This window comes from Lactuca serriola, chromosome 7, assembly GCF_051521515.1.
Source record: "Lactuca serriola cultivar US96UC23 chromosome 7, Lser_US96UC23_V15, whole genome shotgun sequence".
Lineage (NCBI taxonomy): Eukaryota > Viridiplantae > Streptophyta > Magnoliopsida > Asterales > Asteraceae > Lactuca > Lactuca serriola.
In genome coordinates this window covers 194,930,275-195,052,202 of record NC_136414.1, presented here as the reverse complement: position 1 = coordinate 195,052,202, position 121,928 = coordinate 194,930,275, and the positions used below count along the sequence as shown (strand labels likewise).

Below are 121,928 nucleotides of genomic sequence, written 5' to 3'. Positions count from 1 at the left end.
CATTAGCCTCTCATGGCTATACTCAATAAGACCCTCCGGCCAATGTGTCTTAGTGGAACCCTCCGGTCCCACAACTCGGGTGGACCCTCTGGTCCTAACTCAACAAGCTCAGAATAATACACAGTATAAATCACAAAGACATAATGCAAGATATAACAATACTCAATATAAGCACACAAGATCCTCCGGTCACACAAAATTACCACTCAAGGTAAGTATAATGAGAAGACTCACCTCATAAGAAATCAGATAACCTCGAACTCAAATCATTGGTCTAGCCTCCCCTAACACATATGATAATTATCTCTAATTATTAACGGCTCTCAAAGAAGCTAGACTAACCCTTCTACAAACTCACAGAAGGATAAAAGACCATTTTACCCTTCTATGGCCTTAATAGTCCACAAATTGACCAAACCCTAAAAGTCAACGACAGTGCATACAGCGTACGCTGCGCGTACAAGCCCTCTATGATGGGCGTACCCCTTCGCCATGCATGCATCGAGGATTCTCGACCCTACGTTGCGCGTATTGGGATTACACTCAGCGTACACCCCGGTTTTTCTCTTCCTACTCATTAGTCTTAATCTGTTAAGACCTTAGCTCAAATCTCAAATCTGGACTCCTTAAAGGCTTATACTCCATAAAGTCTGTGACTTTAAGCCTTTGCATGGCTGATAAAGTCACAAACACCAAAACTATCACTCTCTATTCTCAAGAATGCTCATATCTCATGTGTGGGTTGGTTTAAACATCCATGTCTTAATTTTTATGACTCTACACCACTAAAAACACTCAAAGGAGCTGATAATAAACTTTGGAGCTCAATATCTCATAAAGCATCCAAATTTGGACCAAAACCCTAAAATGAACTAAAATGATGCATAAATCAAAAGGGTGAGAAAGCTTTGAGCTTTATACCTCTAATTGAAGTTCCAACCACATATAAGCTCAGAGCCTAGATTCCCACTCCTTCCTCTTTAAAGCTCCTTCTTCACTCCAAAGAAACCACAAGAACACTTAATAGCTCACAAATGGACATACAAGCTCAAGGGACGAGAAATTAAGGTTTGAGAGGGTTGATGTCTGGGAATGGTGGCCAGAAATGAGGCCATCATGTCCTTTAAATAGGGATACACCCTAAATTAGGGTTTTCACTCTAGGCCTAGTACGCCCAGCGTACCCTTTGGTACGCCTAGCGTACTAGGTGGCTTCCGCGTCAAAAACACGCACATGAGTACGCTAAGCGTACACACGCGTATGCCCCGCGTACTCATTTACCACCTTTTCTCAAATTAGGGCCAAACTTGACAACTACCAAAAGAACAAGGGTTTATAAGGTATACCTGGTCTTGGGATGTTACAATTCTCCCCCACTAGAATCAGAGTTTGCCCTCAAAGTCATCTTATGAAAATCTCTTTGGGTACTGCTTGCGCATCTCGGACTCCGGCTCCCAAGTCCACTCAGACTCCTTTCGATGGTGCCATTAGACCTGAACCAAGGGCACCTCTTTATTCCTCAAGACCTTCACCATCCTATCTAAGACCGCTATCGTCCTCTCGATGTAATTCAGACTCGCATCAATCTGAATGTCCTCTAACGGTACCACTACCGTCTTGTCGGCTACACACTTCTTCAATTGAGACACGTGGAAATTTAAAGGATACTTTAACTCATTATACCAGTGACTTTGTAAAAATAGTTTTCAAATAAGTTTTTGAAATATTTATTTTCAATTTTAAAAAAATGTTAGAGTTTTTTTTTTTTTTTTTTTTTTTTTTTTTTTTTTTTAATGTTGAACATAATATAATCCAAAATGTGATGATTCAAAATATTTATAATTAATTTTTTTTTATTCAACTTGTTTATGATCCTTAATTTGTTATGATCTAAAAGTATTTAAATTCAAATATTTTATAATGCTTAATTATATCTTTTATGATTCAAAATATATAATAATCCATAATTTTTTTTAACAAAAACTTCATTTAATTGAATATATTATCGATCTAACATCATATGATTCAAAAATGATATGATCCAAAATACAATGATTTAAAATAATTAACGATTCAAAAATAGTGTGAGCGGAGAATATTATGATTTTTAATATTATTATTATTATTTAAAACTTTTATAGTTGTTAAAAATTAAAAACTTGAACCCATATTTATTTTAAAAAAATAAAAAATAAAAAAGAAAAAAGAAAAAAAAATAAAAACAGAAATAAACAAAAACACTAGAATCTTCAAGTATGTAGTAAAGATATTAAAAAAAATGAAAAAAAGAAACAATTACAATTTTTTTAGAAAAAAACAAAAACTCGCTTAAATGACGTTCCATGAATGTTGGTCGCACGTGATTAAATTCTTGAGTTCATGTTAATTACCACATACTTGGGTCGCATGTGAACACGTCACGCCCAAGTATTGGGTTTGACATTTATGCTTTTGACGTAATGGATGGTGGAGAATTGTTTTCGTAGTATTCACCATTTTTTGAGTCCTTACAGGAGGCGAATCCTATATATATATATATATATATATATATATATATATATATATATATATATATATATATATATATATATATATAATTCACATATTAAAAACCTTGTATAAAATATTTTTTTTAATAAGTTTACTAATATACATCGATCATATGCATTATTAAGTATATGAGAAAACTATTAATAATATATTAATAGCAATAAGTTAATAAAGTAATATTTATTACTAAACACAATAATATTATTACAAAAAAGCAATTAACGTGGCAAACAAAAAAAATGGTGCAAAAGATCGAATCCTTCACCTCTAGCATACAAAATACACATATTATCATTTGAATTGTATTAATCTTTATGTAATTAAAATAAAAATAATAATGCACGTCAATTATCAAGAAAACCTTTATTTAATTTATAAAAAAAACATGATGTTTTAGTATTCGGATGAACCGGAGGAAAACATGTATGTGTGGATCTAACAGGGTTTTTCCTTTTTGTGGGCTTGGGGAGTGAAGTTTCACTGTGGGGCAAACTGTTTTAAAAGCTCCATCAAACAAAGTGACAAAACATGAGAAAGAGTAAATGGAAAATCAACACATGTTTATACCTTTTGCATTTGATACTTTCGATTTCCTTGCACCTGAAGCTGTGGAGCTACTCAATAGAGTCCAACGGGTCATGCATAATAATATTATGACTCCAACATCTATAGATGTTGTTTTTAAAAAAATTAGTTTTGCCATCCAAAAAAGAATTGCGGCACAGCTTGTTGTTCGTTTACCGGCAACGTCTATGTAAATATTTCTTAGAATTTGGTAATGAAAATAAACCCAAAATATTTATAGTATCACGAATGAAAAGACAAACAGACAACAAATTCGACTATCATATATACTTTTCTATATATTCCTCGGATGTAGTTTGAGATATAACAACTGAACTAGTAGAAAATACATTACTTTATCAATCGTAGATGATCGTACAAGTTTAGTACTAATTTAACATTTTTGTTTTTGGAGGGGCAAAGTGAAAGTCGTTGATAAGTTCGGGGACCATATCATGAACTTATCAAACAATATCTGAAAAAACCTTCGATTACTTGGTAATCGCAGAGTGCACGGAAGCATCAAATACGTCTTTCTCAAGCATCAAATATGTCCTATCTTAAGGTTTGGAAGGAATGAAATTTATCAAAAAAAAATCTTGAATTTGAAAGAGTTGATATTTAAGATATTTTAATATGTGTAAGTTGATAAGAATTGAATGATATTTATATTTATATTTATTCATAATTAAATATTTATTTACAAAATAAATATATAAAATCAAATTTTATAATTTTATCTTAAAAGAGTATTTTGGTCTTTTGAAGAATGAATAAAATCAAATTCCTTCTTAACTTGGAAATAATGACGAATTGATTGAATTCCATATTATTAGACCTGTTAATGGGGCGGGTTTGTGTTGGTGATTTTAGTATCACCATGTCATTTTAAGTAACTGGAACTAACATATGAGTTAAGGGGCTTCATGATTTGTACTCTAATACATGTACGGGGTTGTGCGGAGTGCACGCATGTATAAGATTGAGTCAGAAGCCGGTTCGATGACTAGTTGGGGGTCCGGGGGCAGCGCCCCTAGCGGGGTCCAAGGGACAGAGCCCCTGGCTGGGGTCCCGCTCCAAAACCTCACCGAATTTTGCATGTGGGAACATAATGGAAAACTCAATTTCTTGAGGGTGATTATGGTAAAACTAACGAAACTCGTTAGTTTTTGGTAACCCTAATCCGGATTAATATTACTTGCTTCTAAAGCAACTAATGACGACCCAACCCTAAAGAAACCCTAATCGTGTTTAGTATATAAACAACTCTTTCTTTCCAGAAGGGGGGGCTTTTCTTTAGCTCTCTTTTTCAGCACACTTTCACAGAACCCTTTAGCATATTAGCTTACGTTTTTTGTGCCTAGAAACCTAAGTGTCCGCTTGGATTATCCTAGGCTGAATTTCTTGTAACCCATACATAGGGTAGAAATATCAGTTCGGAAAGTGATATCACGATCCAAGCTGGTATCCAGATCTCCACCACAAACCCTAAATTTGCCAACAATTTGGAGCGAACCACCCTTGATCCAAACCCGTTTAAAAAAATAAAAACACGACCCGCCCCGCTCCAATAATCCTCGGGGTCTTGAATAGTTGAATCCATACCCGTATCTACTGAATCAATGAACACCTGACCCATTAACCAGACCCTTTTATAATATTAAATTTTCATAATTTTTATGTGTTCTAAAATTAATATTTCTCAAAAAGATAAAATGTCTATTTAAACAAGATGTACATTAACTAATACTCAAAGTCTAATACAATAAAAATCAAGTTAGACATCCAATTGTATATTTTGTTATTTTGTGTGTGTGTGTGTGTGTGTATATATATATATATATATATATATATAATGAGGTGGGTCATAAGTGGAGCAGATCGATAATGATCCACACCCGACCCATTTACTAAAAGGGTAAACGGGTATGGATCGTAAACGGGTAAACAAATCAAAAATTAAAATCCAAACCCGTTAAATTCTTATGTGTAACATCCCAAATTTCGAGGCAAAAAATTTTCATTTTAATTAAGTAATTCATAAAACAGTCCACCAAAACATGGTCAATATTACATCAACTTATAAAAACCATAATGTCGTGTCTCAAAACCATATCATCAGAAGTAATGAAAATCAGAGTACAATCCCAGAAATTCAATGCGGAAACCATGTGTGTGTGATGTGTTGCTACACCGCCGACTCCTTCCCCTTAGACGAAGAGGTACCTGAAACCAAAACTAAAACTGTAAGCACGAAGCTTAGTGAGTTCCCCATCATACACATACCAAAATAATACATGACCCTCGGTATCTTTCAACCGGTAACTGTCGAGCATAACCGGGAGCTGGACTCCCCCTCGGTATCTTTCAACCGGTAACCGAGAACTACCCTCCCCTTCGGTATCTTTCAACCGGTATCTGGGAACTACCCTCCCCTTCGGTATCTTTCAACCGGTAACCAGGGACTATTTCACCCCTTCTACTGCTAACACATAATAAGCACAATAAGCATAACAATCATAACCATATCAAGCACAGTAAGCATAACACTTATCAAGTCCCAGATAATTATCACAAAGACAATCATCTAACCGGTACTCTTACTTGTGGGCCAACATTGTGGCCGTAGACCCACCCCTACCAGGAGAAGACTCACCTCTAAGTCGTGTAGTGTCCGAACTGTCCTCGGTGTGAAAACCGACTCTCCTCGACTCCTCAATCCCTACACGACAACCCCATCCAAGTTATCAACTTGTACTTCCAACCCTAACCAGGGTTAACTCAAATCCGGTCAAAGTTAACTTTGGTCAAAGTCAACATCTAGTTGACTTGACTCGCCGAGTTGGCCTACCAACTCGTCAAGTCCATACTTCTCTAACCCAAACCAATCCCCGTCTCTACTCGTCGAGTCTAGCAAGAACTCGACGTGTTCTTCTTCAATTATACCATTGGGACCATCTTCATCCGACTCGCTGAGTTCGACATTGAACTCGTCGAGTTCATCTCCCTTATAAGAATGTGTCCAGTCTATGACTCGCTGAGTTGTATGAGCAACTCGTCGAGTCCATCTTCAAAGATTGGGAGATTGCCTTGGACTCGCTGAGTCTACTCAAACACTCGTCGAGTCCCATGATTCCCAGGTCTATAATCTCGTCCATCTTTGTTGAGTCCTTCTCTAGACTCAACCAGACCCCCAAAACAACAAGAGTTGGAGAACTACTACCCGACTCGTCGAGTCCCAAGAACAACTCGCCGAGTCCACTAAAGTCCATGTCTATAAACTCGATTTCTATCAAGCTCATCTCATCCAAAGGGTAGATCTGACCTCCTAGGGCCGATATAGCATGTAAAGCCACGAATTTTACGTCCATGCATGGGTCTTTTAGCGCTAAAGGACTACAAATGATGTCTAAAAGATGCATGGGGCTCTCATGGCCATAAAGTTGGCACCTTTATGGCATGAGACCCCTCCAGTGACCCAGATCTGAAGTCAATACTCCTTGTAACACTTCACATCCTGGAAATGGCTTAGAAAGCCCTAAATATACCCAAAATCCAAGCCCTAAAGATGAATAAACACATGGAAGATCAAGGCAGGGGCTTTTTACCTTAAATGAGCTGGAAATGGAACACAATCTCTGGATCTCCAAGCTCCAACTTGAACTCCCAAGCTCCTTTCCTCCTCTCAAGCTTCACAATCCACCAAAATGCACCAAAATGGCCTTAAAATACTCAAACAAGGCTAGGGTTTCGATATGATGTCTTCTGGGAGTATAAGGGACGATGGAGGCTGAGATAAGTTGTTTAAATAGGGTGCAAACCCTCAAATTTAGGGTTTCACTCAAATAACACCTATTCGCCGAGTCGGTTTCCCGACTCGTTGAGTAGGTCACTTAAACTGCCCGCGGATCACGACTCTACTCGACGAGTTGGGTCACCAACTCGTCGAGTCCCAGAGAGAAATACATGAAATTCTTGAATTAAAGACGTACCAGGAATCAGGTGTTACATTATGAGTTTGGAGCGAATCATGGTCAAAACCCGCCCAATTGACAGGTCTACATACTATAGAATCCGAAAGATTCCCAGCAAATAAACTTCCATACATTTGACATCCTAACATGTCATGAATGAAATATTGAATCCAATTTTGTCAAAGTTTGCTGCCTAAATGGTAGAATCCACAAATCAAACAATCTGGAAGAGTATTTAGTATTCTAAAAATGTTCTATTAAAAAAATCAAACACACCGTAGATGAACAAAAATATGATGCTTCTCTTGATATATCATCACCAAAATGTTAAAAGTTTATGATGATCTGATAGGCCCTACGAACGAATTCATCAAACAGACCCATGTTTGCCATGAAAAACAGATCCAACGTCTCGAGAAAGAGATCCGGAGATGAAATGAACCTTATCATCCAACAAGTGCTTATCAAGCTTCTCCAGGTATCCTGGAACATTGTGGATGCTCTAAATCATAAATTCATTGAGATGATTTCAATTATGGGCCACCTTTTTGATCCTCTTAAAGCTCAGGCTCCCACAGTTGAAGCTTATGACGCTCTGACTCTTTAGATGAACAAGAGCTTTCAGAAAGTATTTGAAAAATTCTCGGACCTTTAATCCTCCACGTTACTTGCACTGGTTGCCGGACCATCCGTTGCAAGAGGGGGAGAAGGACCCAGCTGGAGAAATCAACCCTAGAAACCCGTCTCGGAGTTCCGACTCCGAGATGAAGACTCTGATGATTCACTACAAGTTCTTTCAGGTTCTCCACATGATGATGATGAAGACAAGTACATTTTCAATGCCATCATAGGGCTCCCAGCTAAGAAAAAGTTCCCAGCCAAGGTGCTCTCCGAGGAAGAGCAAAGAATTTGGTCTGCAGTCTCATGGCCATCTACCTTGGCTGATGTCCTTCAAAGAAGTAGAGTTGTCACAACTAGGAATTCTAATGCTTTTGTAAACATTAACAATGATGACATTTGTGACTAAACTTGAAAGCATGCATGATGTTTATTTAATGACAATAAAATTCCATCAAACACTCTATGCAAACACTTCAAATGGTCAATAAAAGATTGGAAACCCTAAAAATCCCGGTTTAAGTCCATTATGGACTAGGATTTCCTTATTGGGCCTAATGGACCAATAAGCTTCCAATTTGACTATTTTGGGCTTAGGACCCTTAAATGGGCTCTAATTGGACCCACTTTCATGAAACTTAACATTTTGGGCCATAGTGGCTCCAATAATGAATTGGTTTACCTTGATGGACCTTATTGGGCCATGATTGATTCAATTAGCTTTCATGGACCATAAATCCATTCTTTTATACAAAATTAGGCCGTAAACTACCCTAAAGGCCCAATGGGCGGAAAAATTTTTCTTGGGTCTCAAACTTTCGAACCAAGATAAGAAGTGGGCCAAATTAATCTATTTCCTTCCTCCTAGCCCAAATATCGGCCCAAGTAAAAAAAAAGAGATTAATGGATGATTAAAGGAGGGATTGACACCTCATGATTATCCAACATACCTCTAAGTTATATCCCTCATGGGTTTAGGCCATAAGAACATCCTATATATATGTGCTCATGCAAACCCTAATGCTTGGATCTAGGTTTCTCTATTGTACATGTATTCATCCAAGACTTTAAACCCTAGATATAACATGTGATAATCAATATTAACATAAGAATAGGGTTTAGATCTTACCTTTGATTGTTATATAGCAATAAAAATCTCAAATCCTCCTTGCAGTTGGCTTCTAAAAGCTTAGAGTCACAAGTGTCACTCCTCTAATGGCTCACAAACTGTAACGTCCCAAAATTCAAGCCTAAAAATTTCTTTTAATAAAACATTACTTAAAGCAAAATTATCGATTCAAAACATAATCGGAGTATTAGTTTCAAAACACATGTTCGTTATCAGAGTAAAACATTCCCAGGCTGTCTAATCTATGGTGTGTGCCATGCGATCACCCCGAGTTCTTCCCTCCGCTACCGGAAGTACCTGAAACCAAAACGGAAAACCGTAAGCACGAAGCTTAGTGAGTTCCCCACCCTACCACATACCATGCATAACCACATACTGCACATACTGGGCCACGCCCGCTATCCTGGGCCTCGCCCCTACCTCGGGCCTCGCCCGCTACAACGGCCCCGCCGTTCCAGGCCCCGCCTGGCTTCAAGCCCCGCTCGGATACAGATCTGTTTCACTTAGGCCTCGCCTGTCACAGGGCCTCGCCCGCTAACATATAATAACACATAAACATATCACAACACATAAGCTAAACACATACTAACAGATCTTGTCCAAAGGCCTCGCCTATCCTGGGCCTCGCCCTTATCCTGCTACTGATGAGTCATGGAAGCCCGTCCATGCTCCTACTGATAGATAGATACGGGCCTAGCCCACACTCACTCTTTCCCTAACTTGGGCCTCGCCCCTGATGTGCTGCTAATGAGATGTGGAACACCTGTTGGATAAGGTGTCTAAGTCCATAACTTATTTGGTATATACTTGACCCGACCCGGCATGGTCCATTTGGGTTGCACTTCATCCAAACTATTTATGGATAATTTTATGAGAGTTATACACATATGATTATTAATATATTATAAGTTATAATATATTAATATGAAGTCATGTTATTTAATTAGTCTTAGTCTTAAATTAATTATGAATTAATTTAGAGATTAAAAGGAAGACTAATTAGATTGTGGGCTATTGGTTTTATATGGTGTGGGCTAACACTCATTTGTTAATGGGTTAGGCTTGTATGGAAGTCCATGGATGATCCATGGAGCTTTTAACCCATGGATCCTTGGAAAAGGAAAGGTCATGGGTTATTAGGGTTTCACCCTAATCATGTACACTATATAAACATGCTTATGTTGCATGAAATAGCCACTAGTGTCACTAGTGTGTGTGCTTGTGTGTGGCTGATTTTATAGTGTGTATACACTCTCTCAAAGTTTTCCAAGAGTTTGTGGTGATTTGTGATTCCATTTGAGGCATTCACACTATTGGTGCTTGGCCCTCAAACTCCTTAAGAATCAAACTCATCAAAAAGGTATTTAATCTCATCTAATTCTTTTATGTTTAAAAGTACCCCATGCCATGTTAGATAGGTTATGAACCTTGGAAAATTATTATTTTTCATGTATTTAGACAAACATAGATCCAAGGTTTATTAGGGTTGCATGCACACGTAGGAAGTGTTAGATTGCTCAAAACCCAACAGTGGTATCAGAGCCTAGGCTTGTTTTCTATTATACTTGATGCAAATTGTTGAAAAATGCAAAAAAACTCGATTTTCTGGCTTTCTGGGCACTGGACTCGCCGAGTCCACTGATGAACTCGCCGAGTCCATGAGTAAAATCATCCTACTCGCCGAGTAGGTTCATGCACTCGCCGAGTAGGAGCCCCAGACAGCATATTTTCTAGGTTTTTGGCTAGAAATGGACTAGGAACATTACCCTAAGCTGTTTTTGAACTTATAAACTTGTTTTTGATGTGGTAATGTTCATGCTAATCCAATTTCAAAGATAATTGTCAATAGATTCATGTTTTGAATTAGTTTAGTGATTAGGCTAATTACATGAAATAGTTTGATTTGAATTATCTTGTTCTTATGAGTTGCTTAGATTAATAGAAATGTTAATTGATTATGTGTTTTCAATCCAAATTAATCTTAGAGTTGATTCTAAAATGTGTTTTTGTAACTTGTCCTCAAGTTATATGAAAAGTCACATTTAAGTTTCATAAAACTCATAAAAGTTGGCAATGGTTACAAAAGATGAAGAGTCTTGTCCTTAAGTTATGGAGGTTCAAGAGTCACTTTATTAAGTAATAAAATATGTAACCTTAATTAATTCCATAAGTTATAAAATAAAGAAAAGTTAATTCTTTTATTAGTTTAAAGTCTTCCATAACTTGTCCTCAAGTTATGGAACTTGAAGAGTTTTTAGATTAAAACTACTTTAAACACATAAGTTATGGAATTAATTAGTTTTTGAATAGTTTCAAAACTTGCCCTCAAGTTTTGGAATTTGAAAAGTTTTCACTTATGAATACTTTAATTCCAAGTTAGCCCTTAGAATTTTAAAGAGTTAAAATTCAACCCTTATACTTTATAATATTATAAGTTAATAATATATATGTATAAGAGTAAAGTCAGTCTTACCGCTAGTACGCCTCATTCACGAAGCCGGTCTATAAGGTGGGTATAAGGTTGTTGCCTATAAAATGGCAACTTAATGGGTGTCCACTCTCACCCACCGCTTGCTTGACCGGTGGAGGGTCGTTAGCCGAACGGGTTTGACAGGACTATAATTCTCCCTTCATTAAAAGTATTAATGATAAATACTAAGTAACTAAACTCTTAATAATTCCCAATCTTAGTTACTTAGGAAAATGTGAATAAGGTGCTAATCCATGAAATTACACTTTGCACTTTGTTTAAGTCGGTTAGTGGAGCGTGTGTGGTTAACCGGCACACTAACTCGTATTTAACAAGGTAGGCAAAGGGTAACTTAATGTTTATCATAGTATCGATGGAGCGTGTGTGGTTAACCGACACATCGATTGAGGGGTAAACACTTAAGGGTACCAAGTAATTTGCATGGTTACTTCACACCTTGTTTTGTGATCCTCGGCATCCCAGTCACAAAACCTGAAGGGCACACTCGAGATTGAAACATGCCATTGAACAGTTCAATGAATCTCAAAGATCTAGGAGTTTCAAACCAATTAAAACCTAATAATACATTTCGTTTATCTTGGTGGAAATTGGTGAATCGTCATTCACCTACCTTCAAATATTTTATAGCTTGGATTACGGCATCCCTCTTCTAAGTTATAAAATAGGTTGTTGGGTCCTAGCCTTAATATTTCATATTGGGTGTATATTAAGTACTTAAGATCAACTATCTTGAATATCTCCCAAAAGATGTCTGGTTTAGACATTTATGATCTTCCCAAATCTCTTGAAACAAGCTTTCCTAAATGAGGATGATGTCCCATGGAAATCATACTTCTTTCACCTCCTCCAATTATTCTCCCTAACCCACAAGTTCAAGGTCACTCAAGCCCTATTGGCAAGGCAAGGTCTAGGTGTGGTCACATCTTGGAGATGTAGTCACATATTGACAAGCCGGGAGAGTTGGGTGTCAAAGTCTTGAGAAAGTTGGTGGTTCAACTACTTTCTAAGTCACATAGTGAGTTCTTTTGGAACACCTATGAAACAGACTATGACAAGACCCTTAATGATCTTATCTATTTGCTAAGATCAACTTCCTAAAACTTTATGGACATTGACAATGATGACATTAGATATCCAGTAAAGCTCTCTCTTCCCAGTGGAAAGGGATCGGCCATAGTCAACTCAGTTGACCAAATGGTAAAGAGAAAAACTAAGTCTGTGATAGTCCCGTGTACCATCATCAAAGGGTCCATATGTTTATATTGCCAAAGAAAGGGGCATTGGTTGCGAAGCTGCCAGATTTACCTAAGGATGTTAAAGTCAATAAGTTTGACTCTACTTCAGGTAAAGTCCACCATCTAACTCTTTTAAGTTTCTATTATGATATTCTTGATATATGATGTGACTGGGTCATATGGTGATGCTTTAAGAATCAAAGAAAAGTGAAGAAACTTAAAGAAAGAATATGCTGAATCTGATGGCATAGATGGATTTCTATCGCGTAGTTTGAAGATCGGATTCTTGAGCTACTTCTTAGGAGTTATGAGATATTGCTTAGGAATAGATAACAACAAGTTTTCATATGGATTGTAAGGATAAGTTCTTCCGCAAAGTTTTAAAATAAAAAGAAATTTTTGGATTTTATTTATTTTAAAAATATCCTTACAATGGCATTTGAGGAAAAATTGTTGCTTATATGATTCCATTAATAGCAAGAGTGGAAATATGAAATTGATTCTTTCATTTGTGGTAATGTCTAGATTTACCAAATAAGGAAAGATTCTCATCACCCAAGTTTCAATTGGACCGAAACTTGGAATCATGCAAGGTGTATAGCATGATGAATGAGAACTTTCAAGTATTGGAAAATTAAGACTAATTACTTGTTCACATGGATGTGTGAGTCATGTAAAGGACTAAGGGATCGAGTAGACATTCTTGTGCACTGGTCAAGTCCACCACAAAAGATTGATAAAACTATTCGTCATAGTTTACAAAAGCTCAGTAAATATGATTATACTTACAAGCTTAAGTGTAACTCTGAGACATTGGAAAAAGGTTCCAATGTATGACAGAGCGAATAAGAAGAATCAAATTAGGCAGAAGGATAAAAGTTTCTCAAATCTGAAAAGATGGGAGAGTACTTTAGTATCAGTTTTTTGTGATCATCTTAATGATTTAGAAACCATAGCACAATTAGTTCTCTAAGAAAATCTTAGTGCATTCTTATGACTAAGAAGAGGGATCTTGAATTGTTGAAATGGTTAAATCAAGAAGATGAGTCATACTTCGTTCCAATATAAGTCTTAGAGTCATACTCCAAGATTGTCATTTGAGTGACATGTCTTAAAGAAGGTTTAAAACACTTGTCAAATGTAAGAGTAAAAGTTTTCTACTCTTGTACATTTGAAATTGGTAAGTTGTGATGTTTTGGATAAAACAAAGACCAACTTAGGCCAATTGTGTGAAGTGTTTCTCTTGATTAGAATCCACACTATCTCTTGGATGTTTGACAAGGGAGTCTTATAGGTGAAGAGGACAGTGGGAGTCTTAAAGGTCTTGAAAGTCTCAAGAACTAATCAAGAATAGAACCTGAAGTTCTTCACTAGCACACGACTTGTGGTTTATAACCTATCGTGTTGACATAATTCTTATTTCTGTACCTATTTCAAATAAGTTGAATTTGCATGTAAGTTATCAGAGTTCAACTTGGAAGCATTGGTGGGCCTTGTGCTACCAAGGTGACAAGAAACTAAGATTGAACAAGTTTAATCCATGTAAGGCTGAATTTGTCACTAACCTTATCTTGTGATTATGGTTTTGACAAATTCACATGGATAGGAACTCATACACCATAAAATCTAAGTGTCATAAGGTTTCTCTCCGATTCATGAAAATGATGGTGAGGAAACGCTTTCACTAAGTAGATTTTAAGTAGATAGCAATTGTGTTATTTGCATTTTCAAAAGTCGTTAGTGGAGCGTGTGTGGTTAACCGGCACACTAACATGGACTTGTGAGAAATGGCAAATGCCTAAGCAATTGAGACTATGATTACGACATGCCTTTTCATAGTTCTGAAAATTGTTTAGACACACATGTGGGCTATCTAAGAAAGGGTGTGTGAATCTAAATTTCAGAAGTCCAACAGATTTTTGGAAATATGTCAGAGCTAGTGGGAGCATAAGTGTTATGATGATAATCATCATGTTAGTGGGAGCATGATTATTACGTTTAGTGTTGCAAGCTAGCAATATTAATTATAGAAAACAAAGATTCAATTCGTGAAGTTGCAGGGGTTGAAAAGTTGTTTTGCTATAATTAAGGGAGAGGAAACTATACTTCATTTCAATTCTAGAAGCTTATATTGAGATTTTAATCATCTTTAGTCAAGGATATATGTATGAATTTTATGTCTGAATGGTTCGACGTAAGGAAATTCTATATATATTGCGTTCTCAAAATTCAATTATGACTACGGCATCCCTCTTCATAGTTAAATTTTGAAAACATGGCAAATAACAAATATTGTAGCAAGAGACTGGTCTAGTATCATGTCTTTATGTGAGACTTCATGAATCGTGTCCCATATGCTTCGGATATAGGATCGATTGCATGTGCTATAATATCCATCTTTTCTAAATTTTCCAAATGCTTAAGGCATTGAGAAGGGAAAAGTCTAGAACTGGATATGACTAAAGTGATTAAACAATTGTCGAGGACAATCTGAGGTTCGCCAAAGATTGGTTGCTCAGGGAAAGTTGGAAGTATGATGTAAGTTGTCGGAAAGGACCATATTGACATGTTCTGAAAAGAAGTAACTCTTGTTCGGAAGTGATAGTCAAAATGGGATTATGGAAATGTCTCCATAGGTGGAAGTTATTCAATCTATGTAAGATTAGAAAACCTTAATGCAAGAAGGATGTTCAAAGCAATGTACTTTGAATATGAGACTTCCGTTCCATAGAGGTTGACCTTCTTTGGAATACTCTATAATGACTGGTGACAAGGTTTTGGTGACTTTGTGCATAATCATTACAAGAGGAACATTGCATAAAAGTTTAAAATCTAACAGATTTTATGGTAAATGATAGGAATCGGGGACTCTCACATTTACAATAAGGATTTGGGATTGTGAAATGAGTATCAATGGAATTATGTTCAATATATCTACATCACAATGTAAGGATCATAGACAAACATAGTGTGCATACTTGGAGTATGGCATAACTATTGTTTAGAAAAACAAAGTGTACATGCAAGGAGCATGGGACGACTGTTGTTTTTATTCAAGTCTTAAGTTGATTGTTTGAAACATTATACAATGAATAATGTGTAATCAATATGGTGATAAATAAAAGGTGGTTCTATTTATATTCAAAAGGGTTCTGAGACCATATTGAATTCAATTATTATTGTGTTTCACTTTGCATGTTTTGACTTCCAAAATAGCTAGGTTATTCTTTCCGAATGACTAAGTTATTTAAACACTCCACAGTCGTTCATATGTTGGAAGTAGGTATGAATCAAGACTGTCATGAATCGAGTTTGTAGATGGCTAAATGGGTTTAGTCATAGCAATGGTTGCTACAACATTCATGAGTGCTCATAAGTTATGAGTATTGGAATAAACCCACGCTCACTTGTATCACTTCATGGAATTTATCTCGAGTGATCGTGAGACGGTAATATCATGTAAATCTTCTAACCTAGAGATATGAGTTGTTACCTATGAGTTGGTTGTGCATTGATTGCACGTAAATGCATCAGTAACTTGATGTTATAAAACGTGCCTTTGTGTACAATTCAACAAGTAGTAGAACAAGCATATGAGTCGAAGTTTATCTGTTCCTTCTAGAAATAGAAGCGATATCTGGGACCCTCGATGATTTTGTTGTGACCTATGTACCGGCCGGTCAGAACTAAATTGATGTGTTCGATTAAGTTCTTTGTCAAACAAATCGGAAATCGGGAAACAAACTGCTGGACTATAAGTACGACGTTGTTCCATGTATTTGTCCGGCTGATATCATGAGAACAGAGGATTAAATGATCACTTATCTAAAATGGCGCTTCATAGTTCAACAGAGTTTTCGAGAGCTACGATTGCTGGTTGGTTCCTGAAGTAACATACGCAAATATAGTTATTAGACTTATCCAAGTGGGAGTTTGTTGGATAAGGTGTCTAAGTCCATAACTTATTTGGTATATACTTGACCCGACCCGGCATGGTCCATTTGGGTTGCACTTCATCCAAACTATTTATGGATAATTTTATGAGAGTTATACACATATGATTATTAATATATTATAAGTTATAATATATTAATATGAAGTCATGTTATTTAATTAGTCTTAGTCTTAAATTAATTATGAATTAATTTAGAGATTAAAAGGAAGACTAATTAGATTGTGGGCTATTGGTTTTATATGGTGTGGGCTAACACTCATTTGTTAATGGGTTAGGCTTGTATGGAAGTCCATGGATGATCCATGGAGCTTTTAACCCATGGATCCTTGGAAAAGGAAAGGTCATGGGTTATTAGGGTTTCACCCTAATCATGTACACTATATAAACATGCTTATGTTGCATGAAATAGCCACTAGTGTCACTAGTGTGTGTGCTTGTGTGTGGCCGATTTTATAGTGTGTATACACTCTCTCAAAGTTTTCCAAGTGTTTGTGGTGATTTGTGATTCCATTTGAGGCATTCACACTATTGGTGCTTGGCCCTCAAACTCCTTAAGAATCAAACTCATCAAAAAGGTATTTAATCTCATCTAATTCTTTTATGTTTAAAAGTACCCCATGCCATGTTAGATAGGTTATGAACCTTGGAAAATTATTATTTTGCATGTATTTAGACAAACATAGATCCAAGGTTTATTAGGGTTGCATGCACACGTAGGAAGTGTTTGATTGCTCAAAACCCAACAACACCATCCACACTCTGCTCTTGGTGAGATACGGGACCTCGCCCACACTCACCTCCCTACCAGGCACATACAAGTATCACACAGACAACAAGTATAAACTATCACATAAACCATTCCTTGGGCACCCGTCCGCTATCATTGGACCTCGTCCTGAATATCATGCTAGCATACTGTGCCTAGGGCTAACCCCCGGGTCTTCTACTCATAACTACATGGGCCGGCATTGTGGCCGTAGACCCATTCACACAAAAGGGAAACTCACCTGCACTAGCTGAACTCGCTGATGATCCTACTAGCTGCTGACCGACAACTCTCTGAACTCCTGCTCCACTAGCTCCCCGAGCTACCAAAATCAATGCAACACTTAGTCTAACTGACCCCCGACAGTCAACCAAGTCAACTATGGTCAAAGTCAAAGTCCTGGTCAAAGTCAACCTCCCAGGTCAACCCTACTTGCCGAGTCAACCTACTGACTCGCCGAGTTCATAAGTTCAGAGTCCTTCCATTCGCGACTCGACTCGCCGAGTCTACCGATTTCCGAGTCCTGACCTGCCCGACTCACCGACTCTCCACTCGACTCACTGATTCGAGTCTCAACTCGAAGGGTTTGGGGTTTCGCGACCTGACTCGCCGAGTCCAAGAACAGACTCGCCGAGTCCAAGACAACCTTCAACAGACTCGCCGAGTTGTTCTTCAAACTCGCTGAGTTCCTACCCAACTTCATTCGACTCGACAAGTTGTTCATCCCACTCGTCGAGTTCCTCCTAATCTTCATGCTACTCGTCGGGTCCACTCAAAGGACTCACCGAGTCCATTCAGATCTACATACATGTAGAGGACTTTTGAGTCATGCATGGACTCCAAACTGTAGATTTACGTGTAGAGAAGGAGATCTAGGCTAAATACACCATAAACTAGGGTTTAAGGCAAAGAGGATCTAAAATCAACTCAAGGGCAGATACTTTATGCTTCACAAGGCCAAAATATGCATAGATCCGAAGTTGCAACTTCAGATCTGGCTTCTAACTCAAATGGATACTAATCATGGCTAAAAAGCCCCAAAACTTACACATAGATCTAGGTGCAAAGGAGTCCAAGAACTAGTTTATTACTTCCAAATGTTCAGAAATATCTTCCCAATCCCAGATCTATAGCCCCCTTCTTGCACCTTCAAGATCCTTCTTCCTTCTCCAACCTTTAATGCACTCTTCAAGGCAATAATTGGCTCAACAATGGATATGGCGGCTAGGGTTTGGTATTTTGGGTTAGAGAGGCAGTAAAGGAACCCTAGGGAAGAGAATGAGGCGCTTAAATAGGCTCCAAGTCCCGAATTTAAGGTTTTCCTCGTACAGACCAGACTCGCCGAGTCTCCTTGGCCGACTCGCCGAGTCGGTCACTTAGTCCTCGACCAGGATCCCGCTCGGACTTGCCGAGTTCCTCCTTGGACTTGACGAGTCGTCCCTTAAACTTAGGGTTTCCTTACCTTTCTTGGCCTTCCTGACTTTGGGTGTTACAACTCTCCCCCACTTAAACTAAACTTCGTCCTCAAAGTTTGCTATGGCCCACCGCCTGCGATCTGCTTCCAATACCCTACTAATTACTCCAACACCAACTGCCTACCTTCGCTGGTCTTTCGCCCGGTCATTCTGACTAACATCAATCCTTGCGGATAATAGTCTCAGGTCAACCCTGACCCTGAACATTCTGGAAACACAACTTACTCAATCGACAATCCTTTTGGTACTCACCGAGTACTATACTGAACCCATAGGGGTTCACTCCTTCTTTCCTTGCGCGATTTCCTTGCCTTCCCAAGGCGATGCTCCATAACCAACTATTTCCTCTGTCACTGTGAAGATCCTATCTTCACCAAATCCATTATTCCCGCTACTTCCAGTACGGGTCATTATCGCCAGTATCCACTGGGCATTTCTTTCTACTATAATTTGGTGTCGAGCACCCCATGATCAACTAACTGAATTCCACCATAGACTGCTTACCCGCACTGCTACTGGCTGAAAATTCTGCTATTCCTTATCTTCCTTCCGGATGAACTGAGACCACCCTGGTCCCTACCGTCCTACAAATATTTGGATTACCGGATCCCACCAGCCGCTAGTCCCAACACAACTCCTAGTCGATCCCAGCGACTTTTGAAGAAACTTCAACCACTTATAACTGCTCAATCTATTCTGCCATTCAGGCACTACAATCCTAGGATCCCCGATCCCCTATCTTGACACAAAGGTACCTACCAGGTCCCATCTGTGCTGCTAAAACTCACGGGCCTCGGCCACAGGTCTCACCCGCCTCTATCCTTCTAGTCTTACTTGTCTAACCACTCTCGCTCGGGCCTCGCCCACGGGTCTCACCCAACCATACTACTGAGCAACTCTGCTCTCAGGTCTCACCTATACTGCTATTCTCATACGGGCCTCGCCCACAGGTCTCACCCAACTATATCCTGGAGCGGCCTCTCCCAAGGTCTCACCTCTCTAGGGCTATACATGCAAACTCCTTATCATTCTCATCCACTACCCATTCCTGATCCCTATCTGATCACTAGGAGATAAGGGTCTCGCCCCAACTCCGCTAACTAAGCTACTATGGAATGCTACGAATTACCCGCAATCTTACATCACCTTCCATCACTGACTGCTAGTGAATGCTACGACTGCCCCATAGTCTTACAACACCTTCCACCACTGACTGCTAGTGAATGCTACGGCTGCCCCGTAGTCTTACAACACTTTCTACCACTAACTGCTAGTGAATGCTACGACTGCCCCGTAGTCTTACATCACTTTCTACCACTGACTACTAATATGAAAGCACCCCATGCTATCATTTCTCAAGATCCTCCTTCTGACTCACTCGAGTCCTACAGGCGATCCTCCAACCTGAATTCCCAACCACATACTAACCATCACCAATACATGCACTACCTGAGGGGGGGGGGGGGTTCTCAAACTCCCAACCCTGAACTCCTCGATCCATCAAACGTTGTACTACTTCCTTTCCTTCTCAGAGATCGAGCACTCATTCTGGATCTGCGTGCTCTTTCCTTTGCACGCTCGGAGGATTCTCCCCCACTTCGATCCTGCTTAACCATTGATACTCAATGCTTGAAAAGAAATCCCAGTCCTTGCTACCACTCCATAATCAATCTGCTGAGGAACCCAAGCTTACCCTAGCCAGGGATGTAACCAATCCATCTCTAAAACTATACCACTCCGAACTAGCGAGATGTACCAAGTCCCTCCCAAGCATGCTATAGTTACTGCATCCTATGTAACCTTCTCCAGTAGGGCACATCCCCTAACTACCATTCAAATATCCAAGGTATGCAGATGACATATAACATAATCACAAGCAAGCCACACCATGATACAATACTCATACCAAAATTGATGCAGAACCATAACAATATAATCATGCACAAATAAAAGAACTGAAAACGGAAGTCGCATACCTGCAACGTCCGACGCTGCTCGCGTCTCTAAGGTGGTCATCTGAAAAGCGCTGCCTCCTACTGCAAGCACCTCTGCACGGCCTTGACGGCCGTCTATGATCCTCAAAGTTGCAGGGGCAGGTGCCATCACCCGTCTTGCTGAAAACAAACTAGGGCACTGAGCCTTCTTGTGGCCCCGCTGATTGCAGTGAAAACATATCAAGTCTGATCCCTGTGTGGTGGTAACAATACAATCCCTGCTGAAATGACCAGTCCGACCGCACTTGAAGCAGCCAGACTCACCACCACTACTACTCCTGCACGCCCCCCCGTGCGCCCTGCCACACTTCCCGCACCGGCTGCGGTCCTGATTATCCCTCGATCTCGGATCCAATCCCTTGGGCCTTTTGCCCGAACCTGTGGCTACCTGAACCTCATCTGGCTTCCTCTTCCGGATCTGCTCCAAATCAATTTCTCTCTCCCTGGCCCGAGAAATCATATCTTCCAGCGTCTTACAGCTGGATCTGCTCACAAACTCCCTGATGTCATCACTCAACATCTCATGGTATCAGGCCTTCTTCATCTCCTCATCCGCGACATACTGCGGTACAAGAAGAGCCCTCTCCCTGAACTTGGCGGTGATCTCCGTCACAGTCTCAGTGGTCTGCGTCAAATCCTGAAACTCCCATGCCAACTGCTGCACCTCAATAATCGGTGAAAACTCAGCCCTGAACCTGGCTGAGAAATCGCTCCATGTCATCGCGTCCAACACGACATCATCCCCCAAAGCATGACCAACCTCTTCCCACCAATCCCTCGCTATGTCCTTCAGAAGACAGGAAGCGAGTCTAACCCTGTCCCCCTCAGGACACCGGCTCGTACGGAATGCGTTGGCAACATCAGCCAACCATATGCTGCTAGCGATGGGGTCCCTAGCCCCATGATAATCTGGTGCCCCGCAAGCCCTGAACTCTCAAAATGTCAAGGTACGCGCTCCTATCAAAGCCATCATCTCGGTACAAAAGGCTCCCAGCCTCTTATCCAAGATTTACAGTATACCCTCCTTGACCGTGCCAAAGATCACAGGAGTCTGGTCTAGAATACTGTGCGTAACTGATGGGTTTTAGCTATAAGAACATCCTATGTGCTCATGCAAACCCTAATGCTTGGATCTAGGTTTCTCTATTGTACATGCAATTCATCCAAGACTTTAAACCCTAGATCTAGCATACAATTAATCAAACTAACTTATGAATGGGGTTTAGATCTTACCTTGATTGTTATGTAGCAATAACAATCTCAAATCCTCCTTGTAATGACTTTAGAAAGCTTAGAGTCACAAATGTCACTCCTCTAATGGTTCACAAACACCAAGAGCAAGAGGATGAAGAATAAGGAGAGTGGAGGCTGCCCAAAACGTGTGGAAACCCTAAAGAACAAGTTCACCACGTTTTTAAGTCTCAAGGGTCCTTTAAATAGTGAGGCTATTAGGGTTATCTAACAAGGAAACCCTAATTTGGATGCTTAAGCCCTAAGCAACCCATGGACTTCCTCCTTAGAGGCCTAGGACGATTTCTAATGGGTTTCCCCATAGAATTCGTCCACCCCTCTAGTATGGAGTCCATTAGCTCAATATTCAACTATCACACAATTGACAGTTCTAGTCCTTTAAGTTTAATTAATGTCTTTTAGCCACAAACTTAATTCTTATTAATTCTTGACTAATATTAATTAAACAATACGATTTCTCTTTTAATATATTATTCTCATAATTCATTAATAAATCATAATTAATCCTCTCTCTCCATAATTCATCCTATCAAGTTGCTTTGGTGAAGGCAACCCAAAAGGACCATGCACCATTGGGTCAAATACATACCAAAATAGTTATGGACTTAGACACTAATCCAACAGTCTCCCACTTGGATAAGTCTAATAACTATTCTGCGTATGACTTCAGATCCTGATCTGCAATCGTAGCTTTCCAAAGCCGCTGTCAACTCTGATCTTATCAGATACGCGTGTCCTTTAGATAAGGGATCATATATTCCTCCATTCTAGATATCGTATAGACTGAGACATGGATTTAACTCATTCTTTCTATCTATTTGTTGTTTCCCGATTTCCAATTTATAACGACTGACAACAGACGATAATTGAACACATCAACTTAGTCCCGGCTTGGCCAAGCACTTAGGTGCCATCACTAAATCATCGAGGGGCCCACATATATCGCTTTTATCCTACTTTGGATAAAAGGAACGGATAAACTTTGATTCAATGCTCGCTTGCACTCACTCACCGAATCACACACAACAATATGTTTTATAACACCAAGTTACTGGTGCGTTTACATATTATCAATATGCAACCGACTCGCAAGATACAACTCACACATCTCGGTTTCAAGAATATAAGATATTATCGTCTCACCAATCACTCGTGATAAAATCCATGAAGTGATCCAAGTGAGCGTGGGTTTAATCCAATGCTCAAATCATATTCATAACCACTCATGAACGTTGCAGCAAACATTTGCTTAGACAATCCACACACCAATTCACGACAGTCTTCATTCATACCTACTTCCAACATATGAACGACTGTGGCCCCTTCGAATAATTTGACTGTTCTGAACCAATTAAATTATTCAGGAGGTCAAAACATGCAAAGTGAAACACAAGAATAATACTAATCCCATATGGTCCATCTATCTGTACTTTCCTCAGGACTTGCTTCGACTCCACCAGGTCCCTCTTCTATTACTACTGCTCCCATCACTATCTCATCCTAGGCTTACCCTAGGGAAACCTCTGACTTAACTCAAACCAGTCCTCAGCTGCTGAAGGTCTCCTTGTGATGCCAATTAGCCATCACCTGGATACCATCACATGTGACGAGGCTCAGATAATCCTTGGAGTAAAAGACTCATCCCTACAACGGTTGGACTCAAACGAGAGCTGCGAAATAGGGCCAAATCCAACACTCTGGGATTATTCAACTCTGATCACATGTGACGTGACGTATCCACCTAATGGCTAACTCCCATCACTCGGAATCCCATATTGCACAAAGCAAGCAACATTCAGACAAGGGGAAAATCTAACCACAACATACACAAGCAATTATATCCACATAGCAAGAATCTGAACTAGCATGCAACACAACTCATAAACTCAGGCATAACCTAAACAGGCTATCCTACTACTGTCTAATCAGCACTATCATGGAGCTCAAAGCACGTATAACAGGCACATAAGGCATCCTCCATAGATCCTTAGTCCTAATCTAGCATGCTGTTCTACTAACTGATAATCAAATCATAAACTTGTATGGGTAATTTAGGGTACTTATTTGAGCTCGACTGATTGCATGCACCACACCCCTTTTCTTTCTTCAAAATTCTTTTCTTTCTGAGTTCTTTTTGCTTTTCTAAAACCGTTTCATTTCTAAAAACTTCTTTTTACAAAACTGTCTTTTCATTTTGAAAACTTTTTATCCGACCCCTTAGTTTGAGTTCAGGCACACTCGAGAGTATGCCCGAATCCCTCAAACCAAGGCTCTGATATCAACTTGTAATGTCCCAAAATTCAAGACTAAAAATTTCTTTTAATAAAACATTACTTAAAGCAAAATTATCGATTCAAAACATAATCAGAGTATTAGTTTCCAAAACACATGTTCGTTATTAGAGTAAAACATTCCCAGGCTGTCTAATCTATGGTGTGTGCCATGCGATCACCCCGAGCTCTTCCCTCCGCTACCGGAAGTACCTGAAACCAAAACTGAAAACCGTAAGCATGAAGCTTAGTGAGTTCCCCACCCTACCACATACCATGCATAACCACATACTACACATACTGGGCCACACCCACTATCCTGGGCCTTGCCCCTACCTCGGGCCTCGCCCGCTACCACAGCCCCGTCGTTCCAGGCCCCGCCTGGCTTCGAGCCCCGCTCGGATACAGATCTGTTTCACTTAGGCCTCGCCTGTCACAGGGCCTCACCCGCTAACATATAATAGCACATAAACATATCACAACACATAAGCTAAACACATACTAACAGATCCTGTCCAAAGACCTCGCCTATCCTGGGCCTCGCCCTTATCCTGCTACTGATGAGTCATGGAACCTCGTCCATGCTCCTACTGATAGTGAGATATGGGCCCAGCCCACACTCACTCTTTCCCTAACTTGGGCCTCACCCCTGATCTTCTGCTAATGAGACGTGGAACACCATCCACACTCTGCTATTGGTGAGATACGTGACCTCGCCCACACTCACCTCCCTACCAGGCACATACAAGTATCACCCGCCCGCTATCATTGGAACTCGTCCTGAATATCATGCTAGCATACTGTGCCTAGGGCTAACCCCCGGGTCTTCTACTCATAACTACATGGGCCGACATTGAGGCCGTAGACCCATTCACACAAAAGGGAAACTCACCTGCACTGGCTGAACTCGCTGATGATCCCACTAGCTGCTGACCGGAAACTCTCTGAACTCCTGCTCCACTAGCTCCCTGAGCTACCAAAATCAATGCAACACTTAGTCTAACTGACCCCCGACAGTCAACCAAGTCAACTCTGGTCAAAGTCAACCTCCCAGGTCAACCCTACTCGCCGAGTCAACCTACTGACTCGCCGAGTTCATAAGTTCAGAGTCCTTCCATTCGCGACTCGACTCGCCGAGTCAGTCCATGACTCGCCGAGTCTACCGATTTCTGAGTCCTGACCTGCCTGACTCACCGAGTCTCCACTCGACTCACTGATTCGAGTCTCAACTCGAAGGGTTTGGGTTTTTTGCGACCTGACTCGCCGAGTCCAAGAACAGAATCGCCGAGTCCAAGACAACCTTCAACAGACTCGCCGAGTTGTTCTTCAAACTCACCGAGTTCCTGCCCAACTTCATCCGACTCGATGAGTTTTTCATCCCACTCGTCGAGTTCCTCCTAATCTTCATGCTACTCGCCGGGTCCACTCAAAGGACTCGCCGAGTCCATTCAGATCTACATATATGAAGAGAATGAGGCGCTTAAATAGGCTCCAAGTCCCGAATTTAGGGTTTTCCTCGTACAGACCAGACTCGCCGAGTCTCCTTGGCCGACTCGCCGAGTCGGTCACTTACTCCTCGACTGGGATCCCGCGCGGACTCACCGAGTTCCTCCTTGGACTCGACGAGTCGTCCCTTAAACTTAGGGTTTCCTTACCTTTCTTGGCCTTCCGGACTTTGGGTGTTACACAAACACTAAGAGCAAGAGGATGAAGAAGGAGAAGAGAGGAGGCACCCAAAAATGTCTAGAAACCCTAAGGAATCAGTTAGCCACGTTTTTGGTGCCCTAGGGGTCCTTAAATATGTGAGGGTATTAGGGTTATCTAACAAGGAAACCCTAATTTGATTGCTTATGCCTAAGCAGCTCATGGACTCCCTCCTTAGAGGCCTTGGACGATTTCTAATGGGTTTCCCCATAGAATTCGTCCACCCCATCATGTATGGAATCCATTAGCCCAATATTCAACTATCACACAATTGAGAGTTCCAGTCCCCTTTATTTAATTAATATCTTTAGCCACAAAATTAATTCTTAATTAATTATTGACTAATATTAATTAAACAATATGATTTCTCCTTTAATATATTATTCTTAGAATATATTAATAAATCATAATTAATCCTCTCTCTCCATAGTTCATCCTATCAAGTTGCTTTGGTGAAGGCAACCCAAAAGGACCATGCACCATCGGGTCAACTACATACCAAAATAGTTATGGACTTAGACACTAATCCAACAGTAACATCCAAAATTTCAAGCCAATTTAATTTTTTCCAAAACATTTAAAACCATTAAAAATAATTACAATATTGTTTTCAACATATATAATATTACCATAAACATAAACAAACATGAGGAGCTATACGATCATGCCTTCGCCTTGCCGCGATCCCCTAATGTACCTGAAACAATAAACTGAAACTGTAAGCCCAAAAGCTTAGCGAGTTCCCTCAAAATACCGATACACATACAATCCAATAACACATGTAAAAATAACAACACGTATCAGGTCCAAAACCTTACAAACTAGAATACCCATGGGCCCACAGTAACAGATAAATGAACATACCAATAATCAATAATATCACAGGTAGTCCTACATCCCTACCAAACTAGCATATCCAACTAGCATGCATATCTAACACATACTTATCATAACAACTACTAGGATATCAATCCAATGGGCCGACCTTAGTGCCTTAGACCCCTTAGTATATGAGGTAACTCACCTCGCACTGTCGACTCGAAGATAAACTCAAACTCTTGGATTGTCGGTTCAAACTCCACCACCTAAATGCACCATAGAACCATGCTTGTGAATTTCCAATTTCCCCAAATGTCCCAGAAGTCCAATAGTCAACCCTTGGTTAAAGTCAAAGTCAACTGTCAAAGTCAACAGTCTATGTTGACCTCAACTCGTCGAGTACAACCAGCCACTCGCCGAGTTCCTTGGATATCTCGCCAACTTGCCGAGTCACTTGAGCGACTCGTCGAGTTCCTAGTTTCAGTGTCCGTAAACTCCTTGGCCAACTCGTTGAGTTCATACGTGTCCAAAGGTTGGGAAAACCCTAGCCGACTCGCCGAGCCCACGATAATCTTCATCAGACTCGCCGAGTCGTTCATCACTCGAAATGCAACACCAAATGCCCAAGATGGCCCCAAAACTCAAATATAAAAGGGATATAGCTAGAAGAAGCTCAAGGTGGTGACTTGATACCTCCAAATGATGATAAACTGAGGTAGAATTCAGATCCCCAACTGTTCCTTGCTCAAAGCTTCTTGATCTTCAAGCCTTTCCTCACCAAGATCCACCTTTCAAGCTTAAACACACAAGTATGGAGAGAAAATGGAGATTTAGGGTTTTTGGACTCACAGGGGCTGTAATGGAAGGCTAAGGGGGAAAAGGATCCTTTAAATAGGGCGCAAAACCCCAGGGATTAGGGTTTCACCCTCCAGCTCCAACTCCTCGAGCCACTATTTCGACTCGGCGAGTTGGTCACTTAAATACGTGGCCCAATCTTACTCCTACTCGACGAATCGGGACATCCACGAGTAGACCTTGAAACTTGAAATTTAAAGTCATACTATAAATACCTGAGAATCGGGGCGTTACAGACAAGAAAATATGACAGATTGTTGCTCCAAATATAGTCTTTTTCGAATTTACTTCTCTTTCACTTTTCTCTCAAATCAAACTCTTTCAAACATTCTACTTGTTCATTTATTATCTTTACATTGATTATACTCATAGTTCCATATTTAATACTTAAAGTACTTTGTTGATTTCTCTATCCAGTCTTGACTGGTCTTGCCAGACTTGACTGAAACATATAATTATAACCAGACATTGATCTTAAGCATGAACTTAAGATTTTAGTTTTCAAACCTTGTCCCTACGCATCGTATCTTTGTTCTCACAATCAGTAACTTGATGTTATAAACCTTTTTGGTGTGCATGATTTGATGAATAAACGGTGCAAACATATAAGTCAAAGTTTATCTGTTCCTTTTGCCTTGATGGGAAAATCGATATCTTTGGGCCCCTCGATGACTTGGTGTTGACTTATAGTGTCGGGCCCGACCATGACTTAATTGATGTGTTCGATTAGAAGTTCTATGTCACTACAAATCAAAAATCAGGAAACAAAGTACTGAACAATGAGATTGATTTTATTCCATGTCTCATGTCCGAATGATATCATGCGCAATGGGGGATTATATGATCACTTATCTTAGGACATGTAACTGATTGGGTCAGAGTTCAACAACAACTTTTTGTAGCTATAATTTGTTGATCAATTTGGAAGTTATATTGACAGTTATAGTTACAGACTAATACAAGTGGGGTATTGTTGGATTATGTGTCTAAGCCCATAACTATAATTGGTATAAACTTGAATTGATAGTAGCATAATCCTTTTAGGTTGCCCTCAAACATGACAACTGGACATGATTATATTGGAGAAAAAGAATAATTTACTATTTGATTACAAAATTAAAATAAATAATTTGTTAATATATTATGGAAATAATATATTAATTAGAAATAGTAATAGTTAATTAATATCTAATAAGGAAGCTAGATAATTACCCGGTTCAAGATAATATTATTATATTGGGTTTAGGCTTATCTAGAGTTTCCTGACTGCACTATAAAAAGGCCCTTATGGCTATGAATTTCGGCACTCCTAACCCTAGAAGAGATCTGGCCGAAAATCACATATTCCCTATCCATAATCCTTAGTTCCTAGTCTTGGGTGTGAACCATCAAAGACACGACATTTGTGGTGCTAGCTGCCAAAAGATTTGAAGGATTCAAGGTTGTTTGCAATAACAATCTTCAAGGTAAGTTTCTTATTCTATTGAATTCGATTTTTATAAGAAAAGTTTTGTAGGATGATAGTATATAGTATGTTGCCTATATGTGAAAGACATAGATCCTCAATAGGTTGCATGTGCCCTAATCATTTAATTGTTTAAATGTTTTCCGCTTAGTGCCTAGAAATTTTGTAACCTACGTTTTCCATCAATGGTATTTTGGCCCTATGGTTATCTTTCATGTATTTTCACATTGTTGAATTGTTTAAATGCGAATCTTGAATTTTGGGTAAGATGACAAAATCACATTTCATTGGTTAGCATGAACAGGAAAATAGATAGTGGTGCATTTGTCGTTCCATCAAAGTACTTTGCTATAATGTGTTTTAACTGGTTTCCATCAAAGTCTTTTTTTCTGGATTAAAGGTAGGTAAAATCTTTTCATGTTTATTTGAAAAGTTGTTAACCGATTCCATGTAATTTGTGACAAATAAAATCGAAATATATGAATACATATATTTAATAAAGGAACAAAAAATAATAAAAAAAATATATAAAAAGCGAAAGAAGGTACTGACCTTCTAGTGCATAAGAACGAAGGTTTGAAGCAGAGAATGATGATGGAAGATATAAACAATAAGAATGATGTTGTAGGATAATGTTTAAATAAAAACAACGATTGAAAATAAGTGTGAGCCGCAGATTTAATGATGAATCATATATGTATGTGATAATTTGAATATAATTTTTTGATATTAATGGTTTCTTAATAAAAATGGATTTTATATTAATGATTTACTAATATAAACGAATTTATATTGATGGTTTATATTTAATGTCTTAATTGAAATGCCTTTTAGTAATATGTTTTTAAAGTTGACCATATGAAAACTTTTATAATCGAAAATTCAAGATTTAAAATATGAGAAAATTTTATTGGAATTAAATACATTTTATTTTATTTTAACGGATGTAAGTTAATTTTGTTTGACAATTGCAAAACTTTTGTTGGAATTAAATAGGGGTGGCAAATCGGGCCATCGTGTCATGTTTTTGTCTGACACGACACGACACGACAATGTTTTATGTAACACGAACACGACACGACATGACACGATGTCGAGTTTTTTTTTAAATAACACGAAAACGAACCGATTAAAAAACGACAAACACGACACGACAAAGATAACATAATAAAAAAAATTAGTTTATTTAATTAATATTTAATCATACATAACACGAAAAACACGACAAATAAATGCTAATCATGTCAATTTCGGCCCACAACATAAAAAGCATACATATCATAACAGCACATACATCAACCATGCATACCGGTCACACTCCAGACCAAGTAACCATGCACATAACATATAATCATATAACAGTTCACAGTCAGCAATCGATCAACATATCACATAACATAGCATTACCCTAACCAAGATACCAGCCTAGCCGGTCGCTAGCATAACATCACGCTACGAATCAGTCAACATACTAAATGCACACATACACCTTTCCAGGCCATGACCTTCCGGTCCACATCGCAATGTCTTCCGGCCCACAACATATAACGCCTTCCGACCCATAACATATTGCCTTCCGACCCATAACCCGCAATATCATAACAACAGACAACTACCCGGATTTCCATCCGATAAAAGGGTTGGCCTTGGTGCCTTAAACCCTATCGATATAGTGAGGATAACTCACCTCGAAACTGTCGACTGAACAGGTAACTCAAGCTGCTCCGATCACTGAAACGATCTCCACCACTGGACAGCCACCAATGCACTGAACTCAAAACCATAAACAACAATTACCAAAATACCCCTGGAAACCACTGGTTAAGCCTTGGTCAAAGACAAGGTCAAAGTCAACCCCTGACTGACCCTACTCGCCGAGTCAACCCTATGACTCGCCGAGTTCCCATACTCAAAACTTCACTCAATCCGCGACCTAACTCGCCGAGTCACCCCGAGACTCGCCGAGTCCAACAACTCTGAGTCCATTCGCACACAACTCACCGAGTCATCCCTTGACTCACCGATTCTCGACTCAACCAAAGAATATCAGGACTCTTCGACAAGACTCGCCGAGTCCAGAACAGACTCGCCGAGTCTAAGGCTATCTTCAACCTACTCGTCGAGTTGTTCATACAACTCGCCGAGTCCCAGGCCATCTTCATCCGACTCGCCGAGTTGTTCTTCCAACTCGTCGAGTCCCAGCTCATCTTCAAGCAACCCGTCGAGTTCACCCATGTGACTCGCCGAGTACCACCGGTCTGAATCCATACAGAAGCATTCCAGACCATGCAATTGATCCAAAACATAGATCTAGCCTCCTACCACTCATCCATCACGTAAAGTGGCAAACTTTACGTGAATCCAAAGAGATCTATGCTTTATGCACATTAGGGCTAAGGTTTGGGACAAGACAGCTTCATCCAACACTCATCACAGGGACTTTCATGCATTCCAACTCTTATCCATTCCAGATCTGAGGTAGCAACCTCAGATCTAACCTCTAGACTTCAATATCACTCAAGATAAGCTTCCCTCAAACCCCAAAATGAAGAAACAATATAACAATAGCCTAAGAACGAGATATTACCTCAAAGGAACGCCCCAATCTGCAAGGAAACTCGAATCCAAGCAAAGCCCCTTGCTCCACACCTTCAAACTCCCAAACTTTCTTCAACAATTTCTTCTCCAAGCTCCAATCCACTCAACAATGGTGCTTCTCCGCGATTTAGGGTTTCTGGGACTCAAGGGGATGATAAAGAGGCTGGGGAAGAAACATAATGCTCTTTATATAGGGCTCAACCCCGAGAATTAGGGTTTTCTCTACTCAGCGCCTACTCGCCGAGTCCATCTCATTGACTCGCCGAGTCGGCTACTTAACACGCGACCAAGTCGCGACTCTACTCGTCGAGTCCATCCATGGACTCGCCGAGTCACTCTTTCCCAAATTACACTTTTAGCCCTTCAACTCTACTCTTGCTATTTCGGGATGTTACAAGATTGTTTAAGATGATGTCTATTATAATATATATTAAAGATTTTTATGGGCTAAAAGGCAATTTTCCAAATAACAATTAAAGAAGAAACTGATCACTTTATGTAAAATGGAAAATAAAAACTCAATCACTCTTAACTAAATTTGTTTTCTAATTTTTCTATTAAAGTCTAAATATGAAAACTCTACAATTTCCTTTTAAAAACTTTTATAAGAAAACCGAATACAGTTGAAAATAAAAACACAATCAATTTTAACTAAACGTGTTTTCTAACTTTATTTACTGAGTACAAAAAATCCACCATTTTTTCTAGAGAGAAATTAAATTGTCTTCTATCTTTTACGCCTATAAATATTCCTACCTATTAAAATTATGACATATGTCATGATTTTACATATTTTTAATTATCTCAATAAAAGTATATTTGAAATATGTCAAATAAAATTAAATTATGGAATGATGACACTTGTCATAATTTTAGTTGGTAGAAATATTTGTAGGCATAGAAGAACGGAATTTAATTTCTCTTCTCTAAAATATTTTTCCAAGAAAAGCAAAAACTATTTGCTACAAGCAAACGAGTCTTAATTAGTTCAAAATTATTTCCACTACTATATGAATTGTATACTTGTGTCTACCACATGCATACAAGAGAGGCTGTGTCATTTGACATAAGTAATTAAGTATACTTTGTGAACTTCATTTAAATATATCATCACAGAAAAAGTGCACTTACGACCCAAATGCAATGAAGTTATAAGCTAGAACAGTATCGACTCCAGACATAACATCAAGTGTAATTAACCTTAGATTCAATATACCGGAAATTAGCATCCAAAATCCTGAAATACTAAAAAAGGAATCGAGGTGGGTACGGGTTTCTTGAGGTTTCACGAGAACTTGATGACACAAGCAGGAGAGCTCTTTACAATCTTTTCCAATTCCTTCCTCGCATTTGTTTTCCTCTTCAGATCTCGTAGATAAGTCTCAGACCACCTAATATCCATCCTCTCCAATACACGCGCAGTCTTCAAAACATTTTTTAGTAAACATATTTCTGAATCATAACCATGAAAGTTCTTCATGGCCACTATCTTTAGGCAATTCGACATGCATATAGGTATTGATGACCAAATTAAATTGTTCTCACCAAGGTGCATGAGTCCCTGTACAACATTTATAGAAAACCATGTGTTGATGACCATAATATTTTATTTTATTATGCTGAACTTTTTTATTATTATTATTATTATTATTATTATTCTTATTATGGTGGACTCCACGGGCAACCTCCGGGCCCTAGACCCGACAATTTAATACATGACATGAGTCACGACCGACACCGATACAAACACAACACATGTTTTTCATGTATGGGTTTGGGGAATTCGGGTTTATTCGTGTCAACATGAATTTAAAAATTCGTGTTTTGTGTCAAACACATGTCAGACACGAATTACCCTAATAAGATATGAATAAAATATATGTGACACGCAATCCGTATAGCACACACGTAAACACGTATAGATAGTAGTTGGGAGCTTGTAATTTGGATTAAAATTGTTTTACTTGTTTTTTCGAGCTTAAATATAGTATACGTGGTTTTCGTGTAACATGGTTAAAAACGTATTGTATCCGTGCCTTGTCACGTGTTACACAAATTATTTGAGTGTCCTCTTTGTGTTTCATATCCGGACACGTTTTACAATTCTTGTCATGTAAAATTAGTGGCTGACATGTGACACGACACAAACATGAATTGCCAGGTCTACGGGGCCCTTTGTCCTTTGTCCATCTGGACCCCTCAATTAAACTAAGCGGAGAGTGAGCCTGAGTCACTCCCCTTTGGAGAATGACTTTGCAAGCCTTCCACCAATAGGCCATCAAGGTGATGGTTATGATGTTTCAATTTTGAGAATAGAGTAATTCACCTCAGAGAAACAAATAGATTGTAGAACTGGACAACAGGAAAGCAAACCCATCAGTACTCTAAATGTATGATTCATCCCGATTTCCGTAGTCAGCATTAAATCGGTCAAATTCGAGAACACGGGAAAACATATATTATCTGCAAATAAAAGAGACTTCGCATGGGAAAAAAACCACGCAAAACACAAAGTTAGTTTATCAAGGTTGGCACAAAGATTCGAGTTTCTATATATTCCATTTAATATGTAGATTAGATTGTAAATTACCTGCAAGGTAAGATTAGATAACCTCAAAGACACGACATATTGTAGTTGTTTAAGTAGATCAATAGCTCGGTTTGCAACTTTCTGTAGCCTCTCATTGTGAGTCGGAATATTAATGAATGATATGTCCAGAGATGATGTATCACTAAACATAATCCGGTTGGATAGATATCCGATATATTCAAAACAAATAAGATTTTCTGCACCAATCTTGATCTTACAGCCACTAAGATCATCGATTTCCCCAAACCGTGACAGATCACGTATGGTCAAGCTCTTTAAAGAGGAACTTGAAATTGTAATGTTCGATTTGAAGCTGTTATTGAATAATATCAATTTTTCAAGAACTGGGCAGCCTGAGAGAAACGTTTCTGTAAAATCATCATGCAGGAACTGAACATAGGACAATTGCAAGGCTTTCAGGCATGGAAAAGAAACATGTGATGGGAGTTGAATAGCACAATCCATTCTTATTTTAAGGCTAACCAATGATGTGTTATGAAACACAGACCGAGGAATCATAGATGGATCCTTTGCAAAGAGAGATAGATCAAGCTCCTGAACATTGTGCATGATTGCATGAGAAATCCATGAACGTATCTGAAATGCATCACGGAAAACACGACATGATAGACGAAACTTCTCCATCTTCGATGGATTGCATAAGCGTAGAACTCTTTCTACAAAGTTCACAAAGGAAGTCACATGAGGCCTACGCCAACCATCAACCTCTCTAGCACACAACAATGCATCATCAAAATCAATATTGGGAACAGAAACCCACAGGTTCTTCCATCTTGTAGATAATACAGATGTCTTTACAGCATCTTTTGTGGGCATAAAAGACAGGATCTGATCAAGAATACAATCAGGTAGATTGCTGAAATCAATATCATGTTGCTTGTGGCCTCTGTGTTCACTCATGGCCAGCCTCTTTGATTTCCCACACACAGCCTACATGCAAAAAGTCAAGTTTATTTAGCTTCCTTCAAAATCAAATAAACAGAAAACATTCAAGAAAAACAATTTAACCAGATCATCAAGGCTTTTCAGCATATCATCACTTAAACGGTCAAACTATATTTTAGGACTCAAAAATCGATATAAATTACTTTCTTAACGCGAATGAACAAACGAAGAGCAGTCTTTGATTTGTTCTAATTTATGGATGGCAATATTTATAAATCCTAGATACAATGGAATCGTATATATTGATCATCCTTATGGTAAATTGGTGCAGAAGGTGTATGACATACATAATACAAACCCTAGAATTATTGATCCGATAAAACTAATTGTTATGCTAAATAGCTTGATAGTTCTTTGATTACTTCTTTTATAATAACTGGAGAGACTAAATCGAAATAACCAAATAACATGAATGAACTCAGTGGCTTCATCATCATGTGATAAGTACGAAAAACAACATTCAGCTTAATATAAATAAAAGAGGAGGGGATGCATTTACTAAAGAATGCTTTTTTACTCAAATAAGATCTTCAAAATTGATCTTACTATTTATCAAAGAGAAATAGCTGACTTTGAGCGAATATTTGAGATTGTTGATGTACTGTAGATTAACGGAATCGTAGATGCTCTCGTTTGAGACTATTTATTGAAGAATGAGGAAGAGTTAAATTGCCATTGGCGTCGCCGCTAAAATCTTGAGAGTGTGATCGAGTTTGAGGGAGAAATCGGTCATATAATTGGAGTGGTATTATTTCCATCTTCTTTAATTATATATGTATATACACCCTTACAAGTTACAGATTTCGTCCCTTAATTCCTAAGGTTAATGCAAAACACCCCTTTATAGATCATAGATATATTTGATAACCCATTAATCTATTGTGTCATTTTGTTTTCTTGACTGTTAATCTCTGATAAAATAAACTTTTTATCCTTCGGAAGTTACACAAACCTATGGACCAAACCATAAGGATAGTTTTAAGAAGAATTTTAATAATTTTTTTTTTACAATTTTTAGTAAACATATTATTTAATATATATTCATTAAAATTTGGATCGGTCATGGATTCGTCTTCATCTTTTCATCCGCTTTTTTAGGTATTGGATGCATTAAAATGGCTTTTATTTTATACACGTCAAACTGTTATTATGATTGTTTTCAATAAATATACTCTTACGTCGTCCAACGTCATGGAAAATGCCAAATATATTATGTTCTTTTAATTTTTTCTTTTAAACTTTAAAAGCATAATATTATACATTATATTTATTACAAAAATTATAAAAAGATATACAAATATTTTTATTTATTAATTCTCTACAAACAAAGTATGATATTGATATATTTAAAATGTATATTTAAAACCATTAAACAATGTATATTTTGATTTAAATAATTTTGTTAATAAATAATAAAATACTGAGTTTGGTGGATTGTATTTGTTGTAGATATAAATGAAAGAAAACGTAATATGGTTATGATTGTTTTCAACAAACATAGTTTGACATCCAACGTCACAAGCGATTCGTAGATAGTATTTGTTGTAGATATAAATGAAAGAAAAAGTAATATGGTTATGATTGTTTTCAACAAACATAGTTTGACGCCCAACGTCACAAGCGATTTGTGGATAGTATTTGTTGTAGATATAAATGAAAGAAAACCTAATATGGTTATGATTGTTTTCAACAAACATAGTTTGACGCCCAACGTCACAAGCGATTCGTGGATAGTATTTGTTGTAGATATAAATGAAATAAAAAGTAATATGGTTATGATTGTTTTCAACAAACATAGTTTGACGCCCAACGTCACAAGCGATTGACTTGGAAAGTGCGACATGTATTATGTTCTTTTATTTTTTTTTCTTTTAAAATATAAAAACATAATATTATACATTATATTTACTACAAACACTATATAAAAATATACCAATACCTTTATTTATTAATTTTCTACAAACAAAATATAATATAGTACTGATATTGATATTTGAAATATATATTTAATGTATATTTTTGTTTAAATAATTTTGTTAATAAATAATAAAATATTATGTTTGGTGGATAGTATTTGTTGTATATATAAATGAAAGAAAAAAAAGTAATATTTCAATAGTTGGTTGGGTTGTGAATAAATTTAGTCAGTTCAAATTGCAACCAGTTCATATACTTACATATATTTTTTTTCTTTTTTATTTAGAGTACACACAACCGGATTGTAGGGGTGACAAATCAAGCCATTGTGTCGTGTTTTTTGTATGACACGACACGACACGACAACGAACCAATTAAAAAATGAACCAATTAAAAAACGACACGACACAACAAAAATAACATAAGATAACAATTAGTTTATTTAATTAATTTTTAATTATACATGACACGACAAAAAAAATGCTAAATCATATCAATTTCATCATGTCTAATTTTGAAAACGAACACGACACGACACGACATTGTGCTTTTTACACTTGACACGAACACGAATTGAAAATTCAGTTCTGTCTCAATTTCGTTTCATATCATATATTTTTGTCGTGTCGTGTCATCAATTGACAAACCTACTTGATTGTGATTTCTAACATGGTCTAAAGCAAAGGTCTTTTTTACCATATGAACTACCGTTGTAAAAAAAATTTCAAAAAGACCATATGTGGTCTCCTTTGTAAACTAGAAGGACGGTTTTTGTGACTTTGTCAAATTATTCTAAGAAATTGGGAGAGGGAAAGAAAGCCCGCCCCTTCTTTCCTTCCTTCCTTCGAACTCAACTCCCTCGCACTCTCAACACCCCGAGTTCCGGTAAAACTCTCGGCCATTCGTCGATAAAGAGTCACGAACGGAGGATCAAAAGTCAGCATCTCTCTCTCTCTCTCTCTCTCTCTCTATTCCTCTCCCTATGTCTTTATATGCAAGTCTCTGCTAATGTCTTACAGTATCAGTTATGAACATCTTATATGCAGAAACAAATCGTGTCCTCGTTTATTTATATGGAAGCTGAATTCTGTTTATCGTATTTCTCTTAACAATCAAGAGATATCGTTTTTTAGCATTCATGTCTAGGGTTTATGCGTATACTATGGTAGAGATGTCATTAGGGCACAGCTCAAAAAATACTCTTTGATGCGTGTGTCATATATCAGGATAAAGTTATATTATTTCTCGTGAATGCTTTTAGTTTAGTTGATTTTGAAGAAGCTAAAACATGACATTTTTGCCTTTACACAGTGATTAGGAAATCAAAGAGGCTAACCATGGGTGAACACAGAGGCGATGAGCAACATGAAATTGAACATATATGTGATATGGTCGATTATATCAGCAATCTACCTGACTGTATTGTTCACCATATCCTATCATTTATGCCAACCAAAGAAGTGGTAAAGACATCCATATTATCAACAAGATGGAAGAACCTCTGGGCTTCTGCCCCCACCATCGATTTTGATGATTTATTGTTTTGTTCTGTCTCCGACATCGATTATGATGATCTATTTGTTTGTGATAGAAAGGTTCATGATCGTCGTCAGCCTGATGTTACTTCCTTCATGAACTTTATAGAAAGAGTCCTCCGATTACGGGGTGTATCGAATATCATAAAGTTTCGTCTAACATGTGTTAGTAGCTATGAAGAATCTCAAATACAAAATTCTCAAATACATTCATGGATTTCTGATGCAATCATGCACAATGTTCAGGAGCTTGATCTGTCTCTCTTTCGAGAGGATCCATCTATGATTCCTTGGTCTATTCTTGATAGAACATCATTGGTTAGCCTGAAAATAAGATCAAATTATTATGTTACTGAACTCCCATCTTGCATTTCTTTTCCATGTCTGAAAACCCTGCACCTACTTTCTGTTGTGTTCCCGGATGATGATCATGCAGAAAAGCTTCTGTTAGGCTGTCCAGTTCTAGAGGAGTTGGTTTTATCACATAACTGGATGAACTTGAACAACATCGTCATTTCTAATTCCACCTTAAAGAGCTTGACCATAGAAGATATTCTACACTTTCAGGAGGATATTCTACACTTTCAGGAGCCATTGTATGATCCTACTAGTGTTTGTAAGATCAAAATCGATGCAGAAAATCTTACATATTTTGAATATATCGGATTTCTATCAAACGAGATTATCTTGAGTAATACATCGTCCCTGGTCAACGCACGCGTTTACATTCCTCCCGAGTGGAAAAAAGAAGTCACGGGTCGAGTTATTGGTCTGCTCAAACAACTACAATATGTTGTTTCTTTGAAGTTATGCAGGCGTACTTTGGAGGTAATTGGCAATCTAATTTTTACATCTTAAATGGAATATATAAAGAACTCACATCTTTGCACAACCCTCCCACACTGAATTTTGTGTGCAGTCTCTTGTATTTGCAGATAACAACCTGTTCCGTTTTCCGGTGTTTCCAAATCTGAGCCATTTAATATTGAGTATGAAAATTGGGAAGCATACATTTAGAGTATTGATGGATTTGCTTTCCTTCTGTCCAGTTCTACAATCTATTTGTTTCTCTGAGGTGAATTACTCAATTCTCAAAAAGCTAAAAACATCATCCCAACGATTATGATATTAACACAAGGTTTTCTAAAAATGGTGTATAGGGATTCATGCGCGACAGGTACCTTGGTATGAACTATTCAATTTGGTCATTGATACCTAAATGCATCTCCAATTGCCTCAAGACATTGACCTTCAAGAACTTTCATGCGGATAACTCAGAAATAGGTTTCCTCAAATGTGTTTTAAAGCATGCATGTGTTTTGGAGAGGATGGACGTCTGGTGGTCAAAGACTCCGCGACCAGATATAAAGAAGAGAATGGAGGCGAGGGTTGAAATAGAAACAATGAAAAGGAACTCTACAGCTTGTGTCATCAAGTTCTCATGACATCTGAAGAGAACCATGTGTACTTCCGTTTCCTTTTTAGTATTTACATATGTATGTTTCCTTTACATCACTTATGTTACATATTAGGCAAGTTTGTGAGGTTTTTCATTCCATCATGATCGTTTCAATGTGAGGTTTCATTGAGGTACTATGATTGGTGGAAGAATTTAGATAGGAAAGACTGCAGAAACTTTGATTCGGATCTTGAAAATGGATTTGATGTTATATTTGCCCCATCTTTTGTACTCTTATATTTTGAAAACCTAAACCTACTTGTGCTTGTCGAAATGATTGTGTGTGGTTGGTTATTATGTAAAGATGTTCGGTTAGAATGTTATGTTCTGTCATAGTATATAAATATCTTGATATACTGTATTTCTTACTGTTATTATTATTAGTATGCTAAATATCAATTCTCAATATTCTTTCATCCTACTTACTAATGTGCAAATACCCAAATCCTAGTATGTGACCATTAGTATTCAACAATTTGATTGCCCAATGGCCGCTTTCATAAATGTGATGAATGAATACGCTATCCAAAGACAATATCTTATTGATGGTAATTGCTCTGTTTTCCAGAGTTAAATAAAGGAAAACAAGGAGATAAAAGAAAGAGAGGGAAATGAAAACATAGACTGTATTTTCATATTCCAGAATACAAAAAAAATAATAATAAATAAATTAAAGGAAAGGAATGAAAATATGCAGTTAGTAATACAATTTTGTCTCTCTCAATATCCATTCACTTTGGTGGAAATGATAATGGTTCAGTATGATATTGTGTTTTCACACATCCCTAACGCCAAAAATGTTTTGAACCATCTGTTCTTGCTGCATCTATCGTCAGTGAGACGACGTCCGCCCGGCCAAAGACGAAAAATTTGTCGACGAGGGAGAGAGTGGGCGGTCTGGATGGGAAATAATTGGGGCAAAGGATAATTTTAAAAAAATATTACAGACAACATAGTCTTTTTATGTCGGTCAGGTACCAACCACACAACAAAAGCATATCATGAGGATTGTCCAAGTTAAAATAAAATTACAAACCAATAATACAAATTAACCAAACCACATAGATCTTTAGTGTAATCAACTCAAAGTTATATATATATATATATATATATATATATATATATATATATATATACACACACACTAGAAAAGTTTGAAGCTCGTGCTAAGCACGACCCACGGAGGGTACTTTAGGTATTTATTTTACTGTTATATAATGTGGATTGTGCTAATAACCAAAAAAGTAGAAGCACAATGCTATAAATTGGTGGGTTTTCAATATACCATACATGAAATACCATCTTCGACGTCTCTATTTATGGATTTAAACACTTGTTTTTTGGTTGCCCATTGATCTCTATTGCTATGTCCACTACTTCTTGATTGGGCATGACCTAAAAAATAAGCATGAATAGAAGGATTTGAGACTTTAAAAGTTTTTTTTTTACAACCTACAACCTTAAGAACATATACTTCGTGCAATAAAATAGTTAAGTGATTTGTTATATAATTGAAAAAAAAGTGATTCATTACTTCTATCTTGTCTTGTTAATGGATGTTGTGCTATGATAAGTTCAATACTCTAAGAACACCCTTCCCCCTTAATGTTTTTTTTTTGTGTGTGTGTGTGAATCAATTCATGTGTTTGACTTAAATGAAGCACAAATCCTGTCTTGCATCTCATTTTTATGCTTTGTTATTAATACTTATATACGATATTTGTGTAGACATAACTTTGATTCTTATTAAAGGTTTAATTTGAACTATCAAGTGTGTAGAAAGATAACCATGTCATACAAAAATATCAGATAAAACACCAACAATATATTGTTACCTTTTATTTTAATTGAACACTTTTGCTTCAATGTTTCCCCAATAAAACACACACACACACACATCGTTACTATTCAAGTATATGAAACTTAATTGTAGCCTGATCATATTCTTTATAATGAAAGATTAAGTTAATACGGAATGATTCATATGATAGGGTAAGCTCAAATAAGAAAAAAAAATAGATGATTACCTTGCAACAACATGTGCAGTGCATATCCACCTACAAATGAAGCACACCGTTCATAAGTAAACATATTGGTTAGCTATTGGCCATAGATAAACATTTTTCATCACCATATTTTTTCAATAGTAGTCCAGATGTAATATTAAAGATATCTTCCTAAAAGAAATGTAATAAAAAATCATATAAATAAACAAGACTAAATGGAAACCCCTTGCCCTACGGAAGTACCACACTATCCTATTAAACTCGAATAAAAACTATTAAACGTTGGAACAAAAAGTAATAGCTTAAAAAGTTTAATGTTTGATTTAAAATAAAGAAATAATTTACTGTTTTTGAACCAATAATCACCTTTGATCATTAATGCAGTAACAATATACTTCCAAAATGTTGTAGGGTTGTTCTTGACCTAATATCAACAAAATTCAATCACATTTGGGCTTTATTTGAAAGGAATATATAGGATCTGAAATGAAATGGTACAATTTGAATTGAGTATTTATTTGGTTGAAGACGGTATCATCTTCATAAATAGAAAGGAGCTTCATTACATTCCTTAACACTTTCCTCTGAGATTCAATAACAATAATTGTTTAGTTATGTTAAAATGATTCACCATCAATTTTACTAAAACAAAAGATGTATTATTGATAAAACAAACTAAAATATATTTGCAATCACTTTTGGGTCATCTAAAAGTCTAAGTGGATAAGCCAACTCCGTGCAATTTTGGAAAATTGTTAAAAATGTGAATGTCAAAAGTCAAAAACAACAATCTTTTGACATTTTTTTGTTATAGATGGCCTTTTCAATTTTGAAAAAGATGGGTTCTTTACAAGATTTAATAGAACAATCTCAATTCATGAAAAAATTGAACTCATTAACTAAATATGGGATTTTAACATCTGAATTCCTACATGACTCGTCAAGTAGCATATCTACAGTAATAGAAACATGATATACTTTTTAAGTAAAATGTGTAACACCGTAAATTTCATATAAAATTTTCATTTTAAATCGCACAATTCTCATAACACATTTCACAAAAAATCTCATTTATTTAATTTACAAATCGCAACTCCATAATTGTTTGATTAAAATCCAGGATCTTCAAAACATAACTCTTTCACTGTTGTGTACAATCAAGTCGGTGCCTTCCCGCGATCTTGAAAAAACCTGAAACACATAACACATAACACGGTAAGCACAAAGCTTAGTGAGTTCCCCAAAATACCACATACAACACTTTAGCCACGCGAGGTTATAACTCTGTAAGACCCTCCGGTTTATGTGTCTCAGTGGGACCCTCCAGTCCCACGGCTCGTTGGACCCTCTGGTCCGTTCTTAGTGAGGACCCTCCGGTCTCATAACTCGTTAGACCCTCCGGTTCGGTCTCAGTAACACATACATAACATATATATCACACAGACAAAATGTATAACTCAAGTAAGCACATAAGACCCTCTGGTCACACATAAGTACCACTCTAGGTAAAATATAGTGAGAAGACTCACCTCGCAAGCTAGCCAGTAACAGCCTCGTACTCGGAAATCCTGAACTAGCCTCCGCCTAACACATAGGATAACACCTCTAATTAATACTCTATTCATGCTCAAATACACCAAAGGATACTCTCTTTCTCTGTCTAACTCTTGAAGTGGATAAAAGACCATTTTACCCCTCCATGGTCTCCATTACTCATGATTGACCCAACCCTAAAGTTAACATAAGTCAAACTCGAGTCAACAGTCTGTGTTTGACCCGAATTGTCGAGTGCACTATTGCGACTCGTCGAGTCCCCTCGTTTCTTCAGAAGTCTCATGAAAGTCCAGCTCAACTTGGTGAGTTGACTCCCAACTCGTCGAGTTATCGCACGATCAAGCTCATCGGGACAAACCCTCACCGACTCGTCGAGTCAGGCCATGGACTCGGCGAGTCCCTTCGACCCTACTCGGCAAGTTGGACTCACAACTCGTCGAGTCACTCCATAAATTCCAAAATTTAAACACACAATAATATATATGAAAGTCCGGATGTTACAAAATGGCTACTTAATGTTCATATAACCAATATATCAATTTTCACTTACTTTAAAGATTGTTGATAGTGCAATAGCAACCTTCTTAAAAGTTTGGGTAATCTGTTTTTTTAAAAAGGGTGAAAACAAACTCATAAATTTCTTTATTTCTTCTAGGTTCTTGGCTTTACAACCTTTGACAGTATCTTAATTGTGACACATGAAAGAATGTAAAGAAGATTTAGGGCATAAAATGTTAATTGAAACCTGAAGGGGGAAGGAAAATCCAACTATTGTATTAACACTAACAAATACTAAAACTCAATATCAAATTAGAGTTCGTGAAGATACGTACATTTATCAAACATGGTGGCATCAGATGGAGCAATTGAATCCTTCCTCTTTGGTTTCGCATTCAAAACATTCACCACTGTGGATCGTTTCAGTGATAAAATCAAATGCTAATAATTAGGGATTATATGGGGGATGATGTACGTGAAAACCAAATAAAATTTTGAAGAATCCCAGAACATCAATCCACAATCGAAAGATATGAGTTGGTGGAATATTTGCGAAAGGAATTAGGGTTTTTTTTGGGTGGATGATATGGTCGGATTTCTTTCAAGGATAAAACGGGACGTGTTGTTGGAGGAAAAGGGAATCGATGGATACGTCGATGTGAAGAAGCGAGGCATTGAAGGAGTAGCGAACAAGAGACGGATTGAGTCGACATAATGAACAAATGATAAGTTGCGTCGATCACCGAGGGTGGGTTACGTGGTGGTGTTGTAACTGTGTGAATGTGATTTTAGCAACACTATATATATATATATTCAGACAATCATTTATTTTAACCGCAAAATGCTCCAGCGTACCGTGCCGACGGAGGTTGAGTAATATTCATATACGAATATAAATATATGTGTATTCATATATGAATACACCACCTTCCTCTCTACCAACAAACACCACCACCGCCACCATCTCCACAACCAACCACCACTAACAACCGCCACCTCCACCACCACCCATCGTCGCCATATTTATATATGAATAATCACTTCCGTTATACTTATTCATATACGAATATACGTATTCATATATTAATATACGTATTCATATATGAATATGATCTGTTCAGTCGGCCCGGTACGCTGGAACAATTAAGCGGCAAATTCGAAATGAGTGACCCATATTCATTTCCTTATTCTCAACATTTTTTTCTCAATTGAACCCTATCTCTATCTCTCACTATATATATATATATATATATATATATATATATATATATATATATATATATATATATATATATATACTATCTTATAAAAGAAATCATTCTATTTGTAAAAATAGATTGAATATAATAATAATATTTTTTTAAGACGTTGAAGTCTCTAAGCATAAAATACAACTAACTATTATTATAATAATATTAAATTTTTAAACACAACGTTTTTCATATAAATTCTACCTTTGAGTTTGAATACTAATGAATCCTAAAATGTAGGGAAATTTGACCTAACTTCCCTTATATATCGATGCATAAATTTTGACCCACCTTTTAATTTATTCATTAGGTGAATTGATTCCTAATATATCTGCAAAATTTATTGGATTTTGGCCGGCTTCCCCCTATATTGGATCTTTCAGCGTGAAACTACAAACTACTTTTCTCCATCTAAACAAAATTTCCCTTAAGCCTCCAGTCGCAACCGTAGATGACCACCACTTCCACCATTCCGTTGTCGTGCTACCATAGAAATCTTCTTTCCTTGCTAAGTGTTCGTATCCTCCTTCTAACAAACTGCCTCCCTCCAGATGCCATAAAGATACTGCGTTGTGACATCTCTAGCCCCCTGCATCACCACGCTCCGGACGATTCCCTTTCTCTCCCTTCATAGAAACCCTAATCGTTTGAAACCCACATCCGGAGGTTAATGGCCGATGATTTTCTGTACCAGCGCCACCTCAATTCGAAGGTTAAAGACCTAAAACCAAATCAATCTCTTAACACCCCTATCTGTCGCCTCTATTACTATCAGGAGACATTACCATCCACAACATCAACCATCATCAGAGATTGTTGCACGAACACCATTATACCACCAACAATATCTCCATCTAAACCACCACACCACCATCACCACCAATACAACTCTTCCCATCTCTGTATCGCTTAAAAACCATGACCAGAACCACCACTACTCACTAGGGATGAAAGTGGGTTCAAACCCAGACCAGATGGACCCGGACCCGGAAAACCCGGAACCGTTTAACGAGATTTTTTAGAACCGAAAACCGGATCGGTATATAAGAACCGGTTCTGGTTTGGTTCCGGGTACGGTACCGGGTAAAGTGGGTCTAGAACAGAAAAACCCGGAAATAGAAAAGTGAGTAAGGTGGAACCGGGTAAATTGGGTTTAGAACCGGAAAACCCGGATTTTATTATTATTATTATTATTATTATTATTATTATTATTTGTAATTACCTCAATCGCATAATCTTTCAACCGGTATAAAAAAATTAATAAACAAAAAATTACATTTAGGTTATTGACGACATTGATTTTTTTTAAAAAAAATAATGTGATATAATAAAGTTGGTTTAATATTACTGTGAAATATGAGCTTCTAGTTATGTGATTGTAATATATATTGTACGTTCATAGGAATGAGTTAATTGTAACATGATTAGAAGTTCTAATTTAAAAAAAATAGTTAGAATAATTAAACAACAAAATGAATATATAACCTTTTTGTAAAAAAAAAATAGTTAGAATAATTAAACAACAAAATGAATATATAACCTTTTTGTAAAAGATCCACTGTAAATAGGTTAAAAGCTTATTGAACTTTAACCCATTAAGCCAACAAAACAAGTTGATACTAAAAATAATAAAACTTTCGATTTCACTCTTTTTGATCAAATACACTATTATATAGTCAGATTCACTCAAATAAAACATCATAACATTACAAAAGTTATTACAATATAATGTATTTAAACGATTGTATAAGCCAATTTTTCAAAATTTCCTACAAATGACGAAATCACCCTTTTTAATTAAACCATTGTTTAACATATAAAACCAAACTTATAACCATTTATCTAATATTAATATTACATATAAATTATGGTTCTTACAAATAAAGTTCATCAAAGAGGGGAATGAGAGATAGGCTGAGATTTTGTTAGATGAATGTCATGCTTCATCTCTATGAGTTTTCCATTACTTCAATGTTTTTTTATTTTTTTATTTTATTTTTTATTTTTTATTTTTTATTATGAGAGCTCATATGCAAATTGAGATTATGATAAACAACCATCTCCAATCCTACATCCATTTTATTTAAATAAAAATGTATAAATAATATTTCATCTTTAATCGATACCATTTTTTATACAAATTTCTATACCAAAAATATATTCCTAGTATATTTATTTTTTAAAACTTATATATATTATGATAAAATACCCATCAACTTAGAAGCTTTTTTACATATTTATTTATATTTCCTATATAAAAACTTTATAAAACATACAAAAATCGGTTCCAGTCCATTAAACTCGGTTCCGGTTTTTTTACATATCCGGTTCCAAAAACCGGTTTGTTTTTTTTTACCCGGAATACCCGGACCCGATGGACCCGTACCCGAAATACCCGGAACTCGGATAAGACTAAATTTGGAACCCAATACTCGGACCGTTTAAACATTTTCCGGTTATATCGGTTCCGGTTCTGGTCCGATTCCGGTTCCGGTTCTGGTTTTTCGGTTTTATAACTCATCCCTACTACTCACCCTTCGTCTTCTCTTTTCGTCCCTATATAGTTCCCCCTAAACGCCATCGCCTCCATCAACCACCAATCACACTAGGGCTATGCATGGGTCGGTTTGGTTCGGTTTTGGAACCAAACCCAACCCAACCTATAAATGGTCGGTTTCTGGTTTTCAGAACCCAATACGATCGGTTTCTGATCGGTTCGGTTTCTTGGTTTCTAAGGTCGGTTTGGGCGGTTTTTCGGTTTCTTGGGTTCAACCCATACACTGACGGGTTCTGGGTTTAAACGCATGGGTTTTGGGTTCAAACCCATTTTCCAAAAATAAAGCAAGAAGTTAAATACTTCAAAAAACACCAAACTTAAGTTAAATACTTTAAGAAACATGAGTCTTATAACCAAATAGTGTATTATAAGTTACAACCAAAGCCCCAAATAGTCTATTACAACAAAAACACAATCAAGTATGGGTCGCTTTCTTGGGTTGGATGGATCGGTTTCTTAGGGCGGTTTGTCGGTTTTAAGTATTGGTCGGTTTCTTGGGTTGGATGGGTCGGTTTCTAGGTAAAAACCAAAACCGAACCCGAATTTTTGGTTTCTAGAAAATTCAAACCCTAACCGTCGGTTTTGCTTCGGTTTCGGTTTTTTTGGTTTCGGTTTCGTCTGTTTTAGTCGGTTTTTCGGTTTCTTGGTTTGGGTTTTTTCACCCCTAAATCACACCAACTCTCTCTTTCTCTTTGTGATTAGACACATTAATATCAAATTCTTTTCATGAATTTGGATCAGATAAAGGTGTTCTCGCCATTCCCTGATTTGGATCTCCCTATCTCACAGCCACATGTTTCCCGTAAAAAAAGCGACACAAAAAAAAGCGACACAGGTCAGTCCGCCAAACCAACCTTTCCTTTTACACATCCGAGACTCACGCCAAGTCATCTCCCATCCTTTTAAAGATTGTATGTTTTAACTTTTATCTATTTGTAATTATTGATTTCTGGTGTAATGCCGATTTCTTTTAGAAATAAATGAGTTTTATGTTTTTTTACATAATTTATTTTCCTTTTTTCCTACAGATCCACACTTCTTGATAGGGTAATTATGGAAAAGCAGGTATGGTTGTTAAATAAACAATATATGTATGGGATTCCTGAAATTATTCTTTTGATTGGCTTCTGATAGTTATTTGAAAGGTTGGTTTGGAAATAAAGAATGTAATTGAATCTGTTGAGTGTTTAACACGTATATTCTTGAATATTAGGGAACATTATATGGTTGGTATATGTTTAGAGGTTACTGCCTTTTCTTATCTTCCAGGTGCTAAGTGCTTCAAATGCAAATACAACCGTAGAGCCTTTGAGTATGGAAAATGGGCAAAAGGTGGGAAATGTTACTTTTAAGGTATGTATGCATATCACATATGAAGAGATATGGTTATGGTTATGAATTATTTATACACCATAGGAGCTTTGATGTTTTATAGTGGATCAACTAATATTTATTGTATTGTGTTCTATAGGCTTACAGTAAGGTTTTAATGAAATCTACCCTTCTATTAACTCAAGCGGTGTATTAAGAGAGAATATAAAATTTGAAACAGAGGACACCAAGATAAAATTGCCATGTTGATGTAAACATTTTCTAGCATGTCATTTTGTTCTGTAATGTTCTACATGATGTATAATCTTTGTTAGATTAATAACTGAAATTGTCTAATTTTCTGTTGGTATTGCCTATCACAGTTGGTCAAAGATATTCTTGACGTCTAAGGCTCAAAAGAGGTAAACTTGGTATTCTCTAGACATTCGTTGGGCCAAGACATGCTTCGACTTTTTACTGAATTATTAAGATATAATTAGTTTAGTCTTTAGATTCAAGTAATAGTTGTACATTTCTCAACTTTTAAACTATGAAACTAACATGCACAGGGCTTACTGGGTGAAACAAGGTTTCCAGTTTTGGTTAACTAAACAACTAAAATCTTTGGGTTTTTGGTTTGACTACATTTCACATTTATTGTCATGAACAGGTTACCAAGAAACCAAATTTTATCGTCTTCTTATTTTATTTTATTTGGATGCTTAGATGTAGTCATGTAGACTATGGAGTTTATACTAGATTATTATATAGATGTAAAATAGTCTTCATATGATTCCAAGGCAAAAATAAACTGCAGCCCTAGCGGACAATGCCAATCAGAAAGTAAAACTTTCTTATATTGACCTATTTACCCCTCTTTTGGTCTTTAGTGTTATGGGCTTGTTGTGTGTGTAAATGGTTGTTGTATGTGTCTGTGATGTTTGTGTGGTGCCTGTGTAAGTGTATATGTTGTGGTTGTGTGGGTGCATATGTGTGTATGCACTCCTGTTGTGTGTGTCCAATGTGCATGCTGCTTGTGTCTATTGTATGTATAAAATGCTATAATAAACAAGAAATAGAAATGTACTTTCATTCAACTATTTATTATAACATGTTTGTAGATATTTTCTTCCCCGGCTAATTGTAAAAAATTACAGTGTACTTTTGATTTTAAAAGTAAAATTGCTGTAATCAAAAGAAATGAAAGTAAAATGCAAACATGACATCTTCTTCCTTGAGCTATTGGTGCTTACATTCATGCAAATTTAAAATTTATATATGATTGAATGGGAATCCTCAAAATGTTGGTGCAAAGTTTGCTGTGATAAATATGCACCCTCTTAAAATTTGTTTCCATAATTAAGTAGCTTATCATTAAAGTTTTGTTGTTTTTGGGTGTCACAGTCTGTTATACTTTTTATTGTACCTATACTCTTAATTCAACTATGAGAATATATTGCTTCTATAAGTGTCTTATGATCGTGGAGTTGGTGGTTAAATATAAACATCTAATCATAACATTTTACTCTGAAACATGTTTAGTCCAGTTTAATAAAATCTAATTGTATTGCTCATGAAGGTGTTGTCAAGGGGGAACTCAAAGATACTAGGTGATGTTGTTTGTCCGGGTTTATTCACAATGTGGTTGAACTTGATATAACATATTATTAGTGCTCATTGTATGATCACTAAATGTGTGAAAATTTCCATTTTGTCCCTTAACACGAATGAAAATATTTTAAAATTTTAATGTTTGTGTTAAAGCCTTAAATTGCAGTCTTTAATGTTTATGATAATATTTTTTTAATCTGATCTGAATATGTGTTTTATTCCGAACAACAATAATGGACGTATAAATGTTTAAAAATTAATCATATCATTCTTTGTCTAAAATCAAAATAACAAGTTTCTTTTGTCACAATGCATTATAAAAAGGAATAAATATAACAACCCATGGGATTCCATTTTGTAAGATGGTCATTTTTCTTTTGGACCACAACAGAAAATACAATATGCCATGGTAGTCCATTTTGTAATTTATTTATTATTTTTTTAAGTATGGCGTATAACATTTTATAATAATGAAAATTAATTTGGTCAATGTAAAAAATAACGCGAGTAGAGTTTCCAATCTACAATTTAGTAAAAAATTAAGGAAACCGTATGAACCTTTTCTTTTATAAGGAAGATATATAAAACGTGTTGAAATTTATAAACGTTGTGTTCAAATACTGTTTTTTTTAACCAAACTTAAAACCTAAGTAAAAACTATGTTATTTCTCATTCCTGATTTACAATTTTCCATCCGTTTTTGTCCAACTATGAAAACCAACACAACAAACAAATGCTCTATAAAAGAATAGCAGAATGAAACTAATTGCCGAATGAAACTATTCGTCGCCGCCGCTTTGCGCGGGTAGACGACTAGTGTGTGTATATATATATATATATATATATATATATATATATATATATATATATATATCTTAAAAAATTGAAAAAAATACAAATCATAAAATCGAACATATTACATCGGAGAGAAAAAAAAATTGGATCATTAAAATTGAATCATGGATCATAAAAAGTGAATCATAGATCATAAAAATGATCGATGCTTAATGATCCAAAAAAAAATTTCCAATTTTTTTTTCTCTCCGATATAGTACTATGCTCGTTTTTATGATTTGTATTTTTTTTAAAAAAATTTAAAACTTTTTTAAGATGTCCTCACAAGTTCTCACCGAAAAAAGAGTCCTTACCCGATTCTGTTTCTGAGAATAAAATAATTATTTTATAAATGTTAACAGTAAAAATCAAATAATATGATAAATTAAACTCTAAAGGATTATCTAAGTTAAATTTTTTGAATTGGAACAAGTTATGTAGATCGAACAAAATCTCATAGAGAATTTTATGATTTATTCTAAATTTAATTGATTGATATGGCAGTAAGAGGTGATGGGAACACCACTCTTTGTGGGTGAGAGGTGGTGTGGTGACTCCTTGCAAATACCACACCTTGTGGGTGAGATGTGGTGCGGTGAACACCCGTAGGAGATGATTTCACCCTGTTTTTTTTTTAATTATTATTATTAAAATAATATGTTGAAATTCATGTTTTTTTTATCTCTTTATAAATAAAGTATAATATTGATACATTATTTATATATATTTGAATATTAGAAAAAGTGAGGCAAGTGAGGGGGATTAGAGGTGATTATTTCCTATTGGTGAGGAGGGGTGCGTGAAGTGCACGTAGAACGGACGTGAAGAAAATGAAGTTTGGAGGATAAAGGGACGGAGTTCAAGGCAAGTAGTCTTTGGACATCTCCTCTTCTTGGTTGACAATGAGGAAAACATGACGTGGCAATGAGTTGGTAGAGTAAAAGTGAGGGAATGTTTCACATTAGATACACCCCTTGGCCTAAACTATTTGGGGATTTATATACGAGAAGGGGTGTGTCACATCAATCTCGGGAATTTGGGGACAAAATTTGTAGCTTGTATGGGTGTATATGTATACATTAGGGAAAATTCCATATATACCATAAATAAATAGCAAAATATCGTATTTGCCTTATGTAATATCTAAATATCATATATATGGTACATAAGTTTCCAAATATTATATTTCCCTAAATCTTATTTATTTATTTTTTAAATATTTTATACATTTTTATTATTATTTGTTATAATTTAAAATCATTATCATTATATTTTTCTGGAATACCCATAATACCCCTCTTATATTTTACAACTTTCAAATTTTAAGAAAAACACTAAAAGCTTGTTTAACCTTTCTCTGCAGACATATGCTCTGTTCCTCGTTTGCTCCACCTTGCCTCTCATTCCAATTCTCTATCTCTCTCTTAAAGTCACTATATTGTTAAGGAGGTATTTGACATAGCTTGTTAAAACAACTTATTAGCTTATTAGAGGTTCCATACTCCTATAAGTTAAAAAAATATTTGGATGAAAAATATCTTATTCCAACGAGGAACCTCTAATAAGTTATTTTTTCATAAGTTAGCTCATATTTACTAATTAGCTTATAAGCTAATAAGTTATAAGGTAATAAGCAATAATTTTTTTTTGTCAAACACCCCTAAATAAACATGGAATTGTGAAGAAACTAATAGTTTTATTAGATGATCTTTTGTTGTTTATTTAGGGCATATGAGATAGGGAAATAAAAACACTCCTAAGTTTTAACCGCCATGCAAATTCCGGCGCACCTCCGCCATAATTCTTGCTCATTCTTCGATGAATAGTCTCGAACGAGAGGATTTACAATTCCCTTAATGTACAACGCAGCAACAATCTCAAATATCCGATTAAAAGTCAGACATTTTTCTCTGTAAGTCTGCAATGTACGATCAGTTATGAATATCTTATATGAGGAAACGTATTCTTTAGTAATCAATCATGTCCTTGTTGTTTAGTTTTACGGATGCTGAATATAGTTCATCTATCGTACATGGATCGACTGAGTCCATAGCGTCTTTTTTACAGCCTTTATGCTCTAGTCAAATTGCTTCATTCTTGAATGTTTTCAGTTTGTTGATTTTAAATAACCTAAACCGGATATCGTGTTTAGGAAATTGAAGAGGCCGGCTAACCATGAGTGAACATAGAGGCCACCAACAACATGAAGTTGAGGTAAGAAGTGATGTGGTCGATGTTATCAGCAATCTACCTGATTGTATACTTGATCACATTTTGTCGTTTATGCCCACAAAAGAAGTTGTTAAGACGTCCATATTATCTACAAGATGGAAGAACCTCTGGGCTTCTGTACCCAACATTGATTTTGATGATGAAAGGTTAAGGGGTAAAGAGGTTGATGCATTGCGTCTGCTTGATGTGACTTCCTTTGTGAACTTTGTAGAAAGAGTATTACGATTACGTGATGCATCCAATATGGAGAAGTTCCGTCTATCATGTCATGTTTTCCGTGATGCATTTAAAATACGTTCATGGATTTCTCATGCAATCATGCAAAATGTTCAGGAGCTTGATCTGTTTCTCTTTGCAGAGGATCCATCTGTGATTCCTCAGTCTATGTTTAATAGCACATCATTAGTTAGCCTGAAAATAAGAATGGATTGTGTTATTGAATTCCCATCCGACGTTTCTTTTCCATGCCTGAAAACCTTGCACCTGTCCTTTGTTCGATTCCCAAATGATGATTTTACAGAAAAGCTTTTCTCAGGGTGTCGAGTTCTAGAAGAATTGGTATTATTCAGGATCTGTTTAAGGAACTTGAAGAACATTGCAATTTCTAATTCCACCTTAAAGAGATTGACCATATGTGATCAGTCATCCTTTGTGGTAGTCAATGATCCAACTAGTGGCTGTAAGATCAAGATTGATGCAGCAAATCTTACATATTTTGAATATATCGGATTTCTATCAAACAAGATTATCTTGAATAATACATCGTCTCTGGAAAAATCATTTATTGAGATTCTGAATCCCCGTGGGAGGGGAAACGAACTCGAAGTCGCAGGTCGAGCTATTGATCTACTCAAACGACTAAAATATGTCGTGTCTTTGAGGTTATCTGATTATTACATTATTGAGGTAATTGGCAAGCTACTCTACATGTTAAATTGAATATACTATACAATAAAACTCTCCTCTTTGAACGAACCTTGATACACTGACTTTTATGTTTGCGATTTTTCCTTCCCATGTGAAGACTCTTTCATTTGTAGCAAGTGTCTGTTCTGTGGTGTTCCCAAATTTGACCCATTTAATGATGACTATGGAAATCGAGAATGATACTTTTACAGAATTGATGCGATTGCTTTCCTTCTGTCCAGTTCTACAATCTATTTGTTTCTCTGAGGTGAATTACTCTATTCTCAAAATCGAAACATCATGCCGATGATTATATGATATAATGTAATGTTTTCTAAAAATGTTGTATAGGGATTCAAGTGCTTCATGCACCTTGGTGAGAACCATTATATATGGTATTCGAAACCTATATGCATAGAGAATTGCCTCAAGACAGTGAGTTTGAAGAATTTTCATGGTTATAAATCAGAAATATGTTTCCTCAAATGTGTTTTGAAGACTGCGTGTGCTTTGGAGAGGATGGATATCCGTTGGTCTGAGACTTATCTACGGGATCTCAAGAGGAAAACAAAGGCCAGGAAGGAATTGGAAAAGATTGAAAGGAGCTCTACGGCTTGTGTCATCAAGTTCTCATGAAATCTCGAGAAACCCCTACGTACCTCAGTTCTCTTTTTTTGTATTTCAGGATTTTGGATGATAATTATTGGATTAGTGAATCTACGGTTGATAATACTTGATGTTATGTCTAGATTTGATGTTGTTTTAGCTTATAACATCATTGCATTTGGGTTGTAAGTGCACTTTTTTTTAATGATATTTGAATGAAGTTCTTAAAGTATACTTATGTTAAAATGACGCAAAAGTATATATACTAGTGGAAATAAAGAGAGGGAGTCAATCAAATTGTTAATGACTGAATCTTAAATCAATTACTAGAAAAGAAGATGCGATCAATTTGGAGAGGCTTCAAGCCAATGGCTATTTTTATAAGTTAGAGATAGTGAATAAGAGGGATAATGTTTTACAATTATATATATTTAATCATATTAGACTGATAGTTTTATATAAAGTGAGAGAAGTGACCATAATTATCACCAACAATTAAAGTTTTTTCTTTTTTCATGCGACCAATAGACTTTTAAAGTTAACAAAATTTTGCAATTATACATATTTAGTTATTTTTATTTTTTGTATATATTTCACTACTAGAAAAAGGTTAATAGAGTACGGTTGAAATTATGAAATTATAAATATAGTACGTACATAGAGGGCATATTAGTAGAGGGTGTATTAGATTACATGCATAATAGAGTACGACTATTTAACCGTACTATATGTATCCTATACCATCGCATACAATCATTGCATACAACCATCTAATACGCCATATATACACATCTAATACACCAATACACAACCGTACTTGATGTATCAAGTATCATCTAATACGCCATATATACACATCTAATACGCCAATACAACCGTACTTGATGTCTCACATCCCCATTCCTTCCAGCCCATTTTGGCTTTGCATTCCAGCCCTATTCCAGCCTTATTAATCAGCCAATTCCACTCCATGGATGCTGCGGAACACATGGATCACCATTCCAACTATTCTAACTGAGACAAACTCTTCAATTCCTGCAAAGCTTTTACCATGTAAATTGTAACCAATGATCAATCTCTACAAAATACAAACCTACTATATGATTCCATTCCAACCATAAGAAGTGGGACATCACTGATCATGTTTTCATTTTAAGAAACAGAAAAAAAAATTACAATAACCATTTTGTTCATTAAACATAAAAACATTAATATTCTTTCAGACTACAGTCTATACAATCTAAAAGACTATCATTTGTATACCTAGTTCATTAAACGTCTATACAATCTAAAGACTATCATTTGTATACCTAGCTCATTAAACATAAAAACATTCTTAAATTTGTTAATGTCACACATCTGACCTCTTTTTCCCCTTTGTGGCTAATTCATTGTATGCCTACAAAAACAAGAAAACTTAGGATTCAAAATCTCAAATAACTTTTAATGAAGAAAACTCAATTTATAGGACCTTCCTGCCATTAACAACTTCATCTATAGCAATGCAAGGGTGAAAACTTCTCCACAACATAAAAAATATGAGCAAATACAACATGAAATATAATGGATGTTTGTGTACCTCCATAACAACAACCTCCATAACTCGAAATCTGCAAACTTCCACAATAAAACAAATCATTATCAATATCCAATGTTTCCTAATAAAGATTAAACAAATTAAACATAAACAACTTAAAAGTATTAAGTTTTGGAAGGTCACCACTCTAATTCCCTTTCATTTAGTTTCATTCCTTGTAACATGTTCATATGCATTGACATCTGTTTGAGAGTGTATATAAGAATCTCTTAATATTAAGTTTTCAAACACACTTCTTGTCATTGCATGCATAGTACACTCTTTTGAAAGGGTATCTAATATTCTAATATGTTTATATTTACAATTTACTTGAGGTTCCATAATTCCATTCCATCATAATCCTTGATTTGCTCATTTGAAGTGAAAATTTTCAGCCTTTTAAGAGTATCCAACAACTTAGCATAATGAGATTTACAGAATAATTATAGCACTACTGGTGTATACAGCTCCTCTTTTTATACCATTGGTGATTTTTTTTCTTCAAATAGGTCCCTTGGCTGTTGTAACGCCCGTAGATTAGGACTAGTCAATTTAGAGACGATAAGCATCAAAAATGACTTTTTGATGGAACATTAGATTAGGACTAGCCAATGGAGTCTAAACGAGAGTTGTAGAGCATAATCTCACCTTCGCGTCGATATAAAGAACGTCGAAAACAGAGTTCGTATGCGAAAGTTATGAATTTCTGAAGTTCGGGACGCGAAACCCCAAAACTGTCAGAGACCACGACGTGGAAAGCAGTGCCACAACGTGGCAAGTCTCCTGACACCTCGGGGAGGCCCCCAGATGCAACTTGGGATGACGCATGCAGTGACGACCAAGCCCACGACGTGGAAAAAGGTTGCCACGACGTGGCAAGGGCCAAATTTGCCCTATAAATAGATTTGAAGGGCCAGGCGTTTAGGGTTGCTATTTTCTCTCTTCTCTCTCCCGTTTTACCTCGATTTGCGTGCCAGAAGTACCCCGAAGCCCCGGTATCATTCCCGAGTCCCGAAGCAAGATCTGAAGCCCCGAGAATCCCGAAGAGCGTGATTCCCAAGCCGAAGCTCTGCCCGCGAGAAGTTCGATTTTTGTGAAGATCTTCCAGATCTGCGGAGAGATACTACTTCTACAAGCCGTAGTGTTGTCCGATCATCTTCTGATCAAGTGAGTGTATAGTCACTTTCGTCTTACACATAGATATGAAGTATTTTATAAAATACGTGTTATGTGTGTGTGTATATATATATATATATATATATATATATAGTTGTTTATATGTGTGAGTGTATAGTTACTTTCTTCTAACACATAAATATTAAGTATTTGCTATGAAATACGTGTTATGTGTTTATATATAAAGTTGTTTATATGTGTGGGTGTATAGTCTCTTTCATAAACACGGGTATAATACAAGTATGGTTTGAAGGTACTAAGTATATGTTTGGGTGAGTGTGTAGTTACTTTCTTCTAACACATAAATATTAAGTATTTTCTATAAAATACGTGCTATGTGTATAATATAAAGTTGTTTATACGTGTGGGTGTATAGTCCCTTTCATAAACACGGGTATAATACAAGTATTGTTTGAATGTATTAAGTATATGTTTGGGAGAGTGTGTGGTTACTTTCTTCTAACACATAAATATGAAGTATTTGTTATAAAATACGTGCTATGTGTTTATATATTGTTGTTTATTTGAGATGAGTATGGAATGAATGTTTTATATAGTTTTTAAATGAGTTAAACTGTATATGTATTTTATATCTACAAATATGTTGGGTAGAACATGGGTAGATGAGATAGTTGGTATGTGATAGAATGATGAGGTATGAAAGATGATTAAGAATGATATTGGTAGATGTACCAATTAAGGAATGTCATAAAACTAGCAGATGCGCTTGAGAATAATATCGGTAGATGCACCAAGTAGTAAATGTCGTGATCTTGGTAGACGCGCCAAATAGAGATTGTCGTAACAATAGTAGATGCGCTGATAGGGTAATCTTGGCAGATGCGCTTATAAGATAATGTCGGCAGATGCGCCTAAAAGAGAATGTCATAAACCTGACAGTCGCGCCTCATAGTGTATGACGTAATCCTGGCAGAGGCGCTTAAAGGATAATGTTGGCAGATGCGCCTTATATAGAAATAAAAGTTTGTGTTAATTCCTTAGGTCAATCCTTAGGAATGAATGAAGGAAAGATAGTTGATTAATAGGGTAAAACCTTAAGAAATAAAGAAGATAATGGTGATGGTTAATTTGGTTGATTGTTTAATGGTTGAATATAATAATTATATTATTGTGGGTCGAAAACCCTATATGCTCACCAGCCTCAAGCCTGACCCACTCAGTTTAATTGTATCACAGGTATTGATACGAAGCTGCTTTGCATTGAGAGATTAAAGGAGATGTAAATCTTTAGTGTAAATAATGTAAGTTCTGTTTATGCTTATGTGTCTGTATCGGAACATGACATCCCGAGATTTTGTTATATAATAAAAATACATTTCTTTAAAGAAATGCTTTGATAAATCTTTATCATATTTTGGGAACAAATTCCGCAACTGTTTTCTTTAAAAGATTACTCTGATTTTAAAAAACAAGCATAAACAAATCGGTCTTTTATGGCCGTGAAATTGGGGATGTCACAGCTGTAGCCTGGATTAACTACTTCAAGAAGGTTAATTTTGTGTTCTGTAAATGTTTTTAGCCAATAGTTTCTTCTCTCTAACCTCTTATACCAGGAAGTGAGGCGTCACAGCATATAAGTACAACTAGAATGGAAGCTAGTGGGACAAGTAATATGAAATTTGCACTCAATGGATGCCTGATTATAGGAACATTAGATGGGGCTAATGTTGAAATCAGGAAGGAAGTTGGAGAGGACAATTTTTTTCTTTTTAGAGCAACAGCAGATGAAGTTCAAAATAGAGTCGATGATGCTTTCTAGGGTTATCAACTAGCAATATGGTAATATGTCGTACACAAAGAAGATACTGTCATAAACACAACATTAATCAACGAATCAATCAACTACACCCGAAGTCCGATCGTACCCGTAAACAACGTGAAAGAAGGAGGTAGAAGCGGCTGTAGGCCAGAGTAGGAGACTTCGTCTGTGTCGTCGACCGGAGACCGGAGGCGGAGGCGTCGTTGGCCACAGGCGGAGGCTTCATCGTTCTTCAACGTGATAAGCAAACAAGTATAATGTTGTGTTTCAAGTAATAGTGTTTTTTTTTCTAATCGGTAGAATTTTACATAAATGGTACATGTGTAATACTTAAGAGTTGAGAATGTAAAATTACATAAATGGTCTCTATATAATTTATATTTATTTATAATACTATTAATTCCTTGTTCCCTTATCAACATTGATTTTTTGTTATTTATTTACTTTTTTTTGTTTCCTACTTCACAAAACAGCATCAGTATTTTTATATCATTAGCTAATTTTTTTTCATTTTCTCTGTTTCCTACTTCAAAAGGGCTTTTTTGACTTCAAATTAAAAGGGTTTTTTTTTCTCACAGTATAAGTGCTTAAATAATTTCAACACCAAATTGTATGAAATCATAATTTAACAAACAAACACCTCAAAAAAAAAAAAAAAAAAAAAAAAAAAAAACAAACAGTAACAGATGCAATTTTCGTTCCTTTACATCTCTTTCATATCTAATAATATAAACTTTCTTTGTAGTCCCTGTGTTACCCCACAATTCTTCTTACATGAAACAAATCATGAAAAATAAAAAAAATAGGATGAAAATACAAAAAAGGATAAAATACAGAAAATAGTCAAGTGGCTGAATCAATAAACTGAACAAGAACTGCTACAATTATTATTATTAAAAATTGAGGGGTAATATTGACCTTTTGGCACAGTTAGTCTACAAAACTGCAGCTTTCTGAAGGATGAGGGCAAAATGGGAATTGGATTATTGCTTGAGCTTGAACTGGTCGCCCATTCATGCTTTCATGGCCTATAAAGGGGCAAAACGGTTAAATTAAAAATATATTACTCCAAGGGTAAAATTGTACTTTTTTTATCATCATACAAACCTGGACATTTTTTTGATACGCATCTCTATATGCTTCTGTTATCAGAAGTGACAGTTTCTGTAAAAACGATTAATGATATAATATATCATTCTTTTACTAATTTATCTGATTTATGCAACCATGTTTTAACATTTTACTACCGATTCATTGGCTGATAATCTTATCATGTTGTGACATACATAATAGATTAATAGATAATAAATACATTATAACATCTACTACCGATTCATTGGCTGATAATGTTGTCATGTTGTGACATACATAATAGATTAATAGATAATAAATACATTATAACATCAATCTATCCTCAACTAGAAACTGGTTTCAAGAGACTTGATCTACTCTGTTTAAACTTTTGGACCATGTTGTAAGCCTTTTTTTTTTATGATATCACAATCTTTTTTTTGATGATATCACAATCTGAAATTTCAGCTCATGTCAAGATTTATTTTTTTGCTGGCTGGAATGGAAAAGGTAATGGAATGAGTTATTCCATTCCATTCCTTCCCTGATTCCATCATTACCAAAGACTGATTCCATCGAATTGCTATCACTATTTCGTTCTTTTTTATCATTCTCTTGTAATCTGTGTGTTTTCGTTCATTAATAATAGAAGAATTGTTATCCCAACAGTTTGTGATGTTATTTTTATCTTGAGGGAATTTGAGTTCATAACAGTGTCACATAATTCACATTAATCTTGATGCAAAATACAACATGAAAAAGTTGTAATAAATGTTGATCTGTATCCAAATTCCAACATCAGTAGTAACAAAAATGACCAAAAGTAAAATGACTATATCCAAACAACATTTATTTGTATGAAAGATCTGCTATGTAATGACATATTTGCCCCTGATTAGGTAACAAACGGTGATGCTTAACTACTCTATGACTCAAAAATCTATCACAATTACTATAAGAATTTTTTGAGACTGTTGATCTGGAATCCTCAGAGGAAGATATGCCAAAATGACCATATTGTCCTTTTTAATTCTCTAATCCTTCTTTGATGTACCTGAAAGAAAGTGAGCAAACCAAACCATGAATGAAAGGGCATTTTGGTCATTTGATCAACACCCAACTCAAGACATTTTTAATGAATCCATTAGTGGCATCACACTAGGAAAGTACTGATATTATCATGAAACATAACCTTTTTTTATACATAAATGCTACATAATTACAAAAATACATGATACCTCTTCTATATTGCTTCAAAAGAAACAAATAATTATGATGATTGTCAGTCAGTTATTATTCAATATATCATATGGTAGCTTCATAAAAATAATAGTTGTTTACATCCTCCTATATTTTCAAAGATCCTTAAAAGATTTTGGCTTAATCTCTTTATTTTGCAAGCATATATATAAATTTGTTGACTAAAAGCAATTAATAACCGTAACTACGCATGATAAAATATTATGTTGTTTATATCCGTCTATATTTTCGGTTTAATGTGTCTTATGGTGATTATCATCCATAGGAGAGCACAGTAACCACCGAGCTGTGATTAGAAGAATCAAGAGGGGCAATTTGGGAATTTTACTTTTTCTATATAAACTTTTTTTTTTTGCTTTGAACATTCATCTAAATGATTATTTAGTTGTCTAGGATCTGTTTTCTCTCTTTTACATTTAGTTTGTCTAATCTTAGATTCTCTCCAGCAAGAGGGGCAGTTATGGAATTTTACATTTTCTCTCTCTGGTTTTCATTTGAATTTTTATCATTGTGTATCCCTATTCTCTCCATCTTATTGTTATTTTTGTTACTTTTAAATTTCCAGCATTTTCACAACTTCATTTTATCTCGAGCATATTGATTAGCACTATTACATTAATTTTGACCCTTTAAAGTGAACTAAATTTTCTAAAGCAAGCTAACCACCTGCCATACATAACCACACTTACATAGCTACAAACATAAGTATACATGCCATCATTAAACTATCAACAATCTCAATTAACAGGAAAAATTAATCAAGGGCACTTTGTAAATGACCATTTTACCCTTCTCATCATATTCAAAGTAAAGTAGGTTATATAAAAACCATTATCACCACACAAAAACTCCAAAATGCTCTCCTTATCCTCCGTGAAACTGTTGTAGTCCCATTTTATTTGTGTGTGTATTTATCTGTAGCAAAAACAGAAATCAAAGTTCTTCCCTTTTAAATTTGAACAACAGGTGTGGTTAATTTGTATGATGATGGTTGTCCGGCTGTGAGATTTTCATGGTGGTTGTAATGTATAATTAATGGTGGTGCGAGGCTGTGTTTGATGGTTGGTGACGATGATTTTGCGACAGGGGAGATGATGATCATGTTGGGATGAAGAGGATGATGGAGTGATCGCCGGTGTTTTATATGCAGGTTAAGGTGTTGTTCGGTGTTTGGGAGGAGGAAGCTGAGTATTCAAAAATTAATTTGTACTTGATTAAAAAATGAGGCGTAGTTGATTCAAAATAGGCGTATTTGATTTGGATAACTGATTTAGTTTCTAGTACGCCTAATTAACCGTATTAGATGTCATATTTGTCTGTATTAGATTAATTTAACCTTTTATAATACACATTTTCATTACAACTGTATTAGATAGGGGTGTATTATATTCCCTATTTTCCAGTAGTGTTTGATCGACAAACTTATGTAAAATGGTTAAAAAAAGAATTTACACACTTTATTATATTAATAAGTAACCAAATATGGGGAAAATAGGTCAATGTGACATGCTATAGTAGGTATACAACATGTATTAGGTTTTATTTATTATTTGTTTATTTATTTAGTTATTCAAGTTTATTCTTTGTTACAAATTTAGCCTAATTTCTTTTACAAATTTCACCCAAGTTTTTTTTGCTGCTTTTTTACATATTTTTTTTAATACTTAGTCTTTTTTACAATATCATTTTTTAGAAAATTATTTTTACAACCTTGTTTTTTTTGCAAAATTACATTTTTATAATTTTTTATCCAAATCTTTTTAGAATTTTTTTACAACTTCGCTTTGTTACAAATTCGGGGAAATCTTGTAAAAAAAGTTTGGCCTAAATTTGTGACAAAAACTAAAATTTAAGTCAAAATTACAGAAACTAAAATTGATTATAGCAAGTCATATGGACCAATTCAGGACAAATTTCAGTTTACCTTTCGGGGTAATTGGGTAATGCGTATGCAAAATAGTATATTTTAGAGACATCTCATATTGTCTATTGACCAAATTTAGTATTAACCATAAGTTTAATGGAAAATTAGTAAATTTGGATAATTGCAAAAGCTTGTTGCTCTCACAAGTTTATTGGGCAACGAAACCAAGAAAACTTTAGTTATTGATCATAATGATATTTTTTTAATCATTTTATGTAAGTTTATTGTTAAATGTGTACAAAAAAAAATGTCTAGATATATTCAATTGCAAAACTTGTTTATCATCACATTTCATTATCCCTTGCTAAATTTGACAAACAGACCATTCAATAATCTAATTCAAATGGCCATTTCGACGTGGACAAAATAAATGAGGATTTAAGGACAAAAATCATATGAAATTTATAGTGCAAGAAAATAATATAATACAAAAGAAGAACAAATTAAATATAACTCACTTTAAATATTTATGGATTTATTTATATACAACTCCATGACCCTTATCATTCATAATTTGATTAGTTTCTTATGGTCATTTTCATAAATATATGACAAACTGGTTATGGCAGACCATATAAACATACAAAAATGTAATAAATGGGGATTTAAACACAAAAGATCGATACAATCTATATTGCAAGAAAAATGATATAATATAAAGCAGGAAGAAAATAAATATAGTTTACTCTAAAATATTTGTGGATTTATTCATATATGATAGCAAAGGTGATGCATAAATTTCTGAAATTAAAGGACCAAAGTGCAAATGTGTAAAAATAAAAAGCAAGAGAGATAAAAATAGAGAGGAAATAGTGGGTGTTTGGGAGTGTTCTCAAATTGGCTTATTAATTTAGGGATATATACAGTAAAGTCCCAATATTTTCATCGATTTGACAAGAAAGTCCTAAACTTTATTTTTTTGACAGTAAAGTCCAAATTACCGGCAGTTTTTGACACTTTTACCCTTTTTTCCCGGTTAGCCGGTAATTAGGACTTTTTTGTCAACAAAATAAAGTTTAGGACTTTCTTGTCAAATCGTCAATTAGGATTTTACTGTCAAAAAAATAAAGTTTAGGACTTTTTTGTCAAATCGTTGAAAATATTGGGACTTTAGTGTATATATAATTTTTTTGGTTAGAAATTTAATGGTATGATACTCTTTAAGCATAAGAGTTATTGAAACATTCTCTAATCAGCTAGATCATATTGAAATCCTTTACGTTTGCTTCTTGATAAATCATTTTTGTAATCTCAACAAACAGACATTGAAAAAAATTGAGATAATCAAGAAAGAAAGAAAGAACTAGGGTTGTGTTGGCTTTTTGCAGTCTCAAAAATGGAGAAATTAGAAACCTAAAAAAACGAAATTGTCCTGGCTTTATACAAACACAAACAACACATGTCTAGTCAAAAGGGTGTGAATGTGGAGAAAGGAAAGAATGACAATTTCGTTTTTTTTTTTGGTTTCTTATTTCTCCATTTTTGGAGTTGCAAAAAGTTAACACTACCCTGGTTCTTTCTTTCTTGATTATCTCAATTTTTTTCAATGTCGGTTTCTTGAGATTAAAAAAACGATTTAACAAGAAGCAAAACGTTAAGGATTTCAATACGATCTAGCAGATTAGTGAAGGTTTCAATAACTCTTATGCTTAAAAAGTATCATATCATTAAATTTCTAACCAAAAAAAGTTATATATACACTAAAGTCCCAATATTTTCAACAATTTGACAAAAAAGTCCTAAACTTTACTTTTTTTGACAGTAAAGTCCTAATTGACGATTTGACAAGAAAGTCCTAAACTTTATTATTTTTGACAAAAAAATCCTAATTACCGGATAACCGGGAAAAAAGGGTAAAAGTGTCAAAAACTGCCGGTAATTTGGACTTTACTGTCAAAAAAATAAAGTTTAGGACTTTCTTGTCAAATCGATGAAAATATTGGGACTTTACTGTATATATCCCATTAATTTATGTCGAAAAACCAATAAATTAAAAAGAAGTTTGGTTGTTCAAAAGGACTTTCAATTTCAAACAAACTTTTTTTGGCTAGGGAAAATAACGGGAGTTCAAAATGGGTTTATTACTCTAAAAAAAGTTAAATCAAACATTACTCTAAAAAGTTAAATCAAACATTTTTTACTGACTTTCTAGTGTTTCCCACCACAAAAGCCAACCTACATATTTTTCAAAAACTTACTTTTAAAAAAAACTAAACATGTTTTACAACCAGCTTATAAGACTATTTAGTTTTTCTACAACAAAAATTAACCGAAATATTTTTTTTTAAAAACTCTTTTTTAAAAAGCTATAAGTTAAGGCTTTTCCGAAAAGTACTCCTAAACACACCATAATACCTTAAACTCAATCACCCTCAACTTTTTTAATTCTCAACCGCCATTCCATTCTCCTGCACACCGCCGGTAAACTCTTGTCCCTGGTCGATAATGAGTCTCGCACAACACATCAGTATATGTTTATATGCTAGTTGTACGAATGTGTTGATCTTATACAAGGACAACGCATTCTTCAGGAAATCAAGCATTCCCCCCTTTATTTATATGGAAGTTGAGTTTTGGTTATCATGCTTACTTGATTAATCGACCGAGTTCGTAACTTTTATTTTGAGTGTTCCTGTTAATTAGTGTTGTTAGTAATATTCGGAGGATTGAATCAAAGAACTACCAAGCTGTATAGCATTTCAATGAGCTTTACCCTGACAATAATGCTAGGGTTTGTATTTATTTATATTATATTAGAGATATCATTAGGAATTATAATCACCATCCATGAATTGAAGCTTATCATTAGGGCATAACTCAAATATTACCCTGCATCATTTCATTTGCAGAAAATTGAAGGTTGTTTATATCAGGAATTTTTGGGACCCAAAAATTCCCAGATTTGACACTGTAAGGTTATGGATATGGTTTATGGCTCAGCTTGCTCCCTGTGTTTTAAAACCATTATCATCCAATTAAACTGTTTTTTATTTATGTTTTCAGTTTACTTGATTTTGAAGAAGCTGAAACATTGACATTTTGTCCATAGGCTGTGGTTATGAAATCAAAGAGGCTAATTATGAGTGAACACAAAGGCCATGAGCAAGTTGAACATGTAAACGATATGGTTGATTATATCAGCAATCTACCAGATTGTATTCTTCATCACATTCTCTCATTTATGCACACCCAAGAAGTTGTAAAGACATCCATATTATCTACAAGATGGAAGAACCTCTGGACTTCTATCCCCAACATTTATTTTGATGATGACCTGTTGTGTCCTGAGGTGACTTCCTTCAAGAACTTCGTGGAAGGAGTGCTTCGGTCACGGGATTCATCAGATATAATAAAGTTTTCTCTATCATGTTGTGTTTTCTGTGATGCATCTCAAATACATTCATGGATTTCTTATGCAATCATGCACAATGTTCAGGAGCTTGATCTTTGTCTAATGGAAGTAGATCCATTTGTGATTCCTTCGTGTATGTTTAACAACAAATCATTGGAGATCCTGAATATACAGATGCATTGGGTTGAACTCCCGTCTCACATTTCTCTTCCTTGCCTGAAAACCTTGCACCTATCTATTGTCGAGTTCCTGGATGATGATTATGCAGAAAAGCTTTTCTCAGGTTGTCCAGTTTTAGAAAATTTGGTTTTATCAGATTGCATGTGGATGTATTTGGAGAACATTTTGATTTCCAGTCCCTCCTTAAAAAACTTGATAATAAATGACAAGTCATTGTTTGGTCCACTTGATGATTTTGGTGGGTGTAAGATCAAGATTGATGCAGAAAATCTTACAAATTTTGAATACACGGGATATCTATCGAACGAGATTTTATTGAATAATACATCGTATCTGGTCAAAGCTTGCATTCATGTTTCTCCTCCTCCTATATGGGAAAAGGAAGTTGCTTGTCGAGTTGTTGAGCTACTGAAACAGCTACAAAATGTCATATCTTTGAGGTTATCTAATTGCACTATGGAGGTAATTCACAATCTAATTATGCCATATCCTTATATTTTGCAGTTAATGCAAAAGTTACACAAATGTTCCCTGTGTTTTTAATTTCCAGGATTACAAAATTGGTCCCTGTGTAATAGTAAAACTACAGAAATGGTCCTTGTGTCTTTACATTTTGGCTTTTGCATTAATCAGATAAAAATTACAGGAACGGTCCCTGTGTTTTAAATTAGCAAATTTTCGAAAATGGTCCCTGTGTAATACTAAAACTACAGAAATATTTCCTACGTCCTTACATTTTGCATGCAATGGATAAAATTACGGAAATGGTCCGTGTGTTTCTCATTTGGAGAATAAAAATTACGGAAATGGTCCCTGTGTAATAATAAAATTAGAGAAATAGTCCTTGTGTCCTTACATTTTGCATGAAATAGAATTTTTTTACAGAAATGGTCCCTATGCTTTTAATTTGCGGAGTAACGTTGGTCCCTGTGTAATTGAAAAATTACATAAATGGTCTACATTTTGCGTGATATAGATTAAATTACAGAAATGGTCCCTGTCTAATAGCAGGAAATGTAAAATTCACAAAAATGGTCCCTGTGTAATGGTAACATTACAGAAATGGTCCCTGTATCCTTACATTTTGCATGAAATAGATAAAATTAGCTAATTACAGAACTTGTCCCTGTGAAATAGCAGGAAACGTAAAAGTTACAGAAATGGTCCCTGTGTTATATTAACATTACATAAATGGTCCCTGGGTAATACTAGAAATACAGAAATGGCCCCTGTGTAATAGTGTAAAACAAAATTACATAAATGGTCCCTGTGTAATATTAAAATTACAGAAATGGTCCTTGTGTCCTTACATTTTGCAGGAAACAACCTTTTGTATCAGTTTATTTAGTTGAAAATATAGAATTAATAAAGCCGAGTTTTACATATTAAATGGCTTATATATAATAATAATTCACGTGAATCCTGCCATGCCTACTGACTTTTGTGTTTGTGTGTTTTCTTTTCCACGTGAAGTCTCTTATATATACAGACAACATGCCACTCCATTTTCCGGTTTTCCCTAATTTGATCCATTTAGTGTTGACCAAGGAAATCGAGAATTATTATACTTTCAGAGCACTGATGGTTTTGCTTTACTTTTGTCCAATTCTACAATCTCTTGATCTCTTCGAGGTAGATTACTCATTTTGTGCTCAAAATGAAAACATCACGTCAACGATCATGATATTAACGTATTATTTATTTATTTTAATACAGGGATTCAAACAGTGCTTGGACCTTGGTGAGGAAGATAGAATCTGGTTATTAGTACCTATATGCATGACGAATTGCCTCAAGATTGTGACTTTCAAGAACTTTCATGCTACTGATTCAGAAATATGTTTCCTCAAACGTGTTTTAAAGTATGCAACTGTTTTGGAGAGGATGAATATTTGTTGGTCTAAGACTCAGGTAGGAGGTCTAAAGAAGCAAATAGAGGTCAGTAAGGAATTAGAAACAATCGAAAGGAGCTCCACAGCCTGTGTTTTCAAGTTCTCGTGAAGTATTAAGAAACCCGTATTTACTTCTATTTCTTTTTGAGTAAATTACTGAAATCGTCTCTGTGGTTTGGTCAAAATTTCACGTTTGGTCCCTAACTTTTTTTTTGCACTCGGATCGTCCCTTACATACATAAAGTTAGGGACCAAACATGCAATTTTTACCAAACCATAGGGACAAAAAACGCAACAAAATCGAACCACAGGGACGATCCGAGTGCAAAAAAAAAGTTAGGGACCAAACGTGCAATTTTGACCAAACCACAGGGACGATTTCAGTAATTTACTCTTTCTTTTTTAATATTTCTTTACCATCTTCACAATGTACAATATAGCGTTATAATGACCTTTTAGCACATAGAGGCATAAGCAGGAATTTAGTGGAAATCATTCTTTTTTATGTACAAACTAGGGGATGCATATCTTGTGTGTTGCTACCGAAAATTTAGGTTTAAAGTTTAAAAAATGTAAAAATAAGTTGTAAAATTGTATTTTCTAAAAGAAATAAGTTTTAGAAAACATACAAAAGACATTGTTAAAAAAGTTGGAGAAAGTTTTCAAAAATAGTTTGAACCAAATTCGAAATAAATTTAAAAGTTTAGTCAAAACTGTAAAATGTAAAAGTAAGATGGTGACCAAATTCATAATAAAAATTAAAAGTTGGATCAACGTAATAAAAAATGAAACTTTGACCAAAACTGTAAAAAAGTAAAGTAGCATGGAGAACAAGTTGGTATTGAAAAAATTAAATGTATGGGTTATTAGTAAAAAAATGATGGGAATAGAAAATTTGTAGTTATTAGTAACCAAAACATAAAGTGAAGATCATAGGAGCAAATCATCATGTCTATATCATCTTTTTGGCCACGTAGACGCCATGTTGATTGCCTAGTTGGCAGGGAATGAAGTTGGGGAAACTCGCTATAGGTCACATTGTTATAATCTAAACATTTTCTACTGGTTTAGTAATGATATGGTGCTAGTAGTTGCTAGTGGCCAATTTAATACATACAAAATAATTGCTTACCGTTATTGATATTATTCCTTTCTTGTCCACCAACATAATTCCCCGTTTTTAATTCCTTTCAAAATCAGAACTTATCCCAAACAACAATATCAACAACTTAATCGAATTTGCCTAAAAAAAAAAGCTTTTTACCAAGAAACAACAATGTACTTTATAGCTTCAGCCAAATTTTCTCACATATGTTATAAGCATGCATTGCGTCTTCCTATATGCCATTTTATCTTCTTGTTAGTACTCATTATTATTAGAAAAAACTACACCAAGTGTCCATGTGGTTGGCAAAAGGAAACCACTACAAGTCCTTATGAAGATTTTTTAAACATGGCTGGTCCTTGATGTTTTGAAATCTTGCATCAAAGGTCGTTTTATCTAACCGTAATCTTTTTGGCCGTTAACCCCATACGCATGCCCCTCTCCTCATGTGATGGCTTTTTCGTCGTTTCCATCTTCATTACCAAAACTTTGTCGTGCGAAAAGGAACCCTGATGCAAGATTTCAAAACCTCAAAGATCAACCATGTCAAAAAATCTCCATACAAACTTGCAGTGGTATTTTTTGTCAACAAGATCATTCGTGTACATTTTGTCGTGTTACTAATATAAAAGGCTCACTAGGTTTTCAAGCTCACTTTATCTGCATGTGTGATATTCATCTTAGGTATAAAGACAAGGATACGGTGTAGTGCTAGTACGAAATACTAAAGGAGAAGAACATGTTTTGAATGCCAACATGTAGATGCCATTTCATGGTTGATAACACTTGATGTTATGTCTAGATTTGATGTGTAACTTTATTGCATTTGGGTTGTAAGTGCACGTTTTTGTAGATGATATTACGAATGAATTTCCGAAACTATACAGTTGTTAAAATGACTGAACCTCTCTTTGTATGTTGTATGCACAAGTATATATAGTAGTGGAAATAAAGAGAGGGGTCAATAAAATAAGGAAGTGATAAAGTATCATTATGACGCCAATATATACCCATTTAATTATCATTCAGGTTACCCCACTAAAAACTAAGAGTAAACTACAAAAATAGTCTAGGTGGTTTGTAATTTTCTTCCCAAAAAAGTTTTATAATGTGTGGTGAATTTTTCTAACAAAATCAGACAAAGAAATATGGAAAATTTTAAGGTCCCTTAGAATGCCTAGCTTCGAAAAATGGTTGTCCTAAATATTACAAAGATGCTAATGAAATACTTAAGTGTTCTTGAGATTTCATGAGAGCTTGATGACACAAGCTGCAGCCTTCCTTTCAATTTTCTCCAATTCCTTCCTGACCTCTATTTTCTTCTTCAGATCACGTAGATAAGTCTTGGTCTTGGACCACCAAATATCCATCATCTCCAAAGCACATGCAGTCTTCAAAATACGTTTGAGAAAACATATTTCTGAATTATAACCATGAAAATTCTTCAAGGTCACTGTCTTGAGGCAGTTCGTTATGCATATAGGCATCGATGACCAAGTTGAATTGTTCTCACCAAGGTGCATGTCGCACATGAATCCCTGTACAACATTTTTAGAAAATCTTGCATTAATATCATGATCATTGGGGATGATATTTTAAAATTTTGAAAATAGAGCAATCCACCTCTGAGAAACAAATAGATTGTAGAACTGGACAAAAGGAAAGAAAATGCATCAACACTCTAAATGTATGATTCATCCCGATTTCCATAGTCAGCATTAAATGGGTCAAATTTGTGAACACCGGAAAACTGATACAAGCTGCAAATAAAAGAGTCTTCGAATGGGAAAGAAATTAAACACACAAACACAAAAGTTAGTTTGTCAAGTTTGGCATAGAGAGGCGAGTTCCGATCGATATATACATTCTATTGAATACGTTTGCGAGTTACCTCCATAGTGTGATTAGATAACGTCAAAGACACTACATATTTTAGTTGTTGAAATAGATCAATAGCTCGACATGCGACTTTGTTTACCCCCTCTCCGGGATTAGGAAACTTAATGAATGCTTTGTCCAGAGACATTGTATCATTAAAGATGATCTCGTTTAATAGGTTTCCGAAATATCCAAAATATGTAAGATTTGCTGCATCGATCTTGATCTTACAGCCACTGGTAGGATCATCGAATACCACAAAGTGTGTCAGATCACGTATGCTCAAGCTCTTTAATGTGGAACTAGAAATTGCAATGCTCTTCAAGTTAATCCACCTGCAATCTGATAAAGACAATTCTTCTAGAGCTGGGCAGCCTGAGAAAAGCTTTTCTGTAAAATCATCATGCATGAATCGAACAAAGGACATGTGCAAGGTTTTCAGGCATGGAAAAGAAACGTGAGATGGGAGTTGAATAGCACAGTTCATTCTTATTTTCAGGCTAACCAATGATGTGTTATGAAACATAGACTGAGGAATCACAGATGGATCCTTTGCAAAGAGAGACATATCAAGCTCCTGAACATTGTGAATGATTGCATCTGAAATCCATGAGCTTATTTGAAATGCATTACGATAAACACAACATGATAGACGAAACTTCTCCATATTTGATGCATCATGTAATCGTAAGACTCTTTCTACAAAGTTCACAAAGGAAGTCACATCAGGCCGAAGCCATCCATCAGCCAATTTAGCCATCAACAATTCATCATCAAAATCAATGGTGGGAACAGAAACCCAGAGGTTCTTCCATCTTGTAGATAGTATGGACGTCTTTACAGCTTCTTTTGTGGGCATAAAAGACAGAATTTGATGAAGAATATAATCTGGTAGATTGCTGATATGATCCAGATCGACTATATCACCTATATCTTCAATTTCATGTTGCTTGTGACCTCTGTATTCACTCATGTTTAGCCTCTTTGATTTCCTAAACACCGCCTACAAGCAAAATGTCAAGTTTAGCTTCTTCATAATCAACTAAACTGAAAAACATTCAAGAAAGAAACAACGTATATAACTAGATCATAAAGGCTGTATAACACAGGACCCAAGCTGAACCATAGGCCATATCCATTACCTTAAACCAGGAACATTTCATCACATAAATGGTCAGACTAGGCACTTGTATGTAAGACCCAAAATCGATAAAAATTAAGTTCAATTTAAAGGAAATGAACTAAAGAAGTGTAGTCTTTGAGTTGTGCTTTAATGACAAGCTTGTTATTTATGGATCGTGGATGAAAATTATAATTCCTAGATACAACTAAATCTTATATATAAGCCCTGGAATTGTTGATCGGTAAAATTCATTGATATGCTAAATAACCGGAGAGACTAAATCAACAGTATTCGACTGTTTATCGAAGAATGAGGAAGAGTTATGGCGTAGGTATTGGCATGGCGATTAAAACTTGAATGTGTGAGTTTTGAGGGAGAAATCGTCCCTTAATTCCCGAAATTAATGCAAAAACACCCTTTTTCGTATATAAAGCCACAAATATTTTAGAGTTATATTTAGAATAAATCATAGAAATCGACCATGAGATTTAGTTCAATCTACATGATTCTTTACAACTCAGAAATTTTAACGTATAATCCATTACATAATATATATGTCATTTGATTTTTTTTACAGTACGTAATATGTGATAAAATGATCAACCATAAGTACAATTTCTGTAAATTACTATTTATTTTGTTCCCCATTATACGTATATTGTAAAATTTTCTCTTAATATATATACTTTTTTGTTTTTTTGTATCTAACGTTATGTCCCTAGTAGTAAAAAAAATGAAAGAAAAGGGAAACTAACAGTGTCCCTAGATTTTTTTTGGAAAGAAAAAGATGAAAATTAGTTATATAATCATCCTCCGTAAGTGTGCCTTTCTTCCCACTCCTCTCGGGTATGCGTACTACTGCTACACTGCATCCTTGTTTAAAAAATTGTGTTAAATGATATTTTAATTTCTGTTAAATTAAAGATGTGTGGTTGACTGCAAGTTAACTTAAGGTGGTGCATTTTTATTCTAACATTTTTCAATTTAGTGATTGATGAAACTAGTAATATCCTTTCATAACTGGTCTAGCAGTACAAAAATGATAATCTATAAAAGAGGTTAATAAGATAAGAGTGTAACGAAGTTAAGCATAGATATTATACATTCCTTGATTCATGAACATGAACATAGCGGTTTGCCTTTTGTTATATTATCTTTAGGGTGGACGGTATGCCCAATTATCATCCATCCATCTCTAGCATCCTTTCCTTTCCACGTCAGCCATTGGTCAAACCAGGGCCGGTCCAAAAGTATATGAGGCCCAGGGCGAAAAAAAAAAAAAAAACCCTCAAAGACAAATAAAATAAAGATTAAAAAAATATCATGTATTCTTCGGTATAAACGTGTTCAATTAACAATAACAAGCAAGCCAAATTGTTTATCTTTTGAGCTAATTTGAGTTTAAACCAACCTTACGTCCTAAAAATCATTTAGGTAATAATTTTTTTTAATAATATACACTACATAGCCCATAAAATTTGGGCCCCTTGGAGACGTGGGCCCTGGGCGGTCGCCCAGGTTGCCCACCATTTGGACCGGCCATGGGTCAAACATCTGGTCAACCATCTTCCATCCTGGAAAGATATCCAAATCCTAAAGCAAAATGCCAAAGTAGTACAACCTCATATGCACAAAATCAAACAAGGTAAGGCGGTGCATTTTTCTAACAAAATCAGATATCAGCAAAAAAAATATTGAAATTTTTGTGAACACAATCAGAGAGATAAAAAAGAAAATCAGACAGTGTAAGGTGCCGAGCTATTCTAACAAAATCAAACCAAAAAAGATTGTAAATTTGGCTAACAACATCGGTCATAAAAAGGTAGAAAGGGTTTTTTTTAAGCGGATAACATCTTAGAAAATAACCATCCAGTACACTCTATAGATTTTCGTAGTATGGACTTTGATTTTCGCAGTCAACTGAATATAACAATACATGTTTTTTTCCAGAAAAAATAGACAGATTTTCGCATGACTCGAATTTTTGCAATTGGTTGTTCGCTAAAACACATATTTTTGCATGTGGCAATCTGCAGAAATCTGGTTAAAAAGAAATCAAATGCCCCCTAGATTTTCACGGGTCATTTTACTAATTTGTTGTTATTTCTTGGAAAGTTGTCGAAGCTCATGAATTTTAAGCATATTAAAAAAGTTTTATCTTAATAAAAGCTAGTTGAGTAAGTATTACTAGTATATTAGTCATTAACTTATTTTGTTATGATATTAGTCATATTTATTTACTTTGTTAATGATATTAGGCATATTTATTTATTTAAAAATTAATTGATTTACAATTTCGGATCCCCAGCTAGTCGAGCGACTTAGTATTGTCTAGCAACTTTTACCACCTTGAAAAGTAATTATTCCACACGACTTTTTATATAGAAAAACAAGAACAATTGAAAATTTTAAATCTTATAAAAACGAAACATGCTGAAAATGAAGCCATGTCATTTTACCTCGGAAAATCTTAAAAAGAAAAAAAGAAAAATCATTGCAGGTCTCAAACAAAAGAAAGGCAGATTGTTATAATCTTCCCCACTATCCATATATGATGATATGATGATTTGTTACATTACTTTGTGTATTGTACACTGAATATTTTCAAATCATTAAACACAAAAGAAATTACAAAGTTGCCCTTTTTCTTTTTTTTCTTTGAACTCTGAATAGTACAAAATCAAAGAGTCTCAGATGACACAAAGGAAGAGACAGAAGAGACACAAGGAAACCAATATCGTCTTTTGCCATCTCTATGACCATCATCAATCATCGCAAGCCCCTCCTACACATAAATTTAGTAAAACCTCACATGATGAGATAAATACATATTATTAATTATAATAATGAAAATAAAAGCACTCACATCCAATAAAGTTTCAAGGGCATCAGTGGCACGACCAGTGGACCATGATAAACGTCTCTCTACTTCTTCAACTGTCACAAAACCTTGAGCCTAAAAAAGCATCAAATCATATATTTTTATCAGAAAGAACGATTTAACACAGAAAAAAAAAGGAAATAACTTATAAGGATTTCCTCATTAAGTCCCAGCTTTTTAAAATTTGTCTTAAACATTTTCTTTTCACTTCCCAAATGTAGTCTTGTTTATATATATGTCATTTCTCAAGGGTAAAATGGTCATTTAGAAGCAATAAAGCGAACCTGGGACAACTCTAGAATTTCATTGTGATCTTTCTTTAATTCAGTTGGGACAGAACGAACAAGCTTTCTTTTTCCAACAGTAATCACTTCAAATCCACTCCCTAATACCTGAAATAATAGTATAATATTTTTAAAAGATTTATAATTAAGATAACAAAGGTTTAGGATAGCAACAACCATCAACAAGGAAAAAAAACCATCGTATATTAGCCATTACAATCAATTAAGGTAACAAGTTTAGGATAGCCACAACATTTGAAATCTTGTTTATGTTTATGCCATTTCTAAATAGAAGGGTAAAATGGTCATTTACTCCTTTTCAAACAGTTTATTAGTTAAGAAAAGAAACAGTATTTATGAATACAACACTTTATGAAAACATACATCAACATGCCCTCAATATGGGAAATCTATAGTCATAGCTCCTAATCACACAGATCATAAAAACTAACAATAAATCATTCAACTATAATCAGAACATATACCTCAAATTTCATCACCAGATCAGGTCAATGACAATTTAAGAACATTTATCAACACAATCTAATGAATTTTATAAAACAGAAAAACACCATACCTTAAGTTTACTAATAGCACGTAAGCAATCATCTTCAGACACTGCCTCACGAGCACCCTTTCGCCTCTGACTTAAAATCTTGCAGAGTTCCTCCAAGTTGATTAAACCACCATTATGGGGTCTAGTAGCCAAGCATATATCCACAATTTGTACCCCTGATAAAACCATATAAGATGTTATTTCTTATTTGCTTAATTGGGACATAACTTAATCCAATAAGCTATATATGAGAGTTTATTTTTGACTTAATGCAGAAATAAAATCTTAATAGAAAAAGTCAGGGAAATAAGGCTTTAAACATCATTTATCAAGACAACACTTAATATGGAAAAGACATAATCACATAAGTAAAGATATAAACATCAATGGTGTCATTTTAAAGCAAAACATATGAGCTAAAAGCAAACACCTACCAAGTTCATAATAGAAATCACCAATCCCTAAGAGCTCAGCCCAGAAACCTTTATTTGATGCTAATGGGTCTACTCCTACTTTTGCACACATCTCATGGAATTGTGATCTGAAAACAGGGTTCTTGCGAATGTCATTCTGCACTTAGCATAAGAGAGTATCAACTATCAGAAAAATTCACAGTATTTGGGCTTATATTATTATAAATGCTGTTCAGTTTTCTTCGCATTAGGAAGCATCTGTCACTAATATCATCCAATTAAAAACTATCCATAAAAATCAATGCTTTTAGTTGGATGAACTCAGAATAAAAAATTTCTTGAAAATGCAATCTGACCAAATATAAATAAGCGATTAGATTATTCAGAAAATGTAGGGAAAAAGTAGATAATCGATTGAGAACCTTGTGTTTGCGAGCAAAGTCTTCTAATTGAGAACGAAAAGTGGAAAGCTGCTCTTTCATAAGATCGGTTCTTAACTTGGCTACATTTTCTCCGAGTAATCGATATTGATCCTGATGCATCGTTTTAAAGAAAAAAGTATAATCAAATTATACATCAATTCGAATTTGTATGCAAGTATGAAATAAGGGAAATTGATACGAACCCTAGCAGCAGCGGCAGTCTGTAAACCACCGATTCCTGGTCTCCGTCTCATGGTTCAATAATACAATGAATCTACAATCTCCGATAAATCTTCGATTATGCTTTCACTTGCTTTTTAGAGATTCTTGTTAGTCGATGAAGACGTTGACAGATTCACCGGCTAGCATTCAGTGGACAGATGTTTCATACTTTCATTCGCTCTTTGTTTTTTGTTGAACAATGGTTATTAAAATATAGTTACAACCAAACATCAACAATCAGAGTGGCGCAGCGGAAGCGTGGTGGGCCCATAACCCACAGGTCCCAGGATCGAAACCTGGCTCTGATAATCAGAGAGGCTTCCTTATTGTTATTTTTGTTTTTGCACTAAATTTATAAAGTTTACCATTTTAACGACAAAATTAATAAAATATCAACCAGGATCTTTTTTACATTTTTTTTTTTAATTTAAAGATTATGAAATATTACGTATCATTTTGCAGTTCAAAATTTTCAAGCTTCTGCACATTTATGTACATTTTTGCACTAAATTTACAAAGTTTACCATTGAACGACTAAAAATAATAAAATATTAACGAAGATGTTTTTTACATTTTTTTAAAAATTTAAAAAAATGAAATACTACGTATCACTTTTGCAGTTCAAAATTTTTGGTTGATAATAATATGGTATTAGACATTTAATTTCGTTTTATTGTAACTATGTTATTCACTTTTAATCTACTAATCCGATTGAAAATTTAAGTTGCTATTCTACGTGTTGGTAAAAATTATCCATATTGCTCTAATCGCATCCAAATAGTATTATTATGCAAAAATTATAGTCGTTATTTTTATTATTTTAATTAGATAACTGATTATCTATATCTTTGGTTGTTCTTCACCTCCACCACCATCATAAAATAGGATAAAAAGTTAAAAAACTCTAAACAAAATTTGAATCAATCAAACATCCAAAACTAAAACTAAATATTCAAACCCTAAAACATAAGTTTTTGCTTTCATTCAAATCAATCAAACATCCAAAACTAAACGCTAAAAATTCAAACCCTAAAACATAATTTTCTGCTTTCTCGATGGGGTAACGCTCCAAAACCGCTTGATCATTGATTGGGTGGGTTGTCGATGTTTTGCAAGTTTTTTTTGCTTGCAAATGCTTAGTATGCTATTGTTGATGTGGATAATCATGTAGATATGTCAGTTGACTAGGTAATGCTTTGGTGTGTCCACTACTAAGTCAGCTTTTCAATCCTAGGGTTAAAGAAAACACACAGACATATAAACCAAAAAGTTAAAATTAAAAGGCACAAAATAGCGATAGATTTCCAAATCCCAAGATCAAACAACAAAACTAGCTAATCCAATTGAATTGTGTCGCCAATATATAAAATTATCATCTTCATCCCTATACATCAACAAGTTAGTCAAAATATATGCATTAATTTTTCATATCTTGTTCTCGTTTCTTAATGGTTTTGAAGATGAAGCTGGGAAAAAGACGAGGAAATAAAAATGTTTCTTAATACATCTTCTTACTAACCACCAAAAACAAGAATAAGAACACGAAAATGCAAAAGCATTCTCAACATAATTTTTGCAACTGCATAAACTTTATTAAAGAAACTAGTTAATACAAAGAAATGGTTAAGAAAGCCAATTTCCTTGACCATATGTAAAAAAAAAAAAAAACCAAAAATTTCACCTATTACAACTATAACCATACATTTCACAATGATGTAGCCACTGCAAAATGCATTTTTGTCTATATACGATGTTGCTTTTATGTTTCGAATTTCCCACTATGAAATGAGGGTTAAAGGCCAAGAAATAAGGACTAAGTGATCGTTTTCTCATATACTATGTCCTTTTCCTAGTACTGCAAAATTTGATCCGTGTACTATGATTTTATTCTTCATACTACGAAATTGTTAACATTTTTACAAAAATCATGATTTTTTTATCAAGAACAAACATTTTAGTGAAATTATTTGGTAGCAAATAAAAAGAGCCATAGATTGCAAAAACAGAATATTGGATTGAGAGTAGACATAGAAAACTTGTGTTATGTCCTAGAAAGCATCATCGACTCTTAAGTTTACCACATCTAATTTGCAATTATCATAGAGCCATGACATAGTATGATTAATGAAAGAAATCAATCATAAAAGCAAGAAACATCTTCATGAGAAAGCATGAACATAAAGCTTTACTTACATGTATGCGTGCCATTGATGAAACTTCAAAAGTTCAAATCTTTTTCAAGCTCAAGAGCCCTTTCATATATCTAAATAGAAAATTCATATCGGAATTCCACAATTAACAGAATAGCATTTCCACCAAAGGCCTACACATGAAATTTTGAAGAAAATTTTGCTGTAGTGATTAAACACTAAGTTAACTAACAACAAATTTGTAAAACGGACCACAGAGTCGATGAACAATAGCCCAAAAAACAACATCCATAAACTAAGATGATTTATTGTAAAAGAGGAACTACTGCCATTAAAACACTGTAATTTTCTTCCTTTTCGAGTTGATTGTCTCAATGGTGAATCTATCATTCGATAATTTTCGTCTGTCTATCAACGGACTACGATATGGAAGAAAAGCGATGTAACCTGCGATTGCAACCGAATAACCACCTTTAACTTTCTCCATGATAAATCCTCTGACCTTTTTATTCGATTGCCAGATCTTTTGCAGTTCCATCCAAGCCTGATTCTGCGTGAATCTTCGTGGAAGAAGAATCGCCGGTTCACCAGCTACTGCATCAGTAGAGCCAGCCATCTCATTAAACCTAGCCGTAGCTCGCTCTTTCATCACCGGTTCACCGGCGACGAGATCCATGAAGAATCTCTCCAAGATCTGTGTTTTGATTAGAGATTCGCCGGCCGTTGCCTCCATGAATCCAACCTTATTCTCGAACCTGGCTGCGGAATGACTCCCCGGAACTCCTCTAAGCTCGTCTCGCATGGTCATTTTCGGGGTTCCAATTCCTGCATCTACCAGGAACATGTCGTCCTTGAATCGTGAAACTTCAGATTTTAGGGCCTTACCACTGGATAGAAGAAAACTTGAATTCGATTTGCGAAACAATCTATTCATGTAGATCGTCATCTTGAGTAGTTGCTTCGTTTTCCTCCGATGATCGTGAAATCGATCGAAGAGATCGAATACAGGTAAAAGTCGGAGATAGGGTTTTTACTCGCCAGACGTGAACAGGGAAAGCCTGTAATCAAACATATTGGACTTGGGCCTAAACCGGAGAACTTTTTGTCCATATAATATAATCACATTTTTATAATTTTATTATAAAATTATCATTTTGCCCACTAATCGGCGAGATTATTTTTTAATAATATTTAATTGTCGGTTTGAGACTATGTCTTTGTTTAGCGTGTCACAGCTACCTGATAAGTTAGTTTATTTTTCGAACTTTTTTATATTGTCGTGTTTGGTAAGCCAAAAAGTGGCTTATAATAACTTATAAACTAGTTTTTGAAAAGCTATTTAGGCTACATTTTGAAAAGCTACTTAGGCTAGTTTTTTAAGAGTTTTTTTCTTTTTTTTTTTAATTTTCAAATACACCCCTTAATTAATTATAGAAATACATACTATTACATGTCCTCTTATGTAATTTTATATATTTCAGCTAACTTTTCAGCTAGTTTTACCAAACGTTATTTTTTTATCATCTAGCTTTTCAGCTATCAGCTAGCTTTTTAGCTATCAACTGGTTTTTCAACTAACAACTAACTTTTTGGCTGGTACGTTAAACATAGCCTATGATCTAGATGTTATAACACGCACCTTAGCCATTTCAACTAGATTTTGTCACTTAGAAATATTTATCATATCAACTTTTAAATATTGAATTTTGTAAGTTAATTCATGGTTTTTCTTTACAAAGATGATTTTTTTTCTCATTATTTTGTATATTCACGAATTTTACACAACACTCGGAAGTAGAGTATGTTTGCTAAGACTTTAGGGAGTGGGTTGCGGCAGTGGCCGCACCCTTGTGTCATGTAGAACGGAACACCACCCCCTGTGTGCGGTAGAGGTGCGGTTGAGGCCGCATTACGGTTGTGGGAGGGAGCGCTTAACAGACGATTTTGATTGGCCACCTTTCTTACCGTTGCAAATGGTCAAAATTTTAAATTAAAATTTTTTTATATATTTTTTACTAACACTATAAATACATTAGCATATTAAACCAAAATAACTAACAAACACATCTTTTTTTTACCATCTTTCTCATTCTAAAACCTACAAAAATGTCATCCTCCAAAATTCCTACCAATCAAAAAACACTCACTTGAAAAACCACAACTACAATACCTTTACTGGATCAACCGGTTTATTCACCTCCTTTCTACCACTACGACGGTATGCTTCCCAATTTTCCGCAACATATCCAACAGCTACAACGCCCTACACAACCACCGTTCGACCCAAATTTTGATCATTTTGATTTTGATTCTTAACCGGAGTTTGTTCCGCAAACACAATCACAACCACAAACTCCCATTTCCGAATCCGAACCAAAACTTGTTCCACAAACTCAACCCTCTCAACCAGGAAATAAAAGAAAAGAGAATTTGGAATCTAAAATGTGGGGACCTCAAGAAGTGTTAGTATTAGCACAATCATGGATCGACATTTCAAAAGATGTGAAGACGGGAGGGGACCGAAAACATAATCGTTTTTGGATGCGCATTAGAGCTAGGTTTCACAAAGGAATGAACCTACGACCATATCGTTTTAAACATCAAACCTACTCAAAATGGGGAAAGATGAACAAATACGTCATGTTCTTTAACGATTTGTATAACAACATGAAACGACAATGGAAAAACGGCGAAAGTGACAGTGTAATTATGGAGAAAGTTTTTTACATTTACCAAAAGGAGCAAAAAGAAGATTTACAAGTTTTGTTGAAGATTGGAATCTACTCAAAGGCAACAAAAGATGGCAAAATAAAAAAACAATCGACAAATACATTGATAGTGGATAAATTTCAGAATCCGATCACACTTCATCGGATGCTCGTGTTGGTTTTGACCTCAAAGATGATGAGCCCGGTCAAGTGTCACCCCCCCCCCCCCCGACTAATGGGGAGGGATAAAACAGAAAGCAAAAGCAAGGGCAAAGAGTCGGAATCAGATGACTTGAAAGAAATTGACGAGAATGTGCAAGGCAAAAAAGATAAAATGGATAAATTTTTGCATCTTGCTTCGGATAGAGATACTTGGAATATCATGTTATTTTTTAAGTAATGTAATGGTTTTTGTTTTTAATAAATGAAATCTTTTGTTTTTAATTAAAACTAAAATTTTTATTTATTTAAAAATAAAAATAATTAAAGGAGTGTGACACCAGTACTTGTGTGTGGCATGAAACCACACTTTTGTGTCAAAAAGTGATGTGTCATCTAGGTGACAATGAAGAAAATGCATTTTTTTCTGGCACCATTCCCTCTAGTCTAATTATTAATGGCTAAATTCAGAGACATTATTATTATTATTTTTTTGGACAAATTGCATTTTGTGTCGGTAAAAGTACCTCACAAATACACAAACCTTTTTTTTAGTGATTTACATGGTTATTTTGTGATAAAAAATAAAATATATTCATTTTAATGATTTAACACACTATAATTATAAAATAACCACATGATTACCAAAACTATAAAAAAAACACGACCAAACTTTAGGACAAGTACCAAAATGACTTATCATTTTATGATGAAATGACATTTTGGATTTGATTAATGAGTATTTTTTTTCCACTTTTACTAAACACTTTTTTTTTTCTATCTTTTGTAAATCCGAAATACTTATATCAATGTAATTTCATTTCAATGACATCTTTCATCCTTCTATCTTAATACACTTCACTTTTGCTATGGTTATTTAATTTTTTGTTAGATTTTAATAAAAACAAACATATGTTTTCAAATTTTCGAAATAGTTTTTTACTGACCGCAATGTTTAGTTTGAAATCCGAAATGTGCTTTTTTATTAACAATTGTATTTTTGTTATGACATACTTTTCGTCTAAAATTGCTTCGAAATGACATGGTGGTCATTTTGGTAAATTCAAAATGTTGGCTGCTTCCACGTACCTCAATATTTCAGATGGTCACTAACATGTATCTCTAATATTTAACATATTAAATTATTGACAAAAATCAAAGGTTACTCGTTTCGACTTATAACCCGCTTTAACTTATAAACGATGGTTTATTTTATAAAATAGCACCCCAAGTTAGCTCTAATTCTAATAATTTTGGAGGTTGTGGATGTTTAATTCTACCATGGTAAACTTTTAACCCATTTTTATCCATGTGAATTGTTAAGAACAAAATAATATATCCAAATTTGACTCGTTTTAAAATGATGTGTTGAAACTATCTCCTCTCATTCCATACTCCATCCCATTTAACAATCAAGTCATCTAAAGTAAGTAATCTATGAATTATGTTGTCATACCAGTAGCATCCTTTGGTATCAAAAACAAGAAAACAATTGGTATATATGTGCAAATGACTTGAATCCCAATCCCAAAACTAAGATTATGAAAGGAACCCGAAGAGATGTTTAGAACCGAAGCCAAACCAGCACCAAAAAAGGAACTTATAGTGGACCCAAAATTGCTTATAGACATGAAGAGCGCAAATAGAGTCCCTTCTATTCCAGGTGGACATAGGTAGCCTGATAGAATCAGGAAAGGCATCACCCTGCAGTCAACAAAAAAGTCAACGGCTAAAGCTTGTAGTCAAATCAAATGAATTTAAACACATTACATTACATAACATACTTGAATTGATGGATTGCATCAGAGAGAGCAGATCCAAACAACACCATTGCTTTATCCGAAATGTCAAACCCAACATTTAGTCTAGAAACCAATGCTATGTCTAGAAGTGTCGTGAGAGAGAGTATAACATGAGACAACCTGCAAGTATATGTATATTCCCCAAGGGTAAAATTGTCATTTACTCCCTCGCATTCAGATGGTTAATTATACTGTTATGAAATGGAACATTTAGTCGAGAAACCAATACAATACTATAGTGACAGACAACAACATGTCCGAAGGGTAAAATGGTCATTCAGATGATTCGTTATACGTTATGAAATGTAACATGTAGTCGAGAAACCAATGAAGTGTCAAGAGTGACAGGCTACAACTATATGTTGGAAGGGTAAAATGGTCATTACTCACATTCAGACAGTTTATTCAGCCCAAATAAAAAAGAAGCAGACTTTGTGTACAAGGGGTGGTTTCTTTTCTTATTTTTGCCATCGAGTCACTGAAGGGGTAATGATAAAGTGTTGTATACATGAGGTCAGTTTTCCTTTTCTAGACCAAATGACTAAATGACCATTTTACCCTTACATTCCAAAAAACAAATTTCACAATATTTATTAATTTTAGCATGAGAGCAGTTCTAATGCATTAAGTTAGGTTTATTGGTTTAACCCATTAAGTCATTTTGTTAAGATTAAGTCATAAAGAAACAGGCATCTATATATATATGGGTGTTTTGTTTGACTTAATCTGAACATAATAATGAGTTAAGGCAATAAACGAGGGTTAATGTATTAAGAGAGAGGAACTTACGTGAGAAGTTTTCGTAACTTGATCTTCTTTAGAAAGCGGTTGTAAATGAAAGTTCCAAACATGAGGCCCATCCAGCCAATAACACGCGAAGTGCCCAAAAAAGAAGGTTCTAGATTCAGAACTTCTGTTTGGTAATAGAACTTCACTGTTGATAGATTAGGAATCGTCACCTGTGATAGGAAAAACCAACCCATTGGTCTGGTTTTGGTTTGCCCAATTTTCTAAATCAGAACTACAAATACAATTAATTAATCACACAAAATTACCATATCATTATTTAATACCACAACGATATACTATATATTTGTTCTTTTTTTATCATTCAACATTTTCATTTTTGTGGGTTCTATTTGTATGCTTTCGTAACAAATGAACATGTGCTGAAATGAGATTGGGATTGGGGTCCTCCAAAAGAGCAGTTTCAGTTTGTAATAGTTCTCAAAAACAAAGTACAAACAGCCATTCTTTTAATCAGCATCCCTTCTACACAAAAGGGTAAAGTGGTCATTAACACTTGTTCAAACGATCCATTTGGTCCAAAAAAGGAAGCGGTCTACATCATTAAACAAGTTCGATTTTAAAACCGTTTTCAAACGAACGTTCATTTTTATTCTGCATCACTTCTATACAGAAGGGTGAAATGGTCATTTACTCTTGTTCAACCCAAAAAAGAAAAACAGAAAAAGGAGCAAAAGTAGATTGCTATGTATGAGAGTTTATCAAGTTGTACCTTAAAATTATTGGCTGTCGAAAAGCTTCAAACAAAGTATAACCAGCCATTTTCAAAGACCAAAACCATTTTAATGGCAGAGATCCTTCTTTTTCAGGCATCTGATCTTTAATTGACTCTAAATATTTTTTCTTGCTGATTTTATGGCTCCTCTTTCTCACCAAAGAACCAGGTTTAGGCGCCTCATTTGATGATCTTTCTTCATCTGGTCCACTCCCACTATATATTTCAGAGGCATTAAAGCTAGGAAACTCGGTAAAATTTAAACTACTGATAGGGCTTTCTGTCACATAACCACATGAAAGTAGCTGTATGGTTGGCAGAAATGAGAAAAGTAAAAATATGTTGCCCATTTGGAGATTAGTTAGTGCATATCCTCCAAACAAACTCCCACATATTCCCCCTAGAGCCATTGTCATCCATGATATTGATTGCAGGTCCCCCGCGTATTTAGCTCTGAATCAACACAAGGGCAAAATGGTCATTTAGTCAAAAGAGTAATATGGTCTTTTAAATGAACAAATACGGGAATTAGAGAGCTATAGGTGTTGTGTCTTTTTGACATGATAGGAATGGTAATATGGTCATTTACACACAATCAGAGAGCTTTTAGTGTTGTCTCTGTTTTACTTACGGGGGATGATGGGTGTTTCATAAGGGCCCCTATAGTCTTATAATTTGGTTTTTGAGATCAGAACTACTACCTTTCAATTACAACTGTATATGGAATTTGTTAAATTTAAACATTTTTCTCTTTAAAATTTTCAAAATCGGTTATGAATTTTCATATATACCATCTTCTTCTTTGAAACATGATGTTTTTATGGCAATTCTGGAGTATATTATAAGTTACTTTGACTTCTAAAAGTCAAAGTGTACCTTGAAAATGGAGTGAGTAGAAGGAACATACTTTTCACGCCTTGCTGCTTCTGCAATCATTGCATCAATGACAACATCTGCCATTGCAGAGCCCAGATTTTGTAATAACAAGAAGATCATGAGTTGATGTTGAGAATTTCTTGTTGATTCCTGTGAGCCAAGAATCGCCCATGAAAAGAGGGAGAGAAGTGTTGCAATGACTAAATAAGGAACCCTTTTCCTTCCATTTATTGGGATACAATCTGATATAATTCTGCACCCAAGATGCGCAAACCATAAATAAACAAGATTTTCAAAAAGTACACTAACCAAATGAAAGCTTAACAATTAGAATAATACCCGTATACTGGTTTTATGCTCCATGGAAAAAATGATATGGAGGTTACGAACTGAGAAGCTGAGGGTGATAGCTTTAATTTGTCTTTCAGCTGGTAGGAAACTGCTGTCCATACAAAAGATCTAAAACCCTAATCGAATAACAAATCATGGAAACCATTAGAAATAAGAAACCTAGAAATAAGAAACCAAATGGTTCATATCTTGATTCCATTCATGTGTGAAAATAACACTTTTGAGCTTCACGAAGAGAAAAAACCATGGGTGGACCTACATTGTGCATGTCCTGAGAAGAGTTCGTTGGCTATTCAAAAGGTCTATTATCTATGGTAATTTTTAAACATGAACATAATATGAAAATCGAATGAACTAAATTTCGAAGTCAAAATTGACATGTCCTTCATTTAACCTTCAGAATTGGAATTATGTTGAATCCCCAACTTTATGCATCTAACGTTTGTGATTCTGAATAACTACCCAAGATAGTGGATTAGCATGCTAAAACCCTTAATCCATGCATCATTAATCGTAATTTAAATTGGGGAAATCATAATCGACAAAGAAGCGGATGAGACTGAAATCAGACCTGGGTAAAGTAAATCAAGCAAACGAGCCAAAGAAACGAAGCCCCGAATGTGATCACCAACTGTTTTATCCATGCTATCATTTTAGTTTCGAGAAATCTGGACTTTCATCTGTATAAACGGAGATGAAAACCGGAGAAGAAAGCGTTTCCCGTTACATTTCCAACCGTTTTCTTTGGGCCCTCGGTTATCCCCCCCTTTTGCGCCAACCTCCACCAATCACGTCTCGGTATTGACTACCTGTTACAAGTCAATTAATTTGTTTTATCAAATTTTCGACACTTTATTTACTACTGCAAAAGTAACAGTAGTTTGAAAAATATTGAAGTAAAAGGTTTGTGGGTCCCAGTTTTTATTATTAAGAAATTAAGAAAAAAAAAATTTAACCATTAAAATATCTCAACTTAATTTCTAAATAAAAAATATGAAATTTTAAAATATTGCATTTTTTGTACAAAAATATATTTTTGCGAAAAAACTAACACTACTTTAGAGCGACTAACTCTCACATTTTTCCAACTACCATTTATTATGCCATATGCCCTTTGAATTTTGATACAAAATAGAAATATTTCATGTTAAATGGAACAAAATTTCACCGATCCTAAAAGTGGGTCGAAGGAATGCAATTCTATTATTCATTCAAAAGACCAAAAAAAACCTTCAGTCATATATATCAACATAAATAAAATTAAAACTGTTAATTAAAAGTGAAATTTTAATTCAACTTTAATTAGAATCTCATCCCAATTTCTTACCAACCTAATGCCTAACATACTAACATATAACAATTGTCTTCATATTCCAATTTCTTTCGTAGATTCCATTCTTCTTCCCAAAATCATTCCCATAATCCTATCTATCATTTAAACTTTACACATTAAGTACAACTACTTGTGCCATTTTATTATACTATAATCATACGCTTCATACATTCAAGCACAATACATTGGAATACTAGCGTGTCGATATACAAAAGGTCTAACAGCATGAGAGTAGCCAGATACATGATTATAACCAAACTTTACACCAGAAAATCCATCTCCAAGATGAGTACAATGTTCATGGAAACTGCTAATAGGTCTTGCCAAACAAGCATCCCAACGTTCACTTTCTGGCATAGTTTCAGCCACTGTATATATTCCCTTTGAATTCGTGAACGCTTGGTAATTTAAAACTTCCCCTGATTTCGTTATGCAAAGAACCGCAACTTCTGCGCCTACAATCACACAATCACAACATTATTTCATTGAAAAGACTGTTAGGACTGACAGTATAAAGATAAGATTTTTGAGAAAGATTATTTCCATGTAGAAGATCTATTAGGGTTTAATTTCGATATGCTCTATCATATTTGATACATGCTCTTGAGCTATCAGAATATGGCTACAAATGACAACTCAGGTGACATTAATGGAGTCCAAATTCAGAATAATTAGGTCTCTTACATGTTATCTCTTAGCAATTGCATTACACGAATATACAGTTGTTAATGGTGGCCACAATTTGTAACATAAATCACAGAAAACAAACTTTGTGACCTCGAAAGCAGGAGGTTCAAAATCAATTGAAATTAACGGAGCAAGACAGATGTTTTAGACTTGAATAAAGTCAAGGTAAAATTGCTTGCACTGATTGAAGTAACCAATGAGCGAACTACTGACACCGACTCAACTTGCAGTCTTGCACCGACAAATTAAGCAAAATTCGAACTACATGGGTACTAAATCTAACAATTTTAAGGGATTGCAAGAAAATAAATCAAACAAATTGTAACAAAGTGTATGTGAATGAAGATATGATAGAGTTGATAGGGTTTAAGAAGGGATTGATGCCGACCTTCTAAGACGTGATCTTCAGGACCAACTGAACCATCGGCACAGACATCGCAGACAACTCTGCCATGGATTTCGCCGGTCCAAGCTTTTACAGTCCACGCAGTGAAAAATGTAAAGAGAATGACGGCAATGAAGAGCTTCCCCATTGTTGATTTTGGTCTTTCATGGCTTCATTTCCTTTGTAGCAACTAGCAACACCTTCGTAGAAAGGTCGGGTTGTCGGTCGGTGTTACCCTGGGTCCGATTACAGCCCGTAAGACTACTGGCCCACTTTCATTTGTTTATGTAGCGTTCCGACTGGAGTGAAAACAACATTAATTCCAGGGGACTTGATGAATTATTAATAGGAATAAAATGATAATATATTTTTTGATTTGTATATATTTAGTTAATGACATTGTTTTCGTATATATTTATCTTTTTAACTCGTTAAATTGTATACATTCAGTCCTGACCGTTTACTTCAGGTTAGCCAAGAAAAATGACTTAATAAGTTAATACTCCCTCCGTCCCAAAATAATTGTCCACCTTACTATTTTAGTTTGTCCCAAAATTATTGTCCACTACCAAAAATAGATATACATTTTTACCATGTTGCCCTTAACATTTAATAAAGTAAACTATAATAATTACAAATACACATTTCCCATTGGTTTTAAAAAAGGGCAATGGAGTCATTTTACTCAAAAAAGCAAAACTAATTATTGATTTTCTTAATCTGTGTGTTTTTTTGTCTGTGGACAATAATTTTGGGACGGAGGGAGTATATTTCTCATTTTTTAAACATTTAATCCTTATTATTTTTTTATACATTTGGTCCTTAAATATTTTTGGGAAATCTGCGAAAAAATCTCAGTATTTTAGGTCAGTTTACGATTTAATCCCAAATTAAATTTTGGTTAAAACTTCGGATTAACCCTTCGTGGCCGGTTTCACAGATTTAGCCGGTATCTCGTCTTTTTTCGTTAATTAATCAAAATTTTGGGGCTTTTTCATTAATTAATCAAAATTTTAGGGTTTTTTCGTTATTTATTACCAATAAACCAAAATATTCTGACTTTTCTGAAGATTACCTTTAAACTAATATATATTATATGATCTAATTTAATATGTACTATTCCATGTCTTCTTTCTTATGCTCTTCTAGGCTCACTGTGTGTTTTTATCGGTGTCGTCAAACCCAACAACAAAAATCTCACTCACAAGCCTCGTTAACTCCATCGATTTTCCAAAATTATCCATTCACAACTCTATGATCATCTTTCAATCTCCAAATAAAGAATGGAGAAATCCTTGTTAATTACGTGGATGTCCCTATTACCTAACCATGACTTAAACCGTGGTTCCAACACTTGGATGTTCCTATTACCTAACCATGACTTGAATCATTTTTCGAACCCATACACTATTCGCATTGTCCATAGTGTTGTTCACAACAAAATACGAATCCTGCATGGTTTAACCACTCATACCTTGGCTCAAGTCTTACATGACCCTTGTTTCCTTACAATAGGGCTTGAAAACCATGAAGAATGAACCAATAAGCTTAAAAAACTCAACATAGGTAAAAAAATCAACTCGATATTATGTATTGAAAACCATGAAGAATGTTAACTCTAATTGTAAAAAAATGTCAACAAGCTATCCATCATAAACTATTAAAATATTAATTTGGTATACATACGAGCTACAGTTCTAACACTCGGATGTTCCTATTACCTAACCATGACTCGAACCTTATTTCGAACCCATACACTAATGGCATTGTCCATAGTTTTGTTAACAACAAAATACGAATCTCACATGGTTTAACCACTGATACATTGGCTCAAGTCTTACTTGACCCTTGTTTCCTTACAATAGGTGTAACATCCCGACTCCCAGGTATAATATTTAATTAATTTATATTCTTGTTGTCTGATCAACTTGACGAGTTGGAGGCCCCAACTCGTCGAGTAGAGAGTGTTAATGGTCGCGTAATTTCTAGAGTCTACTCGACAAGTTGGAGGACCCCAACTTGACGAGTAGGAGCTGAGTGTAAAAACCCTAATTTTCAGGGTTTGTGTCCTTTTTAAAGGACCTTAAGCCGTCATTTCCGCCTCCCTTATCATCTTAACACTCTAAGAGAAACCCTAATTGAGCTATATGCTTGTAGGAGAGAAAGAGGGGCTAATATTGCATATTGTAGTGCATTTTTTGGAAGAAGATTGAGGAGAAAAAGGCTTGGGACGAGAAGGAGATCTTGGATCCATCAATAAGATTGTGTTCCGATCTTTATCAAAAAGTTCATCATTTATTGGTTTTTGTCTTGCCAAAAACTAATGCATTATGGAAGCCCCAAATAGACTAAAATGTAATAAGGACAATTGGTGTGATATTACAATAATTGTCATTATTACATTTTAGTCTATTTGGGGCTTCCAAAATGCTTTACTTTTTGACAAAAAAAAACCAATAAATGATGAACCATGTCGGATTCATCTTATGTTGGGGCTTCTATAGTGTTATAAGGAAACAAGGGTCAAGTAAGACTTGAGCCAATGTATCAGTGGTTGAACATGTGAGATTCGTCTTCTATTGTTAACAACACTATGGACAATGCCATTAGTGTATGGGTTCAAGTCATGGTTAGGTAATAGGAACATCCAAGTGTTGGAACCACGGTTTAAGTCATGGTTAGGTAATAGGGACATCCACGTAATCAACAAGGATTTCTCCATTCTTTATTTGGAGATTGAAAGATGATCATAGAGTTGTGAATGGATAATTTTGGAAAATCGATGGAGTTAACGAGGCTTTTGAGTGAGATTTTTGTTGTTGGGTTTGACGACACCGATAAAAACACACAGTGAGCCTAGAAGAGCATAAGAAAGAAGACATGAAATAGTACATATTAAATTAGATCATATAATATATATTAGTTTAAAAGTAATCTTCAGAAAAGTCAGAATATTTTGGTTTATTGGTAATAAATAACGAAAAAACCCTAAAATTTTGATTAATTAATGAAAAAGCCCCAAAATTTGGATTAATTAACGAAAAAAGACGAGATACCGGCTAAATCTGTGAAATCGGCCACGAAGGATTAATCTGAAGCTTTAGCAGGTAATCTGTCATTTTTTGTAAACAAAATTTAATTTGGGACTAAATTGTAAACTGACCTAAAATATTGAGACTTTTTCGCAGATTTCCCAATATTTTTTTGTTTCAAAATAAGTCTTTTTTGTTTTTGTACTCATTCAGTACTTATGAATGATTTTTTTAGTTTTTTCTCATGACATCTTACGTAAGACAATCATTGATAAGGTGTTTGGGGCTGTTGATGATTATGTTCATCGCGATCTCGACTGCTTGGTTGCGTAGGTGTTGTGTTCTATAACTTCTTCATACGATATAAATTTTAACGATCTGATATCTACATGTTCGTTTTTTGAGTCTACTACAACTTTTGTTAAGATTACTCTCGTTAAAATGTAATATATTTTACTTACACATCCATACAATATGACATATGTCAGCCCATAGGCCTATTTCATCCCAAGTGAATTCAATGGGCCTAATCATAGTTTTACAAACACTCCTGCAATAGCCTATTTTATCCACTGGGCTTATTTCATCCCAATTGAATGCTACAGGCAAATTCGTAGCCTTGCATCACTCCTGCAATTCCCATGGGCTCCCCATGGTCTTTTATACAAACCTATAGCAAGAGTCACAAAGACAACAAACACGAAACGACACCTAATGTCCTACATCGTATAGTGAGAAGACTCACTTGATCGAAGATCTAAAGTCCATTATTTGAAGACCTACATAATCAGTTATATGAACCTCCTAAACCAATCACAAGCTAAACCTCAAACTATAGCTCAAAACCTCTTCAAGTTTAACCAAGATGTCAAACTGGTCAAAATGCAACAGTCAACGGTCAAAGTCAACACTTGGTCAAAAAGTGTGTTGTGCACTTAATAAGCGCCCTGCGCTTTGTTGGAAGACATCGGGTTTAAGGCTTAAAACAGACGCGTCCGCAAAAGTCAGAAAGTGCCCCACGCTTAGGAAAAGCGCTCCATGCTTTGGCTTAATTCAAAGGGTAAATTGACTTAATCCATTAATTCAATACCCCAATTCCAGATCCGAACTCCCATAAGGTCTAAATGGATAAAGTTTCCAACTTTATCCAATAAGCCTATCCAAAACAAACAAGATCTACACTTTTAGTCTCATAAAGTCCAAGAATGCATCTTTCTTGTCTCAATCTAATAAGTCAAAGTTTTCCACTAGCAAATCTAAATCAACATAATGTCTAAATGGATAAAGTTTTCAACTTCACAAACTTCCAATATCTAAACTTTTTGCGCTCAAAATGGCCTAAAGCATCACCAATGCTTGCATGGTTTGAAGAGAGTGTTAAAGGTCTAAACTTTATCAAATCATAAGGTCCTAAAAGCATTATAGAGTGCATGAAAGGTGTTGGAGCCCATCCAACACCAAGATCCCACCCCCAAAGGGCAAAATATGGCATAAAAGGGCATAAGCCAAGATCTAACAAACTAAAGATCAAGATTGAAGCTTTTTACTCATAATAGTCCAAAAATAGAGTAACTTTGCTAGATCCAACCTTGAGCCCTTCACCAAATTACCTTACACAACCTTTTTCTTCAAGCGACACACCAAAGTATGAGAAATAAGCATCCAAAAGTGGTTTAAAGCCCATAATGAGAGAAGAGAGGCTAGGGTTTCACTTGGGATCGTTCTAGAGGTGATGGAGGCTAAGAAATGGAAAACCCTATGTGTTAATGGCCTTTAAATGCCCTCAAAAACCCTAAAAACGCACAACCCATTAGGTTGGAAGCTCCCCGCGCTTTTAAAAGGTGCTCCGTGCTTTCTGATAAATTCTCGATTTTTTCGGTTTTCAGTTTCAGATTCAAATCGATCATAACTTATTCATTCTAACTCTGTTTTCAGTGATCTTTATATGTACGTGAAGGTACTGACAAGCCACACAATCCAATCTTCTTATTTTTTACTTAAACATACCAAACTAAAATCATTACTAAATGCAAAAAGTCTAGATATTACTTTTCCCATTTTACCCTTTTGCTTCAAAGCATAATACAAGGGCTTAAGTCACTTAACCGACATTATCAACATCCAATAGGGTCTAAACCTTATTCCCTTGAAGCCTAAGACCTTTATTCGGTTAAATTATAGCATGTTATCCCGAAATTAGAAACATTCTGAAACTGGGTGTTACACGAAAGCTTCCAAGGTGTGTCCTAGGACGTCGTGTATGATGCCTAAGGTCTTTAGGGCTATTCAACAATATAGACAACGTCCCAGGACGCTACCATCATGAGTAGATCACATCATTAAGATAATAGAAAAAAATTAATATACGAACCTGATAAATAATGATGTGATCTACTAAAAAACTTGCAACAACAATAACATGTCGCAACAACATATATGTTACAACAAAACAAAATTCATATAGAATCTGATGTTTTTAATAGGTGGGCCATATCACAATTCACGTCCTTATTCTCTTTTATTTAATATATATATATATATATATATATATATATATATATATATATATATATATATATATGAGGTGGTAAAAACTAACACAACACGAAATCGATAAGAAATAAACGAGTTTGGGTAAGATATTTCAACTTGTTTAATTAAACGGATTGACACGACATGACACGAAAGTTAAACGGGTAAGGTTAGGGTTGAGAACTTCAACTCGAATATGACTCGAAAATTACCCGTTTATATGTAAGTCTTATAAATATTTTAAATAAGCTAGAAAGACCAAAAACCAAAACACTTTGTAAAAGAAAACCTTTGGGTTGACTTGAATACACTTAGCCGTCTTAGTCGAGACTTTCATTTTCAGTTTTTTAGTTATCGCCCAAATTAAATAGTCCCCTCGACAATTCCCTCATCCTTATGATTCCACCCTCCTCCTTCTAACTCATATTCATTTCGTTTTGCTCTCTAAACTTACTATAAATTTAGTAATTCGGCCTCCCAATTATTACATTAATTTCAACATATCCAAATTATACTCTTTCAATATATTTAGTATTTCAACCTCACATGCCACGACACATTTTAAGGTATACCCCTAACCTGAAACCCGATACGAAAATAAATGGGTTAACACGACACGAAATGTTAATTAAACAGGACGGGTTAGGGTTAAGCATTCTCAACCTGTTTACTGTTTTAACACGACACGAAACCGACATGTTTGCCAGATCTAGTGTGTGTGTGTGTGTATATATATATATATATATATATATATATATATATATATAGGGTTAGGTTATTTTGTTTTCACTATCTATTGTGTGTATGTATGACTGATTCTGGACCAATCATTTTAGTTATTTTAAGAAAGTAATTAATGCATATTACATGTTGAATATATAATAGGTATTAATTACATCTTCAGCATTTAATATGCATTAATTACTTTCTTAAAATAACTAAAATGATTGGTCTAGAATCAATCATACGGGCACACAATAGATAGTGAAAACATTTGAACCTAACTCTCTCTCTCTCTCTCTCTCTCTCTATATATATATATATATATATATATATATATATATATATATATATATATATATTTACTATCTTATAAAAGATATCTCATTATTTCTATAAATAGATTCAATATAATAATAATATTTTTTAAGACGTTCAAATCATTAAGCTAATGGTACAAGTAGCCATCAATAAAATAATATTAAATTTTAAACTCAATTCTATTTAGATTAAATTGTACAAATAAATAATACATAAGTACAAGTATCCAATCCAGTCATTAAAGATGTTATTTCATTTTTTGACGGGGATCTTTTTCTTTATTATCTCTATTTTATTTTACCTGGTCCTCCGCCTTCATCTTCGGAAATGAATGCCAAATTTGAAAACTCCGATTCTCACTCATCCCTTTCATCTTCATCTCTGATAAATTCAAGATATACATTTTTACTTCATCATCTTCACTATTCATAGGCTTTCTTGATTTAGGGTTTTTATATCCCTTCTAAAAACCCTAGCCCCAATCTTGCTCATTGTCGTCATCACCAACCATCACTCCTGCTCATTGTCGCCTCCAACAACCACCACTCCTAGCGGTCAAACTGCTAACCACCACTTGGTAACCCTTCCAGCTATCCATCATCATCGTTTTAACCATCCATCGTCACCACCTCTATCGAACCATCTACTGTTCGCTGCATTCCTTTCTCGCCATTCAAGAAAAGCTCCAAAATGTTTAAACGAGAATGGAAAGTTATGGGTTCTGTCAAATCCAAACTTGGTTCCTGGTAAATTTTCTCATTTTCAATAATCGATACAACCTCTAATTTTGTTTTTGTACAATAATTTTGGTTATGTTGTTTCTAATTGGTTTTTGTTGTATGTATGGTTTCTAAAATTCTTCACCTATAAAGGATTAATTTGGTTTTTTGGGATTTTTTCTCCTCTTATAGATAAACCTCTCTCCAAATTCATCATCGTTTCTTCTCAATCTCTCTAAACCCTAACCACCACCGTTTTCCATCATCCTTATTTCCATCACTTCCTCCCCCGATAAGAAATTGTAAAGTCGTCTCTAATCAACATCGAACTTCGAACATCAAAGACTAACAAGAAGGAGAAAGAGAAATTCAACTATTTTCTGCTTTAGGATCGTAGAGAGGTATGTCTCTTATCATTGATCATATATGGGATAGAACCAAATTATATCGATTCAGTTCTCGAAACGATTTGAAAACCTAAATCTTGGTTCAGTACCGCATACGATTCAGTTTTCAAAATGATTTTGAATTCTTTTTCCATTAAATCTTTTTATGTCTCCTTAAGATTTCTCTGTGCGGTCGCTTTTCCTTATCTATTGCTCTTCTCAGGTCGGTTTTTATGGGATTTATGGTTTATTGTTTTATTTTGTTGCGGTTCAATTTGATGTTTATGGTCGGTGTTTGCCTCTACAAGCTTTATAACAATTTGCTAACTTTGTGTTCATTGTATGTTTTAAATCTTATACTTATTTGGGTGTGTATGTCGATTTTGTAGATCTATACACCAACATATTTTTGGCCCAGAGACGCCTCAATCAGAGACAAACAAAAAGTAAGTTTACGTTTGATATATTTTTTTTCAAAAATCTTTTCAAATTTCAAATTTGGGGCATATGATGTTTTTGAGAGTCAAGGGCATAATTGTAACTTGACAAATGTTAATTTTGGTTTTAGTAATGTGCAACTAATTGTTAAATCTAAATTCGAGCATAATGAAATGAAATTGTATGCTTTATTGTTATTATCCATATTGCTCTCAACTTCTAATTGGAAATCCTCATCTTTGCAGTGAACTGATTGTGTCACATATAAATAAAAAGAAAGGTGTGTAATTTATTTGTAATTTTGATTAAATTTTCTTTTTTATCCATTTTTTTGTGGAATTTCCATTGTAATTAAAGGTGTGTATTATTTGTAATTTTGATAAAGGTATCTTTTTAATCCATTTTAATATTAGATTTAAGTTCAGTTAATGTTCCAGGCATAAGAAACATGACATGTTTATTGAAGCCTATAGTTACATATGCTAGGTATTTTAGAAAAGAAAAAGGATTAACGCATGACATTTTAGGGTGTAGGGTAACCCCACCATCTTGCTTTAATATGGAGATCATTTGTGGGCTGAAAGGTCAAAAGCCTTATATAAAAAAATGTCATCATAAAAAATAGTGGTTCTGTATATCATCATTTATGTTGTTACTCTTAAAATTCGTTTATTTTTATATAGTTTTTGTTTGTTTTCATTTCAAAAAAAATTAAAATAGACAAATAAACATGATTCGAAGATTGATGTAATTATTGTTTTACCCTTCAAGAATGGTTCAAGGTCACACATTTTGAATCTCAATTTTTTTTTCAGTCTGCGACTGCTGTGATAGGAGGTGGAATTTTGTGAAAATGGGCAAGCAATGACTATTGGTGATCTGTATATGTTGATTTTCAACATAAGCTTGTTAGAGATGAGATTTTGAATGACCAACATGCTGCTTGAAGTGTAAGTACGTTTCCATTATCGGTAAATGAATATAAAGATCTTGTTATTACGAGTAAAGAGTAAAGTAGATTGTCTATATTGGTAAAAAGAGTAAATCATGTTTTTATTTCTCACAATTTGCCCAATAGGAACTAATATTTAATGTTTGTAACTTACTGTTGAAAGCATTATCATAAGTTAAAATGTTTTTTTTGGGAAAGGATCCAACGATTCTCTTAGAATGAACTTCAAAATGTTTATTTACCATTTTCTCTAAACTGCACAATAAGCTTTTTGTGCCTCTTTTTGCATTTAAATGACTAAACTATTTTATGTGGTTATCAGTATCCTATTTGCTTCAAAAGTCAACATATTTTACTTTTAATTGAGGAACTAATGCATTGTTTTTCGGCTTCAAGGTCTGATATTTAAAGTTGATTTAAAAAAGACAAGAAATCGTTTCAACTTAAGGAAGGTCATTGGATGACCATAACCACAAATTACACAAATAAAGGAGATTTAGAGACTGTATCAACGAGCTACAAAAAAAGTGCAGGTGACTTTTAAAGCTGGGAAACAACATTGAACAATCCTCAGATGCAATGGTAGCGCTTCACTTGATTGGCGTTGCATTTTTCATCAAGATATGTGTAGTTAAGTAAAGATGGGTAGAGTTAGCATGATCCTTCACTTTCACTGCAAAATCAGTTGATTTTTGTTAACTTTCTTGAAAAATGTTAAATTTATGATGTTGATCATATGTGACAAAATGGAACAATTTAAAAAATTACTTAATGAGCCTTTTATATTAGAATCTTAGCATATATTTTGTTGATCATAATATCTTAATTGTGGCAAACAGGGCTCAAGAGATCTTAACTGGTTTATGTCAACCTAATGTTTAGCATATTTAACTATGTCTAGGCATCTGAACATAGTTAAATTAATTTTCTCACTCCCATTAATTTTTAGACAATATGTATATGGTCATAGCATTTACATATAATTAAGCCATCAAATGGAAGTTGACATTTCTTGTATTTAACCCATGATTTTTAAATCATATATGCTTCATTTAAAAGTAAGCAAACAAGAAAATTGAATGGATTTTTATTTTTATTTTTATTTTTTTATTTTCATGTTAGTGTTGGGGTAGGATACTTCTAACCTAGCATAACACAAAATCGAAAAATTATTGGCAAATGATGACATCAAATAGAAGTTGACATTTCTTGTATTTAACCCATGATTTTTAGAAATTCAACCCATGCTTTTTACACAACCTAAAAATATACGTACGTTTCATTAGAATTGTGTAGAATTGCGTAAATATGGATGGTAGTTTAACTTTGTTACCCAACCATTTTTTTTGCTCTTCCTATTCTTTAGACTTTTTAAAATATTATTCCTTTATTTTTAGACAATATGATGTTTTTATATAGTTAACAAAATCAAAGGCATTTTCATAATTTTTAAAATTAACGACAATTTTACAACTTTATAATTAAGGAAGCTCAATATGCGAAAAAAATTAGTGACCATTTCGTTTAAGATGAAAAAGAAGTTACATAACAATAAAATTTAGGCTTTAGTTATGTATTTATGCGACCTAACAATTTTTTATCAAGTTATATAAAAAAGTAGGGTTCTTACAAATTTATTCAGTCGTTCTAATTTGCTTTCCCTTTATACAATAAAAATATTTTTCTTATAAAATAAAGATAGCATCTTAACATAAATAAATTCATCTCAATAGTAAAAGTTAAAAGATTTCAACCAACTCACCTACCCCAACATATACTCTACAATCCAAATATGTCAAAAAAAAAAAATACCATTCATCCTTAAAATCTCCACATTCACTTCACTTTATTATATGTTTATATTTTCTGAATATGTCATGTTTTCGAAAAGAAAATAATCAATGAAAGAAAACTAATCATCGTCCCCCGCTGTGCGCGGGTGTCCTGCTAGTGTGTGTATATATATATATATATATATATATATATATATATATATATATATATATATATATATATATATATATATATATATATACACCTTCAATTTGTGTGGATGGGTCCCGTTGGTGCATCTATGTGGCTATGCCACTTTTTCCAAAACATCCTTAAACACTTTCAATCCATCTTGGATCAATATCAAAGCCTCATTCATTAAGAGTGAAGAATTCCTTCAAGTCACTTTTGGAATCATATTCATCATCAACATCATGTTTGCAGCTTATACAATCATGAACAACTAGTTCCTCTCGTGATCGCAACCGGCCCGGAGTATGTTTTGATTTCTTTTCTTGTATTGTATTTGGGTTTGAACGTTTTAGATTTATAAACAATGTATTTGGATTCTTTTTCTTTTAATCTTATGAATGTTTTATGTTACATTGTTTACTTAATTGATTGATTTAAGTGTAAGACGATTTTATTGTTGTTTTTCCCACGGTGTCAAAACACCAAAAGTGGTGTAGAAGTCTCTCCCGCGGTTTCAGAATTGTCAAAACCTAAAAATATTCCACTTTTTGCATTTAGTTATTGTTTGGTACATTTTTACGCGTTTATTCCAGTTTTGGACATGTTCTACTCCAAAACATTCGTGGGCTTATTAATATACGGGGCTGTTATTCATTGATATCGTGACTTAAGGGACTAAATGTGTAAGGTTATATATATAAAGAGGGGCGGGGGGTAAAGCCGCCAGTCCAAGTTCTTCCCTCGAACACAACCCCTTTCTTCGTTTTAACCGCCATGCCAAATTCCGGCAAAACTCTCGATCATTCTCTGATAAAGAGTCTCGAACTGAGGCTCTAGAGTTCGTTATGCGCAATATATCAAAAACTCGTGACTCCGATCAAAAGTTAGTTTCTCTCTATTTTTCTCGTGTGTGTTTATATGCGAATGTCTTATAAGATCAATTATGAAGATCTTATGTCTGGATAATGCATTAAAATCAATCTTGTTTATCATACTTATATAGTAATCGACTGACTTCATGGCGTCTTTTACTGATTGTGTTATTTACATTTAGTCTCCCAGAAATTTTAGGACAAGTGAATTCAAGAAACTATCAAGCTGTTTGCCAGATCAATGACTCTTCATAAGTTTATTCGCTGTAAGCTGAAGGTAATTTGTACCGATTTTTCTCAAAAGGTGCCTGGTTTGGCCATGAAAGTAATGAAAAGTTCCTAGTTAATTTAAGCCATTATGATCTAGTTGAATTGCTTTTTTTTTTTAACGAATTCAGTTTCTTTGATCATGAAGATGCTAATAATTGACATTTTGCATGTAGTCTGTGTTTCGGAAAACAGGCAAAGGCCACGAACAACATGAAAGTGGTGATACGGTTGATGATATCAGCAATTTACCTGATTGTATTCTTCATCAAATTCTATCTTTTATTCCCACAAAAGAAGTTGTAAAGATGTCCATATTGTCTACAAGATGGAAGAACCTCTGGGCTTCTGCACCTAACATTGATTTTAATGATGGATTGTTGTATGCTAAAACAGTTGATGGTCGGTGTCGGCCTGAGGTGTCTTCCTTCATAAACTTTGTAGACAGAGTCCTCGCGTTGCGGGATCCATCAAATATGGAAAAATTCCATCTATCATGTTTTGTTTGCAACAATGCATCTAAAATACATTCATGGATTTCTTATGCAATCATGCACAATGTTCAGGAGCTTGATTTATGTCTCTTTGGAGTGGACCCATTTGTGATTCCTCGGTGTATGCTTGATAGCACACCATTGGTAAGCCTGAAAATAAAAATGGATTGTGTTATTGAACTCCCATCTCACGTTTCTTTTCCATTCCTCAAAACCTTGCACCTATCTTTAGTTCGGTTCCCAGATGATGCCTCTACAGAAAAACTTTTCTCAGGATGCCCGTTTCTAGAAGAACTGGTTTTATTAGATTGCTACTTGGTGAACTTGAATAACATTGTGATTTCTAGTTCCACCTTAAAGAGCTTGACCATACATGATCTGCCATATTTTGGAGAATTCGACGATACTAGTGGCTGTAATATCAAGATTGATGCAGTAAATCTTACATATTTTAAATATTTTGGAAACCTATTAAATGATATTCTATTGAATAATGCCTTATCCCTAATCGATGCATGCATTCACATTCCTATTCCCCAAGAGAGGGAAACAGAAGTCACATATCGAGCTATTGATCTACTCAAACAACTTCGATATGTTGTGTCTTTGAGGATATCTAATCGCATTATGGAGGTAATTGGCAATCTAATCTACTTCTTGAATGAAACATATTGCTACTTAGTACTCACCTCTTCGTGCAATGTTGTCATACTGACTTTTGTGTTTGCGTGTTTTCTTTCCTATGCAAAGTCTCTTATATTTGCAGATAACATGGTCCACTATTCTCCGGTTTTTTCAAATTTGAGGCATTTAGTGTTGACTATGGAAAGTGGGAAATATCCGTTTGGAGGTCTGATGGATCTGCTTTACTTCTGTCCAATTCTACAATCTATTTGTCTTCTGGAGGTGGATTACTCGATACTCAAAATCGAAACATGTTGCCAAAGATGATGATGATATTAACATAATTATTTTCTAACTGGTGTACAGGGATTCGAGCACCACATGTGCCTTGGTGAAAACGATCCAATTTTGATATTAGTACCTATATGCATGTTGAGTTGCCTGAAAATAGTTACTTTCAAGAACTTTCATGCTAATGATTCAGAAATATATTTCCTCAAATGCATTTTGAAGTATGCGTGTGTTTTGGAGAGGATGGACATCGTGTGGTCTAAGACTCGGCTACCAGATCTAAAGAAGCAAGCACAAGCCAGGACAGAATTAGAAACAATCCAAAGGAGCTCTACAGCATGTCACGTCAAGTTCTCATGAAATCTAAAGAAAACCGTAAGTACTTTCGTTTTTTTTAGTATTTATTTTGCATCTTCAGAATGTATGCTATAGTGGAACACACTAATTTTACCAAAAAGTACACCCAAAAATTCTCTTTTACATAATACAGTTTGTAAATAATACCATCACCGATTAACATCCCACCCCATTAAGAGATACCATAACCAACGAATCAAAACAACCCCACGAGATAATGCCAACAACAACATATCCTCATGCACCCCTTTCAATTATAGGTGGACATTTACATCATGTCAACCTAATTACCTAAGTCAACTTAGGACTTTAATAAGTTTCTTAATACATTTCATCGACAAAATCATTTATTTAAGATTCAAACCTCAAAGCCCACAATTTCCATCTTAAGTCTCTAATGAAGAGGTAACTCCTACTATGGCACAACTATAACAACTTAGCATTATAAGGTCAACACCAAGATTTAGGATCTCATACGACCACTATCACTACCCTTATGTATACTCTACTATCACACTTTTGAACCCTCAACTTCTACATCCTCAAAACATTATCTTAACAATGTCTATTCATCATGATTTCCTTGAATCCATCTGCCAAAAAATCTTCCAGCCTCCAACTTGGAGAGTTCCACTCTCCCCAACATGAAACCCTTGATCAATCAATCTTTCATCACACTATAAAATTAACAAACTCTTCATCAACTTCACCCTACTACATCATAGTCACAACTCTGTCTATTGGTACTGACGGCAATATTTATGAGTACTCTCAATCCACTTCAAGGACCTATTCTCAAACATTAGCTCGCTGACAAAAGCTATCAGTCCTATTTTCAAAGTCTCCTGAATCATCAAAACCTCATTTTTCAAATAATTAAGTAACACTTTTCACCAATGGGGACAACTCTGAACCACATCAATTCCATCTGTCAATGTTCCCACTGTGACTCGCTAAAGCCACCATTCACTCAATCTCATCATCATTAATTTCCACAAAAAGTGACACCAAAACCCACTATTTGAGTGTCTAACAATCATAAACCCTGCCACTCAATGACTTACCATCACTTCTTACTCCTCAACAAGACACTAAGAAGTCTTTAGTCTTACCACAACTACACAATTGACACTAATTAACTTGTGTTCATATGCTCTACATACATAATTTACAGCAGGAAAATTCATCTCATAGTTCAGAAAAATCTCAATCGTTTACGACACTAACAGTCTAACACATGGGGCACACCAAATTTCTGGTTCCCAACTTATATGTCATGCAAACACAACCAATCAGTAACTCACACACAAGATCTTAAATCACCAAATAACCTTAACTATTTAAATCCTTCTGATTATACCTGACATTTTTACTGATACTTAGGTATATAACCTCACTGAAATTCGTAGAACTCTCTAGAGTTCACCCATTACTTCCAACGACTTTAAATTGCATGTATGTTGCCAAGTATGAAATGAACAACATAAACTCCTATTGTTGATGCCTGAAAGACTACCCAATTCCATAACATGTCAACCCAACTTCATTGATCATTTTGAATCTCCGTAACATCACCATTTGGTTCATCGTTAAGACACCAAAAAACTATGATTTTCTTTATAGAAATCTCGGTCCTCCAAAAATTGTCAAGTTATCAACTTAATTACTCTGACTAAAGGGTATATGGCTTAGCGGTATATGTTGGAAATTTAATTAATGGGTAAAATGCAAGTCCACAAGTTTCCCATTGTCCCACATTGGTGGGAAGAAGAAAGTTTTGTGGGTGTCTAAGGCTTTCCTTGCCTTAACTTCAACTGCTTTAGTGGAGGTTGAGGGATGGGCCAAGCCCACACGCACCTATCCAGACAGAGGCCGGGGACGTGTGGTTCGTAAAATGACGCATTTTAGGCGCACTTTGCACTTCGTATCGGGATCAAAGGAGCTTTTATTTTTTGCAAAGTTCGGTCCGATTAGGTTGGACAGACTCGATCAACATGTTGACCACACTTTCACTTTGGATGAGCTTCCAGATAACGATGCTAACTCACTAGATTTTATCTAGTTTTGATAGCTTGTGAGAGATGAGAGGCCAGGTGTCGTCATTACACCTGATTTTTTTGACTTATAGGCTTTTCGGTTTAGTATAAATAGTTCCTCTCAGGTCTCATTTATTCCACACTTCCAATCCCACTACAACACAAATTTCTTCGATTTGTTTCTGATTAACCTCTTCGCGTTTATCAATTCTTCCATTGTTGTTGGAATAGACGATAACTACACTAAATAATGGGGTTCTATGTTGCAACTTACAACAACTAGAGTGCGTAAAAACCTTTAAGGACATGATTCATTTTGTGTGGGGTACCAATCAAGATCTGCAATCTTTAGGTTGGTTTTACTTTATCTATAACGTCTTTTATTTCACTCGACAAAGTGACATTCTAATTCTACCTTACATTAAATACTGATCGTGAATCCAAATTGATTTCTGAACGAAACTTGGTAATTAAATAATAGTAAAATTTATTATTTGTGAGTTAGAATCAACATATAATTTTCAATATTATTATCAATTTGTTTGCTTTGGACATCACTAGTGTTTCGGTATTAGCGCACATTACTAATCACTGGTTTGTTTATCTATCATCCAATAGGTTAAGGGTTCAATGCTCGTAGTGGACAATAGTGTAGATTTAGGAGTAGGATTAGTGAGTGTGTGAGTTTGTCGTTCTAAAAAATAGGACACTGAAAGCATAATGATAATCTCAGTTTCGCAAAAAACAATTACTTGACCTGTACAATGATAAGCTCAGTTTCCCAAATACAGTTAATTGAACTACATAAAATTCTAAGGATGTTACAGATCGATGGCATAACATGTGTACGATGGTTGAAATTTCATGTATTGCATTTTTTTTCTATATGTTGATTTATCTTCTTGTTATTATTACTCGTATTAAACTCACTTGGTCTTCAGGCTTATGTATTGTGCATGTGTGATTATACATCTCAGGTGCAGACCGGATTAATAAGATAATAACAAGGTATTGTGTTGGTATGAATACTCCTTAGGAGAAATAAATTTTGGACATCAAGATGTATGGAAAAAAAACATATGGATGCCAATGCCATTTTTGGATTTTGGATGCTAATCTTTGGTATAGTAGATGTATGGTTGATAACACTTGATGTTACCGCTAGATTTGATTTTGTATTCCAGCATATAAAACTTGGTTCCTTGGATGACATGTGGATGAAGTTCTTTAAGTATATATTTTTTAAAAATTCAAGTGATACAAGTTCATGAATTGCATTTTCTCAATTAGGATGCCGTGAAAATATCAACGAACTCCATTTCGTTGAATGCAACAAAGAAATATAGATACCAATGTCCAGACATATGGACTTATGCTTAATCAAACATGAAGATGTTTAGTACAGGTCCCACTGAATATTGATAACACATTTCATGCTTCCAAGATCTTTTGTTGATGGAGATATATCTCAGCTTTGTGAAACATGATTAAATTCACATATTGAGTTCATATAACTCAAGAAAGAGAGAAAATTGTCCGTACAAGAGACAAACCTATACCAACTCATTAGAATGGCTTGGCTAACAGTTAATCTCCTGAAGCATTTGGCTCTATTCTATTTCTATTGGTTTGAAGTGTAGTTGGAAGAATATTTTCTCCATTTCGTTTTTTTTTTTTTTTTTGGATTTATAACAAGGTCTTCGCAGAACGTGTAATGCGTAAGCAAAGGGTCTATTTCAATGCGACCATGGATATTAAGCCACCTCCTAAAATGTGTTTCCTGAAAGGAACATCATATCTCACCCGAGTTTGTAGCTTCACATAATGGTCACACCAAGTTTGGGTCTGTGTAACTACTAGATTTCTCCAACATTTTATACACAAAATACGCATAAACTTTTTTCAAATATTATACATCAAAACAAAGGATAAGTTAGGTATTTACAAACAAAAGTAATATAAACAGCACACACTAAAACTACACCCAAGATTTGTCTGGTGTTACAAAGAGTTTTACAAAAGACACTATACTTTTATCTAAATATCTTTTACTTCTCCATGCATGTTATCCCATTGCCTTGATTTGTATTTCCTACTTAACATAATCCAAACTCAAAAAATAAGCACTAGTTTAGTGATTTATTTAACTATAACATTTCTAAACAATTTTTAAAATCAACTCAACAATTATAAAATTTTATCAACGAGGCTTTCCATTTTATTTAGAACTTGTCATCTTACTCATATATGACTTCATTAACATTAATCTTAACATCAAACTCAACATCAATCTCTTGAGACAATTTCATCAATATAGGCGCAAACTCTATATAAGTCATATTAATGTACTCTTCATGATACTGCAAAACCCATTTACAACATAAATGTGAATATACCATTCTAATTTGCATAACACAATTTATCTCATGAGTTAAAGTTAAACTACGTACTCATCTTGATTAGGCTAATTAGAGCTTGTTCCAATCCCGTGGAATCCCGTCCCAACCCTTGCTTAACCGAAACCTACTCATAAGTAAATTTTTTTAGGTGTTATGACTTTATTCGAAATCAATAACACCACATATAGCTCCATAATACTCAATTATGTGCAACACAATTTTCAAATACTCAATTCATTCATATACTTCAAATTAATCATCTATGTACTCTATTACACATATTATAAACTCAATTCATCAAAATCATCAACTTAAATTTTTAGGGTTCATAGCAATTCATCCCCAAGTTCACATAATTGATTGTTGATATTACTTTATATACTTAGAATCATATAATTACCACCTCTATTTGCTAACAAACACTAGAATTTCAATATAGAAATTGATTATCATCATTTGGGTTATTAAACCCTAAACTCAAATCTGCCCTAATTCGTAAACTAGCTAACACATAAAACTCACTCTTAATTAAACAATAACTTGGTAGCTCCTTCTTAATCTCTCATTCTTTCTCCTTTAAAATTTAATCAAAATATCTTTTTCTTCGAGTTTTTCTGTTTTGGAACGAGGTATGAGAAAATGAGAGCTAAAAGGAGCTCTCGTTCCTTTTATCATATTTTTATTTACCGCGTTGCCACATCGTGGTAATACCCATGTCACGTCGTGGCGTCATTATCTCTCCACGACGTCGATTTCCCATTATTCGTGACATTTTTTTCCATCACTAAAAGTTGTCATGAAAGAACATAACATTCTACTTTCCACCACGATCTATCCTTCACCATGTTGTGGCAATTCAAAATACATTACCCTCACTATCCACTTTACATCAAAAGATTACCGCTTTAGAACCACGTCATGACACCACTTCCACAACGTCGTGGTTACTGGAATTCATCAATTCTTTAGAATTTTCCTATTTTACCCTTAACTATCATATCCCACTTTTATTACATTAAGTCATTTTTATTAAGAACTTATTTTCACCCCAAAATCATATCACTCATCTATCATACACTTAGAAATTTATTAGCAGTTTTGTCTAGTTTTTAATATATACACTTGTATATTGTACACCACTACTACATTACAAACATCATATTTACTTATAGCAAACATAGTTTTCACTAATATTCTCAATTTCATTATATACAGAAAATGACCAAAATACATTTTTTTGGCGTAAACACTTCTATTACAAAGATACTCACTTTTAACACATTCACATACAATATTTCACACTATTATTGAGTCACAAATTATAATTTACTCTAACAAAAAAGTGTCACAATCTACATACATATCGTCATGTTAAATGAAAATCTATCAACGTTGTTTTCATTGGAAATGCATTGTGTGGTTTATGTTGGACACCATTTTGGAGTACGACATTTTAGAATCTTCATCATGTTCTAGACTTTTCATTGTATTTCAAATTGTTGTTAATATTCCACATTTGATAATCAAATTTCGAACATGTTGAAATGAGGGTTTAAAAGAAGGGACAAGCAATACTAACATCCTATTAATAGTTCTTAATTAAGATATCTAAGGGTAACTAATGACCTACACTATGATTTTTTGTTTTTTATTTGGAAAATGTCAGATCGTTCCACACTAGCTAATTGTTATCCAAACTAGGATTATAAATTCCATATTGTGTTTTATAAATTATAACACCATAATAAATAAATAAAAATAGTAAAAGAAGCAAGAACCCACCCATAAAGTCCCAATATCTTCACCACAAAATTACAATATCTTCACCATCGGATCCCTTTTTGTCTAATAGCAGAGCTTCCGAATGTTGTTTGGGGAGGTGGTGAGTATCACATTCCAAAAGGTCTTTAAGTTTGGGTGGACCACTAAACGGCTCAGGTAACCCTGGTAACCTTTACCATACCGAATTTAGGTTTGAAATGACCCATTTAGATTAGTTGGTTATTTTCTAATTTATCAAGTTATTTTCATTGGTATTAATGAAGGTTGTAAAGTTTCTAGACGATACTATGCCGGTCGACTAGCGACTAGAGATTAGTCGATCAAGTCAGTCGGTGACCCTAAATTATATATCCATTAAATTTGAAAAAACTAGATATAACTAATATGTTATAAGCTAGTAAATATCACTAATATCGTAACAAAATAGGTTAATGCAATTAATACAACACTAATAATTTCTCAAATAGTATCTATTGAGATATAACTTTGTTAAAATGTTAGATATTCATTGGCTTCTAAATACTAACTCATTTTACATGTAAGGATTAATCGTTAGGCATCATCTAATCGGACTCATATCACCAAAGGACTAATTGGGTATCGATCAGAATATTTACAACTCTTATTAATATAAATTGAGGTCACTTTTGTTAATATTCTAAAATAAAAAGCGGTATAGTATAAGGGTGGTGGGGTTAACCCTTCCGCACCAAATTTTTTACACATCATATGTCACCTCACTCTCAACACATCATCATTTTTTTATGGAAATACCCAACACACCACCACCCCACATTAATTTCCAAATCATCTTTTTTAATTTTGAGTTTATCTTTTTTTTTTTTTTTTCAGTTTTCATTTTTTTTTCAATAATTATATGTCACACCCCCAAATCAGGATGGCGGAAACGTCTTGGGGTGGATGACTTTCATGTATTGTATCATAACATAATGAATAGTAGTGACCAAAGCAAACACAAGCATCATAAATATAATTGAAAAAGTTATATTGTTGTAAGAGTTACATGTTTCAAAATCAATTACAATATGATGATAAAAATATTTGTATGACGCCTTAGTGTCCCATCCTCAAAAGCTTGTAGTTACCTGTTTTAGTGAATTCCTGATAATACAAGTAGTTTTGAAAGAGTGTCAACAACTAAATTGGTGAGTTCATAAGAATTTGTATGAAGAAATGTAAGCCTTTCCTTGTAAAATGATAGTGTTTGTTTCCAGAAAATCTAATATTTTCCTTAAAAATGAGTCTTAGAAACCCTAAGACCAAAATGTACAAGTATTTCCATACTTAAAATAGTAATATGCAGTTTTAATTTATATAAAACCGTTTGAATGTGTGTTTCCCCGTAAACTAAATGTATCCGTTGTTTCCCCATGTGAGTTGTTATAACCGTGTTAAAGACATAGATGGCCTGTTACAACGTTCTTCAGGCGTCCGAATGTTATGACATTTGTCACCCCAGACCTGTCGGTCTAGCTGTTTCAAGCAGCTTAGTTGCGAGATTGTTAGTCCCGTATAGATCTATACACAAGTATCACGCTCTCTTACGGGAGATTCTGGTTATAATACAGGACTTTTGTAGGTACACTGATAGGTACGATGAAGACTTCGACTCACAAATTTGATTCAACGAGTTTACGTATAGTGTAATGAAAACTTTTGTATGTGTAATTATCACTTTTCCATGATAATAAAAATAGTATAATATATATATATATATATATATATATATATATATATATATATAGATCCGGTAAGAAATTTTTTTTGGTAGGAAGGTAAGAAGTGTTTTTTCTACATATTTTTTTTTGACGAACAAAAGAAATGAATCACTAGATGATTCATTTGTAAGATGATTCACAAGAAAAAATTCCCAAAAAAACATCTTTATGATTCATTTTTAAGTAAATTAAGAAAAAATTCACTTTTGTGACAATTTTAGTGAATAACAACAAAATCATTGTATAAATGAATCATGGAGATGTTTTTTTTGAGAATTTTTTCTTGTGAATCATCTTACAAATGAATCATCTAATGATTCATTTTGTTTGTTCGCGAAAAAAATATATAGAAAAAAAACTTCTTACCTCCTACCAAAAATTTCCTTCTTATTTGATCTTAACTATATATATATATATATATATATATATATATATATATATATATATATATATATATATATATTCACTTTGCTCAACATGTTACGATAGTGTTAATGATCCATAAACTATACATATATATATATATATATATATACACATATATATATATATATATGTATATACATACATATATATATATATGTATATATATATATATACATAGATACATATATATATACGTATATATATATACATATATATATATATATATATATATATATATGTATATATATATATATACATACATATATATATATATATATATATATACATACATATATATATATACATATACATATATATATATATGTATGTATGTATATATATATATATGTATATATATATATATATATATATATATATATAGAGAGAGAGAGAGAGAGAGACTAATATACTTAGATATTCATAAATACACGTGTTTTACATCTATCACAAATAAATGAGATCTTAGTATGAAAATCTCAATTTTTCTAGTTTTTGACTTTTAACGTCACAACTGGCAAATGTGAAATAAAGTTATGTAGACTTATTTTTACATTTTTGTGATTTTTAGGTCAAGGTAACTTTATATATTTTAAACAACATATTTTTGTTCAAAACCCACAAAAATGGTGTCATAACTTAGTTATGACCATTTTTGTTAGAAAACCCACTTTTTCATAAAATGATAGATTTTGAAGTTTTCTTTTTGTAAAACAAAATATTTGGTATTTTTGACTAGTTTCAAGACATATGTTAACAATAACATATTTTGGTTTATATCCCACAAAAATGGTCTAATAATTTGGTTATAACCATTTTTGCTAGAAAAATCATATTATGCTCGTAAAAACCCTAGCTTTTATGGTTTTGAGTTTATAACTTTTTTTCATAAGAACAGTTAGCATGTTTATACTTGTTTTTCATAGTTTTGTATTTTGAACAAACATTTACATCTAAATGTTCATAAAACTTGGTAATAACCTTATTTCATGTGTTTAGCACTTTTACACAAAATATAAGTAAGTATTCATAACAACTTGTATATTTTTACAAGTTTACTTGTATTCTCTCCCTAAAACTTAGAAATCTCGAAAATGAAGGGGTATGAACTCACCTTATGTGTTTTCTTGATGAATGGAAGGTTGTAGAAGGAAAGTTTCAAGTCAAGAACACTATGAAGATTTGAAGATGCTATGAATAGTAACACATGATATTGTGTGTAAATGGATTGAAACTAGTATAGAAGTGTGTAGAATCACTAAAAGATGAAGGAAGTACTTACCAAAAGTTCAAGAACACTTGGAAGAATTTAGGGTTGGAAGATTAGAGATTAAGTTGGAGAAGAAGAGTGAAAAATGTTGAAAATGGTGGTGGGTGAAGTGCTCTCGGTCAAAACATAAACGAGGGAGGGAAAGGAGGGTGGGGGTGGGGGTGGGGGTGGGTAGGGTGGGGTGTGCATAGGTAAGGGTGAAGGATTGGACTTGGGAAGAAGAGGACCAAGTTGTCTCCTTTTTAGGTTCATAACCCCCTAAAGTCAAACTAGCTAGATTAATTTTATATAAAATCTAGTCATTTTTATAAAAGGGTGGGATTTCTATAAAAATGATGTGTTTTTAATAGAAAGTAAGGTATAAAGTATGTATAAATATTTAATTTGAATTAGAAAAATCTGAATTATTATAACAAATATTGTTATCAATTAATAATACGTTACATGAATAGTTAGGTTGAATTTCCAGGTTTGTTTTGTTGAAATTTGGTGTTTAGACGGGTATAGACTTTGTCGCATCTGGTGACGAATTCACCAAAAAGTTGTGTTTGTAGCATTGTCATTATTTTGTCACGTAGTGTCAGGTTTATGAACTCTACTACATTTATGTTATGAATATTATTTATTCCCAAATAATATATAGGTGAATTATCGAGTTGTTTGGTTACTAATCCTAATTATGGTTTATATTTGATAATTGGCAATCGAGAGAGATACTTTGTATTATTATTGTAAATTGTACACTAGGAAAACATGATGCTTATCCTAAAATCCTAATACTAGTCGAGTTGACTTAGTTGACTTTGTTTGACCCAAAATTGACAGTTGTCACATTATAAAAACAAGTTATATAATTTTATAAAACATATCATTTAAATAAAGACTTTCTATTTAACTAAAAGCATAACATTTAAGTTGAGACTGAAAACATTACAAGACCAAACAAAAGTTATGATAAATTAAAAGCATAAATGATCCTAACAATTTAAAGATTACCCTTAATTTTTTCGCAAGTCTTTGCCTTGAATGCTTGCGCCACTTCAAGATCATCTGACGCCAAACCTTTGGTGATTCTCCTACGAATTGTCTAGTCATTCATGAGTTTTTCTTTCTCTTATCGATCTCCCTCATCCATTTCTTGTCGTCGAAGTATTTTCAAGTGCCCACGTCTTAAAATGTTTTTTTTTCTTGTTGCGGTTTTATGTGTTCCTAGAATTTCGTTTCGATTTCTGCCATATGCTTTGCTTTCTCGTCACTTTCCTCCACATAATTTGATGTGCGTTTCACCTTGTCATGTCCTAACGGTCGCCGAGGAGGGGAGATCTCTTCAATTTCGCCCGAAATTTCATTTGTGTCTTCATTAAGGTCGATGTGAGTTTGTGCATCGGAAACGTTGATCGAACTTGAATTTCTTGACCTCTTAGATTGCACATACAACGATGTTGGACATTGAGTCCATTTTGGATCTCTTCTCAACAACACACATGGTCTCTCAAACTTGAAAGTATGACCCATCTCCACTCGATATCATGCTTTTACGACTTTAAACAAATTGAAGTCATTGTAACTGCTTTCCTTTTCCGAATAAAGCTTGTTGTAGATCCCGTTGAATTTTGCGCACCTCCAGTTCAGTTCTCACCATTTGCTACCTAGCATATCGGTGTTGTGGTATGGAATTTTTGTTAGTATAAGGACTTCGTTTTCCTCTTGAAAGTTTCCTGTAAATAAAAGATTATTAGCAAAACGTGGTGGCCGAGGCTTAAGTTGGACTCGATTCCCTTAAACATATTTGTCGTCTGTTCCTAGGGTACAACAACCTTAACAGTATTCGATTCCCTTAAACAGATTTTCTGTCTGTTCCCAGGGTACAACAACCTTAAAGGTCGCGCCCATGCACGAGTTCTGTGTTTTTGCTCTACGAAATGCAAGATTTGCACCCCCGCTGCGCGCGGGTAGGAATTGTAGTAAAACCATAGACACAAGCTTGTAAGCCTTACATGCATTCAAGCTTATAAACCTTGTTGAGTTTGGTCTTTCTACCAATGTAGGACTAATTCCCACATTAATCCATTTTTGCTAAATTTATTCTCAAATACTCTTCTTTGAGTATCGATATCTCATTCACATATACTCCATTTTGGACATATAATATATCGTTTCGAAGTCCTCGTGGAGGAGAACACAAACCCATGTAGAGTTAGTTATACAAACAACATATGTATATATTTGTATATGTCCAAAGTTAGTAAAAATATAAATATTTATACTAAACTTTCCAACAATTTTTTTTACCAAAGCATGAAATTTTATGAGCGCCACTTCCTAAAAAGCATTTTCTTTATACTATTTCCTTTAGTGTTACTGTTTGATGTCCCACACCATGCTTACGCTACAATGTATTCTTCCTCGGGTGTCCACCATTGTGGACCTTCTTAATTGTCTTTGCTTTTCCCTTTCCTTCTCCGACTACCTTCAACTTGAGTTTCAATAACAAATTCTACCGATGGTTGTGCGGGTGGTGGTTGTTGGGTAGGAATCGATTGAAAGGTTGTGTGTGTACCAAAAAGGTTTTGTTGCAAATTCGGTATGGAAGATGATGTACCAAAAAGGTTTTGTTGCAAATTTGGTTGTTGCCCGTAAATGTTTTGTTGAAAGTATGTTGGTGAAAGAAATTGCATAGGAGGTGAGGCAGTATTGACAAAAGTTTGTTGGTATGGTATTTACGGTGATCTTTGTGTATTTAGTAGGTTAATATCCAACGAATCCCATATGAGAGGTTGTGTTATGGTGTGGGCGTGAGTTTGGGTTTGGTGGATGGATGTTTGGGTTTTGCTTCATTTTTAGTCGAAGAGGTTTTGAAATTGTAAAAAATATAGTGAAAGAAAAAAAATGTTGTGAATAAAATTGGGTGAGGTGATATGTATTTATAGGTAAAAAATTATTGTTTTAAAAAAGAAAAATAAGACCATTGCATTCAATGTTTCAATTTCCCCATTAAGATACGTCGAGAACGCAACGGTCTTCAACACTACACCAATACGGGGTGGTGTTCATCAACCCTCAACGGTGCTGAGGGGAAGTTGAGAGGGAGGGGCCTAAAATAATGTGGATAGTTTTCTTGAACGGAAAACTAATATACTCCTAAATTAACATCTATGTCACTGGAACCCATGACCTCTCAATTGAAAGTCGGTCAGTTGGATTTCGCTGCTTCGTCTTTATTAAGGGAGAAAGTGTGTAAATATTCTACCTCAAAAGGAAATAGAAAAGACAATTCAATTACGTTATCACTTTTCATTATTTACCTAACCCAGTTTTTCTTTCATTCCTCTCCAAATGAATCAGCAAAAATATCCATGAGATTTATGGAGTTTACTTAACTTCATGGACACTCTTCAAGCACCGATCAACACTTATTATCCATTATGAATTGCAAATATACAAATCACGAAACTTTAGAAATTAGAGTTATTGTTTTTGAAGAATCGGCTTTCAAGGAGACTGTCGAAGAAACATCTGCAAGTATGTTTTGGATTTATTTTGTCTTCCATTTATTTTTTCTCTCATATTTAAAGTTTTCAATCCAGTTTAGTTTATATTTAGCTTATAAACATCTCTGTCATTGTAACATTCCAAAATTATAAGTTAAAATTTTCATTTTTAGTTCAATCATAAACACCATTTAATCATTTCAATCTTTCAAGACTATATATTAGAGTATAATAGTTATCATAGTATAATTCCCAAAATCATTAAGTGGGAAAACATGGGTGGATGCGTTGTGATCAAGCCGGACCCTTCCCTCGCGAACCAGGAGTACTTGAATTTTTTTTTTAAACATAAACAGTAAGCATGAAGCTGTGACATCCTCATTTTCACGGCCAGAAAAGACCGATTTTGTTTATGCTTTATAAAGATCAGAGTACCTCTTTTAATAAAAGTGTTGCGGAATTTGTTCCTAGTAAAACATGATAAATACGTTATCAAATCATTTCCGAAGAAAAACATTTGTATTCATTTTAAAACATTTGGGATGTCATCGTCAATACAGAAACATAAGCATGAACAGAACTTACATCCATTATCACTAGTGATTTATATCTCCTTAATCTCTCAGTGTAATGTAACTTCATATCGACACATGTGATATAAATAAACTGAGTGAGTCAGGTTGGGAAACCTGGTGAGTACATAGGGTTTTCAACCCACAATAATATAATTATTATGTTTAAACAATCAAACAATCAACCCAATTACCCATCCCCATTATCTTCTTTATTCTAAAGGGTCTACCCCAAGAATCAGCTATTTCTTGTTCATTCATTCCTAAGGATTTTCTTAAGGAATAGGTACGAAGTCCATCGTTACCTATGACACAACTGTCAAGCACATCTGCTAATTCTATCACTTAGGCACAACTTCCAGAATTGTGACATTCTCTATAGGGCGCATCTGCCGGTATAGTCCTTTAGGCGCATCTGTCGGGGTTATGAGGTTCTTTATTAGGCGCTTCTGCCGGTAGAGTCCTTTAGGCGCATCTGCCAGGGTTTTATTGACAATATCGTTTTCGAGAGTCCACTCGCAATACATGTCAATGGGTTTTTAGAGTACACCGGTGAACACATCGTTCACAACACCTACAGGTTGCAAGCCTGCTAGTGTTCCACTGGACTGTCTAGAATAGTTTGTGGTTGTCATCCATACTCTGCTGAATGATGGGGCCATCATTTGGGGAAAGGCTTCTCACATCGTCCACCTCTCACCCTCACCTCGTGGTCTATAACACCTCTCAACTCATCGTCCAACTCATATACCATCTACTACATCTACTCATGTTTTACCCCAACATTTTCGTAGATATAAAATACATATACAGTTTAAATCATTTAAAACGTGTATAAAATCGTTTATCTAGCATAGACAGCAAGTACTCAGATAATATGCACACATAGCACGTAATTTATATAAAATACTTCATATCTATGTGTAAGCTGAAAGTAACTATGCACTCACATGATAAAGTGGTGACTCGGCACTCGGACAACACTTCGTTATCTCAAAACAATTTCCCTCGACAAAACCTAGTATCAATACCACTAGGCTTTAGTCTAACGTTAACCGCGACTAATTAATAGTCTAGCTATTATTATTATTATATAAGCGTTAAACAACACTCTATATAACTTATAATAATATCTCAAATAATTATTTTAAGGACCTAATAACATTACTATAATTATTTGAAAGCTATATTAAAAGTTGCATAGGCGTAGCTCACTTATAGCGAATTTTAAAGAAAATCGGGCTTCGCTTGGAGCAGCGTTTCGAAACCAAAAGACCCTTTTTCTCGGGACTCCGGGAGCCTCGGGGCTTCCTTCGGGTGCTAGGGGTTCACCTAGGATTTAGGGGGCTCAAAATAGGCTAGAGAGAGAAAGTTGTGAGAGAAAGGTGTGGAAGTATCGGCTGCCCTCCTCTATTTATAGGTGCGAGGCCTCGCAAGTACACGTCGCGTTCAGCATAACTACGTTGGGTGTAGTTTGGATAAGGTCACCAGCTCGCGTACAGCTGGCTTGCACTTCAGACCAGATAAGAACGGGGGGAAAGCGGGGCGTTACGGATCTCGTCCGCAGGGCGTAGAGCGAAGGAGAGGCGACGTGGCTGTTGGATTAGTGTCTAAGTCCATAACTATTTTGGTATGTACTTGACCCGATGGTGCATGGTCCTTTTGGGTTGCCTTCACCAAAACAACTTGATTGGAGAAATAAATAAAGAGAGAGGTTATTATGATTTATTAATATGTTATAAGAGTAATATATTAAAGGAGAAATCATATTTGTTTAATTAATATTGGTCAATAATTAATTAAGAATTAATTTTGTGATCAAGTGTAATTAATTAAACTAGAGGGGCTGAATTGTAATTATGTGATAGTTACAAAATAAGGTAAGGATTATCTTATTAATAGGTTGGACGAATTTAAGGTGATAAGGCCTTAGAATTCGACTAGGATAAGGGTTTTCAAGGCTTATCTTATGGTTACTTTGTGGGCAAGCAACTAGATAAGGATAAGGACTAAAACCCTAATCTCTACACCTATATAAAGACCCCCCAAGGCTCATGAATTCGTCCATGCCTTCCCAAGAGGTCCTAGAGACGAATTCTTATACCTCTCCTCTCTCTTTATACCTTCTCCATTTGCTCTTGGTGTTTGTAAGCCATTAGAGGAGTGACACTTATGACTCTAAGCCTTCCAAAGTCAATTCAAGGAGGAATTGGGATTGTTATTGCTACATAACAATCAAGGTAATATCATAAACCTAATTATATGTTAATATCGATTTCCATATGCTAGAATTAGGGTTTATAGTCTTGGATTCAAAGCATGTACAATAGAGAAACCTAGATCCAAGCATTAGGGTTTATATGAGCACATAGGATGTCTTATAACCAAAACCCATCAGTGGTATAGAGCCTAGACTGGTTTCTATTGTATTGATGCTTGACATGTTTGAAAAATTCGATTTTTTGGTTTCTGGAGGCTGGACTCGCCGAGTCCATAGCTGAACTCGCCGAGTGCATGCAGACTCGACGAGTCCAAGCCTGGCTCGACGAGTCAACTCGTCAGACAGAGGTATATCCAGGATTTCTTGTTGTTTTTGATTATGGATAGTTACCTTATCATATTAGATCAATATTAATCCGATTTTATGATATATTTGACTATATTCTTGATCTAATTGAAGATATTTATCAATTAATAAGATAATTGTTTCCTTATGTGATAATTAATTAATTATTTTGACTTAATTGGTAAATTGTTTTGCAAGAAATCATTAAATAAATCAAATATGGATAATTATGTAATTAAATGTTAATTTAGATTATTTGTTATTTGATCCTTGTGCTTTAAAAAGTTTCATATTTTCCCCTTTAGGTTTTATAGTTTAAATTTGAACCCAAATGTTTTGTTGTTTTGAAATTTAAATAGTTGAAACCCTAATGGTTTGAAAAAGGTTTCAAAACTTGCCCTCAAGTTTTGGAATTTAAATTTTGATTAAATGGTTTAATTTTGATGTATATTTAAATTCTAAACCCTAATGTGTTGAAATGTTTCAAAACTTGCCCTCAAGTTTTGGAATTTAAAAGTTGATTAAAAGTTTAATTAGAAATGTTAAATTCTAAAAAGTCTAGTATAGTTTTGAAAAAGTTCAAATCACACCCTTATGGTTTTATTAATTAATTAAGGTGTATAATTAAAAGAAGTTTAATAAATCCATAAAAGTTTAGGTTTACAATTTAATTGAATTAAAAGTATAATTGTTAAATTAGACCACCTAGTATTTTGAAAGTATAAAATACACCCTATACTATATATAACATTAAAAGTCTAACATTATATATATGTATGAGTAAAAGTTAGTCTTACCGTTAGTAGGTCTCATTCACGAAGCTGGTCTATAAGGAGTGTTTAAGGAAATTGCCTATAAAATGGCGATTGAATGGGTATCCACTCTTACCCACCGCACTCTTGACTAGTGGAGGGTCGTTAGCCAAACGGGTAGGATAGGACGAAACCTTCCATTAGAAGTATAATGAAGTATAAAAGTAACTAAATGTTTTTCAAAAAAAATTCTCAATCTTAGTTACTTAGGCAAAAGTGAATTGATGCAATTCCATGAAATTACACTTTGTGCCC

At 34.7% G+C, this 121,928-nt stretch overlaps 9 protein-coding genes, 2 long non-coding RNA genes and 1 other non-coding gene across 15 annotated transcripts; 5 read left to right on the top strand and 7 right to left on the bottom strand.

The window, feature by feature from the left end:
• Nucleotides 1-32,842: 32,842 nt before the first annotated feature.
• Nucleotides 32,843-35,248, bottom strand: LOC145062289 (F-box/LRR-repeat protein At3g58900-like). Its single transcript, XM_079009913.1, has 3 exons — nucleotides 34,304-35,248; nucleotides 34,040-34,192; nucleotides 32,843-33,274 (listed from the first exon to the last, which is right to left on the bottom strand). The coding sequence occupies exons 1-3, from the start codon at nucleotides 35,222-35,224 to the stop codon at nucleotides 32,999-33,001; spliced, it is 1,350 nt and encodes a 449-aa protein (XP_078866039.1). The 5' UTR covers nucleotides 35,225-35,248; the 3' UTR covers nucleotides 32,843-32,998.
• Nucleotides 35,249-38,007: 2,759 nt separating this feature from the next.
• LOC145064752 (F-box/LRR-repeat protein At3g58900-like) lies at nucleotides 38,008-40,402 on the top strand. The gene is made up of 4 exons (XM_079012127.1): nucleotides 38,008-38,122; nucleotides 38,498-39,549; nucleotides 39,641-39,796; nucleotides 39,882-40,402. Coding segments are annotated over exons 1-4 (1,494 nt in total). The 5' UTR covers nucleotides 38,008-38,121; the 3' UTR covers nucleotides 40,167-40,402.
• Nucleotides 40,403-43,193: 2,791 nt separating this feature from the next.
• Nucleotides 43,194-44,998, bottom strand: LOC145062257 (uncharacterized). The gene is made up of 3 exons (XR_013687497.1): nucleotides 44,574-44,998; nucleotides 43,716-43,770; nucleotides 43,194-43,377 (listed from the first exon to the last, which is right to left on the bottom strand). It is a non-coding gene; the product is annotated as an uncharacterized LOC145062257 (long non-coding RNA).
• Nucleotides 44,999-53,976: 8,978 nt separating this feature from the next.
• On the top strand, nucleotides 53,977-55,575 carry LOC145064690 (F-box/LRR-repeat protein At3g59190-like). The gene is made up of 3 exons (XM_079012091.1): nucleotides 53,977-54,939; nucleotides 55,058-55,207; nucleotides 55,291-55,575. Exons 1-3 carry the CDS (start codon nucleotides 53,977-53,979, stop codon nucleotides 55,573-55,575), a joined length of 1,398 nt encoding a protein of 465 aa, XP_078868217.1.
• Nucleotides 55,576-66,674: 11,099 nt separating this feature from the next.
• Nucleotides 66,675-70,281, top strand: LOC145062884 (F-box/LRR-repeat protein At3g59190-like). 4 transcript variants are annotated; one of them, XM_079010474.1, is made up of 4 exons: nucleotides 66,675-66,753; nucleotides 67,382-68,326; nucleotides 69,338-69,496; nucleotides 69,581-70,281. In XM_079010474.1, exons 2-4 carry the CDS (start codon nucleotides 67,391-67,393, stop codon nucleotides 69,863-69,865), a joined length of 1,380 nt encoding a protein of 459 aa, XP_078866600.1. In that variant the 5' UTR covers nucleotides 66,675-66,753; nucleotides 67,382-67,390; the 3' UTR covers nucleotides 69,866-70,281. The 4 variants fall into 4 exon arrangements, with proteins under 4 accessions (XP_078866600.1, XP_078866599.1, XP_078866603.1 ...); XM_079010473.1 differs by having other exon boundaries at nucleotides 66,680-66,753; nucleotides 67,336-68,326; XM_079010476.1 differs by lacking the exon at nucleotides 66,675-66,753 and adding an exon at nucleotides 66,760-67,242 and having other exon boundaries at nucleotides 67,336-68,326.
• Nucleotides 70,282-71,879: 1,598 nt separating this feature from the next.
• On the bottom strand, nucleotides 71,880-73,726 carry LOC145062384 (putative F-box/FBD/LRR-repeat protein At3g59240). The gene is made up of 2 exons (XM_079009997.1): nucleotides 72,485-73,726; nucleotides 71,880-72,399 (listed from the first exon to the last, which is right to left on the bottom strand). The coding sequence occupies exon 1, from the start codon at nucleotides 73,710-73,712 to the stop codon at nucleotides 72,729-72,731; it is 984 nt and encodes a 327-aa protein (XP_078866123.1). The 5' UTR covers nucleotides 73,713-73,726; the 3' UTR covers nucleotides 71,880-72,399; nucleotides 72,485-72,728.
• Nucleotides 73,727-76,365: 2,639 nt separating this feature from the next.
• Nucleotides 76,366-78,792, bottom strand: VPS22 (EAP30/Vps36 family protein). The gene is made up of 7 exons (XM_079011183.1): nucleotides 78,622-78,792; nucleotides 78,419-78,529; nucleotides 78,018-78,153; nucleotides 77,605-77,759; nucleotides 77,028-77,135; nucleotides 76,729-76,818; nucleotides 76,366-76,647 (listed from the first exon to the last, which is right to left on the bottom strand). Exons 1-7 carry the CDS (start codon nucleotides 78,670-78,672, stop codon nucleotides 76,543-76,545), a joined length of 756 nt encoding a protein of 251 aa, XP_078867309.1. The 5' UTR covers nucleotides 78,673-78,792; the 3' UTR covers nucleotides 76,366-76,542.
• An 84-nt stretch (nucleotides 78,793-78,876) lies between these two features.
• TRNAM-CAU (transfer RNA methionine (anticodon CAU)) lies at nucleotides 78,877-78,948 on the top strand. The gene has a single exon. It is a non-coding gene; the product is annotated as a tRNA-Met (tRNA).
• A 581-nt stretch (nucleotides 78,949-79,529) lies between these two features.
• LOC145062643 (uncharacterized) lies at nucleotides 79,530-81,870 on the bottom strand. Its single transcript, XR_013687648.1, has 2 exons — nucleotides 80,834-81,870; nucleotides 79,530-79,870 (listed from the first exon to the last, which is right to left on the bottom strand). It is a non-coding gene; the product is annotated as an uncharacterized LOC145062643 (long non-coding RNA).
• Nucleotides 81,871-85,023: 3,153 nt separating this feature from the next.
• LOC145063274 (putative folate-biopterin transporter 4) lies at nucleotides 85,024-89,011 on the bottom strand. The gene is made up of 7 exons (XM_079010860.1): nucleotides 88,780-89,011; nucleotides 88,197-88,324; nucleotides 87,889-88,110; nucleotides 86,979-87,434; nucleotides 86,249-86,446; nucleotides 85,442-85,579; nucleotides 85,024-85,361 (listed from the first exon to the last, which is right to left on the bottom strand). Exons 1-7 carry the CDS (start codon nucleotides 88,858-88,860, stop codon nucleotides 85,100-85,102), a joined length of 1,485 nt encoding a protein of 494 aa, XP_078866986.1. The 5' UTR covers nucleotides 88,861-89,011; the 3' UTR covers nucleotides 85,024-85,099.
• A 646-nt stretch (nucleotides 89,012-89,657) lies between these two features.
• Nucleotides 89,658-90,829, bottom strand: LOC145063665 (Pollen Ole e 1 allergen and extensin family protein). Its single transcript, XM_079011261.1, has 2 exons — nucleotides 90,617-90,829; nucleotides 89,658-89,996 (listed from the first exon to the last, which is right to left on the bottom strand). Exons 1-2 carry the CDS (start codon nucleotides 90,759-90,761, stop codon nucleotides 89,713-89,715), a joined length of 429 nt encoding a protein of 142 aa, XP_078867387.1. The 5' UTR covers nucleotides 90,762-90,829; the 3' UTR covers nucleotides 89,658-89,712.
• Nucleotides 90,830-102,372: 11,543 nt separating this feature from the next.
• On the top strand, nucleotides 102,373-107,891 carry LOC145061924 (F-box/LRR-repeat protein At3g59190-like). Its single transcript, XM_079009515.1, has 6 exons — nucleotides 102,373-102,561; nucleotides 102,733-102,827; nucleotides 102,994-103,944; nucleotides 104,062-104,217; nucleotides 104,302-104,601; nucleotides 107,597-107,891. The coding sequence occupies exons 2-5, from the start codon at nucleotides 102,792-102,794 to the stop codon at nucleotides 104,584-104,586; spliced, it is 1,428 nt and encodes a 475-aa protein (XP_078865641.1). The 5' UTR covers nucleotides 102,373-102,561; nucleotides 102,733-102,791; the 3' UTR covers nucleotides 104,587-104,601; nucleotides 107,597-107,891.
• The last annotated feature ends 14,037 nt before the right edge of the window (nucleotides 107,892-121,928 follow it).

What these genes read in the sequence shown, in the direction of transcription:
- LOC145064752 (XM_079012127.1), top strand. An exon ending in TATGCAGGCGTACTTTGGAG is followed by an intron (nt 39,550 to 39,640) that starts GTAATTGGCAAT and finishes TTTTGTGTGCAG; the next exon opens with TCTCTTGTATTTGCAGATAA. An exon ending in AATCTATTTGTTTCTCTGAG is followed by an intron (nt 39,797 to 39,881) that starts GTGAATTACTCA and finishes AATGGTGTATAG; the next exon opens with GGATTCATGCGCGACAGGTA.
- VPS22 (XM_079011183.1), bottom strand. Translation starts at nt 78,672, where the DNA reads ATGAGACGGAGACCAGGAATCGGTGGTTTACAGACTGCCGCTGCTGCT. An exon ending in ACTTTGCTCGCAAACACAAG is followed by an intron (nt 78,154 to 78,418) that starts GTTCTCAATCGA and finishes TGCTAAGTGCAG; the next exon opens with AATGACATTCGCAAGAACCC. An exon ending in GTGCTATTAGTAAACTTAAG is followed by an intron (nt 77,136 to 77,604) that starts GTATGGTGTTTT and finishes CTATTATTTCAG; the next exon opens with GTATTAGGGAGTGGATTTGA.
- LOC145062884 (XM_079010474.1), top strand. Translation starts at nt 67,391, where the DNA reads ATGAAATCAAAGAGGCTAATTATGAGTGAACACAAAGGCCATGAGCAA. An exon ending in TATCTAATTGCACTATGGAG is followed by an intron (nt 68,327 to 69,337) that starts GTAATTCACAAT and finishes TTCCACGTGAAG; the next exon opens with TCTCTTATATATACAGACAA. An exon ending in AATCTCTTGATCTCTTCGAG is followed by an intron (nt 69,497 to 69,580) that starts GTAGATTACTCA and finishes ATTTTAATACAG; the next exon opens with GGATTCAAACAGTGCTTGGA.
- LOC145062384 (XM_079009997.1), bottom strand. Translation starts at nt 73,712, where the DNA reads ATGAGTGAATACAGAGGTCACAAGCAACATGAAATTGAAGATATAGGT.
- LOC145063274 (XM_079010860.1), bottom strand. Translation starts at nt 88,860, where the DNA reads ATGATAGCATGGATAAAACAGTTGGTGATCACATTCGGGGCTTCGTTT. An exon ending in AGCATAAAACCAGTATACGG is followed by an intron (nt 88,111 to 88,196) that starts GTATTATTCTAA and finishes TCTTGGGTGCAG; the next exon opens with AATTATATCAGATTGTATCC. An exon ending in CGACAGCCAATAATTTTAAG is followed by an intron (nt 86,447 to 86,978) that starts GTACAACTTGAT and finishes AACCAAAACCAG; the next exon opens with ACCAATGGGTTGGTTTTTCC.
- LOC145061924 (XM_079009515.1), top strand. Translation starts at nt 102,792, where the DNA reads ATGACTCTTCATAAGTTTATTCGCTGTAAGCTGAAG. An exon ending in TTATTCGCTGTAAGCTGAAG is followed by an intron (nt 102,828 to 102,993) that starts GTAATTTGTACC and finishes TTTTGCATGTAG; the next exon opens with TCTGTGTTTCGGAAAACAGG. An exon ending in TATCTAATCGCATTATGGAG is followed by an intron (nt 103,945 to 104,061) that starts GTAATTGGCAAT and finishes TCCTATGCAAAG; the next exon opens with TCTCTTATATTTGCAGATAA.
- LOC145063665 (XM_079011261.1), bottom strand. Translation starts at nt 90,761, where the DNA reads ATGGGGAAGCTCTTCATTGCCGTCATTCTCTTTACATTTTTCACTGCG. An exon ending in TGAAGATCACGTCTTAGAAG is followed by an intron (nt 89,997 to 90,616) that starts GTCGGCATCAAT and finishes GTGTGATTGTAG; the next exon opens with GCGCAGAAGTTGCGGTTCTT.
- LOC145064690 (XM_079012091.1), top strand. Translation starts at nt 53,977, where the DNA reads ATGAGTGAACATAGAGGCCACCAACAACATGAAGTTGAGGTAAGAAGT. An exon ending in CTGATTATTACATTATTGAG is followed by an intron (nt 54,940 to 55,057) that starts GTAATTGGCAAG and finishes TCCCATGTGAAG; the next exon opens with ACTCTTTCATTTGTAGCAAG. An exon ending in AATCTATTTGTTTCTCTGAG is followed by an intron (nt 55,208 to 55,290) that starts GTGAATTACTCT and finishes AATGTTGTATAG; the next exon opens with GGATTCAAGTGCTTCATGCA.
- LOC145062289 (XM_079009913.1), bottom strand. Translation starts at nt 35,224, where the DNA reads ATGAGTGAACACAGAGGCCACAAGCAACATGATATTGATTTCAGCAAT. An exon ending in TATCTAATCTTACCTTGCAG is followed by an intron (nt 34,193 to 34,303) that starts GTAATTTACAAT and finishes TCCCATGCGAAG; the next exon opens with TCTCTTTTATTTGCAGATAA. An exon ending in AATCTATTTGTTTCTCTGAG is followed by an intron (nt 33,275 to 34,039) that starts GTGAATTACTCT and finishes AATGTTGTACAG; the next exon opens with GGACTCATGCACCTTGGTGA.